Source organism: Chiloscyllium punctatum, chromosome 17 (assembly GCF_047496795.1).
Source record: "Chiloscyllium punctatum isolate Juve2018m chromosome 17, sChiPun1.3, whole genome shotgun sequence".
Classification (NCBI taxonomy): Eukaryota; Metazoa; Chordata; class Chondrichthyes; order Orectolobiformes; family Hemiscylliidae; genus Chiloscyllium; species Chiloscyllium punctatum.
In genome coordinates this window covers 62,499,333-62,643,511 of record NC_092755.1, presented here as the reverse complement: position 1 = coordinate 62,643,511, position 144,179 = coordinate 62,499,333, and the positions used below count along the sequence as shown (strand labels likewise).

General features: G+C 41.5%; 1 protein-coding gene across 1 annotated transcript; it reads left to right on the top strand.

Moving 5' to 3' along the window:
- Nucleotides 1-34,788: 34,788 nt before the first annotated feature.
- nos1 (nitric oxide synthase 1 (neuronal)) lies at nucleotides 34,789-137,603 on the top strand. Its single transcript, XM_072587302.1, has 30 exons — nucleotides 34,789-35,071; nucleotides 44,940-44,984; nucleotides 46,096-47,010; nucleotides 57,867-57,987; nucleotides 61,061-61,189; nucleotides 61,293-61,438; nucleotides 63,283-63,445; nucleotides 64,814-64,905; nucleotides 69,710-69,851; nucleotides 69,968-70,107; nucleotides 71,353-71,527; nucleotides 85,921-86,022; nucleotides 86,108-86,302; nucleotides 88,765-88,850; nucleotides 90,192-90,336; nucleotides 97,170-97,274; nucleotides 97,778-97,836; nucleotides 97,967-98,083; nucleotides 99,562-99,736; nucleotides 100,915-101,053; nucleotides 101,141-101,219; nucleotides 110,784-110,977; nucleotides 111,959-112,128; nucleotides 113,717-113,927; nucleotides 115,387-115,474; nucleotides 116,651-116,772; nucleotides 120,768-120,916; nucleotides 121,516-121,710; nucleotides 122,928-123,046; nucleotides 131,108-137,603. Exons 3-30 carry the CDS (start codon nucleotides 46,286-46,288, stop codon nucleotides 131,121-131,123), a joined length of 4,299 nt encoding a protein of 1,432 aa, XP_072443403.1. The 5' UTR covers nucleotides 34,789-35,071; nucleotides 44,940-44,984; nucleotides 46,096-46,285; the 3' UTR covers nucleotides 131,124-137,603.
- The last annotated feature ends 6,576 nt before the right edge of the window (nucleotides 137,604-144,179 follow it).

Here is a 144,179-nt window from a genome sequence, read left to right as displayed (position 1 = left end):
AGTGCATGACACCACAACAGATAAACCTTAAGAAGATATTACAGCAGTTGAACTTTAAAAAAGATAATAGAAAAGGCCTCCCTTCAAACCCCTCCATGACCTCACTTCTCCCTATCTTTGTGATTGCCTACACCCCTATAATTTAGTTTTCCTCCAACTTTGATTTCTTGTGCTTCCACTGTTTAAAACATAAAGCTCTGGTTAGACCACACCTGGAATATCAAATTCAATCCTGGGGACCACACTCTCAGAAAGAGTGTAGCATTGATATACCAGAATGAAACCTTTACGATTTAATTAATGAGGAGAAAATAGACAAGCCCCTTGACTCCCTATGGACTCAACTCAATCCACCTCCCCACTGAGGCCTAGAACACAAACTGGCCTTCTCAGCAAGCGACTGGCCTTTCCCTGACATATCCAACTCCAGCCAACCCCAATCTTCCACTTAACTGTCACCCTACCCTCTCATTCAGCCACCGCCCTAGTCCCTATCTATCCAATACCCTTGTATTATGATGCAGCTCCATGCATACCAGATCTTGAGGTGAGATTTGAACCTGTCCCTTCTCATCTAGAGATAGGGTCACTACCACTATTAACTCCATTACCTCTGTATAAAGGATTTTTTTAATCCGCCTGTTATAACACCCATCTGGTGCAGGTGGAACTTGAACCTGGGTTTCTGACTCAATGGTAGGGACATTACCACTACACTGTAAGACCCTCACCGTATTTGTTTTTAATCAACTTGTTTAGACATGTTATTGCACACCTCTGTAGTAGGTGGGACTTGAATCCAGGCCTTCTGGCTCAGAGGTAGGGTAACTACCACTTGAGTTGAGAGTGTGGTGCTGGAAAAGCACAGCAGGTCATGCAACATCCTCTCGACTCTAATCTCCAGTGTCTGCAGTCCTCATTTTTGCCTAGCTACCACTTGAGTTTCCTTAACATCATCAAGACTGCCTACTTCCATCTCCCATTCTCTACCTACTGTAAACCTCAGTTCATCCATAACTCTCCTCCCCTTTAATTCTACCAAGTCTCAGCCACCCATCATCCTGACTTTGTTAGTCTATTTTGGCTTCCTCGTCCCATTGTCTTCATGAATATGAGTTTGAGATTTTTTCATATAGTAACGTGTCATTTATTTTTGTTCTTTCCTTCATTTTAGAAGGATACTCTTACTACAGTCATCATTTGTCATACATTTAACATCAATTCATGTGACTGTCATAGTTTGGTTAATATTTGGAATTAAAATTGTCGTGGCATGTTTTATTCTGTATAACTTGAAAATCTTATGATTATTATTTTGACTTCATAATCACCTCATGATGACTCAGTGCTGTAATTTGTTACACTTTTTTGTGAAACCAACCAACCAGCAAATGTATTTCTTTCTTACAAAGAATAAACGGAAAGGCTAGAATATGTAAGTGGTGAATTGTTGTACTCTCACTGTTCCTACAGTCTGCTTTTCATAGCTAACCACCACATTTCTGTTTTTACCTTCACACTGTGTTGTGTAGATTAGAGTTATGTAAATGATGATGGTAGGTACAGGGGAGGTTTTCTGTTCAGAACCAAAGGGAATGGGGTTGCTAGCATTTAAATATAATGTGTTGTAATATGATTTGCTTTAGTATTAGTGCTGTGTGTAACCATGCCAGAGATTTTTTTTCATCAACGTATTTCAGTGCATATTTATATTTTACAGGAGATGACTAGATGGAATGTTGATGGCGGGTTCAATGTGGTGAAAACTCTTGGCACACCTTCTTACTTGGGCACTGATTAAATGTAAAACTTTACTTTGTATGCATGTGGAAGTATAGCACACAGGCCCATCTGAGCCAACACATTTGGTTACAGAGACTAGGGAAAGAATAGGGTGCTGTAGACCAAGGGTCAAATGTGTCAGCAGCACCCATTGGCCACTCGACATGTTCCTCTTGCATCCAGATGCTGTAGCAGGCTGTCACTACAGAGATCAATCCATGGTAAATCCTGTATGACCGTGAAATCATGCCTTATGCTTAAACAATGACATTCATGGGTGCACAAAAAGACAAACAAGCAGATTTGAGGTGAAAGCAATGACATTTATAATAAATTGCACAATAACCTGCATTGTCACCTGTGCCACCAATGTACCCTCAATACGTTTTCTTCATTCTCTCCCTCCTATTGGGTCTCAGTGTAGTCCCTATTTCTACAACTGGGGCAGAGGGAGCCAGCCCAGCAGTGGGGGGGCATTGGCCTGAGAGGCAGGGGCTACACTGAGACCTAATGGGAGGGAGAGAATGAAGAAAACGTGTTGAGGGCACATTGGTGACACAGGTGACAATGCAGGTTATTGTGCAATTTATTATAAATGTCACTGCTTTCACCTCAAATCTGCTTGTTTGTCTTTTTGTGTACTTGTGAAGCCATTGTTTCAGTGTAAGACATAACTTCATGGCCACACAGAGTTTACTATGGATAGATGTCTGTGTGAGAGCCTGCTGCTGCCTCTGGATGCAAGACAAGCATGTATAGTGGCCAATGGGTGCTGGTAACACCTTTGGCCCTTGGTCGACAGCATCCTGTGCTTTCTCAGTCTGTGCAACCAGGAGTGTTGGTATGAATGAGTCTGGATGTGATATCAGGGCAAGGAGTGCAACACCAACAGGGGACAATGTATTCGGATGGCCAAATTGGACCCTGCAGATTTGTCTTGAGCAGTGGATGGGTCCAAGTGTCATGTTCTATTACCTTTAAAAGCCTAAACACTAGTGGCCGCTGCATCCCCCCTTCTTCATCAGTCAAATCATTTACCTCGCCCATTATGATTATGGTCACAAACAACTTCTTTCCCATTGCACACTTGCCATTTCCTGCATGATGGAAAGTGACAGTGGGCACTCTTCAGCTAGTGCCCTCCATGTGTTGGTGAGGTCCCAGACTTCCAAACCCCTTTCCTGTAAGCTCTTCCCATAAACTCCAAAAACTTTGCAGCTCCTCAGGTTCTTGCTGGGCCCATCAACATGGGCCTGCATCTGCTCCCTATTTCTCACCCAGCCCTTGGTGTATGAGCAGACCATTCCAAATGTGGTCTTACACTGTTGTCGCACTGCCACCTTCCCCTATCTGTAGGCCCTGTGTCAGGATATTCCTGATCATGGACAAACACCTCTACTCTATGAGCCCTCCCCAGACATGCAATAGCACATCCCTCCTTGCTAATATTGTAGCCCCTAACCCACCCCTTTCACAATTGTCACACTCCCTTCTCTTAGCCTGCAGCTCCAAGTCCTGAGGAATAGCTTGTTGAATTTCCTTCCTGTGGCAATGCCCCCTTTATCCCCTACAACCCTCCTTCTTCTTAATTTCTGTGGCTGTATCTGGTGGACGGACTGTGGCCAAGTCCCTTGAGTGACCTGTCTGAACAGCCCAGATGAGAAGTGCCATGACTACTGTTGGTTGTGTATCTCCCTGATGTTGGTAGGCCTAGCTCACCCCCATCCCACATCACCATCACCACCACCAACTCCGCCACTAACCTGCCGCCCACTGTGGATCTACAAGACTACCTGTAGTCCACTCGCTTGACCACGGCCAATCCCTGCATTGGTATAATAGGCTAACCTTGAATTACTGTGCTGTGATCCCCTGACTGTCAAGTCCCTCCATGAACTTCACTGAGGATTCCTCCCTCAAGACTTTGAGACTTGGCTGCCTGCTTGCTGCATATGCAATACGTTTGCTGTGTAAATTGCTAGCACATAGTACAGGTATGAAATTGATGTAGCACACTACCGTACAGCAAGTTGTCTATCCCCTAGATTGAGTACTGCTGACCAGCAAGGCAAGTTGCCTGATTGTGTGACTGTGCTAATAGGCAAGGCATGGCAAGGCATTGAAGATAATCACTAAGTGAGTGGGCACTAACAGAGCAAATGAGCATCCCTGAGATGCAGGCTAATCCAATCATTCCTGGGTCCCTGTCTATGGGTGCCAAGTGTCCCTGTTGTGGCCTTTCAATGCTAGTTGCTGGTGTGCCCTGCAATGCAAGTGTGTGCTTCCTGAGCAGCCTGCAAGTGGATTAGAGAGGTACCATGATAATGTTAGGGATTGACAAATGCCAGATGCTGTGGTCTGTGTGAGACTGGTGCCTGTAGATCTTTTGCAGTTTGGTGGCCTGCAATGTGGAGGTCATTAGAACAAGCAGCGAACTGAACCACTAAATATACACTCTAATTTCCTTATCAAGTTTTCTCAATGTCTAGCTCGTTTGGCAAGTTTGTAAGATATCAAGTTGAATAGGAGTGAAGTGAGTTAAGCCTTTAACAAGACAATAATCCCCATAATTTGCGAACTTGCTGCTACCTAACTAGAAACGTGCTGAACCATTTGTCAAAAGCATAAAAGATGGAGCAAGATGTTCCTAACGTTGATATCAACTTCTTGTCTGATTCTATCACGAATCTTCTCATAGTCCACGTCACTCAGCCCTTGTAAGATTGTACCAATGAACTCCAAAGTTGATTATGAACTATCCACTGTGCCACAAACACCTGATACATGGCACATGATCAGACTGAAATAAGTATTGAAAGATGTGTTCATCAAAACTTTAGAAATCCACAGGACTACCGAATGATTACAGCACAGAAGAGGCCATGTGTCTCCACTAACAGACTGAAAGACAGAACATCTGGTCCATTCCCCTGCTTTTGCCCTATGTAGAGGTAGTGTGTAGGTCCCTTCCAGAGGTTTGAACAAACAATGATGCTCCCCTGCAGCACCAAGCCAATGCTGAGATTTTAAACTGAGCTCAAATTTAGCTCACCAGGCATTACAGTGAAACATGCAGCATTGCTTAAAGAAAGGTAAATGTTCTCCTGGTGTCATGGTCTTTATCGAGCTTTCAATCATTACAATCAAAATGGATTACCCATTGTTGTTTGTGGGACCTTGTGTGTATAAATTGGCTGCCATGTTTCTCACATTACATCAATGACTACATTTCAAAAGAGACAAGAAGTTGATATTATAGCCTGCAGAGAATGCTGTGACATATATCTTATGAACAACTGTGAATCTTACACTGAAATGCCAGCCCAGTGTCATAGAGTCATAGAGATATATAGTACTTGTCCATACCAACCAGATTTCCTTTATAAATCTAGTCCCATTTGCCAGCATTTGGCCATGTCCCTCTATTCATATTCATATTCAATTTCCTATTCATATACCCATCCAGATGCCTTTTAAATTGTAATTGTACTAGCCTCCACCACTTCCTCAGGCAGCTCATTCTATATATGCACAACCCTCTATTCCTTAGGACCTCTTTTGTACCTTTCTCCTCTCACCTTAAACCTGTGCTCCTTAGTTTTGGACTCCCTCACCCTGAGAAAAAAGACCTTGCCTGTTTATCCTATCCATGCCCCTCATGATTTTATAAACCTCTCCAAGGTTACCCCTCAGCTTCTGATGCTCCAGGTTAAATAGCTACCGCCTCTGCAGCCTCTCTCTATTGTTCAAACCCTGGCAATCCTTGTAAATTTTTTTCTGAACACTGTCGAGTTTCACAACACACTTCCTATAGGATGGAGACTAGAATTGCATGCAATTCTCCACAAGTGGCCAAAGCAATGTCCTGTAGAGCCGCAACATGACCTTACAACTCCTAAACCTAATGCACTGACCAATAAAGGCAAGCATACTAAATGGTTTCTTCACTATTGTATCTACCTGCAACTCCCCTTTCAAAGAACTATGAACCTACGCTCAATTGCTATCCTGAATTACTGAATTATTAAGAACTAAGGTTTATAATTAGCAACAAAAGTCATAGAGTCATCGAGGTGGACAGCATAGAAACAGACCCTTCAATCCAACTTGCCCATGCTGACCAGATACCCTAACCTAATCTAATCCCATTTGCCAGCGGGATTAGATGGGATCATATCCCATCTTGGCCCATATCCCTCTCAATCTTTCCTATTCATCCATTCACCCATCCAGATGCCTTTTAAATGTTATGATATTACCAGGCTCCACCACTTCCTCTGGCAGTACATTCCATACATGCACCACCCTCTGTGTGAAAACGTTACCCCTTAGGTTCCTTTTACATTTTTCCCTCTCATCCTAAACCTATGACCTCTAGTTCTCAACACCCCCACTTCAGGGAAACTTGTCTATTTACCCTATCCATGCCCTTAATGATTTTATAAGCCTCCTTAAGGTTACCCCTCAGCCTCTAACACTCCAAGGAAAACAGCCCTAGCCTGTTCACCCTCTTCCTTTGGCTCAAATCATCCAACCCTGGCAACAGCCTTGTAAATCTTTTCTGCACCCTTTCAAGTTTCACAACATCCTTCCTATAGGGGGGAGACCAGAATTGCACACAATATTCCAAAAGTGGCCTAACCAATGTCCTGGACAGCTACAACATGACCTCCTAACTCCTGTACTCAACACTCTGACCAATAAAGGAAAGCATACCAAATGCCTTCTTCACTATCCTACCTATCTGCAACTCCACTTTCAAGGAGCTATGAGCCTGCACTCCAAGGTCTCTTTGTTCAGCAACACTCCCTAGGACCTTACCATTAAGTGTATAAATCCTGCTCTGATTTGCCTTTCCAAAATGCAGCACCTCGCATTTATCTAAATTAAACTCCACCTGCCACTTCTCATTGGCCCATCTAGTCAAGATCCCATTGTCGTCTGAGATAAACTTCTTTGTTGTCCACTATACCTCCAATTTTGATATCATCTGCAAACTTACTAGTTATACCTCTTATGCTCACATCCAAATCATTTATGTAAATGACAAAAAGCAGTGAATCCAGCACCGATCCTTGTGGCATTCCACTGGTCACAGGCCTCCAGTCTGAAAGGCGACCTCCACCACCACCCTCAGTCTTCTACCTTTGAGCCAGTTCTGTATCCAAATGGCTAGTTCTCCCTGTACTCCATGAGATCTAACCTTGCTAACCAGTCTACCATGAGGAACCTTTTGAAACACCTTACTGAAATCCATAGAGACCACACCTACCACTCTGTCCTCATCAATCCTCTTTGTTACTACTTCAAAAACTCAATCAAGTTTGTGAGACATGATTTCCCACGCACAAAGCCATGTTGACTATCCCTAATCAGTCACTGCCTTTCCAAATACATGTACATCCTGTCCCTCAGGATTCCCTTCAACAACCTGGCCACCACTGATGTCAGGCTCACTGGTCTATAGTTCCCTGGCTTTTCCTTATCACCTTTCTCAAAAATGGTACCATGTTAGCCAACCTTCAGTCTTCCTGCACCTCATCTATGAGTATCGATGATACAAATGTCTCAGCAAGAAGCCCAGCAAACACTTTCCTAGTTTCCCACAGAGTTCTGGAGTACACCTGATCAGGTCTTGGGGATTTGTTCACTTTCATGCATTTTAAGACATTGAGCACCTCCTCGTCTGTAATATGGACATTTTTAAAGATGTCACCATCTCTTTCCCCACATTCTTTTTCTTCTAAGTCCTTCTCCACAGTAAGCACTGATGCAAAATACTCATTTAGTATCTTCACCATCTCCTGTGATTCCACACATAGGCCGCCTTGTTGATCTTTGGGGGACCCTATTCTCTCCCTAGTTACCCTTTGTCTTTAACGTATTTATAGAATCACTTTGGATTCTCCTTAACCCTATTTGCCAAAAGTAACTCATGTCCCCTTTTTGCCTTCCTGATTTCCCTCTTAAGTATACTTCTACTGCCTTTATACTCTTCTAAGGATTCACTCGATCTCTGCTGTCTATACCTGACATATGCTTCCTTCTTTTTCTTAACCAAAACCTCAATTTCTCTAGTTATTCAGCATTTCCTGCTCCCACCAGTCTTTCCCTTCAGTCAACAGGATATACTATCCCTGGACTCTTGTTATCTCATTTCTGAAGGTTTCTCACTTTCCAGCCATCCCTTTACCTGCATAACATCTGCCCCCAATCATCTTTTGAAACTTCTTGCCTAATACCATCAAAATTAGCCTTCTTCCAATTTAGAACGTCAACTTTTAGATCCGGTCTTTAAAGAACCTCTTTTTTTCTCTATTCTCTTTCTTCACATTTTTGAACTACTTTCTGTAAAAAAAAACTAATCAATCTTCTCAATATTATCCATGTCACCTACCCTACAAAATAAGCTGGTGTTAGCGTTTGTCTCAAATCACTGAGCTAGAAGCTGCGGATTCATGTCCCATTCCTGGGCATGTTAGTCAAGAAAGGGGCATTCGTCACGGTCAAACAGGTTCAACCTGAGTATCAGTCTGTAAATCCTTCTGATACATGCCAGTGACTTAGGGTGAGCCGTATGCTGCACTAAAGCAACAGCTGGCCACTACAACATGAAACATGGGCCAGCACACAAGCTACATGATAACTCAGATTGTCGTGTGGTTTAAGAAGGGTCATAACTGCACTAGGAGGGCAAACTCTTCTGCTGAGTTTGTTACTAAGCAACAGTATGAATCAAGAATATGAAAGAATCACGTTGGTGCAAGTTGCGGCTTCTCCTGGGAGCTTTCATCCTTTCCAGTTTCTTTCGCTGCGCATGCCCGCTTCTACAAACAAAGCCCCTGCAGTCAGCGGGCAATGATCATCAAGTCCGAAGTACAAACCCTCTTCCAAATAACTGTGCTTGGCTAGAGGAGGCGGCACAGGGTGGGTAACCTGGTCTAATGCCTGCATTACAACCAGGCTTAAAACTCCTTTTTGTCCCAAACTCCTGTGGGACAATTTCCACATTGATAAGGTCAGCTTTGTCTCTGTTATATCTCAGGTACCCTCATTGAGGGGAGGGGATCTTGGCAGAGTCGCTATTCAGAAGATGTATTAGTTCGGGAAGTGTTCAGACAGGGTGCAGCATATGCCGGCGTCTCCTGTAAGCAAGTTAAGATCACCCGAGCTCTGAATAGTTAACGTGATGAAAATCATTGAACAGCCGCGAGCATGGAAAGGAAAGCTGTTTTCGACTCATATTCCTCTAATATCTATGTGATCTGCTCATGTGTCTCCCCTCTGGGCTGTTGTGTCCCTCCCTGTGTGCCTTGCTCCCTTGGTCTGTTGCATTTCACTTGACATTGTTCTGAGCTAATAATGTGGAGCAGTCTGATAGCAAAGACACCGATCCCACCCTGACAGTGGGACTTCGAGCCTGCGCCCACTGAAGCTCACCGTCTCTGGGATTTCCCGCTTCCCAACTTTCCATTTGGAATGAAACTGACGTTCTCCGGCTCTCTGACCCTCTCGCCACATTCAGTCTGTTATATAAACGGTTAATCTCCCATCTTGCCTGCTCGTTTAACCTTCCTTTTTGCTAATGTCGAGGGATGGGAAGGAGCTGGCTGGGTGGGGTGATGGATCTGGAACTATAGGTTATATAATGAAGAGTGATGCGTCCTTGAAATCCAAATGGCCTATGGCTTCCCCTTCAGCTCTTCTAGAAACAGTCACCTCAAGGTGTTCAGATACATTGTTTTATGATGGCTGCAGGATTCCTCTATTTCACACTATTTTAGCAAAGAGAACACTCTGGGTCATTCTCCACTTACTACCCAGGGGTTCAACACATGGCAAACTATCAATGAGTTACCGTATGAAACCTAACTCCACAGCAATGGAGTTACTGGCTGCATCCTCCATGCAGTGAACAGGTAGGCAGTTACCAGTCACTATCCTGTGGGCAGTTACCAGTCACTATTCTGCAGGCAGGTACCAGTCACGATCCTGAAGGCAGCACCCAGTAACGATCCTGTAAGCAGTTCCCAGTCACGATTCTGGAAGCAGATCCCAGGTACTATCCTGTAGGCAGTTCCCAGTCACTATCCTGTAGGCGGGCCCACTGACTATCCTGTCGTCAGCTCCCAGTCACCATCCTGTAGTCAGTTCTCAGTCACTGTCCTGTAAGCAGTTCCCAATCAGTATCCTGTCGGCAGCTCCCAGTCACTATCCTGCAGCGACTACCGTGTAGTCCATTCCCAGTCACTATCCTATAGGCAGTTCCCAGTCACTATCCTGCAGTCAGCTCCCAGTCACTATCCCATAGGCATTTCCCATTCACTATCCTGCACGCAGTTCCCAATCGCTATCCTGTATGCAGTTCCCAGTCACTATCCTGTCGTCAGTTCCCAGTCACTGTCCTGTAGGCAACTCCCAGTCACTATCCTGTAAGCGGTTCCCAGTAACTGTCCTAAAGGCAGTTCCCAGTCACTCGCCTGTGGGCAGTTCCCAGTCACTATCCTGTCGTCAACCTCCAGTCACTATCCTGTAGGCAGTTCCAAGTCACTATCCTGGAAGCAATTCCCAGCCACTACCCTGTAGTCAGTTCCCAGTCACTATCCCTTAGGCATTTCCCAATCACTAACTTGTGGTCGGTTCCCAGTCACTGCCTTGTGGTCGGTTCCCAGTCACTGTCGTGCAGGCAGCACCCAAACACTATCCTGTGGGCAGTTCCCAAACTATCCTGTAAGCAGTTCCCAGTCACTATCCTGTAAGCAGATTTCGAAGCTACTTGGATGCTGCCTGAACTGCTGTGATCTTCCAGCACCGCTAATCCAGAATCCTGTAAGCAGTTCCCAGTCAGTATCCTGTAGGTATTTTCCAGTCACTGTCCTGTAAGCAGTTCCCAGTCACTATCTTGTCGTCAGTTCCAAGTCACTATCCTGTCGGCAGCTTCCAGTCACTATACTGTAGGCAGTTCCCAGTCACTATCCTATAGGCAGTTCTCAGTCACTATCCTGTAGGCAGCTCCCAGTCACTATCCTGTTGTCAACCTCCAGTCACTATCCTGTAGGCAGTTCCCAGTCACTATCCTGGAAGCAATTCCCAGCCACTACCCTGTAGTCCATTCCCAGTCTCTATCCTGTTGGCAGTTCCAGTCACTATCCTGTAAGCAGTTCCCAATCATTATCCTGCAGTCAGCTCCCAGTCACTATCCTGTACGCAGTTCCCAGTCGCTACCCTGCTGGCAGCTCCCAGTCATTACCCTATAGGCAGCTCCCACTCACTATCCTGTAAGCAGTACCTAGTCACTATCCTGTACGCAATTCCCAGTCACTATCCTGTAAGCAGTTCCCAGTCACTATCCTATAGGCAGTTCCCAGTCACTATCCTGTAGGCAGTTCCAAGTCACTATCCTGTAGGCAGCACCCAGTCACTATCCAGTCGTCAGCTCCCATTCACCATCCTGTAGGCAATTCCCAGTCACTACCCTGTAGGCAGCTCCCACTCACTATCCTGCAGACAGTTCCCAGTCACGATCCTGTCGTTAGTTCCCAGTCACTATCCTGTAAGCAGTTGCCAGTCAGTATCCTGTCGGAGGCTCCCAGTCACTATCCTGTAGGCAGTTCCCGGTCACTATCCTGTCGTCAGTTCCCAGTCACTATCCTGTAGTCAACTCCCAGTCACTATCCAGTAAGCAGTACCCAGTCACTATCCTATAGGGAGTTTCCAGTCACTATCCAGTAGGCAGCACCCAGTCACTATCCTGTAGCCAGTTCCCAGTCACTATCCTGTAGGCAGCTCCCAGTCACTATCCTATAGGGAGTTCACAGTCACTATCCAGTAGGCAGCACCCAGTCACTATCCTGTCGTAAGCTCCCATCCACTATCCTGAAGGCAGTTCCGGGTCACTATCCTAAAGGCAGTTCCCAGTCATTATCCTGTAGTCAGTTCCCAGTCACTATCCTGTAGGCAGTTCCCAGTCACTACCCTGTCGGCAGCACCCACTCAATATCCTGCAGACAGTTCCCAGTCACAATCCTGTCGTCAGTTCCCAGTCACTATCCTGTAAGCAGTTCCCAGTCAGTATCCTGTCAGCAGCTCCCAGTCACTATCCTGTAAGCCATTCCCAGTCACTATCCTGTAGGCAGCACGCAGTCACTATCCTGTAGGCAATTCCCAGTCACTATCCTGGAGACAGCTCCCACTCACTATCCTGCAGACAGTTCCCAGTCACGATCCTGTCGTCAGTTCCCAGTCACTATCCTGTAAGCAGTTCCCAGTCAGTATCCTGTCGGCAGCTCCCAGTCACTATCCTGTAAGCCGTTCCCAGTCACTATCCTGAATGCAATTCCCAGTCACTATCCTGTAGTCAGTTGCCAGTCACTATCCTGTTGGCAGCACCCAGTCACTATCCTGTCGTCAGCTCCCTTTCACTATCCTGTAGGCAGTTCCTGGTCACTATCCTGTAGTCAGTTCCCAGCCACTATCCTGTAAGCAGTACCCAGTCACTATCCAGTCGGCAGTTCCCAGTCACTATCCTTTAGGCAGCTCCCAGTCACTATCATGTCGTCAGCTCCCAGTCACTATCCTGTGGGCGGTTCCCACTCACTATCCTGTAAGCAGTTGCTAGTCACTATCCTGTAGGCAGTTACCAGTCACTATCCTGTATGCAGTTCCCAGTCACTATCCTGGAGTCAGTTCCCAGTCACTATCCTGTAAGCAGTTCCCAGTAACGCTCCTAAAGGCAGTTCCCAGTCACTCTCCTGTAGGCAGCTCCCAGTCACTATCCTATACGCAGTTCCCAGTCACTATCCTATAGGCAGTTCTCAGTCACTATCCTGTAGGCAGTTCCAATCACTATTTTATAGGCAGTTCATGTTACTATCCTGCAGGCAGCTCCCAGTCACTATCCTGTTGTCAACCTCCAATCACTATCCTGTAGGCAGTTCCCAGTCACTATCCTGGAAGCAATTCCCAGCCACTACCCTGTAGTCCATTCCCAGTCACTGTCCTGTTGGCGGCTCCAGTCACTATCCTGTGAGCAGTTCCCAGTCACCATAGTGTAAGCAGTTCCCAATCATTATCCTGCAGTCAGCTCCCAGTCACTACCATGCAGGCAGTTCCCAGTCATTACCCTGTAGACAGCTCCCACTCACTATCCAGTAAGCAGTACCCAGTCACTATCCTGTACGCAGTTCCCAGTCACTATCCTGTAAGCAGTTCCCAGTCACTATCCTATAGGCAGTTCCCATTCACCATCCTGTAGGCAATTCCCAGTCACTACCCTGTAGGCAGCTCCCACTCACTATCCTGCAGACAGTTCCCAGTCACGATCCTGTCGTTAGTTCCCAGTCACTATCCTGTAAGCAGTTCCCAGTCAGTATCCTGTCGGTAGCTCCCAGTCACTATCCTGTAAGCCGTTCCCAGTCACTATCCTATAGGCAGTTCCCGGTCACTATCCTGTCGTCAGTTCCCAGTCACTATCCTGTAGTCAACTCCCAGTCACTATCCTGTAAGCAGTACCCAGTCACTGTCCTGTAGCCAGTTCCCAGTCACTATCCAGTAGGCAGCACCCAGTCACTATTCTGTTGTCAGCTCCCATTCACTATCCTGAAGGCAGTTCCCGGACACTATCCTGTAGGCAGTTCCCAGTCACTCTTCTGTACGCAGCTCCCAGTCACTATCCTGGAAGCAATTCCCAGCATCTACCCTGTAGTCCATTCACAGTCACTATCCTATAGGCAGTTCCCAGTCACTATCCTGCAGTCAGCTCCCAGTCACTATCCTGTGGGCATTTCCCAGTCGCTATCCTTTAAGCAGTTCCCAGTCACTATCTTGTAGGCTGTTCCCTGTCACTATACTGTAGGCAGTTCTCAGTCACTATCATGTACGCAGATCCCAGTCAATATTCTGTAGGCAGTTCCCAGTCACTGTCCTGTGGGCAGCACCCAGTCACTATCCTGTCATCAGCGCCCAGTCACTATCCTGTAAGCAGTTCCCAGTCAATATCCTGTGGGCAGTTCCCAGTCACTATCCTGTAGGCAGTTCTCAGTCACTATGCTATAGGCAGCATCATGTCACTATTCTGTGGTCAGCTCCCAGTCACTATACTATCAGCAGTTCCCAGTCACTATCCTGTAGTTAGTTCCCAGCCACTGTCCGGTAGGCAGCTCCCAGTCACTATCCGGCAGGCAGTTCCCAGCCTCTATCCTGTAGCCAGTTGCCAGTCACTATCATGGAGGCAGCTCCCAGTCACTATCCTGTAAGCAATTCCCAGTCAGTATCCAGTAGTCAGTTCCCAGTCACTATCCTATGGGCGGTTCCCAGTCACTATACTGTAGGCAGTTCTCAGTCACTATGCTATAGGCAGCATCATTGCACTATCCTGTGGTCAGCTCCCAGTCACTATCGTATCAGCAGTTCCCAGTCACATTCCTGTAGGCAGTTTCCAGTCACTATTCTTTAGGCAGTTCCCAGTCACTATCCTATCAGCAGTTCCCAGCCACTGTCCGGTAGGCAGCTCCCAGTCACTATCCGGCAGGCAGTTCCCAGCCTCTATCCTGTAGCCAGTTGCCAGTCACTATCGTGTAGGCAGCTCCCAGTCACTATCCTGTAAGCAGTTCCCAGTCAGTATCCTGTAGTCAGTTCCCAGTCACGATCCTATAGGCAGATCCCAGTCACTATCCTGCAAGCACTTCCCAGTTACTGTCCTGTAGGCAGTTCCAATCACTATCCTGTATGTAGTTCCCAGTCACTATCCCGTAAGCTGTTCCCAGTCACTATCCTGTAGCCAGTTCCCATTCAATATCCTGTGGGCATTTCCCAGTCACTATCCTGGAGGCATTACCCAGTCACCATCCTGTAATCAGTTCCCAGTCACTATCCTGTAGCCAGTTCCCAGTCACTATCCTATAGGCAGTTCCCAGCCACTATCCTGTCGTCAGTTCCCAGTCACTCTCCTGTCGGCAGCTCCCAGTCACTGTCCTGTACGCAGCACGCAGTGTCTATCCTGTAGTCAGCTCGCAGTCAATATCCTGTAAGCAGTTCCCAGTCACTATCCTGTGGGCAGTTCCCAGTCACTATCCTGCAGTCAGTTCCCAGTCACTATCCTATGGGCAGTTCCCAGTCACTATCCTTTAAACAATTCCCAGTAACTATCCTGCAGGCAGTTCCCAGTCGCTATCTTGTAAGCAATTCCCAGTCACTATCCTGTGGGCAGTTCCCAGTCACTATCCTGCAGGCAGCTCGCAGTCACTATCCTGTAAGCAGTTCCCAGTCACTATCCTATAGGCAGTTCCCAGTCACTATCCTCTAGGCAGCTCCCAGTCACTATCCTGTGGGCATTTCCCAGTCACTATCCTGCAGGCAGCTCCCAGTCACGATACTTTTGGCAGTTCCCAGTCACTATCCTGTAGGTAGCTCCCAGTCATTATCCTGTGGGCAGTTCCCAGTCACTATCCTTTAAACAATTCCCAGTCACTATCCTGTGGCAGTTCCCTGTCACTATCCTGTAGGCAGTTCCCAGTCACTATCGTGTAGGTAGATCCCAGTCACTATCCTGTGAGCATTTCCCAGTCACTGCCCTGTAGGCAATTCCCAAACACTATCCTATCAGCAATTTCCAGTCACTATACTGTAGGCAGCACCCTGTCTCTATCCTGTGGACAGTTCCTAGTCGCTATCATATAGGCAGTTCACAGTCACTATCCTGTCGTTAGCTTGCAGTCACTATCCTGTGGGCACTTCCCAGTTACTGCCCTGTAAGGAGTTCCCAGTCACTATCCTGTAGCCAGTTGCCAGTCACTATCGTGTCGGCAGCTCCAAGTCACTGTCCGGTTAGCAGTTCCCAGTCAGTATCCTGTAGTCAGTTCCCAGTCACTATCCTATGGGCGGTTCCCAGTCACTATACTGTAGGCAGTTCCCAGTCACTATCCTGGAATCACATCCCAGTCACTATCCCATAGGCAGTTCCCAGTCACTATCCTGTAGGCTGCCCCCAATCACTATCCTGTAAGCAGTTCCCAGTCACTATCTTTTAAACAATTCCCAGTCAATATCCTGTCGGCAGTTCACAGTCACTCTCCTGTAGGCAGTTCCCAGTCACTATCCTGTAAGTAGTTCCCAGTCACTATCCTGTAGGCAGTTCCCACTCACTATCCTGTAGGCAGCTCCCAGTCACTATCCTGTAAGCAGTTCCTATCGTATCATATAGGCAGTTCACAGTCTCTCTCCTGTAGGGAGTTCCCAGTCATTATCCTGTAAGTAGTTCCCAGTCACTATCCTTTAGGCAGCTCCCAGCCACTATCCTGTAGGCAGCACCCTGTCACTATCCTGTGGGCACTTCCCAGTTACTGCCCTGTAAGGAGTTCCCAGTCACTATCCTATAGGCTGTTCCCAGTCACTATCCTATAGACAGTTCCCAGTCACTATTCCTTAGGCAGTTCCCAGTCAATATCCTGTCAGCAGCTCCCAGTCACTGTCCTGTAAGCAGTTCCCAGTCACTATTCCTTAGGCAGTTCCCAGTCAATATCCTGTCAGCAGCTCCCAGTCACTGTCTTGCAAGCGGTTCCCAGTCACTATCCTGTAAGTAGTTCCCAGTCACTATCCTGTAGGCAGTTCCCAGTCACTATCCTGTAAGTTGTTCCCAGTCACTATCCTGTTGGCAGTTCCCAGTCACTATCCTGTAAGTAGTTCCCAGTCACTATCCTGTAGGCAGTTCCCAGTCACTATCCTGTAGTCAGTTCCAGTCACTATCCTGTAGGCAGCTCCCAGTCACTATCCTGTAAGCAGTTCCTATTGTATCATATAGGCAGTTCACAGTCACTCTCCTGTAGGGAGTTCCCAGTCATTATCCTGTAAGTAGTTCCCAGTCACTATCCTTTAGGCAGCTCCCAGCCACTATCCTGTAGGCAGCACCCTGTCACTATCCTGTCGTCAGCTCGCAGTCTCTATCCTGTGGGCACTTGCCAGTTACTGCCCTGTAAGGAGTTCCCAGTCACTATCCTATAGACAGTTCCCAGTCACTATTCCTTAGGCAGTTCCCAGTCACTATCCTGTAAGTAGTTCCCAGTCACTATCCTGTAGGCAGTTCCCAGTCATTATCCTGTAAGTAATTCCCAGTCACTATCCTTTAGGCAGCTCCCAGCCACTATCCTGTAGGCAGCACCCTGTCACTATCCTGTCGTCAGCTCGCAGTCTCTATCCTGTGGGCACTTCCCAGTTACAGCCCTGTAGGCAGTTCCCAGTCACTATCCTATAGACAGTTCCCAGTCACTATTCCTTAGGTAGTTCCCAGTCAATATCCTGTCAGCAGCTCCCAGTCACTGTCCTGTAAGCAGTTCCCAGTCACTATTCCTTAGGCAGTTCCCAGTCAATATCCTGTAGGCAGCTCCCAGTCACTGTCTTGCAAGCGGTTCCCAGTCACTATTCGGTAGGCAGTTCCCAGTCAATATCCTGTAGGCAGCTCCCAGTCACTATCCGGCAGGCAGTTCCCAGCCACTATCCTCTAGCTAGTTCCCAGTCACTATCCTGTAGGCACTTCCCAGTTACTGCCCTGTAAGGAGTTCCCAGTCACTATCCTATAGGCTGTTCCCAGTCACTATTCTGTAGACAGTTCCCAGTCAATATCCTGTAGGCAGCTCCCAGTCACTATCCGGCAGGCAGTTCCCAGCCACTATCCTATGGGCCGTTCCCAGTCACTATACTGTAGGCAGTTCCCAGTCACTATCCTGGAAGCACATCCCAGTCACTATCCCTTAGGCAGTTCCCAGACGCTATCCTGTAGGCAGTTCCCAGTCACTATCGTGTACTCAGTTCACAGCCATTATCCTTTACTCAGTTCCAGTCACTATCCTGTAGGGAGATGCCAGGCACCATCCTGTAATCAGTTCCCAGTCACTATCCTGTAGGTAGTTCCCAGTCACTATCCCGTAAGCAGCTCGTAGTCACTAACCTGTAGCTAGTTCCCAGTCACTATCCTGTAGCCAGTTCCCAGTCACTATCCTGTAGTCTGTTCCAGTCACTATCCTGTAGGCAGTTCCCAGTCACTATCGTGTAGGTAGATCCCAGTCACTATCCTGTGAGCTGTTCCCAATCAATGCCCTGTAGTCAATTCCCAATCGCGATCCTATCGGCAATTTCCAGTCACTATCCTGTCAGCAGCTCCCTGTCACTATCCTGTGGACAGTTCCTAGTCACTATACTGTTGTCAGCTCCCAGTCACTATCCTTTGGGCAGTTCCCAGTCACTGCCCTGTAAGGAGTTCCCAGTCACTGTCCTGTAGGCAGTTCCAGTCACTATCCTATGGGCAGTTCCCAGTCACTATCCTGTAGGCAGCACCCAGTCACTATCCTATAGACAACTCCCAGTCACTGTCCTGTAAGCAGTTCCCAGTCACTATCCTATGTGCGGTTCCCAGTCACTATCCTGTAGGCAGTTCCCAGTCGCTATCCTGTCAGCACCTCCCAATCACTATCCTGTAAGCAGTTCCCAGTCACTATCCTGTAGGCATTTCCCAGGCACCATCCTGCAACCAGTTCCTAGTCACTATCCTGTAGGTAGTTCCCAGTCACTATCTCGAAAGCAGCTCGTAGTCACTAACCTGTAGCCAGTTCCCAGTCACTATCCTGTAGCCAGTTCCCAGTCATTATCCTGTATGCAGTTCCCAGTCACTATCCTGTACTCAGTTCCCAGTCACTATTGTGTAGGTAGATCCCAATCATTATCCTGTGAGCTGTTCCCAATCAATGCCCTGTAGTCAATTCCCAATCGCTATCCTATTGGCAATTTCCAGTCACTATCCTGTCGGCAGCTCCCTGTCACTATCCTGTGGACAATTCCTAGTCACTATACTGTAGGCAGTTCCCAGTCACTATCCTTTAAGAAGTTCCCAGTCACTATCTTGTTGTCAGCTCCCAGTCACTATCCTTTGGGCAGTTCCCAGTCACTGCCCTGTAAGGAGTTCCCAGTCACTATCCCATAAGCAGTTCCAGTCACTATTCTTTGGGCAGTTCCCAGTCACTATCCTGTAGGCAGTTCCCAGTCACTGTCCTGTAGGCAGCACCCAGTCACTATCCTGTCGTCAGCTCCCAGACACTATCCTGTAGCAGTTCCCAGTCACCTTCCTGTAAGCAGTTCCCAGTCACTATCCTGTAGCCAGTTCCCCGTCACTATCCTGTTGTCAATTCCCAGTCACTATCCTGTGGTTAGCTCCCAGTCACTATCCTGCAGCCTGTTCCCAGTCACTAACCTGTAGGAAGCTCCCAGTCACTATCCTGTAAGCAGTTCCCAGGAACTGTCCTCAAGGCAGTTGCCAGTCACTCTCCTGTAGGCAGCTCCCAGTCACTATCCTATAAGCAGTTCCCAGTCACTATCCTACAGGCTGTTCCCAGTCACTATCCTGTCGTCAGCTCCCAGTCACTATCCTGTCGGCGGTTCCCAGTCACTATACTGTAAGCAGTTCCCAGTCACTATCCTCTAGGCAGTTCCCAGTCACTATCCTGTCGGCAGTTCCCAGTCACTATCCCCCAGTCACTATCCCGTAGGCATTTCCCAGTCACTATCCTATAGGCAGTTCCCAGTCACTATCCTGTGAGCAGTTCCCAGTCACTATCCTGTGGGCACTTCCCATTCGCTATCCTTTAAGCAGTTCCCAGTCACTATCCTGTAGGCAGTTCCCTGTCACTATACTGTAGGCAGTTCCCAGTCACTATCGTGTACGCAGATCCCAGTCACTACTCTGTGAGCAGTTCCCAGTCAATATCCTGTGGGCAGTTCCCACTCACTATCCTGTAGGCAGTTCCCAGTCACTATCATGTAGGCAGTTCCCAGTCACTATCCTGTAGGCAGTTCTCTGTCACTATACTGTAGGCAGTTCCCAGTCACTATCATATAGCTAGTTCCCAGTCACTATCCTGTAAGCAGTTTCCAGTCACTATCGTGTACTCAGTTCCCAGCCATTATCCTTTAGTCAGTTCCAGTCACTATCCAATCGGCAGTTTCCAGTCACTATCGTGTACTCAGTTCCCAGCCATTATCCTTTAGTCAGTTCCAGTCACTATCCTATGGGCGGATCCCAGTCACTATACTGTCGGCAATTCACTGTCGCTATTCTATCGGCAGTTCTCAGTCACTATGCTATAGGCAGCATCATTGCACTATCCTGTGGTCAGCTCCCAGTCACTATCCTATAAGCAGTTCCCAGTCATTATCCTGTAGTTAGTTCCCAGATATTATCCTGTAGTTAGTTCCCAGTCACTATCCTATCGGCAGTTCCCAGCCACTGTCCGGTGGGCAACTCCCAATGACTATCCGGCAGGCAGTTCCCAGCCTCTATCCTGTAGCCAGTTGCCAGTCACTATCGTCAAGGCAGCTCCCAGTCACTATCCTGTGAGCAGTTCCCAGTCAATATCCTGTGAGCAGTTCCCAGTCACTATCGTGTACGCAGATCCCAGTCACTATCCTGTGGGCACTTCCCACTCACTATCCTGTAGGCAGTTCCCAGTCACTATCATGTAGGCAGTTCCCAGCCACTGTCCCGTAGGCAGTTTCCAGTCACTGTCCAGCAGGCAGCTGCCAGTCACTATTTTGTAGGCAGCTCCCAGTCACTATCCTGTAAGCAGTTCCCAGTCAGTATCATATAGTCAGCTCCCAGTCAGTATCCTGCAGGCAGTGCCTAGTCACTATCCTGTAGGCAGTCCCCAGTCACTATCCTTTAAGCAGTTCCCAGTCACTATGCTGTAGGCAGTTCCCAGTCACCATCTTGTAATCAGTTCCCCATCACTATCCTGTAGGTAGTTCCCAGTCACTATCCTGTAGCCAGTTCCCAGTCATTATCCAGTAGCCAGTTCCCAGTCACTATCCTGTAGGCATTTCCCAGTCACTCTTCTGTAAGCAGTTCCCAGTCACTATCCTGTACTCAGTTCCCAGTCACTATCCTGTAGCCAATTGCCAGGCACTATCCTGTTGGCAGCTCCCAGTCACTATCCTGGAAGCAGTTACCAGTCAGTATCCTGTAGTCAGTTCCCAGTCACTATCCTATGGGCAGTTCCCAGTCACTGTCCTGGAAGCAATTGCCAGTCACTATCCTGTATGCAGCTCTCTGCCACTATCGTATAGTCAATTCCCAGTCATTATCCTGTAAGCATTTCCCATTTACTATCCTATCGGCTGTTTCCAGTCATTATCCTGTAGGCAGCTCCCTGTCACTATCCTGTGGGCAGTTCCCAGTCACTATCCTGTAGGCAGTTCCCAGTCACTATCCTAGAAGCATTATCCAGTCACTATCCTGTCGGCAGCTCCCAGTCACTATCCTGTGGGTAGTTCCCAGTCACTACCCTGTCGGCAGCACCCACTCAGTATCCTGCAGACGGTTCCCAGTCACGATCCTGTTGTCAGTTCCCAGTCACTATCCTGTGGGCGCTTCCCAGTCACTATCCTGTGCGCAGTTCCCAGTCACTATCCTGTAGTCAGTTTCCAGTCACTATCCTGTAGGCAGCTCCTCGTCACTATCCTGTAAGCAGTTCCGAGGAACTGTCCTAAAGGCAGTTGCCAGTCACTCTCCTGTAGGCAGCTCCCAGTCACTATCCTATAAGCAGTTCCCAGTCACTATCCTACAGGCTGTTCCCAGTCACTATCCTGTCGTCAGCTCCCAGTCACTAAACTGTAAGCAGTTCCCAGTCACTATCATCTAGGCAGTTCCCAGTCACTATCCTGTCGGCAGTTCCCAGTCACTATCCCGTAGGCATTTCCCAATCACTATCCTTCTGTAGGCAGTTCCCAGTTGCTATCGTGCAGTTAGTTCCCAGACACGATCCTGTAGGCAGCTCCCAGTCACTATCCTGTAAGTACTTCCCAGTCACTATCCTGTCGGCAGTTCCCAGTCACTATCCTGTCGGCAGTTCCCAGTCACTATCCTGTGAGCACTTCCCAGCCATTAACCTGAAAGCAGTTTCCAGTCACCATCATGCAGGCAGCTCCCAGTCACTATCATGTAAGCAGTTCCCAGTCACTATCCTGTAGGCAGCTCCCAGTCTCTATCCTGTGAGCAGTTACCAGTCACTATGCTGTAGTCAGCACTCAGTTACTGTCCTGTAGTCAGCTCCCAGTCACTATCCCGTAGGCATTTCCCAGTCACTGTCCTGTAGCCAGTTCCCAGTCACTATCGTATAGGCAGCTCCCAGTTACTATCCTGTAAGTAATTCCCAGTCACGATCCTGTCGGCAGTTCCCAGTCATGATCCTGTACCATTTCCCAGTCACTATCCTGTAGGCAGTTCCCAGTCATTATCTTGAAAGCAGTTCGCAGTCGCTATCCCGCAGGCAGTTCCCAGTCACTATCCTGCAGGAAGCTCCCAGTCAGTATCCTGTAAGCAGTTCCCAGTTATTATCCTATCGGCAGTTCCCAGCCACTGTCCAGTAGGCAGCTTCCAGTCACTATCCTGTAAGCAGTCCCCAGTCAGTATCCTGTAGTCAGTTCCCAGTCACTATGCTATGGGCGGTTCCCAATCACTATACTGTAGGCAGTTCACTGTCGCTATTCTATCGGCAGTTCCCAGTCACTATCCTGTAGGCAGTTCTCAGTCACTATGATATAGACAGCATCATTGCACTATCCTGTGGTCAGCTCCCAGTCACTATCCTATCAGCTGTTCCCAGTCATTATCCTGTAGTTAGTTCCCAGTTATTATCCTGTAGGCAGTTCCCAGTCACTATCCCATCGGCAGTTCCCAGCCACTGTCCGGTGGGCAGCTCCCAGTCACTATCCGGCAGGCAGTTCCCAGCCTCCATCCTGTAGCCAGTTGCCAGTCACTATCGTGAAGGCAGCTCCCAGTCACTATCCTGTAAGCAATTCCCAGTCACTATCCTATAGGCAGCTCTCAGTCACTATCCTGTAGGTAGCTCCCAGTCACTATCCTGTGGGCGTTTCCGAGTCACTATCCTACAGGCAGTTCCGAGTCACTATCCTGTAGGCAGTTCCCAGTCACTATCCTGTATGCAGTTCCCAGTCACTATCGTGAAAGCAGTTCGCAGTCACTATCCTGCTGGCAGCTCCCAGTCAGTATCCTGTAAGCAGTTCCCAGTCACTATCCTATAGGCAGTTCCCAGTCACTATACTGTAGGCAGCTCCCAGTCACTATCCTGTGGGCATTTCCCAGTCGCTATCCTTTAAGCAGTTCCCTGTCACTATACTGTGGGCAGTTCTCAGTCACTATCGTGTACGCAGATCCCAGTCAATATTCTGTGAGCAGTTCCCAGTCAATATCCTGTGGGCAGTTCCCAGTCACTAGCCTGTAGGCAGTTCCCAGTCACTATCCTGTAAGCAGTTCCTAGTCAGTATCCTGTAGTCAGTTCCCAGTCACTATGCTATGGGCGGTTCCCAGTCACTATACTGTAGGCAGTTCACTGTCGCTATTCTATCGGCAGTTCCCAGTCACTATCCTGTAGGCAGTTCTCAGTCACTATGCTATAGGCAGCATCATTGCACTATCATGTGGTCAGCTCCCAGTCACTATCCTATCAGCAGTTCCCAGTCATTATCCTGTAGTTAGTTCCCAGATATTATCCTGTAGGCAGTTCCCAGTCACTATCCTATCGGCAGTTCCCAGCCACTGTCCGGTAGGCAACTCCCAATGACTATCCGGCAGGCCGTTCCCAGCCTCTATCCTGTAGCCAGTTGCCAGTCACTATCGTGTAGGCAGCTCCCAGTCACTATCCTGTAAGCAGTTCCCAGTCAGTATCCTGTAGTCAGTTCCCACTCACTATCCTGTAGGCAGTTCCCAGTCACTATCCTTTAAGCAGTTCCCAGTCACTATCCTGTAGGCAGATCCAAGTCACTATCCTGCAAGCAGTTCCCAGTTATTATCCTATAGGCAGTTCCAATCACCAACCTGTATGCAGTTCCTAGTCACTATCCCGTAAGCTGTTCCCAGTCACTATCCTGTAGCCAGTTCCCATTCAATATCCTGTGGGAAGTTCCCAGTCACTATCCTGTCGGCAGTTCCCAGTCACTATCCTGTAGGCATTTCCCAGTCACTATGCTGGAGGCATTACCCAGTCACCATCCTGTAATCAGTTCCCAGTCACTATCCTGTAGGCAGTTCCCTGTCACTATACTGTAGGCAATTCCCAGTCACTATCGTGTACGCAGATCCCAGTCACTATCCTGTGAGCAGTTCCCAGTCAATATCCTGTGGGCAGTTCCCAGTCACTATCCTGTAAGCAGTTACCAGTTACTATCCTATTGGCAGCATCCTGTCACTATCCTGTCGTCAGCTCCGAGTCACTATCCTGTCGTCAGTTTCCAGTCACTATCGAGTAGTTAGTTCCCAGTCACTATCCTGTAGGCAGTTCCCAGCCACTGTCTTGGAGGCAGTTTCCAGTAACTGTCTTGCAGGCAGCTGTCAGTCACTATTGTGTAGGCAGCTCCCAGTCACTATCCTGTCAGCAGTTCCCAGTCACTATCCTACAGGCAGTTCCCAGTCACTGTCCTGTAGGCAGCTCCCAGTCACTATCCTGTATACAGTTCCCAGTCACTATCCTATACGCAGTTCGCAGTCGCTATCCTGCAGGCAGCTCGCAGTCACTATCCTGTAAGCAGTTCCCAGTCACTATACTGTAGGCAGTTTCCAGTCACTATCGTGTACGCAGATCCCAGTCACTATCCTGTGAGCAGTTCCCAGTCAATATCCTGTGAGCAGTTCCCACTCACTATCCTGTAGGCAGTTTCCAGTCACAATCCTGTAGGCAGTTCCCTGTCACTATACTGTCGGCAGTTCCCAGTCACTATCCTGTCGGCAGTTCCCAGTCACTATCCTGTAGGCAGTTCCCTGTCACTATCCTGTAGGCATTTCCCAGTCACTACCCTGGAGGCATTACCCAGTCACCATCCTGTAATAAGTTCCCAGTCACTATCCTGTAGGTAGTTCCCAGTCACTATCCTGTAAGCAGCTCCCAGTCACTATCCTGTAGGCATTTCCCAGTCACTGTCCTGTAAGCAGTTCCCAGTCACTATCCGGTGGGCAGTTCCCACTCACTATCCTGTAGGCAGTTCCCAGTCACTATCATGTAGGCAGTTCCCTGTCACTATACTGTAGGCAGTTCCCAATCACTATCCTGTATGTAGTTCCCAGTCACTATCCCGTAAGCTGTTCCCAGTCACTATCCTGTAGCCAGTTCCCATTCAATATCCTGTGGGCAGTTCCCAGTCACTATCCTGTAGGCAGTTCCCAGTCATTATCCTGTAGGCAGTTCCCCGTCACTATCCTGGAAGCAATTGCCAGTCACTATCCTGTATGCAGCTCTCTGCCACTATCGTGTAGTCAATTCCCAGTCATTACCCTGTGGGCAACTCCCAGTCATTATCCTGGAAGCAATTCCCAGTCACTATCCTGCAGGCAGTTCCCAGTCACTATCCTGCAGGCAGCTCCCAGTCACTACCCTGTAAGCAGTGCCCAGTCACTATCCTATAGGCAGTTCTCAGTCACTATCCTGCAGGCAGCTCCCAGTCACTATCCTGCAGGCAGCTCCCAGTCACTACCCTGTAAGCAGTGCCCAGTCACTATCCTATAGGCAGTTCTCAGTCACTATCTTGCAGGCAGTTCCCAGTCACTATCCTGTAGGTAGCTCCCAGTCACTAACCTGTCGGCAGTTCCCAGTCACTGTCCTTTAAACAATTCCCAGTCACTATCCTGTAGGCAGTTCCCTGTCACTATCCTGTAGGCATTTCCCAGTCACTATCCTGGAGGCATTACCCAGTCACCATCCTGTAATCAGTTCCCAGTCATTATCCTGTAGGTAGTTCCCAGTTACTATCCTGTAGGCATTTCCCAGTCACTGTCCTGTAAGCAGTTCCCAGTCACTATCCTGTGGGCAGTTCCCACTCACAATCCTGTAGGCAGTTCCCAGTCACTATCATGTAGGCAGTTCCCAGTCACTATCCTGTAGGCAGTTCCCTGTCACTATACTGTAGGCAGTTCCCAATCACTATCCTGTATGTAGTTCCCAGTCACTATCCCGTAAGCTGTTCCCAGTCACTATCCTGTAGGCAGTTCCCAGTCACTATCCTGTCGGCAGTTCCCAGTCACTATCCTGTAGGCAGTTCCCAGTCATTATCCTGTAGGCAGTTCCCCGTCACTATCCTGGAAGCAATTGCCAGTCACTATCCTGTATGCAGCTCTCTGCCACTATCGTGTAGTCAATTCCCAGTCATTATCCTGTAAGCATTTCCCAGTCACTATCCTGCAGTCAGTTCACTGTCACTATCCTGGAAGCAATTCTGAGTCACTATCCTGGAAGCAGTTCCCAGTCACTATCCTGCAGGCAGCTCCCAGTCACTGCCCTGTAAGCAGTGCCCAGTCACTATCCTATAGGCAGTTCTCAGTCACTATCCTTTAGGCTGCTCCCAGTCACTATCCTGTGGGCAGTTCCAAGTCACTATCTTGCAGGCAGCTCCCAGTCACTACCCTGTAAGCAGTGCCCAGTCACTATCCTATAGGCAGTTCTCAGTCACTATCCTTTAGGCAGCTCCCAGTCACTATCCTGTGGGCAGTTCCCAGTCACTATCCTGTAGGTAGCTCCCAGTCATTATCCTGTGGGCAGTTCCCAGTCACTATCCTTTAAACAATTCCCAGTCACTATCCTGTAGGCAGTTCCCTGTCACTATCCTGTAGGCAGCTCCCAGTCACTATCCGGCAGGCATTTCCCAGCCACTATCCTCTAGCCAGTTGCCAGTCACTATCGTATAGGCAGCTCCCAGCCACTATTCTCTAGCCAGTTCCCCGTCACTCTCCTGTAAGATGCTCCCTGTCACTATCCTGTAGGCACTTCCCAGTTACTGCCCTGTAAGGAGTTCCCAGTCACTATCCTATAGGCTGTTCCCAGTCACTATTCTGTAGGCAGTTCCCAGTCAATATCCTGTTGGCAGCTCCCAGTCAGTAATCTGTAGTCAGTTCCCAGTCACTATCCTGTGAGCATTTCCCAGTCACTGCCCTGTAGGCAATTCCCAATTACTATCCTATCGGCAATTTCCAGTCACTATACTGTAGGCAGCTCCCTGTCTCTATCCTGTGGACAGTTGCTAGTCACTATACTGTAGGCAGTTCCCAGTCACTATCCTTTAAGCAGTTCCCAGTCACTATACTGTAGGCACTTCCCAGTCACCATCCTGTAATCAGTTCCCTGTCACGATCCTGTAGGTAGTTCCCAGTCACTATCCTGTACTCAGTTCCCAGCAACTATCCTGTAGTCAGTTCCAGTCACTATCCTGTGAGCAGTTCCCAGTCACTATCCTATAGGCAGCTCCCTGACACTATCCTGTAGGCAGCTCCCAGTCATTATCCAGCAGGCAATTCCCAGCCACTATCCTCTAGCCAGTTGCCAGTCACTATCCTGTAGGCAGTTCCCAGTCACTATCCTATAGGCAGTTCCCAGTCACTATCCTGTCGGCAGCTCCCAGTCACTGTCCTGTAAGCAGTTCCCAGTCACTATCCTATAGGCAGTTCCCAGTTACTATCCTGTAGGCAGCTCCCACTCACTATCCGGCAGGCAATTCCCAGCCACTATTCTCTAGCCAGTTCCCAGTCACTATCCTATAGGCAGCTACCTGTCTCTATCCTGTGGGCACTTCCCAGTCACTGCCCTGTAAGGAGTTCCCAGTCACTATTCTATAGGCTGTTCCCAGTCACTATTCTATAGGCTGTTCCCAGTCACTATTCTGTAGGCTGTTCCCAGTCAATATCCTGTCGGCAGCTCCCAGTCACTGTCCTGTGGGCAGCACCCAGTCACTATCCTGTCATCAGCGCCCAGTCACTATCCTGTAAGCAGTTCCCAGTCAGTATCCTGTAGTCAGTTCACAGTCACTATCCCATGGGCGGTTCCCAGTCACTACACTGTAGGCAGTTCCCAATCACTATCCTGGAAGCTGATCCCCATCACTATCCTGTAGGCAGCTCCCAATCACTATCTTGTAAGCAGTTCCCAGTCACTATCCTGTAGCCAGTTCCCACTCACTATTCCGTCATCAGTTCCCAGTCACTATGCTATGGGCGGTTCCCAGTCAGTATACTGGAGGCAGTTCCCAGTCACTATCCTGTAAGCAGTTCCCAGTCACTGTCCTGTAGGCAGCTCCCAGTCACTATCCTGTGGGCAGTTCCCAGTCACTATTCTGGAGGCAGTTCCCTGTCACTATCCTTTAGGCAGTTCCCAGTCACCATCCTGCAAGCAGTTCCCAGTCACTATCCTATCGGCAGTTTCCATTCACTATCCTGTAGGCAGTTCCCAATCACTATCCTGCGAGCAGTTCCCAGTCACTGTCCTGTTTGCAGTTCCCACTCACTATCATATAGGCAGTTCACAGTCACTATCCTGTTGGCAGTTCCCAGTCACTATCCTGTAAGTAGTTCCCAATCACTATCCTGTAGGCAGTTCCCAGTCACTATCCTTTAGGCAGCTCCCAGCCACTATCCTGTAGGCAGCGCCCAGTCACTATCCTATGGGCACTTCCCAGTCACTGCCCTATAAGGAGTTCCCAGTCACTATCCTATAGGCAGTTCCCAGTCACTATTCTGTAGGCAGCTCCCAGTCACTGTCCTGTAAGCCAGTTCCCAGTCACTATCATATTGGCAGTTCCCAGTCACTATCCTTTAGGCAGTTCTCAGTCACTATCCTGTAAGTAGTTCCCAGTCACTATCCTGTCATCAGCAACCAGTCACTATCCTGTGGGCACTTCCCAGTCACTGCCCTGTCAGGAGTTCCCAATCACTATCCTATAGGCAGTTCCCAGTCACTATCGTGTAGGCAGCTGCAGTCACTGTCCTGTAAGCAGTTCCCAGACACTATCCTGTGGGCCGTTACCAGTCAGTATCCTTTAAACAATTCCCAGTCACTATCCTGTAGGCAGTTCCCTGTCACTATCCTGTAGTCAGTTCCAGTCACTATCCTGTAGTCAGTTCCAGTGACTATCCTGTAGTCAGCTCCCAGTCACTATCGTGCAAGCAGTTCCCACTCACTATCATATAGGCAGTTCACAGTCACACTCTCCTCTAGGCAGTTCCCAGTCACTATCCTGTCGTCAGTTCCCAGTCACTATGCTATGCTATGGGCGGTTCTCAGTCAGTATACTGGATAGCTCCCAGTCACTATCCTGTGGGCAGTTCCCAGTCACTATCCTGTAGGCAGCTCCCAGTCACTATCCTGTGGGCAGTTCCCAGTCACTATTCTGAAGGCAGTTTCCAGTCACCATCCTGCAAGCAGTTCCCAGTCAGTATCCTGTAGGCAGTTCTCAGTCACTATCCTATCGTCAATTCCCAGTCACTATCCTGTCGTTAGCTCCTAGTCACTATCGTGGAGGCAGCTCCCAGTCACTATCCTGGAAGCAGTTCCCAGTCAGTATCCTGTAGTCAGTTCCCAGTCATTATCCTGTGGGCGTTTCCCAGTCACTATACTGGAGGCAGTTCCCAGTCACTATCCTGTAGGCAGCTCCCAATCACTATCCTGTAACCAGTTCCCACTCTCTATCCTGTTAGCAGTTCCCAGTCACTATCCAGTAGGCAGGTCCCAGTCACTATCCTGTGGGCAGTTCCCAGTCACTATCCTGTAGTCAGTTCCCAATCACTATCCTATTAGCAGTTCCCAGTCACTATCCTGTAGGCATTTCCCATTCACCATTCTGTCAGCAGTTCCCAGTCACTATACTGTAGCTGGTTCCCAGTCACTATCCTGTCGTCAATTCCCAGTCACTATCCTGTCGTCAGCTCCTAGTCACTATCCTGTAGGCAGATCCAGTCACTAACCTGTAGGAAGCTCACAGTCACTATCCTGTAAGCAGTTCCCAGTCACTATCCTGTGGGCAGTTCTCAGTCCCTATCCTATAGGCGGCTCCCAATCACTATCCTGTAAGCAGTTCCCAGTCACTATCCTGTAAGCAATTCGCAGTAACTATCCTGTAGGCAGGTCCCATTCACTATCCTTTGGGTAGTTCCCAGTCACTGTCCTGTAGGCAGTTCCCAGTCACTATGCTATAGGCAGCATCCTGTCACTATCATGTCGTCAGCTCCCAGTCACTATCCTGTCGGCAGTTCCCAGTCACTATCCTGTAGGCAGCTCCCAGTCACTATCCTGTGGGCAGTTCCCAGTCACTATTCTGGAGGCAGTTCCCAGTCACCATCCTGCAAGCAGTTCTCAGTCACTATCCTATCGTCAATTCCCAGTCACTATCCTGTCTTAGCTCCTAGTCACTATCATGGAGGCAGCTCCCAGTCACTATCCTGGAAACAGTTCCCAGTCAGTATCCTGTAGTCAGTTCCCAGTCATTATCCTGTGGGCGTTTCCCAGTCACTACACTGGAGGCAGTTCCCAGTCACTATCCTGTAGGCAGCTCCCAATCACTATCCTGTAACCAGTTCCCAGTCACTATCCTGTTAGCAGTTCTCAGTCACTATCCAGTAGGCAGCTCCCAGTCACGATCCTGTGGGCAGTTCCCAGTCACTATCCTGTAGTCAGTTCCCAATCACTATCCTATTAGCAGTTCCCAGTCACTATCCTGTAGCCATTTCCCAGTCACCATCATATAAGCAGTTCCCAGTCACTATCCTGTAGGCATTTCCCATTCACCATTCTGTCAGCAGTTCCCAGTCACTATACTGTAGCTAGTTCCCAGTCACTATCCTGTCGTCAATTCCCAGTCACTATCCTGTCGTCAATTCCCAGTCACTATCCTGTCGTCAGCTCCTAGTCACTATCCTGTAGGAAGCTCACAGTCACTATCCTGTAATCAGTTCCCAGTCACTATTCTGTAGGCAGGTCCCAGTCACTATCCTGTGGGCAGTTCCCAGTCCCTATCCTATTGGCGGCTCCCTATCACTATCCTGTAAGCAGTTCCCAGTCACTATCCTGTAAGCAATTCCCAGTAACTATCCTGTAGGCAGCTCCCATTCACTATCCTTGGGTAGTTCCCAGTCACTATCCTGAAGGCAGTTCCCAGTCACTATGCTATAGGCAGCATCCTGTCACTATCATGTCATCAGCTCCCAGTCACTATCCTGTCGGCAGTTCCCAGCCACTAACCTGTCGCCAGTTCCCAGTCACTATGGTGGAGGCAGCTCCCAGTCACTATCCTGTAAGCAGCTCCCAGTCACTATCCTGTAGTCAGCTCCCAGTCACTATCCTGTGGGCGGTTCCCAGTCACTACACTGTAGGCAGTTCCCAGTCACTATCCTATAGTTATCCCTGTTTTGGACTTCGACCCGACTGGATTGGTTGGGTTTCAAACCCATTCATGGTTTTGTAAGACTCCTCTCAGGTTCTGAAGCTGATGTTTAAATACTGTCAGTGTCCATTCTGTACATTAACGATGCAACGTCAAAGCCAAGCGCCCCCCTCTCTGCGTTCAATTCCAACCGCTGCGCTCTTTGTTGAAGCAAACCAGACGCTACATGCAAACGGGACATGATTCATCGCTGGTTCGCCAACATTCAACCGCTGTAGCGATGATATTCTCATAACAACAGCAGATCCACTTCACAAGTGATTTGGTAATCGACATCTAAGCAATGGAAGTGGACTCTCTTCACGATAATGTGGCACATCAGCCAATCCGTCACCTCTTCAGACCCCTGGGGACAGCCATGAGATCGTGGAGCGTGATTTGTTCGTGTCATACTCAATGTTGTTCGGCTTGGAGGTTGATCAATGGAGCATTTCAAGCAGGAGGGACGTATACCTGACCAAGCCGCAGTTTCTTGCCGAAATCTAGCAAGATGGTCACTCTCTGTGTGGCGCCACATTAAACCTGCCCACTGCCGAGCTACCCCTATTTACTGTCCAGCTTGGTTTTGAGTCTGTGCGGAGTTACAGTGACTTCAGTCATAGTTCCGTCTTTGTGATAAGAACTAAAGTACCTGGAAATGCCCAGTGGCTGATCTCTCTGAGTCTGACGTCCTCGTCAATTTTACCAGTCCCCAATTGCCTGGCAGCTCGCCCTGCTAATATCCTGATCCTTTCCAAATTGGTAGAGTCACATTGACTCTGGTGGGGTGCTGAAATGTAACGTTGAGAAAGTGAGGACTGCAAATGCTGGAGATCAGAGTCGAGAGTGTGTTGCTGGAAAAGCACAGCAGGTCCGGCAGCATCCGAGGAGCAGGGGAATTGACGTTTCGGTCCTAAGGCCTTCATTAAGAACCCTGATGAATCTTTCATCCTGACGAAGGGCTTATGCCCGAAGTCGATTCTCCTGCTCATCAGATGCTGCCTGGCCTTCTGTGCTTTTCCAGCACCACACTCCCGACTCTGAAATGTCGCGTTGCAAAGTTCCTAGTTTCCCACAACTGATTGTATGAGCGCTACGATTTTTGATTGTTAAAATTGTTTCATAAGAACATAAGGAATGTGAACTGGAGTAGTGCCAACTTCCCTCAAGCCTGGTCTTCCAATTCCTGCTCCATTTTCCCGCCAATTGACAACCTTTCAATAATCTACTGATCTCCCACTTGATTAAAAGCATTAAGACCTGAGGGCTCTTTTGGCAGCGGTAATGTCCCTTCCTCTGAGCCAGGCAAGTTGGCATCACGTCTCACCAGCTCCGGCAGTGTCTAATACAATTTCTGAACGATTAGAACATAGAAAAGTCAGCAAAGAACGGGCCCTTTGGCCCACGATGTTGTACCCAGGGTTTATCCTAATGTAAAATAAAATAACAACCTACACACCCCTCAACTCACTGCTCTCCATGTGCATGTCCAGCAGTCGCTTAAATGTCCCCAATGACTCTGCTTCCACCACCACCGCTGGCAATTCATTCCATGATTCACAACTCTCTGCTTCCTCCATCCTCCCCTCTATACCTTTCCCCTAATATCTTAAAACTATGACCCCGATACCAATCAATCCTGCCCTGGAGAAAAGTCTTTGGATATTGACTCTATCCATTCCCCTCATTATCTTGTATATCTCCATCAGGTCACCTCTCTTCTTCCTTCTCTCCAGACAGAAAAGTCCGAGCTTGTTCAACCTTTCTTCATAAGGCAAGCCCTCCAGTCCAGGCAGCATCCTGGTAAACCTTCTTTGCACCCTCTCCAAAGCCCCTGTATCTTTCCTATAGTAGGGTGACCAGAACTGAACACAATATTCCAAGTGTGGTCTCACCAGGGACTTGTAGAGCTGCAGCAAATCCTCACAGCTCTTAAACTTGATCCCCCCGTTAATGAAAGCCAAAACACCATATGCTTTCTTAACAGCCCTATCCACTTGGGTGGCAACTTTGAGAGATCTATGTACTTGCACACCAAGATCTCTCTGTTCCTCCACACTGCCAAGAATCCTGTCTTTAATCCTATATTCAGCAATGGTTGATTAGAGAATATCTATAACTCAACCTCTGTACATCTGGGATCCCCCTGTGGGAAAGAATTCCACTTTGAAGGGAGGACGTTCTCCTCATCTTTCATATTTACATACAGGATGGAGATATCGCTGGGCCAGCCTTTATGCCTATAATTGCCCAAAGGGCAGGTAAGAGTCAACCACATCACTGAGGCGTGGAGCCACATGTGGGCCAGACCAGGTTAGGACAGCAATTATGTTCCCTAAAGGACATTAGTGAACTAGATGGGTTTCCCCTTGCAAACATGGTCATCATTAATTTCAGTCTTTTTTTAAATAAAAAAACTGAATTCAAATTCCACAAGGGAGGATTCAAACACTTGGTCTTCAGAATATTACCTGAGTTTCTAGATTAGTAGTTTGGTGATGATACCAATGGGCCATCACATACTCACAGTTCTAACGACTGCCCTTTTGTCCTGGGGAAAGCAGTCATTCAGAATCAGTTCCGTCAAACCCTTTCACTGTGTTCATGTTTCAATAAGCTTAAGCTAGTGAATTGCAGAACTTTACGAACCGATTCCCGTAGGATACCCCCTGGACCCAGGAGTCAACCTGGCGGACCTTCATTGTACCATTTCCTGAGCTAAGTATGTCATCCCTTAAAGAGAAAGATCAAAAACTCTAATACTTATTCCTGAGGCTGGGCTTTTGCCCGAAACGTCGAATCTCCTGCTCATCGGACGCTGCCTGACCTGCTGTGCATTTCCAGCACCACATTCCTGACTCGAATCTCCAGCATCTGCAGTCCTCACTTTCGCCTTATTGCAGGTGCAGTCTTGCCCATGCCCTTTACAAATTGCTGGAAGATTTCTTTACGCTTGCAGTCAGATTGCAATAAAGACCACTACACAGTGCCATTTAGAAAAAAAATACAATGGATGCTGGCAATCTGAAGCAAACATGGAGGATGCTGGAGGAAGACAGCAGATCTGGCAGCATCTATAGAGAGAGAACAAAATACAAAGTTAGCGTTTTGGGTCCGGGGATGACTTCCCCAGGATCCCTCTGAACACAATTTGTCTTTTTAAAAACATGTATTCCTATTCTTCCTACCTAAGTGAGTAACTTCAGAATTCCTCCTCCAGTGCTCACTCTATTTATATATCCATTTGCACATCCCCTGTGTCCCCCTTCCAACTAGAGTTGTACAGCTTGTTGGTGGAGCGAAAGCTACTGTTTGCACATTTGAAATCGACTGCAGCTGGTAGAAAAAAAATCGAGAATTCCACCGGAGAATATTGATTATTTTTTAAAAATGCAGTCTCGACTCGTGAGACATGACTTGTTTTAGTGCAATCTATTGTTGCAATAAGGAACAGTCACTTGATGCCGTAATAAATACACATTGCATCCTAAAACAATGTGGCCCTGTTCTGTAGGACTGTGTAACAGCCCCGAATGCTATAAAATTGGGAAATTTAAAGGTATCATTAGGCTATGCCAGTGCATTAGGACTTGATTTGTTTCCAACACAAAGCACCCAGTTCCATAACAGCAGATTCTCTCATCTTCAGCCAATTGCTCTTCTTGTAGCGAAATGAAACAGCGCGTTGATGTAATCTGATATTATTTATCACGTCGTTGGCTGTCAACGGTCTGTGACTTTCTGACCGCGCTGCTTTCTTAATGAGGGTTATATTGTTCTACATAAGCCATAAAAGAAACTGGTTGGACGTCAAAGTTAATTCGTTTGGTGATGACAGGGGAGAGAGGCACACTAACTAATGCTGCCTCACGACCCTCGGCAGAGGATGGAATCGCTGCATATTTATGCTGCTTCCAAGATCTCAGAGTAGATAGAGAAAGGCAAGGGGAAGGGAGGGAGTCGACAGAGTGCAAAAGGAGAGGCAAGTGCATCTGCTCCAGACATTGGACGCTGGCGGGACAAGGCAGCGAAATTTCAGATCCCACAATCGCGGAAGCAGGTAGGTATCTGCATCTTGCTGCTCTTCTTGCAAAGCAGAGACTATATATACAATAACGAGCTTTCTTCCCAGGTTTTTAGCTTCCGTCACTAGTGAGCGAGGAGGGCGATACCGAAGTGGGCACTGACTGTGGGTCAATGTGTCCTTCTGGATTGGTAATCGCGTTCAGACTCTCACCTTTGGAGTGCATTCGGGACGGAAGCGCTAGTTCTGTTTGAGGAACGGGCTAAAGTTGATGCATTGGATCCCCCCGTTCACCAGGGCGGAAGAAATAAGGTGTAATACATCAGGCAGCCAGGTTCGTTTACATCCACCTGAGTGCCCCCAATGTTAAAAGTTTGATGTGTTCCTTTGCTACCGGGCAGCGGAAAGTGTGAGAAGGGTCACTGGACCCGAAAGGTTAACTCAGATTTCTCTCCACAGTTTTGTCCCCCAGCAATTTCTGTTTTTGTTTGAGAGTGTGACTTTTGTTGGGGTTGGCGTTGTGAATGGTTATATTTTGAAAGGGCTGTGTAAACATGCGGAGTCTATCACAGTATTGTAGACCAGGAGACTTGCATGATTACAGCTCTTCAAACAGTGGGTCCCGATTGTCTTTGTTCGATAGCTTCTCAGTCCTGTTCCACACAAGCGCCTAATCTCGAGAAGGTGCTCCCCACAGAAAGCATAGTCAGTGAAATGTCGCCTCTTGAGCTGATCTCAGAAACGCAGGAGTTCTCTTCAACCAGGGAAAGTCAAAAATAATGGGACATGATGTGGAGATGCCGGTGTTGGACTGGGGTGGACAAAGCTAAAAATCACACGACACCAGGTTATAGCCCAACAGGTTTACTTGGAAGCACTAGCTTTCAGGGCGCTGCTCCTTCACCAGGTGGTTGTGGTACAGGACCATAAGACGCAAGGGTGCCTTCCACTGCCCGCAGCGATCCATCGTCGTAAACCCATTCGAAGCCCATTTGATGTCACTCTGAGAGGTTCCCTAAACCAAGGGCAGTCTATTCGTGAAAACCAATGTCAGTTTGCAAAAGAGCTGGGTCCTGAACGCACCAATTTCTTATGGTGCAGCCCAAACTTTCTGACATTGCCCGAATATTGTGAAGAACCAGAACATTTATTTTCCTTCTAGATAGTGCAGATGGGAAACTAGTTTGGCCGCCACGCGCAAAAAAGAGATCACTCTCATTGTCTCTGAACATAAAACGTTAACGCAAGTTTCTTTTTGTCGCGCGTTTGGCTCCAAAGGAACGTTGCTGAAAATGTGTTGCTGGAAAAACGCAGCAGGTCAGGCATTCCTGAAGAAGGGCTGATGCCCGAAACGTCAATTCTCCTGCTCCTTGGATACTGCCTGACCTGCTGCGCTTTTCCAGCAACACATTTTTCAGCTCTGATCTCCAGCATCTGCAGTCCTCACTTTCTCTCCAAAGAAACGTTACCAGCCAAATGGCGCTTCAGCCGCCAGCACAAAGGGAGCAATGGATTGGCTCGGGAGGTCGTTTTTGAAGGAGTGAGTTTGTGAGGGAAAGGGGAGAGAAGCTGGCAGAGCGGACTCCAGAGTATAAGGCGGCGGCTGCTGAAGATGTTGTTAGTACTGGGGAGAAGGCTGAGGAATCAATGACAGAGCAGAGTGAGAGAAAGTCTGTGGTGCTGGAGATTACAAACAGGAGGAGAGGTGGCGGGGCTCCACCGATAGATCTAAATAGGAGGATGGCAATTGTAAATTCGAGGCTTGAAGTGAATCTAGGAAAGACTTATTGAACAATGTGAGGTGTTTTCAAATTATTTATTCCTAGTACCGTTGATTATCCTATTCCAAAAGAAAATTGTTAGGCTGGATTATTTTTTTTTAACGCAAAGCTTTAACGACTCCAAGCAACTGCTGGGTCATGCAGCGAATAGTGGTGTCATTGGCAACTAGTTAAAAATCACACAACACCAGGTTATAGTCCAACAGGTTTAATTGGAAGCACTAGCTTTCTGAGCGCCGCTCCTCTACAATCACCTGAAGAAGCAGCGCTCCGAAAGTTAGTGCTTCAAAATGAACCTATTGTACTATAACCTGGTGTTGTGTGATTTTTAACTTTGTACACCCCAGTCCAACACCAGTATCTCCAAATCAATTGGGCGACTAGTTCATATAGAAGCTGGTGCGTATATGAAATGAGCTGCGATAGGAAGTGGAAAGGGCAGACACAGTTACAATTTAAAAGGACATTTGGACAGGTACATGAATAGAAAAGGTTTTGCGGGATATGGACCAAAAGCAAGCAGCGGAACTAGTTTGGTTTGGGAAATCTGACCGGCACGGGACGATTTGGATCTGGGGGTCTGTTTCCGTGTTATATGACTCAATGACTCAAGTGGAAGGTTGCCGATACCAAGCGCCGGTTCACAATCCCCAGGCCTAATGAAGACTGGAGGGCGAGGGAAGGCTGGAAGGTTGGTTTAACATCTCTAACAAGAGATGAGGCTGACTTCTGAAGAGAAGTTATTGTTCGGGTTAGACGACCTTCGCTTATTCTGAAAAGATGACCCACCATCTCTCATCCAAAATCCTCCTGTCCTTGTCTAAGTCCAACGTCCGCTCGCGTTCAGATGTACATTTTTGTCACATTTAATGTGACGCCGGCTGAACAGAGGCTACCAATCCTGCCCCACTCTCAAGTGTCAATTCAAGTTTTTGACTCGTAATATTTGCTTGTGTCTCTAAATAAACAAAATCAAACATTCTCATGCACATGCATTCCATTGGATACTTTTTCTTACACTTTGCTTAGCGCTAAGTTGGCCACTTTGGTTTTCTTTCCTGTCTGGTTGAAGATCGGCAGATAAAATCACGAACCTCTTTCTGAATGCTCCAATATTGGATGCACTGGTAAATAAATGTAGTGATTAGATAAATGGCTTTTATTGGAGACGGAATAGTTCTTCCCGGACAGAACCTAGAACAGAAATTGATGGAGAAGCTTGGCAGGCCTGACAGCATCTGTGGAGAGAGAAACAGAGTTCACGTTTCCAGTCCAGTGACACTGCGGGGAGCGGTCAGTAAAATGTTCGAGTACTGGATTAGTGGTGCTGGAAGAGCACAGCAGTTCCGGCAGCTCGCTGCTCGTTGGATGCTGCCTGAACTGCTGTGCTCTTCCAGCACCACTAATCCAGTATTTGGTTTTCAGCATCTGCAGTCATTGTTTTTACGTTGTAAAATGTTCGACCCGGGTCAAAATTGGCGGAAGGAGTACTGGGATTTCGCGGTGAGGACCCGCATTGTAATAGTTACAGAGTTCCAATTGCTTTCCCCAAAATACAAGCGGGGCCGGTATCTAGCTTTACTTTCGAACAGTAAAACAACAAAAAAGATTCTGCATTCTTCACCTTTATTTCACGCCATTACAGAAAGGGCGGTTAAAAAGCAAATTAGTCATTTTTGCTGCAAAAGTCGTTAACATGTGTTGGAAAGATGCACATTTCACCCCAACCGTAAGAGCGCGCCCTGGTGGCGGGTAGAAGCTCAGACAACCCTCAGGGTCGCCTTCACAGGCTACTTTCAGACTGAGGGGGACAGAGCTCATGTCAGGATGTAAGATACTAATAGGGAAACCTTGTTGTCGAACGTCTTATATTTTTGTGTGAGTGATACAGATTGCAACTGATGTTGTTCGATAGTTTCTCAGTGTAGCAGCATTTTTTTTTCTAATCATAGGTTACGTGGAAAGTGTACATTCTTAACATTTTAAAAATGTTACAGGTGAGAGGAGAGAGATTTTAAAAAGACACGAGAGGCATTTTTTGTTTTACACAGAGGGTGGTTCCCTTGTGGAATGAAATTTATGAGAAAGTGGTAGAAACGGATACAGTTACAACGCTTAAAAGACATTTCGATAAATAGGAAAAGTTTAGAGGGATGTGGGCCAGAAGCAGGGACTTTAGTTTGGGATTATGTTCAACATAGACTGGTTAGACCAAAGAGTCTGCTTCAGTGCTGTATGGCTCCATGTCTCTCTGCCCGTCCCCTTTCGAACAAATTGGTATTCTCCATTTCAGGGATATGTTGCACTGCGGCTTTATGCACCACTGTGAAGTTTGCAATAAGTGAATGTGCAGTAAAGCTTCCTGGGAAGTCAGTGATAGCCCTGAGGAAACCATTACTGAACACAGCAATGAAAAACTGTTCAGTTCATATGGCATGATGCCACTCCCACTGTGATTTAATTAAAATCACTTTAAAAACAGGATTAAGAAGACAGACTAGGCTTTTATTTCTCTAGAAAACACTGAGGAACGACCCTGTAAATGTCTTTAAAATTCTAAAGGAATTGATAAGGTGAAAGGGAATATCCTTTGATTAATGGGGGAGGCTGAAACTTGGCGGGCACGATAGCATCAGTTAAGATGTATCTAGGCAGATAGATGAATGGGCAGGGAGCGGAGAGATATAGATCCTTAGAAAATAGGTGCTAGGTTTAGATAAAGGATCTGGGTCAGCGCAGGCTTGGAGCTCTGAAGGATCTGTTCCAGTGCTGTAATTTTCTTTGTTCTTTGTTCTTAGGAGCCATATGTAAATTCGTGTTGGTAAACTGTTTCCATTGGTAGAGGGTAAATAAACCAGAGTACACTGATTTAAAGTATTTGTCTAAAGCAAAGCTGACAAAAAGCAGAATTTTAGTCAGCACATTGTTATTGATCCAGAACCTACTGTCTGAAATGGCAGAGAGGCAAATTCACCAGGAACCTTCAGCAGGAATTGTGCAAAGGGACATAATTATAGGGCCACTTGGATAGCTCTTTCAGAGAGTATGATCGGCTGAACTGCCTCTTTCTGTATTTTGGGTCTTTATGATTCTCCAGTGTGGAATTTACTGCCGTATGGAGCTGTTGAGATGAATGACACTTACGAAGAAGTTTAAATAAACTCAGTATTTTGTTAAAAATCACACAACACCCAGGTTATAAACCAACAGGTTTATTTGGAAGCACTAGCTTTCGGAGTGCTGTTCCTTCATCAGGTGGTTGTGGAGGTTAAGTTCATGCTCACAGAATTTATAGCCAAAGGAGTCCAGTGCCATGGAGATGTGATGGTAGTAAACAACCTGAGAATTACATTTTCACCTTTTATAATGGGATATGTTGGTTTCTGTTCTTTGATATGTAAATCCCAGAAGTTCTTTTAAATTACATTCTCAAGGTAGCTCAGGCTTTTAAACAATAGGTGTGAAGTCCGTCTGTGTCCCAATGCTGTGTCAGACTGACATACCCTCTGTATAGTTTTACAAAGTTTTACATGGATTCATGCAGCAAAATAAAATGTAATTTTGCAAAAACAAATTCACCCCATAAGCTTATATGTGTTCGCATGTGGGAGCAACAAGTTGAGTGTGCATGTGAGTGTGTGTATTTGGATATGAGTGCACGTGATATAGTGTCTGTGTACATATGTGTGTGTGTGTAAACTTGGTTAAGTGTGGGTGTGATGGGATATGTGCGAGAAGTTGCATGTGTCAGTGTGATTGCAGGGGGTGTATATGTGTGCATATGAGAGACAGCGCGCGCGTGTGTGTGTGTGTGTGTGTATTGTGCAGTGGGATCACCCCTAGTGTGACTTGAACCCAAGGTCCCGATTGAGGCCATTCCCAAGAGTATCAAACTTTGCTATCAGCATCTGCTCAGCTACTCTGCATTATTGCTTGTCCTGAAGTCCCCCTTGGAGCATGGCCACCCGAAGGTCTGAGGCTGAATGACTCTGAACTCTGAAGGGTTCCTTGACTGGGGGAGGGAAAACTCCTGCCTGGTGATTGTTGTGCAGTGTCCTTTCATCTATTGTCATAGCATCTGCTTAGTCTCGCCGATGTACCATGCCTCAAGGCATCCTTGCCTGCAGCGTATGAGATAGACAATGTTGGCCAAGTCACATGAGTACTTGCCACGTAAATGGTTGTATTTTGTTGGTAAAGTTGGATTAAAGAAGAAAGAATGAAATGTTTGTGCAGCTTAGTTGGATCAACTGGGCTGCTATCACGATATAAAATGTACATAACTATGTTTTAATCTTTAAAAGGCAAACTAATAATTAAACATCCCCTTGAACGGTCAATTGATATATAACCAGAAGGGGACTTCAAAAGGAAAACAAGCAGTTGGGCCTAACTCTAGATTTTGGGGGTGAAATTAGATGGGAGTAGCAAGGTCAAAAGGAAGGAATCACATTTGCTGACCACTATATGTCATGTGTGATGTTCAGTTCTATCCATATCAATGGAAATGAATATTTCTCAGGGCTATAGCAAGTGAGCAGATCGATGAACCTTAATCAGGTGGGCTAATGGGTTGAGCAGTGGCAGATGGAATTGAATTTAGATAAATGTGTTGTTAGGGCAAATCAGGGCAGAACTATTCAATCAATGGTAGACTCTTGGGAGGTGTTCCCGAACAAATGGACCTGGGGTGCAAATAATTCATTGAAAGTGGAATTGCAGCTGGACAGAGTGCTAAAGAAAACCTTATTGTTCAGTGCATTGAGTATAAGAGTTGAAATATCATGTAGTGGTTGTACAGGATATTGCTTAGGCCACTTTTGGAAAACTGCATTCAATTCTGGTCTCCCTGCTAACGAAAGATATTGTGAAACTTGGGAGTTTCAGAAAAAATATGCAAGGTTTTGCCAGGGTTAGAGCGTTTGAGTTATAGGGAGAGGCTGAATAGGCTGGGGATATTCAGTCTGGAGCATCATAGACTGAGGGATGACCTTATAGAGGTTTATAAAGTCATGAGGGGCATGGATAGGGTGAATAGCCAAGGTCTTTTTTCCCAAGGGTAGAGGAGTCCAAAACTAGAGGGCATAGGTTTAGGGTGAGAGAGGTAAGATATAAAAGGGAGCTAAGGTGCAACTTTTACACACAAAGAATGGTGCATGTATGAAATGAGCTGCTGGGGAGGTGACAGAAGCTGGTACAATTGCAACATTTCAAAGTCATCTAGAAAGGCACATGAATAGGAAAAACTTAGAATCTGCAAATCATGATGGGCACGGATAAGGTGAATAGCCAAGGATGGGGCAGTCCAAACCTAGATAACATTAGTTTAAATGAAAGGGGAAAGGTTTAAAAAGGACTCGAGGGGCAGCTTTTTCATGCAGAGGGTGGTGCATGTAAGAAATGAGCTGCCAGAGGAAATGGTGGAGCAGGGTACAATTACAACGTTTAAAAGGCATCTGAATTGCTATATGAATAGAAAGGCTTTAGAGCTGGATGTAGGTTTGCTCGCTGAGCTGGAAGGTTCCAGAACCTACATCCAGAACCTCAACCTAAGCTACAAATCTTCTCAAAACTCGTTAAGGATTTAGAGCAATTTGGGCCAAATGCTGGCAAACAGGACTAGGTCAGCTTGGAATATCTGGTTGGCATGGACACGTTGGACCCAAGGATCTGTTACCCTGCTGTATGACTCAATTACTCTACATCTTGATAAAATTACCTCTTGTTTTTCTAAAGCAGAATTCCTGCCTCTGGTATGGACAGAAATAATATCATTTTATTAAGCAATACCGTAGTAAGGAATAGATATTTGAGATAGATCCAAACTTTTGATGGATGTGTATTAATCAAGGTTCTGGCATAACATCAGATCATGTCTGTTATATTCTGGATATAAGAAAAAAGGAAAAGCTTGCATTTTTATAGCAATGGTCACATCCTCAAATTGCCCTCAAAGCACTTGACAGCTAATGAAATATTTTTCAGAAGTGATGTAATGTACGAAACACTGCAGTCAATTTGCACACAGCAAGCTCCAATAAACAGTGATGAACGAATGAACAGATAATGTATTAACTTTAAGGACTGTTGGTTGAGGGATAAATATTAGTCAGAAAATCAGAATGAAACCAAAAAGGATTTTCAACACTCTGGCACTGCCGCATTCCTTCAGCATCAAAAAGAAGTCAAGTTGTTGCTTTGTTTCCATCCCACCACTCAACCCAACAGGAGCAATGTTGAAGTGTTTTGTGACAGCCACAAAAATCAGTGTATTAAGCGTTCACTCACGTCTACTCTCTTACTTCCCATCTCAGCTTTTTTTGAAGATTTGGCTTTACTGTTCTGCTCTGTCTGATTGGTAACTTGAACAATATATCTTATGTTTTCCTACTGTTGCATTCTCCCATGTTCAGACTTTGATGAGGGACAGATGACTGGGTGTTAATTGGTTAAGATATGGTCCATAAGTATTGTTTACATAAAACATAGAACAGTACAGCACAGTATGGGCCCTTCAGCCTGCAATGCTGTGCCACCCTTTTATCCTACTCTAAGATCAGACCAACCTACATACCCTCCATTGTACTATTTTCCATGTGGCTATCCAAGAGTCACTTAAGTGTCCCTAACGTATCTGACTCTACTACCACTGCTGGCAGTGCATTTCATGCACCAATCACTCTCTGTGTAAAGAACCTACCTCTGATCTCTCCCCCAAACCTTACTCCAATTCCCTTAAAATTATGGCCCCTCGTAATAGACATTTCCACCATGGGAAAAAAATCCCTGGCTATCCACTCTATGAATGCCCCTCAACATCTTGTACACCTCTATCAAGTCACCTCTCATCCTTCTTTGCTCCAATGGGAAAAGCCCTAGCTCCCTCAACCTTTCTTCATAAGGCATGCCCTCCAGTCCAGGCAGCATCCTGGTAAATCTCCTCTGCCCCCTCTCTAAAGCTTCCACATCTTTCCTATAATGAGATGACCAGAACTGAACACAATATTCCCTATAGAGCTGCAGCATAACCTTGTGGCTCTTAAACTCAATCCCCCTGCTGATGAAACCCATATGCCTTCTTAACAACCCTATCAACTTGGGTTTGGTACCACAACCAATGTGACTTCTTAGGCAATGCATCTTATTCTTATTTTAGACAATTCATATTGATTCTTTGCAACTGTTATGGTTCTGGTCAATTGATTTGTGTAACTAGGTCATACAGTTTTCTGTACACAATGTATGTGAAACTAACATAAAATCGTTAAACAGTATTATAAATAAAAGTTGCCCTCTTAAATACAATACAATAGAAGTTGCCCTCTTAAACACTTCAAAGTTGGTCAGGTCATAAAAAGGATTAATACCATGTTTGTAGCTGACAGCTTTTTATCAATCATGATCTGATAATTAAAAATTCACACAATTCTCAATTATCACGAATAGGAGCAAAAGAGGCAAATGGAAACCAGAAGTCAGATACCCTGACCATTTGAAACATTAACTATGATTCTTGCACCACAAATGCTACCTGATCTGCTCAGCATTTCTGGCATTTTGGGTGGCTCAGTAGTTAGCACTGCTCACAGCACCAGGGTCCCAGGTTTGGTTCCAGCCTCGGACGACTGTCCGTGTGGAGTTTGCACATTCTCCCCATGTTTGCGTGGGTTTCCACCCACAGTCACAAAGATGTGCAGGTTAGGTGAATTGGCCATGCTCAATTGCCCATAGTATTAGGTGCATTAGTCAGTGGGAAATGGGTCTGGGTGGGTTACTCTTCGGAGGGTCGGTGTGGACTGGTTGAGCTGAAGGGCCTGTTTCCATATTGTAGGGAATCTAATCTAATCTTTCTCTTATAATTTCAAATTCCCAGCATCCATGATCATTTGCTTTTGATTCATTGTTAGACTGTCAGGCATATGTACAACTTGCTGTGAAGCAAGATCATTTTCTGAAGAGTGTATATCTTTCCAATAGAATATCTAAGTTAACTTTTACAAAAGAATACTTGTGCATTTCCATGTCCTTTAATTATACCACAAAGATTTAGTAAGTCCTTTCAGTACTTGACGATGAATAACAAGAATATGTTTTACTGAGAAACCTACTTTCCTTCTTTACAGCGAGAAGATTTTTCAATGATTTTGAAAAGATACGAAACCACTGAGGTAAACGAGATTGATCCAAGTTATCAAAAACAATAAGCTATGTGGGTGAGGAGAAGAGTGGGAGGATAAACTACATAGTAAATTATTTAGTATACTGATGTGTAATTTGTGAAGCTCTTGATGTGCTTTAAAAATACATAGATTTTGTCATTCTTATGACTTTATATTTAAAATCCTGATACTAAAATGATGTTATTTTGCAGTTTCAGAAATGCTCACAAGATACTTTATATTATCCGTAATTTATTCACTGTATTGATTCTAAAAGACTATCAGTACAGTTTGTTTCTTTAATAGATGACATGGAATATTCCTTTAGGTTCATTAACTGTATGAACAAATGTTGGAAACTGTGATTACTTTTTGATATCCCAATACCTTATTTTGTAGGAGCTATCAAAAACATTTCAGTAGGAGTGACCACATGCAGCTGTACAGCAGAATTAGCCTTTCTGTGACATGCTTTTATTTCAGGAGAAGTTTTAGGAAAATAAACTTGGAGAGGACAACCACAATAAATTCCTAAACTTCAAAATGGGTAGAAAGAAGATACAAGCTTAAAGATTTGACTGCACAAATTTGGACACAGGGACTGCAACTTGAGCTTTGGCACTGATGGGTACCACATTTTGGGTGATGTTCAGCACTTTAATGCGAATCAAGGTTTTTTTCATCATTGTTAATTTATTTCATGATAGCAACACCTTTCCCAGTGAGAGTATAAATCTGGTAATTGGTGTCCATTTTCAAAGTCATGTTAGACCTTTTGTATTTTTTATGTAAGTTTCAAAAACAACTAACCAGTCTATGTTGTCAATGCTAAGAATTTGTTTGGGGACCATTTTGATGAGAATTTTATTGTTTTCACTTTCCACTGCGTTGCTTCAGTGGCAATACCATCAGCAGAATGGAGATAACTGTAAAGGGTCCTCTCCAACTCCTAGGACACAAACAAATATTTGATTCATAGGTGTTTACCTGTCTCGAGATAACCATTTAGTTTTATAATTGGAATTGAAAAATGTTATTGTTAAAGTTATTCCAGTAATGTATTCAGTGAAGTTCCTTAAAAATAAATGTTACGAACAAAAACATTCTTATTTTATTACAGCAAGAACAGTTATTCATTGGCTTCCTCGACTATTACTATACTAGAGTGCATCTTTAAATGAACAAAAAGGGGCTTTATGAAGACTGGAAGAACCCCAATGTGATCACAGATTAATTATGTTGGATAAAAGGCTGAGTACCTGAAGATTCAGTAAAGTCAAGTAGCTTATCTCCTGAGAAACGCCTGAATCATGGAGGAGAATGAGTTCCAAGTCCAGCAGTTGCAACCAAACATCATATCTGTCCGACTATTTAAGCGTAAGGTGGGTGGTCTGGGATTCTTAGTGAAGCAACGGGTGTGTAATCCCCCTGTGATCATCTCTGACATTATCCATGGTGGGACAGCAGAAGAGAGTGGTTTGGTGCAGGTTGGCGATATCATTGTTGCTGCTAATGGCAAGCCTCTGGTCGATGTAACTTATGAATATGCTCTGGAGATGCTGAAGAACATACCTCCAGAGACTTTCGTTGTGTTGATTTTGAGAGGTCCAGAAGGGTTCTCCACTCACCTGGAAACCACCTTCACTGGTGATGGGACACAAAGAACAATGCGTGTTACAAAGCCTTTAGTTCCAGTCACTAAAATGAGTGATTCTCCCGTTCAAGGCCCCTATGGCAAAGACAACCTCAAAGCTGAAGATAAAAAGTTGAGGAACATCTGTAATCCAGCATTAGAGACATGGGACAGTGAGATCCCACAAGAATCCAATTCCGTAATTCAGGTCAAGGGAATGATGTCTTTGATTAATGAAAACTCTTTAGAGGGATCAGATGCCTGTTTTACCAACATACACAACTTGATGAATGATGGAACAACTGATAATGATGAACTCCTTAAAGAAATTGAACCTGTACTAAATCTATTAAAGAACAATAGAAAACAAGGGAAGTGTGATGCTGAAGTCCAAGTGGACAGGTAGGCAAGCCTTACAACTTGATCCAATTATTTTATCACATTCTTTGTTAATTTTTTGATTGGGTGTGAAAATGGGCAGGGATGGTTAAAAAGAATTTTCCGTATGCTAATGGAAGAGAAAGGGAAAAGCCATAATGTCACACCATCTTTATAAAGCAAAACATATTCAAGATTTTCCACAATTAGTGAACTGATTGAAATTTCTATAAGTGAGTCCCAACAAGTTCATTTTAAAAAAATCTGCAGAATACAGGAACTGGAGAAGGCACTTCAGCACCTCAATTAAACCTTGAAACCTTAACTGTTTAATGAAATCAATGTAAATCTGTATTCTAACCTAATTCACCCAGTTTAAGCACTTGCTACAAAATAAGCATCAACCTCTGGTTTGAAATTATAAATTGGGATACCTTTTATCATTTTTTGTGGAAGAGAGTCCCTCCAAGTTTTCTTAACTTCTTTCCTGAAAGACCTGGCTTTGATTTTAACTTTCATGTGAAAGTTGCAGAGGAAGTGGTTTAATCTCCAAATCTTCTTGATGTGCATAAATGGTGTCCAGAGGATAGGGAAAATTGCAAATGATACACTGCTGTTCAAGAAATGGAATTGCATAATAATCTGAAGATAAAGGTTTGCAGGGTTATAGGGCATGGGGAAGGGGGAGTGATACTTCTCAAACTGCAGTTGCTGACACAATAAACCATCGGTTTCCCACTATGCTGTAATCGTTTTATCATTATGCAATTTCATGATGCCATGCCTTAGATTCCTTCACCAGGACAAAAGTTACTTTTTAACCAATGAATAATTTTCAAAATCTGCTAAGTTATAATTCATTCCTTAACTTTCTATACAGCAGAGAATAAAAGTCTAATTTATCCCTCCTTGAAATCTCACCTTAAGTACCTTGGTAACATTATAATGTATCTGAACAGCTTGTCTGCCTTCTAAAGACAATATTTCCTTTTTAAGGCATAGTGCACAGAACTTACTTGACATGTAACCCGACAAAGACTTTATAAAGCTGTCGAAAACCTTGCACCCCATTATATTCTAGCCCTCTAGGTACAAAGCTAACATTTCATATGCCTTTTTGAGTATTTTTGCACCTTACTACTACATTTTGATCTGTGTAGATAAACATACAAGACTTTTTGAACCTCTACTGCCACAAGCATTTTGTCACTTAAAAAAGATGCTGACTATGACACCAACCACTGTGTCATCATCAGACTTGAGTGTGTGGCTCTTCAGTGAGTTGCTTAGGCTATTAATAAATAAAACAAATAGATAAGAATTCAACATAGCTTCTTGTGAGACCCCACTTGTAAATTCCTTTCAATAAAGTGCAAACGCAGGATCTCTACTTTGTCTTCTACCATCTAACCAGCCTGGTAAGCAGGTCCTCCAATTCCATAAGCTTTCATTTTAGTGAATGGTCTATAATGTGGAATAAATGAAGAAAAAGCACTATGCTATTTTAACACTTAATATTTGTCTCAAATTCCTTTCTCACTATGTTATCAAAGGTGTTATCAATTCTATCAAATAAGGGGTAGAAGAATAGCTTCCAGAGTATTATGTTTTGTAGAATAGTAAGCTCAATATTGTTGGTGAGCTGTTATTAAAAACTGAGAAAGACAGTGGTTAACTAAAGACAGCTTATCAGTGCATTATACACAGAAGAAAATGACAACATCTCATGATACATACCGTTGATATAAGGAATTCCAACTGATAATGGAAAGTGAAATAGCAAAAATGTAGATAAAGTATGTTGTAGCAAAATATTTTGCTTCATGGTTGAATTGATGCATATTAAGAAATACATGACAGAATCTTGGAACATAAAGACTAAAACTAAAACATTTTAATTAACAAATTATTTGAATTTTTTAAAATTGTACTGTACAATTGTACTGTACAACTTTTACAATATGTGTCTTAATCAGCAAATAACTAATTGTGACATGTTAATGTAGCATTTTATTTAATTGTTTTCAAATGCATTTCAGCACATTGTCCACATTTACCCAATGTCTGGTGCTTAAACAATAGAATATTTGATTCATTGAAAGAGACGATTGGCCTTTCATCTCAGCGATGTAGATTCTTGTAGAGTGGACTGATATTAGAAAGCTTATATCTGTATGCATTTCTAATTGTGTCATCTGACTTTCTACTGTAATAGTTTGATCAAATTTCTTTGTCAACAATACCCTTCATGAATCCCTAGGAGCACGTTCATAATCAAAATGAATGTGTAAACGTACTGATCATTTTGCATAATCTGGCCATCAGTTTCAACAATCTGACCAATGAATCATACAATCATAGAATCTGTACAGTATGGAAGCAGGTTTTTACCCCATCCAGTCCACACTGACCCTTCGAAAAGCATCCCACCTCACCCTATCCCTGTAACCCTGCATTTCTCGTGGCTGATCCACCGAGCCTGCACATCCCTGTACTCCATGGGCAATTTAGCATGGCCAATCCACGTAACTTGCACAACTTTGGACTCTGAGAGGAAACTGGAGCACCTGGAGAAAACCCACAAAAACATTGGGAGAATATGCAGACTCCACATAGATAGTTGCCAAGGATGGATAATTGAATTCTGATAAATCTCTGAAAATGTTTTTGAAAGTTCTCAAAGATCAATTCTATATTTTCTTCAGTGATTTGAATACTTAATGTCTAAATTAAGGGCTAAAAAATTGAAAGTCTCATGCTTTACAATAATGTGATTAAATCTATCTTGAATTGTTGGAATTGTTTGTGTCTTTTAATGCTAACATTAAAGAATTTACTTGAACACCTCAGAAGCTCTCAAAAGCTAGTGCTTAAGAATATTTCAGGAGACAGCTGTAACAGTTAGTTGAATTCTGACTATATGTGAACGTGTGCAGTGTACCTAACCTTCTAGAACTCATCAGTGTTGTTCAATCCATAATAATGCTAAATACTTTTCTATTATGTGCCATAATGTTTCTGCCAACAAAGCTGAAGATAAAGTAAAAAGGTTTAGTTTTAAATCAGACAAGCTGTTATTGTGTAGATTGTGTCTACGAGAGAGAAAATATTAAAACATTCTGAGTGCACATTTATTGTAGTCTTTGTTTTGTGGTTTAGAAACATTAGAAAGCAAAAGAGAGAGATAAAGATTGAACTTATAAATAGAAGGCCAATTCAAAGAGATACATATTTTTGAATTACTTTGTTTGTGTGTTCCTGGGATATGGCCTTTAAATTCAGTGTTCAGATTTGTGCTACCATAGTTACTCATTGTTTCAGTTAAAGTTCTAAGGCAGCCTGACTGAGAAAGGAAATGTGGATAATAGAAAACACTGGGTAGTTTATCAGTGTGAGGTCACTGCAGGGTGTACAGTGGAGATGTCGGAAGTTATTCACATTGCTAGAGCTGAATATTTAAGACAAGCAGCAAATCCTCTTGTTGGGACCCAAAGTGGAAACCAAACCCACGCCAGCAGATAGTGATGTCGGCCTTTGTCAGTGGTAGATAATTAATAGAAAGTCACAGGTACTATCATCCAATTGGTGAACATGTCACACTCACTTAGAGCTGTAAACATTACCACTCAGTAAGTCACCATGAGGAATCTGGTGCTAGACATGCCCTGGACATGTGATGTTGACCACAGAGATGTTGGCTACTGTCTTGGGCCCCATGATAGACTGCCACCTCCTCCCCGCCCCCTCCCCCACTCTTCTGGAACCTCCTGGGAGGTTACCACGTGTTTATCCAGCAGGTCCCTCATACATTAGCGATCTTTTCCAATGCTAGAAATATTTCAGTTGTGAAGGAATTGGCCACAAATGGGGCAAATAATTATATACCCTGTTGACAGGCATTGTCTTATTGCCTTTTATAGAGAACACAGGAGAATACTCAAGAGGTGAGAAGTGAAGTCCTTAAAATATTGTAAAGATTTGTTCTCTGAAATAATTAATGATCCTCAGGAGTCTATGTTTGCATCATCCTGTTGGATAATGCCTATATTTTAATGTTACAGATACCATTTCATCTCCAAATCACTTCTGTTGTGGGCTGCACCACGTTCCACTTTGGAGTTGATATTAATATGAGCAGTGAAATTGGGTACTGTGTCATTTTTGGCCTCAATGGTATTCCATCCTTTAATCTTGGAAAGAACTCCATGCTACTTTAAGGAACATGAAACACTGACAGCTTAGTTAGTTGTTGATTTATTTCAACTAACCTTTGCTGTCTTAGTAGAAACTTTTGGAGGATTGTACTGCTGCTTAAAGTTGGTCATATCTTCAGTGAGTTGTGTAATATCTGTTGAAGGATTTTGTCCTGATTTCCATGGTTCATGGTTCCACTTGGAACTGCTTGCTCCCAGTTTTGAATGCCCCACTTCTATGACCCTTGGTCTGCAACATGATAGAAAAGGAACACAAGAGGAGAAAAAAGAAGAGGGTCTCAGCAAGAGACTGTATCCATTAGGGACAGGGAACAATTCTCTTATCTCAGCCCAAGCAAGGAACAGCATGTACAGCATCTTTGTTTCACATTCTGCAGCATTCTTTAGTGTTTGATAGATTTGCCATGCTTCATTTTTGTGCATATTTTGGGCAGAATTTTACAGAGCTCTGAGCAACGTGGGCTAAGCTGAGATTTGTGGCAAACTGGGACAAGAAACTCAGCAGGACCCATCTCAACACTGGGAGCATCTTACGCCACCTTTTTTGCTTTTGACCAGCAGCATGGGCAAATTTCTGGTGAGGCAGCAGCAAATTGCCGATTAAGGGGAATTATTTCTTGTTAAATGCCTTGTTAATGACCCAACTCACATCATTAATATTCAGCTTCCTATCTTACCAAACATGGCAAACAAGAAAACTCCACATGACGTCAAAACAGTTACCTGACAGATTTAGCTGGCGGCTTGCTCCAAGTCACCTCCATGTTGTGCATTACTGAACAGAATCGAGTAGCACAACCCAAGGGCACCAGCCACGTGCACCCCTTGTCCACGGACATTGGCATCCGAAATTGCAAACCCCTTACAACCACTATGGCACATCTCTAATAAATTTAAAGGGCACATAGGAAGCACAGACTTGCAAGACACACCAGCAACTAGTATTGAGAGGCTGCAGCACACGTGGCTGAGTATCCAGATCAGGGATTGGACCAGGCTGCCTCTCAGGGCTGCTTGCTCTTTAGCACTCAAACAGTTAGTTCCTAACAGCTTGCTTGCAGCATCCATGCCTTGCCCTGTCAATTAGTGAAGTCACATGACCAAGCAGCTTGCCATGATGACCAGCAGTCCTCAGCGTAGGGGGTGTGTACATCTTGCTGTTTGACGATGTGCTACATCAATCTCATACCTGCACCACGTGCTAGCAGTTTGCATAGCAAACACACCGCATGTGCAGCAAGCAAGCAGCTCTGTCTCAAATTCTCAGGAGGATAGTCCTCACTAAAGTCTATGGAGGCACCATCAGTCAGGAGGTCCTACAGTGTAGGGCAAGGACAGCCTCCCATACTAGTGCAGGGGGTTGGCCACAGTCAGGTTTCTGGTCAGGGTGATCTTGGTGATAGGGGCAGAGATTCTACTGAGTGAGTCAAGGTCAGGCCTGTGGCTCCATAACAGCCAACCCTGCGCATAAAGCTAATGTATTTGGAGTGATGTACAGCTACCAATCAGAGGCATGCGCACTTTTTGTTAGAGGCTGTTCAGTTAAGTAAATCAAAGGTTTGGGCCACTGTAGTTCTGAGGTATCATTCCAAGTGTTATTACTGATGATTCAGTGTCGGAGGTTCATTCTGACATCTGGTATCCTGAACTACTTTAAAGAATCATAAAATCTTACAGCATAGAAGGAAGTTGTTTAGATTACTGTGTCTGTGAACGCAGTCTGGATCAGCGACCCAAACTAATCCCATACCCAGATTCTTACTCTCAGCCTTGTAATTTAGTTCTGTTCAAGCACGTCAAATTGCTTTTTTGAAAGTTCATTTTCAAATCTGATTCCACTGCTCTTTCACATAGTTCTCTCCACACCTTAAAAATCCCCTGTGGTGAAAACAAATCTCCTTTTGATCACTTACTAATGATTTTACATCTATGATGCATGGTTACCAGCTCACTCGCCAGAAGAAGCACTATTTTTCCTAATTGCTCTAACTTAAACCTTCCTGCGGTAAGTGGAATAATCCCAATTTCTCCAATCTCACATTGCACATCCCCGGTATCATCCTAATAAACCTCTTAATCCACTCCAGGGTCTTAATTAAATGTGCTGTCCAGCATTGTACCTTCACTGCATCCTAACCAGCATCTTGAAGTGGAACTCTGGATTACCATCACCTTTGCTATTTTTTTGTATAAGAATAAGAATTCAGACTTCAGAATTCAGAATAAGAATTCAAGTCTGTTATTTCCTTTCATTCTTTGTCATGATCTTGCTTCCTACCTCAACTGATATAACACCATTTTTATAGCCTTTTGGCTATCCATGGAAAGTACTTGATAATCTCTGTCCTCATTGAGGGGGTATAAATTAAGAAAAATGTGATGGAACCTTAGAACCAGAAAGATCCAATAAAAAAATGTCGTCTTTGAAGTAAACAGTCTAATTGTATTTATGTGCTTTAATATACAGGGACATGTGTTTTTTTAAACAGCCAATGTAAATTATTTTTTTAGTTGGTTTCAAATATATCTCATCACATGTTCAATGACTGTTGCTTCAACTAATAGAATCCCAAATCATTGAAGGAACTGTTACTGGCATCAACACACTAATAATTGCTGACTATGTAGAACACAATATTAAGCCAATATTTAAACATTAAAATCTTCTTCCTTGTTTAATGGTTTAAGTCTGTGACCTTATGCATTCATTTCTTAAAATTGTAGCATTAATTGTTTTTGGTAAATATTTATTCCTACATTTATAACAGACATCACTGCTAATGTGCAAGTGACTTGATGTCAGAAAGCACAGCCATTATCAAAATGGACTATTAGCCTTTGACCTCTGCACAAAGGTTTTAACGTAGACTGGACTGATATTCAAAATATTATACAGCTGCACATACTATCTATTGTATAATTTGATTTGTTACTATTGCATTTTTGTATCCCTTCATGAATCTTTAGGAGGACATTTATTCTAAAAAAAATTAATATATAAACTTACTCATCACGCCATACAAAATGGCCACCAAGTTTAAGAACCTGGCAGTGGTTTTTGGCAAATTTCTCAGTGCTTTTTGAAATCTCCAAAAAATAAGTCTAGCATTTTTTCAGAAATTGAAATATCTAATGTCTAAAATAAGGATTCAAAACTAAAAATAACTACATGTGCACATTTCACAAAAAAAATTGTGAATTGCCTTTATTTTGAATTGTCTTTTATGCTTTTTGGTGACTCCAATGAAATTTTTACTTGAACACCTCAGCATCTCTCAAAAGTCTGAGTTGAGACTTAATGTTTATTGTTAGAACAGATTGGATTGTGAATATAATCTCTGAACATGTGCAGTGCATCTAATTTTCCAGAATCTTTCAATACTGTTCAATCAATGAAAATATTCTTCTCTTCAGTTTTTTGCACTTCCTCCAAAAATAAACTTGAAGACACATTTAATAGGTATATTTTTAAAATCAGGAATGCTTTTCTGTGTAGATGAGTATTCAAAAGAAAAAATGTGAGACTCTTCTGAGTACACACTTTTTGTCATCTTTGTTGTGGGTATTTCAATATATTGAGAAAGCGAAAAAGTGAGTGAGAAACATTGGAGTTATAAATTAAAGACCAATGCTTACTTTAGTTGGAGGAAATACATGATTGTAAATCATAAACCTTAATTTGCATTCTTGAATCGTTTATGACCAGTGCATTGCCAAAATTTCCCAAGTTATCACAATTGGATATCACAAATCATCAACCTCCAAGGTGAGAAGGGATGAACTGGATCAATGTCTTCGCTCATCCATCCCCTCATTTGGTCAGAACAAGGTTAATATTAAAAGTACTCCTTTACTGGTGGAAAAACTTCCTTCCAGACCAAATGAACTTATGTTTTTAAAGGAGCCAATTTAACCAGCCTTTTTTGAATTAATGAAAGAGTAAGTTTATTAGTTAGGAAGCATAAGAATTAATACACACACAAATTTGAAATAAGAGGTTAGTCCAATAAAGAGAAAAGTTAGAAAAGGAAGAAGGATCAGTCTTTGGATTCTATGAAGAGTTAACATGGATATCTTACCATTATGTTAAGTTTTTAATCATGTTTTCTTTTGACTAAGGTTTTCATTCCTTGCTGGCTTCAAAAACTAAAGGAGTGAGATTCTTTCTTTCTTTTTACCTGCAGCACAGAGATGACTATGCATTTCCTCAGTTGTGACCCTCACAGCACACACCTTCGCCCACAACACACACAGTCCAGGATTGAAACTACCTTTTACCATCTGATCTTGAATAATCCTCAAAAGGGAACGCATACATATCTCTCACCCAGTCTGCTCTTTCATCCCATCATGTTCACAGTCTGAGAATTTCACAGTGGATTACAATTCAGTTTGGAGCACATTTCTCCATTTGAAGTCCATCCCTTTGAATCTTGCTTGATCCATCAGGCGTGACATCCCATGGTCTCACTGTAAATTGAGAATAATTCATTCAGGATTTGCAGACAATCATTGAATTGTATTGCTCAGAATTTACATTCAATCTTTTTTCGCTACATTTTTTTTCTTTCAATTAAAGAAGTTCAATATGTGCATAGGTGATTCCAGGTTATGACTGTTACCATGACAATTTGAACATAATGTTCCCAGGATTTAGCATTCAAAGTCAGCAATCAAATTTGTGCTTCCATGGTTATACATGCCCCCCATTTTATTGAGGTAGATAAGCAATTAAAGACTGTCTGACTGATAAAGGAGATTTTGTTACTGGAAAACTGTGGACAGTTTAACAGCGTGAGGTCCCAGCAGTGAGCACAGTTGGCGAATGAAGTTATTCACACTGGAGTATAATTGAATTTTTCATAAGAATATCAGGAGGATTCCAAGGTTTACCTCATCTCTACTTGTCATTATTTTGTGTATGTTGTCTAAGATCCATTTCTTTTCCTTTGGCTAACTATTTGTGGAAAATTCTTGATCTACGTCTGTCATTAACTAACTCTTCATTGCATATTCTTCATTATCCACATTTTTAAATGAACATTCCCATCTTTTATTAGTGATTATCATCAATATTTCTGACACAGCCTATGTAGCTGACAAAATAAAACCGATCACAAGACACATTGAACATGAAGATGATTTAAGAATAATAGTATAAGGAAATGGACAAGTCAATGGATGGGGTTGCTAGCATGTCAGCAATACAAGTATAATGCTGTATTTTAATTGGAAAATGAATTATTTTTGTCATAGTTTTTGTTATTATCCATGACCAATGACAATACACCGTCAATACACTGTTAAACATTCTATAATTAAACCTTTCTTAACTTAATCCAAAACATCAGGCAGGAGCTCAAACAGTGAAGCATAATTTATGATTTTCAAGTCTAATTAAGATCTACACTCGTTGACAAACGCACTGGCAAGTAGACTTTTTTCCTGTTATAATGAAGCAATTTCGTGATATGGAGGGTTATGGCTCCAGCTGGGTGAGGTGGCAAATATATGCTTCCAACATTGACCTATTTAAAATGTTGCTTTTAATGTACTTAGCAAATATGTACATTGTTGAACGGCATTAATATATCACAAAAAATATTCTGATGATGGAAATATAAGATATTGACAGTAATCACTACCTAAGAACCATTTCTGTTGTTTAAATTGAAGTCATGTGGTAAGTATAATTGTGCAATTAGTGTTCACCTCCTTTCAACTTGTTGCCATCATAATTGTGCATTTATTTGGCTTTTTTATGTTGTATTGTGTTTTTTTTTCTTTGTCTATCTGTCTTCTTATGTCTCCATGTCTACTTCAGGAAAAGGTGCTGGAGTAATCAAGCTTACTTCATCTACACTGGGTAGTAGGGAGAGGTGGTTGCCTTTGGCCAGTTCTGGGCTGTGCGGGGGGTAGAGTCTGAGGCAGGAGGACAAAGGGTGCTGCAAGAGTGAGGGGAGAAAGGGAGTTGAAAGGGGTGGAAGGGGGCAGAAGAAAGGGGATACATATAGGCTGGTAAAAGCAGCGTGAGGGAGAGAAGAGCTGAATTGTAAGGTGAGTTGGGAGAGAAAGGGGTTGTAGGAGGAGAGGGAAAAAGTTCTCTCTGGTATTAGAAGAAATGGACTTTGGAGGGGAACAGAAGGGACTGCAAAACTGTAGAGAAAAAGGGGCCCACTAAATGGGAATGAAGTGGGCTGTGGAGGGAGAAGGAGGCTGCATTGCTGGAGTAGCAGAAGGAGGCTGCAAAGAAGAGACAACATTTTTAAATCTATCAGAAGTCAATCGGAATACTTAGATAAGAACTAGGAAAATATAAATCACTGAGGTAATAAATTCCTTAAAAATGAATGTGGAAATTTTCGGTTAAGGCTGCATGCATAATAGGGCTACTGCATGGGAATGATATGTAATAGGTGCTACTGTAATGAACACAGTGTGGACTGTTAGAATTTAAGACTGTGATTGACATCAGGAATGCAGTAAAAAGGGTAGTTAATGCCAGATTAAATTTTTCCCGGTTTGTGCATAGGTAGTGTGGAACACATGCTCAAAATTATATGGTTGTTCAAAATTGCATTGAAATTCTACTCTAAAGCATAAGAAACAGAAAATGAGTAAAAGACTTATTGTCCACTAAATAATAAAAATATTGTTCACGTTTAGGGGAGAGGCAGAAAAAGGCCAGCAGTATTTGCATCTTCAATCCAAGAACGACAGAGTGTTTCATGATTTGTGGAGAAACAAAAATATGCTGACAGTGCTTCCTAATTCTTATTCCGAACAGGTAAGATAATTTATCATTAACATCACAGAAAAATGAAATGTCAAAGAATGAATGTGTGACTGCTAACAAAAATGGTATGAAGTAACTGTTTCTATCATACCTGATTAATTATCAATTTCATTGATACATTTTATAAACATGAAATGTTAAAAATTGGAAGCATGAATTTGAGAGCATTTGATTGAGGTTTTAGCAGCATTGAAATAATATTAATAGAGGAAAGGTATTTAATCATTTTAACATTCCCCATTCAGTTAATAGTCGAAAAGTGTGGTGCTGGAAAAGCACAGCAGGTCAGACAGCATCCAAGGAGCAGGAGAGTTGGCGTTTTGTGCATAAGCCCTTCTTCATTCCTGATGAAAGGCTTATCCCCGAAACGTCGACTCTCCTGCTCCTCAGTCCTGACCTGCTGTGCTTTTTCAGCACCACACTTTTCGACTCCGATACTCCAGCATCTGCAGGCTTCACTTTCTCCCATTCATTTGATAGTTATGTGCAACAAACACCTCAAGCAGAATAAACTGATCTCAGCTAAAAGGTATTAAAATTCTTTTCGGTCTTCATGAGCTGAAGAGGGAGATATAAAATCAGCCAGCTAGATCCCTTGATTCAGATCATGACTGAATAACCAAGGTTGAAAATACATATATGAACAGTGTATGCTTCTTGATGCTAGGATTGGATTCAATTTCTACATCCCTCATGGTGGAGTGGTTTAGTGCCATTCTGTCTTAACTCACACACTTATAATGGGCAAAAAGTGAGATAACTGAGCATAGCCAGCATTCATTCAAATACAGCTCAGTGATGTCTTCAGTAGATGGGAGGAATGATATACATTGAGACAAAAGACAGGCATTTTGAATAATTGTTAACTCAGTGCAAAATAGGATTTTGAAATATTTCCAGACATTTTATTCTGGGTAAGGACTTGCCAGGACTCCTGAAGTGCTGCTGCCAGTCCTGAAAGTGCCAAGTGATCCTGCTTCAGCTGCTGACAGGATTTAGAGTTACCTAGTCCCAGTGGTGCCTAATTACCTGGCATGACTACCCACTCACAAGAGTAGTCAGGTTTAATCAAAGGATTGGTAGCCCAGCAGCACCCCGTGCTAATGATGGCTGCTGTTGAGGCTGAAGCTGAGGAAAGAGCATCTCAAAGACTGTCAGCTTTGAAGGCAGGTATTTTGGAGTAGAGGACATGGCAGCAGGATGGACAGACCTTAGCAATATGGGGGTTGGTGACTGCATAGTGCTTGTAGTGCGATTGGTGGGGTGGGCTGGGATTTCACAACCATGCCCACAGCAAGAGCTGCCCTTCCATGGGCCACTGAGGTGGGAACAACCAATAATTTAGTTCTCTAACCATGTGAAAAATGGTCTCGTGGCAGGGAAATATCCAGCATGGCCCCGTCTAGCACCACCCTTCCTCTCAGTGGCTGCTGAAGTTCCAGCAGCAACGCAAAGTTGGAAGCTTATTTTATTTGACAATATATTGGTTTGCTTTTAGTGAAATTCTGGAGTTTCCCATCTGTAAGGATTGGTGCTTCTGTATTGTACATCTGGTAATGTCCAGTAATGCCATCATTGTCTGTCCTTTCTCCACTGGACTGTCTTCTTTACAAACATTCCTGATGTAGAGTTGGATTTGTCAAATGAAAAATATCTCAAGCCACTTCCAGGGACTATTATGAGAAAAAAAATGACACTAAACTACATGAAAAGCGACTAGGATTAGTGATCAACTTGGTCCAAGAGCATAAGTTAAATTGGAGGAGAGCGCGATAGAGAAGCAGAGAGATGTCAGAAGTGAATTTCAGAGTTTAGGGCTGAGTCAGTGAAGGTCCAACCCACCACAGATGGAACAATGAAAATCAGGGATGTGCAAGAGGAGTTATGGACTAGAAGTTCCCTTTCTTGAGTGCCTTGACAAAACATGCGAGGAAACATTTGAAAACCTCAAACAATAACATTTGGCTGAAATATTGTTATAACAGCTGGTTCTTCAATACACATCCAAGAAAAGTACCTTTCAGCTGAATAGTACACTTGTCAATGTAATCAGTCTTCTCAAAAGGACATTTTTCTTAGTTTCAATTTAGTCTCAGGTTATTACTATTTCTTTGCAGAAATTATACAAACATAACATTTCAAATCAATGCCAATGTAAACTGTTACTCATTGTCCCTGCTTCAAGAGAGTTAAATTCCGTTAGTTACTCATGTAATTATCCCACTTCTGAACACCTGTGTAACAATATAAACTAAACACAGTTGCAGCTTCTATTATTTTCATGTAAATTATCCGCCAGAATGTTTTCAGGGATTGGAGCATGAGTTATCAAAAGTAAATCAAATATCTTTTCATTCTTACACTGTACTTGCTTGTTGTTTTCTTTACCATTATCCACCAGCCATCTGAATAATGGTGGATGATAAGGCCACTGCAAATACTAGCTTCTGAAAACATTTTCCCATTAGCACCACTGCCTCACAATGGCAGGGACTTGCATATTCTCCCTCTATCTCTGTGAGTTTTCCCTGGGTACTCTGGTTCCCTCCCAAAGTCCAAAGATGTGCAGGGACGCGCAGGCTAGGTAGATTAGCCATGGGGCATGCAGGGGTACAGGTATAGGGTAGGGGGTTGGGTCTGAGTGGGATTCTCTTTGGAGGTCAGTCTGGGCCAAATGGCCTGCTCCCACACCGTTGGGACGCAATCATTCTGCAACTATCCTAAATAATCTTAATGAATCAGAGATCATTTTTTTCCTAATTTGCCAATTACTATTCTGATATCTCTTGCATGCTTGACACATTGGTTCTCTGGATCTTAACCACTTACAAATATTAGAACTGAAACTTCTGTTTCACTAGTGTAATCCAGAAGTAAACTGCCTACAACAGAAAGTACTGAGTTATTTTTGCTAAGTATGCAGCCTGACAAGTACTTAGATGTTAATCCATCCCTTTTAAGGATCAATATTTTTCCTATGCTTTCCACTTAAATATACTGGTTTCAGTTATTTTTTTGTGAACGAAGGTGAATAATTCATTTTTTTCAAATCATCTCATTCCAGGAAGAGTCGCCTGTAAAAGATTTGTCAAATGGCAGTCCAACGAAATGTCCCTGTTTTATTAAGATAAAGAACTGGGAAACAGGTGCTGTTTTAAATGATACACTACATCTGAGTTCTGGAAAGATAAAGGTCAGATTCAAATATTTGAAATTCTCTGACAATCTTTCAACTTTTTAACATAAAGAAATGCATTACAGGTCCAGAAAATATCCAATGCATTTTGTGTTTACAGGGAGCTGGGTGTACAGAGCAGATTTGCTTGGGATCAGTTATGATGCCAAACCAGCAAGTGAGGAAACCAAATGAAGCCCGAACAAAGGAGAAGCTACTTCCACTGGCAGAAGACTTTATTAACCAGTACTATACATCTATCAAAAGGCAATTATTTGATTTATGCTTATTTGAAGTGGGGAACTTCTGTATCTATAAAAACAAAGAGTGCAAGTGAAACTCAACAGATTTATCAGCGTCTGTGATGATGAAAAGTATGTTTCACATCCAAATGACTCTTTGGGACTGAGGGGAGATGGAAAAGTGATGAGTTTTATGCTGTATAAAAGCAAAGGTGCATGAATGGAGCAAAATGGAAGGTTAGAAAAGCATAGAAAGAAAGAGAAATTAGAGAAAAGAGCAAAGGATGTGGTAATATTTATGCAGGGGGACAGAGCATTGATCTAGAGTAGGTGTTAATAGCAGAATAAAAGCAGCTCTGAATGAAAGCAAAAACATAAAAAGAAGAGAGGGCCCTCTTGTAGTGCAGAAGTGTTGTCCCTCCTCCCGGACGAGGAGAATGGAGTTCAAGTCCAACCTGTTTCAGAGGTATATAAAAGCATGTCTGAACAGATTGATTAGAAAAATGGATTAAATTTTTAAAAATACAGACACTGGAAAACATAACATGACCCTGATCTTCCAGCCTTTTTCCATTTGAATGGTATTTTTTGCTTTAATGCACACATTTGTATCCTCGGCATGTTATAGTGGTTCATTGAAGCTGATTACAAGCTGGAAGACTAGCATTTCATTTTCTGCTTACACTCTTCAGGATTCAACGCTGAGTTCAATAACTTCAGACTATGAACTCTGTCCTCTGTTTTGTAGACATTCTCCCTCATCCCTTAAGCATTCTTGCCTTTTGTTTCACTTGTCCCTCATGCTGCCCCACTTTTTCAAAACATGGAGACGATCACCTTTCTACCTGACCTTCTAAAGAAAGGTCATAATGGAACTATTATGTCCGACCTGATCCAAATTTCAGTAATTTGATTAAGGAAAATCCTCATGAGAAGTATTAAGCCATAAGCTTGTTTACTGTAAGTTACACAAGAGTTTCATGAAATGAAATTGAGATTTATCAACCCAGTTCCTTGAGGTTCACAGCACTAAACTGCGGATTGTTTATGCTTTTGCTCAAAGTTAATCGGGCTATGTTATATGGGAGTTATGACTACTGGTTCGGAACTGGTGGCACCTGCTCAGATCATTTGGAAACCTTTATAGAAAGACTGCAATCTCTATATTTTTAGCTTTATTTCTTACTTTCCTAACTTATACTATGTGTTGAAGTAATGCAGTATAACTTTTCTCTTTATTTTCTCCATTTCTTTGTACCTAAGATTTATACCTAGGTACTTGTACCTAAGATGGTGCCATGTACTGACAACATTATACACTTTTCACTGTACTCCTGTCATTTTGTAACCTGAATACATGTGACAATGAACCTAATTATAATTCTAATTCTAACTATGATGCTGGTATATAGAGAAGTAGAGCTTACTAATCAGTACACTGCCTGAGACAGATGGTAGTTATTTAAATTACACAACTTTAAAATGTGGAGCTGTTATGTCTTATCTGATTCAAATTTCATCAATTTACTTCAGTAAAATCCTCTTATGAAATCCAAGAATATACTGATATATGATGGGTAACTCGTTGGTTTACTGACCTCAGTAAATTGGATAAATGTGTAACTGGGTAAAATATCAGTGGATGTTTTAAAAATAATTTAATGATGCAGAATATATTTATACCCCTTGCAAAAAATAAAGCTTTGGCAAATAAGGTAAAGGACAATATAAAACTAAAATAAAAAGCATACTAAAAATGCAAAGACTGGCACAGATCTTGGTGAATTAAACTTTTGTCACCCAATTAAACATTCAGTTTCATTGGGCCCTGTTTATTATAAACATTAATTTCTTTGTTTTCACCGATAGGCATGGGTCCAAGGCCCATCTTCAGAGGATTGAGCAGGTGACAAAGGAGATTGAAATGACTGGCACTTACCAACTTAAAGACACTGAACTAATTTATGGGGCCAAACATGCCTGGAGAAATGCTACCCGCTGCATTGGGAGGATCCAGTGGTCTAAGTTACAGGTTGGGGTTTACCACAGATTGTTTGAGAATGTACTAATATGGGGCAATTACAATGGGAAGTGAATGGCACATTAGGTAGATGAAGCAGGAAAAAAGGCACATACAATAGAAAAAGAACCCAATTTTGTTTTCAATTTTTAGCAAGCCTGTAATTGTCATATTTTAAATTTTCATAAGATAAGTGTCCTTTAATCGCTTATATAGAGTGATATATAGTTACCGATATGACTTTAGTCTATAAAATGTACATCATGAAAATAATGGTTCTGCAATGAACTTTTCATAAAAAGAATTGCATAAGTAACAACCTTGTCAGATGTTAGCTGACAAATGTAAGCTGCCAAGAGTAAATGCTGAGGCTGTTAGTAGAGAACTGTGCTCATATGGAATGTAAGGTAGAAACATACCTCTCATCCTGTGGCACTGATTCTCAAACCTGGCAGTTTCCCCTGAGATATGGTACATCTACCCCTAAATATTTTTCACTATATTTGTAGTAGTTTCTAATTAATCAAAATCCCAACCAATATATATTAAACAATTTTACCCTGAAAAATGGTTATAAAAATTCAATTGTCCACTCCAAAGATGTGGCATGATTGTGAATGGATTGCTATGAATAAATATTAATAATAAGAGACAATGAATAAACAAGGTTGCTATTCAATAGTGTGTAATAGCTGATAGTGAATTAACAGCATCTTTGCCTCTCTGTTGATTTTTAGATATATTGAGCATGTTGCCTACTTGTGACCTGCTATTTTACGATGTCATTAAATTGAGATCTGTCCTGACATGCTTCCACCAATTAATCAATAAATCACAATTACTGAGCAAAGAACTGAGACCATGTAGAAGTCCAAAGAACATTTGTGAATGTTGGAAATATTATCTTTTTAAAAAAACCACGATATTGCAAATGTACAGCATTGGAAAGAGAAAGTTCTTTAAGTAGAATTTTTTAATACGTCTAGATGAGATTGCCATCCAAGATATTAGTTATCTTACTCTGATAAATGTTCATAATCCATAGACTTTGTGTCAGAAATCTATTCAATAGGAAATAGGTACTCTTGGATATTCTGCATAATCTTTTCAATTCAAGCACTCCAGATTTTAACTGGCATAACTATAAGGTTCTGAAATTGTATCAAAGTTAATTTAGTGGGATTTCTCTATCATTCAGAAGCATTGGTTTTATAATATTCTGTAGCATGTACCAAATATTGTGTTGGTGCAGTAGTGGTGAGTAATATTATAGAAGAAAAAAGGAAAATTGTGAAACAAGCGGACATAACATTTACAAGAAACAATAGGATCTGATAGATTGTCTCTATGAGAGTTTCTTAATTGCTGCAATGTTTGCAGGTCTTTGATGCACGTGACTGCTCCAGTGCTCATGGAATGTTCAACTATGTTTGTAATCACATCAAATATGCAACCAACAAGGGGAATCTCAGGTTAGTGCCATGGGAGCTCATTTTATTGATCAAGTTGATCTGCTGGTTTGGGCTTAGAGAGAAAATTAGTCAGAGCCAATAACCATTGGAATATAAATTACATTGTTCAATATTACTGTGCAAAGTTGCTTAGTCACTATGAATTTGCCAATAGTTTAACAGAGGCCTTCAACAATTCAAAATAAATTGTACTAGGTCTGGCTGAGTATTTTCCTAATCCTGTAATTTACTGTTCTGATCAGCTAAAGATATCATGACATACAGCAGTGGAATATTTCATTCTTCAGAATTGTATATCATTTTTCAATGTTGTATATCATTCTTAAATACTCTCATATGTGAGTCTAGATGATTGACCAGGGAATTGCACCATGCATAACTACTGTAGAAGTAGGAATTCTTTTTGGCATTACCATGTAGACAGTTTGCACCATTCTATTTAGATATCCTTATTATCTTAACCATGTTTATGGCATTTGGAGGTGCTGAGAACCACTCCTACTGTATGTGGCAAGGGTAATGAAAGCACCAGGCATTGTGCACAGTTCTTGCAATCTGCTGATCTCCTCTACATCGTAAGATAGATGAAAAACTGATTTATAGTCAGTGTCCTGTGTCTTCTAGTTCCGGGGTCAACCAACTGAGCAGTTAGCTTTATAGAAGTTTTGCCAAATTCTTTAACTCAACCAATTTTTACCTTTTAGCACAAAGCTCTGTCTTTTGCTAAGGTTCCCAGCAAGATCCAAATGAATATAAAATCCAAGGCTCGGACTGTTAAGAAGTCCTTGACCAATGATCAGTCCCATGTTGGTAAATGGGAGAGCATATCATCTTCCATCAAAGATATTAACTTGAAGGTGAAGTATGAACTGAATTGAAAAGTATGCCATGAAGATGACGCAAATTCATAATACTGTTATAATGTTTTCATTATTTTGGGCTGACCTGTAGAGTTTAAGATGTGAATTTTGGCATTCAGTAATTTATTCAAAGCAACCATATTTTACCTTATTAAATATGAACATGCTCTTTAAACTTGTTTAGTATAGTTAGTTAAACAATAATTATACTTCTGTCTTCATTCCCACATTCAGTGATATTATTAATAGTTGTCCAACCTCCCTTTCATTCTCCCTTTCCTTCAAATCTATCATAAATACCCTTCTCCCTTAAAAGACATCTCTACACTGCTCTAAACTTGAAAAATATCAATAGATCTCCAAATTCCTTTCCTCTCCAAAGTGCTTAAACATGACAAAAACTGAAAGAACTGTGGCTGATGTAAATCAGAAACAAAAACAGAAGTTGCTGGAAAAGCTCAGTAGGTCTGGCAGTATCTGGGAAGAGAAATCAAAATTAACATTTCGGCTCTGGTCACCCTTCCTCAGAATCCATTCTTATATAAATTCAACACCACCTCCTTGCTCTACTATTCCATGTCTGGTTAATAAAGGATAGGATACTGCAAGCTTTCTTAACTTATCCTGCCACCATTAATGAATCATGCGTTTATACCCTCTGCTCCTGAAGCCCTTTATATTTTCACCCTTTATTTTATATTGCCTCTTCTTATCAAAATGTATCTCCTCACATTGCTCTGCACTGTACATCATCTACAAACTTTGGCTCTTGGACAATAATCTGTCCACCTATAACTTCCATTCTCACTTCCTCTTATATTATTGAATGCATCTCTGCTGGTCCCAAATGCCTTGTCAACTTTAAATACCGAGGATCTAATACCTCCTCATCAATTATAAACATTTCTAGTAACAGAATCCCCTAATCCTTCATCATGACATGATGTTAATGGGAGAAAAAGTCATCTAACAGTCTCTAGTCAACAGTTAAATATTTGACAAACTAATGGGACTGAAGACATCAAGTCAAGAGGACCTGATTGGGTGTGTAATCAAGGGTTTTAAAATAAGTCTTCTAGTAGAGGCATTGGTCAAAATATTAAGGAAGCCACTGGCTTCCTGGAAGATTGCAGTGGATTGGAAAACTGCTAAACTGACACCGTTGTTCCAGAAGAGAAGGGATCAGAAACCAGGGAACTCTAAGCCAATTGGCTTAACATTTGTCACTGGGAAAATGTTAGAGTTCATTATTAAAGTTCAACAGGAACAGAAATAATATAACATTTAGAAAATTTTAGTGCGATCAAGTAGAATCAACATGGTTTTGTGAAAGGGAAATCATGTTTAATGAATTTGATGGAGTTCTTTCAGTGTTGAATGAACAGTGTTAATAAAAGGGAACTGGTGGATGTGGTGTATTTGGGGTTCCAGAAGATATTCATCAGGATGCATAAAAGGTTATTGCACCAAATAGGAGCTCACAGAAGATAAAGAGTTATGATGAATGGATCTTTTTCAGATTGGAAAGATGTAATTGATGGAGATTTAGGCCTAGGATTGCAATTATTTATCATCTATACTAATGAGTATGAAAATGAGTTAGATTGTATCCAAATTTGTTGATGATACAAAAATAGGTGGTAGAATATTTTGTGATAAGGACATAAGGAATCTGTTGGGGATATGGATAGGTTGAGTGAGTGAGAAAAAGCTTGATAGATAGAGTTTGATATAAGAATGTGTGAGGTTTAGCTAGGAGGAATGAAAAGGCAGACTGCTATTTAAATGGAGAGAGTCAAAAAAGTGCTGCACAAAGCCATCTGGGTGTCCTTGGGCATGAAACACAAAAAGGTAGCATGCAGGTGCACCAAGTAATTTAGAAAGCAAGTAGAATTTTCAAAGGAGTTGTTCTTTTAAAAACAAGAAAGTCTTGTTACAATGGTACCTGGCATTAATGAGGCTTGGAGCACTGTATACAATTTTAAGGAAGGATATACTGGCATTGAGGAAGTTCAAAAGTGACTCGCTTAGCTGATTCTTGGGATGAAAGGGTTGACTTATCAAGAATGGCTAAGTTGGTCTTTTATTCATTAGAGTCTGAAAGATTGCAGTGTGACCATATTGAAACATCAAAGATTCTAACGGGGCTTAATTGGCTAAATGTTGAGAAGAAATCTCAGACTGGTGGACATAGTTACAGAATAAGAGAACACTCAATTAAAATGAGCTGCAAAGGAATTTCTTCTCAGAAGGTAGTCAATGTCTTGAACAATTGAGGTTAGACCATTATAAGTACTTAAAGAGGAATGAGATAGATTTTGAAAATCAAGTAATTGAGGACAATAAGAAGCTGGCACAAAGGAGGGGTTAAGGCATAGGGCAGGTCAGCTATAATCAAATGGAAATGGCGAGGCAGTTCTGAGAGGCTGAAGGGCTTTCTCCTGTCTCTATTTCTTATGATCTTATAGCCTGGTGTTAAAGACCATAGCTGTGATGGACCAGACCAAACACCTTCAAAATATGTCAAGGAGATAGCCTAGACCCTAATGTTTCCTTATTTAAAGGCAAGTGTAAGGTGCAATGCTCTAGATGTAATTTGATTGGTTATACAACTCTGCTTTCATCAAAGCACACTAAAAATACATACAAAAAAAGAATTGCTCTAACTTTAACTCTATTGGAAAATTTAACAGAATAATAAGTTATTTAATTACTAAACAGGAACTGTTCCAGTACAGTAACATCACATAAACACACCCTTGGCAAAGGCAAATTCTGTAAAATAGATCATCTCACATATAATATATTTCCAATCTCAAAGGAAAGAATATCAAGAGGAAATTCTGACACAGAGAGAGAACTCAAGTATTTTGCGGTAGCAAGGAGAGATTTATGGTGGCTTCAAAACCCCAACAATTACTGAAAGCTAAACTGAAACCCTGATTCTGTGGGAGCCTGCCTCCACTCATTCAGGCTGCTTCTATTGTTCCAACTTTAAAAAAAACTCAAGGCCTCACAAGCTGTTTATTTGATTGGATTGGGACAGACCACTTGTCACCTCTCTCATGAAAAAAATCCAGGACAAAATATACCCCTTAAAGCCATAGTATCATCACAGGCCACCCTTGGTAAAGATAGATGCAAGTATTCATTCAATACTTCAGCCATGTCTTTTGCCTCCTTTGGTTAACCCTCTTTTTGGTCAATAATTGACTCCACTCCATTGCCCAACTTTGCCTTGTCTCATTTTATCTACTGTTGAAATTCTTGTCTATGTCATTTTTACTTATAGATTTGATTTTTCTAACACATTCTCACGAGCCTCCCATGTTTCTGTGCTCAGAAAGCTTGAGGCCATCCAAATCTCTTCCGTTTATATTCTAACTTGCACCCAATTCCTTTCACCCATTGCCCCTATCAGTTGACCTACACTGGCTCTGGATGGTATCTCAATTGTAGAACTCTCATCCTTGCTTTGAAATCCACTCAAGGCTTTTCCACTCCTCCCTACTCCATTCCCATCTCTGTAAACTCCTCCAGCTCCACAACTCTCCAAGGTATCTGTATCTTCTAATTCTAGTCTCTTGAGGATGTTCAGTTTTAACATCTTCATCTTTAATGGCCACGCTTTCAGCTGCTTGAGCTCTAAGCTCAGGAATTTTCTCCATAAAATACCCTACTACTTTATCTCACATTGCTTATTTAAAAGGTACTGTTGAAACCTATGTCTTTGACCAAACTTTTAATCATTACCCTTATATCTCCTTCTGAAGCTCAGAGCCATGTTTATTTTGAGTGGCTTGTAACTATTTTGTATAGAAACAAATTTCACAGATTTAACTGAGAGTTCAGAATATTTTATTTTAGAAACAAACATTTTTAATAAATGGCAATAGATGTCAGTGTAACATAATTCAACAATGATAAGACTGATGATTTTACAGGTCTGCCATCACAATATTTCCACAACGAATAGATGGCAAGCATGATTTCAGAATCTGGAACAGTCAGTTGATACGATATGCTGGGTATAAACAACCTGATGGCTCTGTTATTGGAGACCCAGCTTCCGTGGAGCTAACTGAGGTTCAGTATATCAAATAACAGTTTGTTTCACCCTACAGTATTTGGTCTTATTTATAGATGTTTCCATATTGCTTAACTGAATGTTATATTTTCCTTGTGGATTATCATTGACACAGGTTTGTATGCAACAAGGTTGGAAAGGACCTAAGGGTCGATTTGATGTCCTCCCCCTTTTGCTTCAAGCCAATGGAAATGATCCTGAACTGTTTGAGATTCCCCCAGAACTAATCCTGGAAGTACCCCTCAGGCACCCCAAGTATGTACAGTTTTGTTGCAAATAGTTGTATGGAAACATTTTATGGTAGAATTCCAACATTAGCTTCCATTATGAGACAGTAAATTATTCTTATCTCAAGAGGTGCTTTCAATGCTCAGAATTAACATTTTTGATTAATGCTACAGTACATTCCACTTATGTACAGTCTGTTTGCCAGGTGCATTGATTTTGCTAGGCTTTATATTTAAAAGTAGCAAGGTTTGTACATTTGGCTGTAATGATTTATTTTTTCCGCACTTGCTGTTTCTAGATGGAAGCCCAAATAAGGGCAAATGTTAGATGGAAAAGAGCACAAATTTGATATTGATTGCTGTACCTCTCAGCAAGTGGAAGGAAGAAGTGAGGGATAGAGTCAGTAGTCTCTGCTGGCTCTGAGCATTTAGTTACATAGAATTATTTTGGGCTTTATTTCAAAGGGATTGGAGTATAAGAGTAAGGAAATTTTTCTGCAACAAGACAATGTGCTGGCAAGACCACATCTGGAGTAATGTGAGCGTTTTTGGTCCCCTTATTTTAAAATAATATTATTTCATTGGAGGCAGTTCAGAGAATGTTCACTCAGATGATGCCAGGTGTAGAGAGATTGTCTTAAGAGAAAAGATTAAACAGGTTGGCACTCATTAGAATTTAGAAGCATGATAGGTGATCTCATTGAAACATATCAAGTACTTAATGGGCTTGACATTAAATACTGAGAAGATGTTTCCCTTATTCAGAGAGTCTAGGGCCAGAGGGCATAGTCTCAGAACTAAAGGGTGCCAATTTAATATTGAGCTAAGGAGGAATTTCTTCTCTCAGAGGGTTGTGAGTCTTTGGAACTCGTTGCCACAGAGAGCTGTGGGGACAGAGTCATTGTGTATATTTAAGGCTGAGATAGATAAATTCTTGATCAGTTGAACAATCAAAGGTCATGAGGAAAGGGCAGGAAAGGTACGGATCATCTATTGAATGGCAGAGCAGTCTCAAGGGGCCAAATGGCCTATTTCTGTTCCTATTTCTTTCAGTTTTACAAGATCCATTTGCAGCCTGTCAAGAACCAGCTACGTCTCTGGTTCAGGCATTCAAAGTACTGGTCAAGAATGGGTTTGATGAGTATAAAGATTGAGGTATTTCACTCAAAGATTGTGGTAATCACAAGCTGGAATCATAAAACAACAGCTTAAAAACAAAATGGAATCTTGCATCTTAAGTTCGCATTTCTGTAACCTCCAAAATGTCCTTTAGGTTCACATGGTTTAAAGATCTGAACTTGAAGTGGTATGGCCTGCCAGCTGTCTCAAACATGCTTCTAGATATTGGAGGTCTCAAGTTTACAGCCTGTCCTTTTAGTGGTTGGTATATGGGAACAGAAATCGGAGTCCGAGACTTCTGTGACGCCTCCCGGTACAATGTGCTTGAGGTAACTATTATTTCCTTTTTAGAATAACATCAGTATGTTTCTGTTGATCTTTACCTTTACCACAAGGAAAAATGAATGACTTGTTTTGAAACAAAATTCACGACAGAAAAGAAGAAATTACTTGCATTTATGTGATGCCTTTCAAAACATCCTAAAGTACTCTGCAGCTAATGATGTGTTTTTGAAGATACAGTCCTGCTATTGTTTAGTAAGCACCCAGCCTATATGTGATTGATGTTGATATTCTGCTTTGTAGTATTATTTATAACAAGTAATATCTCTGAATATGGAAGGACGATTTGTTTTAATGCCCAGCTATTTAATTATATTATATTTGGGGATGTCTTTCATTTCAGAGCAAGTATACAGCAACAGAGATTATTTGATTTCTTCTGGATATAATCCTTACTTAGAACGTTTCAAATTGATTCACTTGTTGAAATCTAATTGTGCCCTCTAATTGAAGAATTGACCTTAACTTGGTTCCATATTGTCTCATATTATACCATTAAGTGCAAAGGTACCTTAGAGCCAGGTAGGCCTGGGTTCAAATTCTAGCTGCTCCAAAGATATGTTGAAACATGTCTGAACAAGTTGATTAAAAATGTCTATAATATTACCTCTGTGAGTGAAATGGTTCAATGTTTACCCCTGAGTGTGACATTGCTCAATGCCAGTCAATTTCTATTCTCCCCAGATGTTGGGCTGGATGAATTGTTTTAAATTCCATATCTCATTCAGGGAATGTGAGAACTATTGACACAGATTTGACATGCTTCTGAATGCAGGTTGATGCAGTGAATTTCAAATGATGCCAACACCATAATTTGAACTTCATTTATGCAACCTGGCAAAGTAGTAAAAGTCAACTACTAGCTGCAGTTAAAAAACAATCTGACAGCCCAAAAATATCAGTGAATATAAAAGTGATTTACACATTATTACAGATACTAATATTCCACAGATATTTTACAGATTCAGTGGTGTCATTTATTGCTGTAAGTAGTCAAAACAACCTTTCTGGGAGTATTTTCTTGCTGTTTAAGCCTTGGGCAGGTAATGGTTTTTTTGCACATGTACTATTGTTAGTTTCTCTTCATGCTTACCAAACATTTGGTGAGATAAGACTTATTACAAATCATTAAGCCTAACCCTTGATCCTATTTTCCAGTGAATGATCATTGAGAGTAACACCTAATGTCAAAACCTTTAGTTTAATTAGTACAACCTACTCTCACATGAAGATGCAAAGTAAAAAGCACTACTGGATCAATATTGTTGTAGACTTTCTAACAATGTTTCAGTGGCTACAATTCAAAACCATGTTATTGGCTGTGAAATGTTTTGGATAATTCTGAAGTCATGAAATGCAAATCTATCTTTTTAGGTAAAATGCTTGCTAACTATTAATCCAAATTGTTGATATTTTGAACTTGTCTAAATCTTTTACAGCCCTATTGTTAGAAGTTTCTCCTTGTAACTTTGGAACTATTAAAAAAACTGCTTTCTCTTTCTGTTTATCACTCATCTGGTGACATTTTGATAAGGCTTAAATAATTTATCAAAGCAAAGCTGTTCTTAAAAATGCTGTTCTTGGATATGAGCATTTATCTTCCATCCTTAATTGCCTTCAGAAGGCAGTGGAATGCAGTCTCCTTGAAGCGCTGTAGTCCTTGTGGCAATGATCTGCTCCCACAATGGTGTTATGTAGGGAATCCTAGGTCATTTTCATTATAACAATGAAGAAACAGTGATGCAGCTGTAGTAAAGTAAGGGGAAAGTAGTTTAGTCTAAATCAGGATCACAATGCATGTATGTGAACGCATGGAGTTCAAGAGGAACCTCGATTATCTGGCTTTTGATTGTCCAAATATCACATTATCTGGCAAGATTGCAATGTCCCGATGCTCAACTAAACTATATTATCTGGCATTCAGTTATCCGGAATTTGATTAACCGAATGAGATACTGCATGCCCATGTCCTTCGAATAATCAAGGTTCCTCTGTAAATAAGATTGGGGAGTTACAGATGCAGGTTGCCATGGGGAAAAGTGATATTGTGGCAATAACAGAAACAGAAAGTTAGAAAGGAAGGTAAGGGGTGGTGGTGGGTAGGTGTTGATATTGGCTAAGGAAAACTATGCTGTGCTGGAGAAAAAGTACAAAGAACAATACAGTACAGCAACAGGCCCTTTGGTCCACGCCAATACAGATTCTCTTTCTAAACCTCCCGCCTATTTTCTAAGGATCTGTATCCCTTTGCACCCTGACCATTCATGTATCTGTCTAGATTAGATTAGACTCCCTACAATGTGGAAACAGGTCCTTCAGCCCAACAAGTCCACACCGACCCTCTGAAGAGTAACCTAGCCAGACCCATTTCCCTCCGAATGATGTGTCTAACACTATGGGCAATTTAGCATGGCCAATTCACCTGACCTGCACATCTTTGGACTGTGGGAGGAAACCGGAGCACCCAGGGAAACCCACACAGACACAGGAAGAATGTGCAAACTCCACACAGACAGTCGCCAAAGGCTGGAATTGAACCTGGGACCCTTGTGCTGTGAGGCAGCAGTGCTAACCACTGAGCCACCGTGCCGCTCTCAATACATCTTAAATGACGCCATCGTTCCCGCCCGTATCACCTCCGCTGGAAATGCATTCCAGGCACCTACCACGCTCTGCGTAAAGAACTTTCCATGCATATCTCCTTTAAACTTTTCCCTTTCATTTTGAACTTTGATCCCTAGTAATTGAGTCCTCCATTCTGGAAAAAAGTTTCTTGCTATCCACCCTGTCTACACCTGTCATGATTTTGTAGGCCCCAATCAGGTCCCCCCTCAACCTCCTTCTTCCAATGAAAATAATCCTAATCTACTCAACCTCTCCTCATGGCTAGCACTCTCTACACCAGGCAACATTCTGGTGAACCTCCTCTGCACCCACTCCAAAGCATCCACATCCTTTTGGTAATGTGGTGACCAGAATCGTACACAGTATTCCAAATGTGGCCAAACCAAAGTTTCATACAATTGTGACATGACCTGCCAACTCTTGTACTCAATATCCCATCCAATGAAGGAAAGCATGCCGTATGCCTTCTTGACCACTCTACTGACCTGTGTTGTCACCTTCAAGGAACAATGGACCTGAACACCCAGATCTCTCTGTACATCAATTTTCTCCAGGAACTTTTCCACTTACTGTATAATTTGCTCTTGAATTGAATCTTACAAAATGCATCACCTTGCATTTGTCAAGATTGAACTCCACCTACTATTTCTCCGCCCAATTTTCCAATCCATCTATATTCTGCTGTATTCGCTGACAGTCCCCTTCACTATCTGCTACTCCACCAATCTTAGTGCCATCTGCATACTTGCTAATGAGTCAACCTACACCTTCCTCCAAGTCATTTATGTATAACACAAACATCAGTGGTCCCAGCACAGATCCCTGTGGAACACCACTGGTCGCAGGTCTCCGTTTTAAGAAGCTCCCTTCCACGATACTCTCTGTCTCCTGTTGCCCCACCAGTTCCCTATCCCACCTAGCCCGAACACCCTGCACCCCATGAGACTTCAACTTCTTTATGTCACGGAAGGTTCAAAGACAGGAAGGTTTGTTCTGGAGATTCCAGTGGCCGGTTTTGTTACTTAGCTTTTTCCAATGCTTATAAATTTTTTAAAAATTCATAGAATGTGGACATCACTGATTGGGTCAACATTTATTGCCCATTCCTAATCTTCCTTGAGAAGGTGGTGCAAGCTACCTTCTTGAACTGCTACAGTCCATTAATGATCCAGATCTTGGTGTGTTAACAACCATTTCCAAGTTTGTCAATGATGCAAAGCTTGAATATATTGTGACTGTGAGAAGGACTGTGAAGGGCCTCAAGAGAACATAAACAAGTGGATGGATAATGTTTGTATGGAGGAATCCATCTACACTTCAGAAAGTCAGCCAATATCACCAAAGATCCCTCCCACCCTGGTTATAATTTCTTCCAACCTTTTCCATCAGGCAAAAGTTGCACACAAAAAAAAATGGACAGACATACCAACAGATTCAAGAACAGCTTCTTCCCTGTTTTTAGACATCTGAATGGGCCTCTATAATCCTAAATCTAATGTTGATCTTGCTTTTTGTGCTCCTTCTTTGCAGCTGTAACTTTGTATTCCTCACTCTGTTCAATAACCCATGACCTTTGTATCTCATGATCTGCCTGTACTGCACACTAAACTAAACTTTTTACCATACCTAAGTACATGTGACAAGAATAAATTAAATCAAATCAATTATGTGATGCATTTGCAAGGAAAAATATGGAGAAACAATATAAACTAAGGGTTACAATTCTTAAAGGTGTGCATATATCATTGAAAGTAGCGGGACAGTTGGAGCAAGCAAGACCTAAGGGGCAACTTTTTCACTGAGGGTGGTACGTGTATGGAATGAGCTGCCAGAGGAAGTGGTGGAGGCTGGTACAATTGCAACATTTAAGAGGCATTTGGATGGGTATATGAATAGGAAGAGTTTGGAGGGATATGGGCCGGGTGCTGACAGGTGGAACTAGATTAGGTTGGGATATCTGGTCGGCATGGACGGGTTGGACCAAAAGGTCTGTTTCCATGGTATACATCTCTATGACTCTAATTAATAAAGTATAGTGTATCCCAGACTTTACTAATAGGGATGTAGAGTACAAAAGCAAGGAGAGTGTGTTAAACTTATGCAAGACACCTGTTAACCATAACTAAAATATTGTGTACAATTCTAAGTGCCCCATAATGGGAAGGATGAGGAGATATAAGAGAGAGTACAAAAGGAGTTTAGAAGAATGGTTCCAGGAATGAGCAATTTCGAGTTGAACATAGATTGGAGAGTTTGCATGGAAAGCAAAACCATGGGCGGCCTGGATAAAGTAGACAAGGTTTCATGCAGGAGGTGGTGCCTGTATGGAATGAGCTGCTAGAGGAAGTGGTGGAGGCTGGTACAATTACAACACTTAAAAGACATCTGGATGGGAATATGAAAAGGAATGATTTAAAGGGATATGGGCCAAGTTCTGACAAATGGGGCTAGATTAATTTAGGATATCTGGTCAGCATGGATGAGTTGGACCTAAGGGTCTGTTTCCATGCTGTACATCTCTATGACTTTAGGATTCTATGAACCTGTTCCTACTCAAAAGTAGATTGAGAACAAGACAACACAGATATATAGTAATTTGCAAAAATAATAAATGTGATCTGAGAAACAGATTTTAATATGAATGGTTTGGGTCAGAAGTGAACTGCTGGAAGAGCTGTGGAGTCGCATTCAATAGAAGCATTCAGGGAGAAATTAGATAATTAGTTGAATAGAAACAATGTCTAAGGGTATGGGGATAAAGCAGGAGAATGGCACTAAGTCATAAAACTCAATTGGACAGCCTAGGAAAACACAATGGCTGAATAGTCTCTTTCTGCTGTAGAACATTGTGGTCCTCTGATTCTATGATGTTCAGGTTAGGATGATGTTTGACATGATGTTCCCACACCACTGTTCCTGTCCTTTTAATTATAAAAGGTGTAAGGGAGAATTTTTGAAATTATCTTGGTCAGCTGCTGTAGCTGATTCTGTAGGTGATGGAAGGGATGAGTATTGATGTTCCTCGCAATGGCGAGTACAAGTATTGAGTGAACCTTTTTGTTTCCTGAATTGTCCCAAGTTACTTCAATATTGTTGCAGCCACCCGCTTGCAAATATTCAAACACACTTTACAATTTAGCTGTTTGGTCTTTCAATGTTTATGATGTAAGCTGCTCACTACTGAATATCCCATGCAGTGGTCAGTGAACATGCCCCTGCAGCATTGCTTCAATTTTGAATACAAATATATCAAAGATACAACAAATCTTCCTGTCTGGGCATTGCAACCAACTTATTAATTATTAATCGAACGACTTACATTTTTCATTCATAGCAATGGCGGAGGTTATCTCCACCGTACATGCTTGGTAACAAAGGATTGCCACCTACAATATATAAACAATGTAATAAATAACTCTTTCACTGTCAATGAACATGATTCTTCGCCCACAAGGGACCTATGGGGCACATCATACATCTCAGTATTACACTGTTGTAAGAACCTAAACAGGGGAATAACTGTCATTTTCAGAAAGTAAGCAAAGTCATCGTTTCTCCAGCTTTACTCTTTTTTTAATTGAATATGGATAATTCTGTAAATGCCATTTCCTAATGCTGATACAATGAAGTTTAATTCATTCTTGCTGGAATACACTCTCCTTATTTCTGAATGTTAAAGGTCTCGAAAGATTACCTTTAGCAGCTGATTTACTTAAGGCAAATTATTTTGGGTCAAACATCTGGTACGGCAACTGTCAACTAATTCTAGCTCCTGGTAAGATGTTCCTTCTTCATGCAACATGGGAAAACCGAATATCTAATTGATTCTGACAGCTCCAGTTCCACCATCCAATTGATCTGATTGGATCTAACAGCCTACAGTTCCATCTTTCACTTGATATAATAGACCAACACTGACAACCTTCAATCATGCTGAAGCTAGCAGATTGTTCATAAAGAGAACATCACTAACAAGCTGGCACAAGAGTTGCAATGTTAACTGTGTCAGGTAAACACAGACAGTCAGTGAATCTGAAAGTGACACCAATCAATAGGTTTATTATCTGTTGCCCCACAAACATAAATTGCTCAACTTCAGCATTCAGTACTAAAGATCTGCTTAAAATCAATGAAGCTAGTTTCACAATGGCTGTGGGATCCTGTAGCTTCTTTCTAAACACTGTTTTGTCACAAATAATATATATCATCCTGGTTTGAAACCAGCTTATTATGTATGCTCTGCTACATATATACATATTCATTTTCTAAAGTAATCTTGACACAGTAATCTCTGTGACGATTGCATTCATGCTTTTTGATCTTTGTTGTAGATTCCACAGAAATTGGCTGGAATTTGTAATGTCTGGCATCAAATGAGCAATAGCAGTTCAGTTACCACTTATACATCCTGCTCAATCTTCCTCTCCACTGAGGACATTTCCATATTAAGTCCTTGTCTTTTTGCACCTACATCATGCTATGTTATATTAATCCTGATTCACAGCCAAACGACCACTTCCAGCAGATCAAAATGAGGTTGCAGCTTGAGGCAATACTGAATTACTAGTTGCAGACTGAGTTTTACATGCTGCATTTCAAATGGAAGTGGTGTGAATTCAATGTGAAATTACAAACAGAAGCAGAGCATCTTCTGGCCTTTTCATTTTCCTTAAAAGTGACGGGAACAGATAAAAATGTAGGCGAAAGTGAGGACTGCAGATGCTGGAGATTAGAGTGTGGTGCTGGAAAAGAACAGCAGGTTAGGCCTCATCGAAGGAGCAGGAGAATTGACATTTCGGGCAAAAACCCTTCATCAGGAATGTTGTAAAAATGTAAGATAAAAATGTAAGCTGTATTGTAGACTCAATCCCAAAATGAATCAGTCACTTTGGTATGTAGCATTGGAGCTGCTGATAGATATACTTGGGGAATATAAAGTCAGGGGCAGGGGCAGGGGCATGAGAGATATCCCAGGAGAGGCAACGGGTGCCTGAAGGTCCAGGGTGCAGTGTGTCACTCAAACTCCAGCAGCTGTTCTAATATAAGTGCATCTCGAGAGAGAGAGAATGACTGGCTGGTGCATCCCACCCACAGCCCATGAACAAATATTTATTAAAAGCTAACAGAACTATCATTCAAAAGCACTTCGTACTGTAAAACCTCTCATTAGTGAAGTTATTCAAGAATAAATTAGACCCTTTCAATCTACTGCTAAAAAAAGAGCTTATTCACGTACCTCATCAAAGACAGAGAAACCTTTATTAAGCACTTAATACTGTCAACACAAATGTGAACACATTCCTATGCTGAGATAAGTGGTTCAACAGCTTTTGAAATTCACCCAGACATTCATAATGAACTCAGTTGTAAAACCAAACACTGGGATGTTTAAGCAATTGAGTTTATTGAAATTGAAAAACCAGATGGCCTTTATTTTGAGCTCCATCAGATGTGCTGTCAATCAAAGCAGTCCAAGAACATTCTTTCTCTTCCAGCTGCTGAATTTTTTTTTCATTTAAAAGGACTTTGGATATATAAATCAAATTATTAGGCCAGCAATCCCAAGCAGTATTTTCTTTCATTTTTAATGCATGTTAGCACATTTCCAGCTCAGAAAAGTACCCAGGCATTGGCGTATGGACCCTTTCCTTATGAAAGATAGTAAATTTGTAAAGTACTTCTCTCAAGAATTTAAAACTTATTTAGAAATTAATTCAGGTACAGATAGCAACCCATCAATGATGTGGGAGACCATCAAAGCTTACACGTGAGGTTTGATCATCTCCTACTCAGTGGCCCAGAAACAATTGAAGGGAGAACAACAGTGTCTGCTTGAAGCTCGCTTAAAAGCGGCTGAAACAGCATACACTGATAGACCTTCTATTATTAAATTGCAAAGGATTACGGCCCTTAGGACAGCTCTAAACACTACGCTTACTCAAACGGCCAAGAGGGAAATATTATTTGCAAAACAAAGGTTATATGAATATGGCGACAAACCAGGTAGATACTTAGCATTTCTTGCAAAGAAAAAAAAGGCCCCTCAGACTATTACATCTATCAAGTAAAGTACGGGTATTTTGACTCATGATCATAAAAAGATTAATGCGATCTTTAGAGAATTTCATTCTGAGTTATATAAATCGCAGGATTGTGAAGATAGGACTAGGAGGATGCAGTCATTTTTTAAAAATTTGACCTTTCCGGGCCTAACTCCGGAACAGCTATCGGTCCTAAATGCTCCTCTAACAGTCCAAGAAATACTTGATGCAATTAGGCAACTTCAGAGCGGTAAGGCACCTGGCCCAGATGGCTTTCAAGCTGAATTCTATAAAGAATTTACAGAAATATTGGCTGGTCCACTTATGGACATGTATAACTATGCATATAGACAGGGCTGTCTCCCGCCTTCGCTGAAAGAGGCAAATATCTCTTATCCTTAAAAAAGGAAAGGATCCAGAAGATTGTATGTCATACAGACCAGTATCCTTGCTAAATGTAGATTTTAAAACCCTTTCTAAAACGTTAGCATTGAGACTTGAAAAGGGTAATACCACATATTATAAAGGAGGATCAGACAAGGTTTATTAAGGGCCGTAGATCATCCAATAATATTAGAAGGGTTTTGAATATGATTCAAGCCTGTCATCAGGGAAAGATACTAGGAGTAGTAGTCTCATTAGACACGGAAAAGGCATTCGATAGGGTTGAATGGTCATATTTGTTTTACACATTGGAAAGGTTTGGCGTTGGACAGGTGTTTACCAAATGAGTCTCAACATTGTATAGTGATCCCAAAGCAGTTGTGGTTACCAATGGATTAGGTTCTGATAGCTTCAGTGTGGGTAGGGGCTGCGTCAGGGATGTCCTCTCTCGCCATTGTTATTTACGCTAATAATTGAACCACTAGCAGAAGCTATACAAGCTGATCCTAATATAACGGCCCCGAGGATTGGTACAGGTAAACATTAAATTACCCTGTATGCAGATGATGTTCTTCTATTCCTCAGTAATCCTCTGATGTCTGTACCTCGCTTAATCCAAGTTATTAATACATTTAGTGCCTTCTCAGGCTATAAAATTAATTTTTCAAAATCGCAGGCTATGCCAATGGGTGGCCTTGCTATGATACCCCACTTAGTGGACGGATCCCTTTTTCCTTTTCATTGGTCCCTGGAGGGTTTCTTATATTTAGACATTTTTATTACCCCAGTATTTGGTCAGTTATACAAGGCTAATTTTGTGCATTTACTGGAAAGGATAAGGCAGGACCTCCAGCAATGGGGAGACCTTCCAATTTCCTGGCTGGGTAGAATAGCACTAATTAAAATGAATGTCCTGCCCTGTCTCCTATATCCTATGAGAATGCTTCCAGTGATGCTGCTGAGGATGGCTCTACATAAATTATATGGCTGGCTGGGTTCCTTTATCTGGAATCATAGACGGCCCCTCATTAAGCTGAAGAAGCTACAGCTTCCACAGCCAAGGGGAGGATTGGACTTCCCAGATTTTAGGAAATATCAGTTAAGTTCCCTATTAAGTTACATAGCTGATTGGGTCTTGTCTGATCCACAATCAATCTGGCTGGACATCAAGGCGTCTCAAGTAAAATACCCACTTATTAACCTTTTATTTTCAGACAAGAGGAAAATCATTACAGATCACTGTAAAAACCCTATAATACTAAACGCAATTTAGGCTTGGAATATAATGCGGCAAAATGAGGGTAATTCACATAAAACATCCCCCTCTGCACCGATAGTGGGAGCATGGAGATTCCAACCGGGGTTTACTGATGCCACTTTTAAACTCTGGAGATCCAGGGGTATCTCATGTCTAGGGAACCTAGTTAAAGATGGGGTCCTGATGTCTTTTGAATAGCTGCGTCAGAAATTCGGATTACCTAACGGAGACCTCTTTCGATACTTCCAAATTTGAGACTATATACAGAAGAAGACTACGTTATTAGATAGGCTTTATAAATCAGATAGAGAATATAGTGTCCTACGACCAGTGGGGGTATCTTCCATCAGTACTATTTATCATTTACTACATGATGAAGTATCGGGAGATATGGATAATCTGCTTAAAACATGGGATCAGGATTTGGGACTAGAAATCTCTATAGAAACATGGAATGATATTTGGGAAAACGCTAGAAGAATTACTATCTGTAACAGAACCCAGGCTATCCAGCTGAAGATACTTCATAGGGCCCATATAGCACCGGTTTGATTGGCAAAATTTAAGGCAGGAGCATCTCCAATGTGTCCCAAATGTAAAATAGAGGTGGGCACGCTTGTACATTGCCAATGGACCTGTCATAAGATCCGTAGATATTGGACTAAAGTAGCAAGTACCCTGACACAAATTTTAGGAACGGAAATTAGAGTGGACCCTGTATCTCTCCTTTTGGGCTTTTCGAACTTTCCCTCCCTGGACATGTACGGGAAGAGACTATTTTCTATTCTCTCTTTCTGTGCAAGGAAAAATATTTTAGTGAACTGGGTGGCTGAGGCCCCCCCCTGGACTTTCAAATTGGCACAGATTAATTATGGAATGTATTCCCCTTGACTTCCTTACAAATATGGTGCACTGAAAGACCGAATTATTTTATAAAATATGGCAGCCCTTCTTGAATTACATAAATACAGAATTACATAAATACAGCTAACAAGGGCTTTTATTTATTGAGATTACAAACCTGGCTGGTCCGGGGCCCCTTAGGAGAGGAATCCCGCACAAATACGGGTTTTATTACATTTGATGTTAACACATTCCGAGTAAGAGACTTAAATATACACACTGGTTAGTTGTAGGTTAGATTAGTAGACAGTTGAGTTTTGTTTTTTTTTTCTTTTTTCTTTTTCGGTATTTTTTCTTTTGTTAAATTTTGGCTATTGTGTATTTGATTTAATTGTATATCAATGTTTGTATTTGAGAATTTTGTTTATTTTTGTAAACTTGTAAAAATGTTAAATTTCTAATAAAAATATCTTAAAAAAAAGAAAAGTACCCAAATACCTCCCAACACTTACACAATGTAATGGTAAACTTACCTTAGTAAGAAAAGCCCTAAAATCAATGATTGCAGTAAAAACACATCTAACTTAAATTACAGAATCTAACTACTATAACTGAAATAATTATTTTTCATATTTCAGAGTCTGTCAATGAAAGAATATCAGTAGCAGGTAGCTGTTATTTTTGGTTCTACCACTTTGTCCAGTTTCTGTGGTTCACAATATCTCTGAGGTTCCATGAACCACATTCTTACAGAATGGACCCCTCCTCCACTAAAATGTTGTGGGGGTTGAACTATTATCCCAGATGGACCTGACAAGGCCAGGAGTGCTGCCCATATGCCTACCTTGCAAGAATGAAACTTCCTGGAAACAGAACTGGGATGAGCATCCCAGTATTGGAACTTGCTCTCTATTTTTAAAGGGCTCCTAACCTGGCAAAAATCTGGACCATTAACCCTGTTTTTCTCTCCATGAATACTGCTTTACTTATTGAGTATTTCCAGCATTTTTGGGTTTTACTTTAGATTTCCAGTATCTGTAGCAGTTTGTGTTTGCATCCTGCAGTCTTGCCTGTCAGCTGAATTAGAATGTGTTTAGCAGGGTCTGGTTGAATACAAATATATAGGGAGTCTAAAGTGGGATGCCTGGCCAAAAGAGCATTAGAAAAACCCTTGCATCGCTAAAATATTTCTGCAGTGATAGGATGCTCACTGCTGGTATATGATTACATACTGCAGAATATGTAATTTGCTTTAAAAGCAGTGCCTGATATTTGTATGCTGCTAAGTTCTGTGGGTTTCAAGGTTTCTTGGAATTATGTCACCCCCACCCAGTCATTAATAGACTTTAGAAAAATATAATTTGCTGATCTTTTCAAATTTCTTCCCTTCCTTTCTCTTTTGAATGTTTTGCCTAATGCTGGAAATTAGCTTGACCACATTAACTATCCTCCTTATTCAACTAGGAAATCTTCATGACTACTTTGCTGTTCATTCAGTGTTGTTGCAACAAAATCATGGAATTCCCTCTTGAACAGCATTTTGGTTCTACCTACATGTCATGGACTGAGGCAGTTTAAGTCGGCAGCTCATCACTAACTTCTCAAGGGTAACTAAGGATGGGCAATGAATGTGGTTTGGTATGGCACATAGTCTGCCCAGGACTGTAAGAAGATAAAGAAAATTCTGAACACAGCCCAGACCACCAAGCAAGCTAACCTTCCATCCGTTGACTCTGTATACACTTCTCATTGCTGTGGAAAGGCAGCCAACAGCATCAAAGACCCCTCCACTGCCATTAAATCTCTTCCAATCTCTTCCAGCAGGCAGAAGATACAAAAGCTTAAGCACTCGTACCAACAGGTTCAAGAGCAGCTTCCTCCCCGCTGTTGTTAGACTTCTGAATTTTCTCAATTTTCAAATCTAATGTTGATCTTGCTTTTAGTATACCTTCTTTGCAGCCATAACTTTGTATTCCTCACTCTGTTTGTTCACCGCATGATCTTTGTGTCTCTGAATGTTATGATCTGCTGTACTGCATGAAAAACAAAACTTGTCACTATATGTAGGTACATGTGACAAAAGTAAATCAAATTGAATCAAATGCTGGTCTAACCAATGCTGCCCACACCCCATGAGTGACTTGTTATTTAAACACTTTTTATTTAAAAGAAACAAGTCAGAGGACAGTTGCAGTTGGTTTAACTGTGGATGCATCAAAACTAAATACAACCCCAACCTAAGCCAGTGCCACTTTAAGCATGCTTTCAGCAAGAGGATTCAGACAGTAACTGGGATCAGAAAGCTGACTGATTTTCAAATCCCTCCTCTGGTCCAGGACATAGACCACCTATGGCACTTTTGCAGATGTCCACCCTGAATACAATAGACTTAGCACAATCGAAACATGGGCCTCTTCTATTCTCAAGTGAATTTCATACCAGCTGGTATTCATAACTGTGCTTTCAGTTCTCCTCTGGATCCAACATTAATAAGCCAAACAAAAGATGGAAATATGGAATCTTGCTCTGTTTTTCTCATTCATATATACTGAAAAAATTTAAAATGATCAACTATTACAAATAAGTTACTATATTTAATTCCTGCTGTTAGGCCTTGTTTGTACTCGCAGTTTCCAAGGTTTTCTCCTTAATGCCTTCATCTTTTCAGCTCATCCAACTTTCCTTACTCTGTTGCTTATGTTTCCTTTGCTCAATTTTGTTTTCTTTCTGTTCCTCAATGGTTCACTGCTCAAGTCATATCCACAGTTAGATACCAAACTCCATTTTGTGCAATGCTTGACAAATGACCAAGGTTTTCAAGAACCATATCTTAGATATTTTCAGGCAAGTACAGATAAATCTTACTCACCATAATGAAAGTCTGACCATCATAAATCTATGGTGTCCACGCAAATCAATCCCACACATTAATCTGCATATATTCAATGAGAATATCATAGCCAAATTAGTCAAGGGTTTAATTTGGACTAATATTTGGCTATGATCTTAAAATAACGTCATTGAATGTTTACTTATAAACAGATAGAAAGATGAAAAAAGACTGTTGGACAATTTTTTACCTCAACTATTTGGCAATGAAATGTTATAGGCTCCCTATTCCAATTGCTGGCATTTAATAGGATGTACTAATGTTTAGCAAAAGGATTTTATTTCATAGATATTACCACTGTTATGTAACCTTTGTTATTTGTATGTAACCTTTTTGCAGAATGTAGCAAAACAAATGGGCCTTGATACTAGAAAGACATCTTCCCTTTGGAAAGATCAAGCGTTAGTTGAAATAAATATAGCAGTCCTTTACAGCTTTCAGGCAAGTATAAGCTTCAGGTAATGCCATTTTGTTCCAACAAATACATATTGTGAGTTCATTGTTCAATATTCTCTCCCCTCTTTAGTCAGATAAAGTGACAATAGTGGATCACCATTCTGCTACGGAATCATTCATGAAACACATGGAAAATGAGTATAGATGTCGAGGAGGGTGTCCTGCAGACTGGGTGTGGATTGTTCCACCAATGTCAGGAAGCATCACACCTGTGTTCCATCAAGAGATGCTAAACTATCAGCTAAGTCCATCATTTGAATATCAGGTAAACCTCAGGATGCGAACAATTGCTTGCCTTTTTCGGCTTTGCTACTAACCAGCTGATTAAGCCTTCTTTTTATCATCCTAGTTCTTTATCAATACTTCTTGATGCTTTGTGATTTATAGTAAATATTATGCATGACCAATGCATTACTAACACACATCCATAAGACATGGAAACATTTTACTGTTGTCAGGACAAGCACACCTCAGATATTCACTACTCGATGCATCCTGAGTTCTTGATGTAAGCATGAAATCTAATCCATGAAAATTGGGACATCTGGTACTAAATTGCAGAAATGTAATTCCAGGATAAAACTAGGGAACTGACAAAGAAGTGTTGGAATTGAAAATACTAACCACAGTGAATGGAACTTGTTCAAAGGTTTTCAGTTACTATTGTTCAATCCCAAAGAAAAGAAAAATATAGACAATTGAAATATTTGGAGAAGTGTCATGAACAGTTTTCATGTTGGAGCTGTTGTCTAGTTTATATTAGTTGTTGCTTAGAGGCAGTCTCCTCTGGATAATTTTTTTTATTTTATAAACTGTGCTGAAGACAGAGGCAGAACATACTACAACATAGTTCAATAATTTATATAATTGAATAAAAGTGCTTTGAGAAATTTACAATAGTATGACTCAGTTAACAGTAAGGACACATGAGGTCATCCAGGACAGAACCAACAAAAGCACGATTACACAAATTACAAAGTGATGTCCAAAGCTGAATAATTTTCTTCTAAAAATTGTAACCAATTTATTGGTTAGACTTTCTTTTTAAATGGTATGATATGAGTTATAAATAGAATTTTGTGTTTACAAATTGCCAATGAGGCATTTTTGTAATATAGTTACTCTTATTTTGTCAATGAATGTGTATGGTTAGGTCCCACAAATGGTGATTGTTAAATAAACAGCTAATCTTTGCTCATGTAGGCGGAAGACACTTAAGAAGCGCCAGAACACCAAGATATAATCTAAAATGAGAGCATATTGCATGAAATTACTCTGCAAGTAACAAAACAGGCAGAGCTTGGCAAAATATCACTTGGTATTCTATGTCCTATGTTCAATGCTGTAGATAATTAGCTCAGCGCACAAAAGGATAGAAAGAACTTGAGCAGATATGGAAAACAGTGGGATATTGCAATACATTCATCATAAGAATCCTTACATTCCAAAGTTTGGGTGGATATTTGATTGAAAGATTGTGAATACAAACCATCTCACTGAGCAGTCAGTCATGGATTTCACATGCAACATGTGACTCAAACAACTCCAGCAGCTGCAGTTGAAACCTCTACTCAGAAATATATGAAACAAGATTATATTTTACTAATAAAAGTTCATGATTTCTAAACTGAATTAGTATTGTGTTCTCTTCCATTTCGAGTCTATCAAGCAATCTTCGGTCACATTTCAATACTAAACTTCCTTTCCCACACCTTCAGAAGTTGTTTTTCATGTATCTTTTTAAAATGTATTCTTTCATGGATGTCGAAGTCATATCCAAAATCTATATTTGTTGTCCATCCCCAAAATGTTCTGGAACCAAGTGGCATGCCTGGCAATTTTTGAGGGCATTTAATATTATAACATGAGCGATAAAGCAGGGATTCTTAAATAAACTTAATTTTCCTGCAAATTTGAAGCAAACACAGAAAATGCTGGAGGAACTCAGCAGATCTGGCTGCATCCTTGAAGAGAGAAACAGAGTTAACGGTTCGAATCCGATATGACTCTTCTTCAGAACTATAAAATTGTTCCTTAAAATTTGTTGCCCTTAGTTACTCTCTCAGTTTGCAAACAACTGTATCCCCCTTAAGAAGCAATTCTGACTTTTTGTCCTTTTGACATTTTAATTAATTGGTAATAAGTTATTCAATGTTTGTTTAATTCATGCAAGGATTTCTAGAATCTGGCATCCTTCAATATTTTCTGTGCTTTATGCTTTCTGCCCAAAGGGCTCTTTACCTCCTGTAGTCAGTCAGATTATATGATTCCGACAAACTCACCCTCTCACCTGTGATTCAAATTTGTTTTGGTGGCATTATGAAAAAAATCTTTGGTAAGTAAGCATTATGTAAAGTAAGTAATACTGTACTTTTGATAAATCAGTAATAGTTGAGATTTTGCATGCATTTGATATCAACATGCATCATACAACAACCTAAGTACAGAGCAAGAAGGCATTACATTAAATATTGTTCAGACATATTGCCCCCTCAAAGGCATGTGACCTGATTTAAAACTCCTAGACCAGATTTTACCTGTCAACGATGTGTGTAGATTTGATATGCTGATAGAGTGAAAACTAATTGAAATGTCCCTCAAGAGCTTAAAACTTGTTGCTTGTCAATTCTAGCCCTGTGCAATAATCTCAGAATCAATGTATTCCTACCTATAACATAACATATGCATCATTTCATGTTCATAGATTAACTAGTTTTCCCAATGCAGGCAGACCCCTGGCTGAATCATGTGTGGAAAGGAGTTAATGGGACTCCCACCAAAAAGAGAGCCATTGGATTTAAAAAATTGGCAAAGTAAGTATTTATCAGAGCCATTCACTGTAAAAACCATCAAACTGTGTTGCTCAATAGATCAGTTATATGATCTATAGTTGTGACTGTCAAAAATAACTTTCTTTAGTTCTTGCTTGGTGGCTGTTCATTTAAATCCAGTCTGAGAAAGACAGTGAGAACCAGAGTCTTGGCCAGGGTTTGAATCATGACAATGTTTGCAAATTTCATTAACTACAGGTTTGATAGAGAAATAATTGAAATTTATCTAATGCATGAAGTGATGATTAAGACCTCCTTTTAAATTTAGTGATTATTCAAAATCCGGGAAGTTCTGTGCACTTTCTCCAGGAACAAACTCTTTGAATTGAAGAGTTAATTTGAACAAATCTGAGAAGAAAGCAGTCAGGTTGAAATTTTCGGGAAGAAATGGAATTGGTTTCCAACTTGCAAGTGAGACTTCTGTGGTAAAGCTCTTCAGGTAGTGAGAAATATAAGGAGAAATGTAACTTATTTCTAAAGGATCTTTGAGTATTTTTTTGGTTGCCAAGTCTTTTCATTATCTTTCCATTTAACTTGTTAGATGTGAATATGTAATTATTGTATGCCTGTTTGCCTTTTGTTAAATACATTTACTCAGTGATTTTAAATTTAGAAACAACCTTTGATGGTTTTATTCACTTATTGAAAGTTGAGAGCAATACTAAAAGTCCAGTAGTTTACAATAAGAGAAGACTTTTGTATCCTTGGTGCATTAACAAAGCCTCACCTAATTAGATGAGAATAGACTCAGTTGAATGAATGGGGAAATGGACTGATCTATTAATGCAATCCAAGTTATGTGCCAGTAAAGTAGTGTCCACTGAAAAATGGAAGGATGTGGTGTTACTCTAGTGGCATATTTGTATACTTTGCATGGGAATTTGAAAAAAAGGTTTGGTATGATTTTTCTTTTCACTCATCACACTTTCATGTCTCTAATGCAATGAGTATGCCTTCTCTGAACCACCTTAAATGTCTTTCACATATTTATAACCCCAGCACCTTTTGGAAAAACAAACCATTGAAGCCAGGAATTGTCTTCTCACCATCTGTGTGCATGAGTTAAACTCTGAATTGGCCTCTGAGGAGCAGAGTTACATAGTGCGACAGTTGGAAACAGTTAAGCAATGCCCACTAGCATCATGATACATAACAAAGTACAGAATTCACATCACACAAAACTAAGTTATAATCTGTAGCTGAAGGAAATTTGTGGCTGTGGGCTTCAAGCATGATCCTGCAAAAAAAATGTTGTAATATGCTGTCATTATTTAAAATTTGAAGACATCCAGTGCTAATAATTCAGTGTTTTCTTTTGAAAAGGGCAGTGAAATTCTCTACAAAGTTGATGGGACAAGCAATGGCCAAAAGAGTAAAAGCCACCATCTTATATGCCACAGAAACTGGCAAGTCTCAAGTCTATGCAAAAACATTATGTGAAATCTTCAAGCATGCTTTTGATGCAAAGGTGAGAAACAAATTCGTTTTAATTGATTGCATTTAAGTTATTTCACAATGACAGCCTGATGTTGGTGTTGGCAAGTTGTTGGAGGGAATGCTGAGGAACAGGATTTACATGTATTGGAAAGGCAAGGACTGATTAGGGATAGTCAACATGGCTTTGTGTGTGGGAAATCATGTCTCACTAACTTGATTGACATTTTTGAAGAAGTAACAAAGAGGAGTGATGAGGGCAGAGTAGTAGATGTGATCTATATTGACTTTGATAAGGTGTTTGACAAGGTTCCTCATGGGAGACTGGCTAGCAAGTTAGATCACATGGAATACAGGGAGAGCTAGCCATTTAGATACAGAACTGGCTCGAAGTAGAAGATGGAAGGTGGTGGTGGAGGGTTGCTTTTCAGAATGGACACAGTGACCACTGTGTGCCGCAGTGTGCCACAAGGGTCAGTGCTGCATCCATTTTTTTCATCATTTATATAAATGATTTGGATGTGAATATAGGAGCTAAAGGTAGTAAGTTTGAGGATGACACCAAAATTGGAGGTGTAGTGAACAGCGAAAATGATTACCTCAGAGCAAAGCAGGATCTTGACCAGATGGGCCAAGGCATGGCAAATGGAGTTTAATTCAGATAAATGTGAGGTACTGTATTTTGGAAAGGCAAATCAGGACACGATTTATACACTTAATGGTAAGGTCCTGGGGAGTGTTGCTGAACAAAGAGACCTTGGAGTACAAGTTGATAGTTCCTTGAATGTGGAGTCGCAGGTAGATAGGATAGTGAAGAAGGCATTTGGTATGCTTTCCTATGTTGGTCAGAGTATTGAGTACAGGAGTCGGGAGGTCATGTTATGGCTGTACACGACATTGGTTAGGCCACTGTTGGAATATTGCATGCAGTTCTGGTCTCCCTCCTATAGGAAGGATTTGTGAAACTTGAAAGGGTTCAGAAAAGATTGACAAGGATGTTGCCAGGGTTGGAGGGTTTGAGCTATATGGAGAGGCTGAATAGGCTGGGAGTGTTTTCTCAGAAGCGTCAGAAGCTGGGTGGTGGTGACCTTATAGAAGTTTATAAAATCACAAGGGACATGGATAAGGCAAATAGACAAGGTCTTTTCCCTGGGTTTGGGGAGTCTAGAACTAGAGGGTATGAGTTTAGGGTGAGAGGCAAAAGATTTAAAAGAGACCTAAGGGGTAAATTCTTCACACAAAGGGTGGTGCATGTATGGAATGAGCTGCCAGAGGAAGTGGTGGAGGCTGGTATAATTCCAACATTTAAAAGGCATCTGAATGGGTACATGAATAGGAAGGGTATAGAGAGATATGGGCCAGGTGCTGGCAAATGGGACTAGATTGATTTAGGATATCTGGTTGGACGGGTTGGACTGAAGGGTCTGTTTTCGTGCTGTACATCTCTATGACTCTCTGACTCTCTGCTACAATACTTATGTCTCTCATTCTATGGGCAAGCTTTTCTGGGTTTGTGTTCACATTTGTTGGTACAGTGAATAACAAGGTGGACTGGACAAATTGCAATAGAATCTCCCAAACATTTTCCTCTGTTTAAAAGAAGAGAGGACAAATCAGGAGGACTGTATCAGTGGTCTGTGCTCTGCACTGCCCAGTTTTCTATTATTCTCAACACTGCGTCCAGCGAACTTAGTGTCGTCCCCACTTTAGCAATGATAATTATATACACTGGCTCTTTCCAAATCTTATCCCATGGTCACGCCACTTAGATGCTTGAAAATTGTTGCAACCCCTAAGTGAGAACTATAAAGTATAGGGCTTTAAATTAAATAGTTGGGGTAGGGGAGGTGCATTCAATCACATGGAGAAATAGAATTGCAGGTCAGTGATGAGGCTGATTGTTACCACAAAATGAAAGGACAGAATGCATGACTGTCATGTTACACCAAGAAAACATAAAATTAGAGGGAAATTTGGTATTAGAACAAAATTAAATGATTTGCATTTGGGATAAGGTAGACAAACTGATGGTGCAAATCAAGGTAAATGAATATGATCTCATAGCCATTACAGAAACATGGTTAGAAGGAGATCAAAACTAGAAACTTAACACTCTGGGATATTAGACCTTTTAGGAAAGACATGAGGGATGCAATAGGTTGTGGGGCAGCATTGTTAATAGGAGATGAAATGAAAACAGTTGTGAGAGATGATCTAGGCTCAGATAATATAAAGTCCATTGGGTGGAGGTAAATAAACAGAAAGGGAAATAAGACCTTGGTAGGAATAGTGGACAGATCCCCAAATAGTAGCCACTATTTTGGAAAGGCTATAAATCAACAAATAATAGGAGCATGTGAAAAGAATAGAGCAATAATTCTGGGTGACTTTAATCTTCATGTCAATTGATTGGGTTAATCAGAATGGAAAGGACAAATTCATAAATTTGGAATAATTTCTAAGATCAAAACATTATGGAGCTAATGAGGGAGCAGGCTGTCTTGGATATGGTAATAGGTAATGAGGCAAAAGGTAATAAATGACTTCAGAGTAAAGGATCCACTAAGAATTAGTGATCATAGGGATATCCGAAATAAGGTTTCAGGGCCGCAAGAGGGAACCGGCAGGCAAAATGTTGGTTTGACGTCTGTCTATTTCAATGCCAAGAACATCCAGAATAAGGTGAGTGAACTTGCAGCGTGGGTAGGTACCTGAGATTTCGATCTTGTGGCCATTTCAGAGACATGGGTAGAACAGGGACAGAATGATTGTTGCAGGTTCTGGGATTTAGATGTTTCAGTAAGAACAGAGAAGATGGTAAAAGAGCTGGAGGTGTGGCATTGTTAGTCAAGGACAGTATTATGGCTGCAGAAAGGACGTTTGAGGACTTGTTGACTGAAGTAGTATGGGCTGAGTTTAGAAACAGGAAAGGAGAGGTCACCCTGTTGGAAGCTTTCTATCGGCCTCCAAATAGTTCCAGAGATGTAGAGGAAGAGATTGCAAAGATGATTCTCAATCGGAGCAAGATTGACAGGGTAGTTTTTATGGGGGACTTCAACTTCCCAAATATTGACTAGAAATACTATCGTTCAAGTACTTTAGCTGGGTCAGTTTTTGTCCGTTGTGTGCAGGAGGCTTTTCTGATACAGTATGTAGACAGGCCAACAAGGGGCGAGTCCACTTTAGATTTGGTACTGAGTAATGAACCCGGCCAGTGTAGGATTTGGAGGTAGGTTCGCACATTAGTGATAGTGACTACAATTCAATTATATTTACTTTAGCAATGGAAAAGGGATAGGTATACACTAGAGTGCAAGATCTACAGCTGGGGGAAAGGCAATTATGATGCGATTAGACAAGATTTAGGATGCAGTGGAAGGGCGCAATAGAAAAATTGAGCTTATTCAAGGAATGCTACCATGTGTCTTTGATAAATATGTACCTGTCAGAAAGGGAGGAGGTTGTTGAGCGCAGGAGCCGTAGTTTACTAAGGAGGATGAACCTCTTGTCAAGAGGAAACAGGAGGCTTATAGAGTCATAGAGTCATAGAGATGTAGAGCATTGAAACAGACCCTTCGGTCCAACTGTCCATGCCGACCAGATATCCCAACCCAATCTAGTCCCACCTGCCAGCACCTGGCCCATATCCCTCCAAACCCTTCCTATTCATATACCCATCCAAATGCCTTTTAAATGTTGCAATTGTACCAGCCTCTACCACATCCTCTGGCAACTCATTCCATACATGTACCAGCCTCTGTGTGAAAAAGTTTGCCTTAGGTCTCTTTTATATCTTTCCCTTCTCACCCTAAACCTATGCCCTCTAGTTCTGGACTCCCAACCCCAGGGAAAAGGCTTTGCCTATTTACCCTATCCATGCCCCTCATGATTTTATAGACCTCTACAAGGTCACCCCTCAGCGTCCGACACTGCAGGGATAACATCCCCAGCCTGTACAGCCTCTCCCTATAGCTCAAATCCTCCAACCCTGGCAACATCCTTGTCAATCTTTTATGAACCCTCTCAAATTTCACAACATCTTTCCGATAGGAAGGAGACCAGGATTGCACGCAATATTCCAACAGTGGCCTAACCAATGTCCTATATAGCCACAACATGACCTCCCAACTCCTGCACTCAATACTCTGATCAATAAAAGAAAGCATACCAAACGCCTTCTTCACTGTCCTATCTACCTGCGACTCCACTTTCAAGGAGCTATGAACTTGCACTCCAAGGTCTTTTTGTTCAGCAACATCCCCTAGGACCTTACCATTAAGTGTACATGTCCTGCTAAGATTTGCTTTCCCAAAATGCAGCACCTTACACTTATCTGAATTAAACACCATCTGCCACTTCTCAGCCCATTGGCCCATCTGGTCAAGATCCTATTGTAATCTAAGGTAACCCTCTTCGCTGTCCAATTTTGGTGTCATCTGCAAATTTACTAACTGTACCTCTTATACTCGCATCCAAATCATTTATGTAAATGACAAAAAGTAGAGGACCCAGCACCGATCCTTGTGGCACTCTACTGGTCACAGGTCTCCAGTCTGAAAAACTACCCTCCACCACCACCCTCTGTCTTCTACCTTTGAGCCAGTTCTGTATCCAAATGGCTAGCTCTTCCTGTATTCCATGAGATCTAACCTTGCTAATCAGTCTCCCAAGGGGAACCTTGTTGAACACCTTACTGATGTTCATATAGAGCACATCTACTGCTCTGCCCTCATCAATCCTCTTTGTTAGTTCTTCAAAAAACTCAATCAAGTTTGTGAGACATGATTTCCCATACACAAAGCCATGTTGACTATCCCTAATCAGTCCTTGCCTTTCTAAATACATGTACATCCTGTCCCTCAGGATTCCCTCCAACAACTTGCCCACCACCAATGTCAGGCTCACTGGTCTATAGTTCCCTGGCCTGTCCTTACCACCCTCCTTAAACAGTGGCACCACGTTTGCCAACCTCCAGTCTTCCAGCATCTCACCTGTGACTTTCGATGATACAAATATCTCAGCAAGAGGCCCAGCAATCACTTCTCTAGCTTTCCACAGAGTTCTCGGGTGCACCGATCAGGTCCTGGGGATTTATCCACCTTTACCCGCTTCAAGTCATTCAGCACTTCCTCCTCTGTAATCTGGACACTTTGAAAGATGTCACCATCTATTTCCCTTCTTAAGGGAATTGACAGGGTAAATACTGAGAGGGTGTTTCTCTTCTTGGGAGAGTCTAGAACCAGATATCATTCTCTCAGAATAAATGGGCACCAATTTAAGGCTGAGCTGAGGAGGAATGTCTTCTCTCAGAAGGTTGAGAATCTTTAGAACTCCTTGTCACAGAGATCTGTGGGGCCAAAGTCCTTGTGTATACTTAAGGCCAAGATAGATTCTTGATCAGTTGGGGAATCAAGAGATAAGGAAAAAGGGCAGGAATGTGGGCATGAAAAGTAGAGCAGGCTTGAAAGACCGAATACCTACTACTGTTCCTGTTTGTTCTGATCTTACAGAAAAAAGACGAAACGGAATAAGGTGGGGCAGGGTGCTGTTAAAGTGGGGACCTATTCGACCAGGAGTACAACTGTGACAATTCAGTTGAAGCTTCTTGGTGGTCATTTGATGCTTGTGACAACAAAACCTCAACTTGTGACTTCATTTGTGGTCCAACCATCCACTTTGAGTTGTCTTGATATATACAGAACCCTGCTTATTTCACAGTGATACAAATATCATCTGATAAAAGTACCTGTGTTTGGGTAGTACAAGTTGGTCTGGGTTCAGTTAGGATAGCTGGTTGGCATGGATGAGTTTGAACGAAGAGTCTGTTTCCGTGCTGTACATCTCTATGACTATATGACTCTAAGTGGACAACACCAAATATTAGATGGTTCATTTCCACTCACTGCGCAGTAGAAAGCAGAGTCCCAGAATATATGGACATGGCTTTGTAATATCTCATTGCTGTAAACACTTGAGATGTCAGAGAAAGCTCCCTGGGTCATTTGACCCTTGGCCCACATTACAAATAAAAATCTGAAGCAGTGAATAACTAATATTCTTGAAAGTTTAAAGTAGCATCCATTAGATGCTTCATAGTTCGATCAATAAATTGATATGGAGGTGGTAAACTATGTGGTCTACAGTGAAGAGATGTGCTTGCAATTATTTCACTGAGACGCAGTAGAAGGACAAAGAGCTGGGGTGCATGGGATGGGCTGTTGTGTGATAGTGCCGAGGTCAGTTGGAGTTCCAGCTTTCATGGGTTTGGCTGAAAGTGGAAAACATATCTTAGTGGGTCAGCATCTGGTTCTACACCTCTTATGGACATATGTCCAGTAAAGTCAACAGAATGAAACACTGGCAGTAAAATAGGTTGTTAACTCACTGTCATCCAATGCTATTAAAATAGACCAGACTGCTCTCAAAACACATAATGTCATTGAGAATTCCTTAACCTAAGAACATTATATTTAACTATTGGTGAAAATGGAAGTGAAACGGGTTACAGCTAACTATTAATAAGAGATGCCTCTTACACAGCATTGTCAAGAAATGACCATTTCATTGGAAGTTATACAGATTCCGTAAGTTGAATAATACATTTCATACCAATTTTTCTTCATGAAGATTCATAACATGTCCTCAAATATTCAACCTGTGTGCTTAACTTACTAATTGTTAATTTTGAACACTTTATGAAAAGATGGCAGCAAGAATTTTCAGTGTTATAACTTAGTTCTGATTTTGACATATGTGTTCTATAAATAAGGTACAGATTTATATGTGGGATTTAGAGATAAAATTTCTATCTGGAAAAGAATGGAGATAAAGTTTGGTGTGACTGCCTGAATTTTATTCGGTTTACAGGCGATGTCCATGGATGAATATGATATTGTGCATCTCGAGCACGAAGCATTGGTGCTGGTGGTTACAAGCACTTTTGGCAATGGTGACCCACCTGAGAATGGAGAAGTATGAAAATAAATAAATATTATTTCAGTCCATTTCTAAATGACTATCAGTAGAATTTCAAAATCAAAATGTAGACATCAATTCTAGTTTAAATGTTCTGAATACCAACATGAGTTGTGACAATTGTGTTAATTTCGTATGGAAAAATTGTCACAACCACCTTTTGAAAGGTAATTAAATGCCCCTTCTTACTTCTGAGATTAGTATCACACAGTTTTGGATTTTTGAAAATGTACATCATTGCCCAATTCCATATGCAATGGAATATGCATTAAAGCTATGAAGAACACACCAGACAAATCTCATTGATTGAATCATAATTAACTGAGCTGGAGTCTTGAAAGTTTATAGAAACTTTATGGAAAGTGCAATCATGCTCTTTGTAATGCAACTGTGTATAATCAGGCCATCTGATGTAAGTGTTGTGTTGAGTCATTGTAAGTAAATGCAGGTTAGACAAATAGGTTTTCATCATGAAACTTTTCCTCATCTCACTCTTCTAGAAATTTGGGTCTGCCCTGATGGAAATGAGACACCCTAATTCAAATTCAGCAGAAAGGAAGTGAGTGAGTTTGAAATGTCATTGCTGATAATTAATATTGATAGAATGCTACACTCTGAAGTATTCTCTTACCTGTCAGCCATTACTGGGCTTGTTTTCATTATATGTAATATGCCAAATCTCTGTCCAGGAGTTATAAGGTTCGTTTCAATAGCGTATCGTCAAACTCAGATGCTCGTAAATCTTCAAGTGATGAACCAGAACACAGAGATAAATTTGAGAGTACTGGCCCTTTAGCTAATGTTAGGTAAGTGCGTTTCAACTAATAATTCAACAACAAAATAACACTTATTCAACTTGCATTGGTTTTACAACCCTGCAAAACTAGTGATTGGAACCAGGTTAACCTCATTGATTATGAAGCCATTGATTGCACTTGTTAACCTAGGTCAATCAAGAAAACCTTGACTGACTAATATAACCAGGAGATTTAGAGGCTGGGTGTCTCTGGAAAAGGAACATGTGGTGTCCACTGACACCCTGGAGTTGTTCAGGGAGAGGTGGGCGCCGCAGGGAGTGGAGTGCATTATTTCCCTCTCCAACTCTATTTTGATTTAGTCCCTACCCTCCCCTTCACTGTTTTGATCACACAGCATTGCCCTTTGATGTGAAGGGCAATGCTTGTCACTGGCCACTCGGGTATTTTCGTATCTTCCTGGTGGTGGAAATTGAATAAAGATTCGTGCACTTTGTGTCTCTTACTGTGTCTCACACCTGCACACACACACCATGGGTGCTGGGGAAAAATAAGCACTACTGCAGTTAGGTGGTAGTGTGGGGTTAATTTTTTTAAAAAAAAGAAAAAAAAAAAAATAAACAAAAAAAAAGAGAAAAAAAATATATAACCAGGAGATTTAGAGGCTGGGTGTCTCTGGAAAAGGAACATGTGGTGTCCACTGACACCCTGGAGTTGTTCAGGGGGAGGTGGGCGCCGCAGGGAGTGGAGTGCATTATTTCCCTCTCCAACTCTATTTTGATTTAGTCCCTACCCTCCCCTTCACTGTTTTGATCTCACAGCATTGCCCTTTGATGTGAAGGACACTGCTTGTCACTGGCCACTCGGGTGTTTCTTTGCTTCCTGGTGGTAGAAATTTGAATAAAGATTTGTGCACCTTGTGTCTCTCACTGTATCTCACACCTGCACACACACATGGGTGCTGGGGAAAAATAAGCACTACCGCAGTTAGGTGGTAGTGTGGGGGGGTTAAAAAAAATACAGCCAAGAGATGCAAATCTCCTCAGTTCAGGTAACTGTATTTGAGCTGGCTGGCCACAGCCAGTGTACTGTTCACAAGTAAATAAAGAGTGACAAGGTGACAGGATACCGGTCTCTGTGCAGTTATTTCAAATGGATTCTAGCATGACGAAGGCCCAACTTAAATGGTGGCTCACCCCCTGACACTGGAGAGAAAGTGCCAGCATTGGTAAACACAATGGCCACCAGTAATTGTCCTGGACTTTGAGACCCTGGTATTTCATTTAAAATGAAATGGTTGACAATTATTTAATTGGTTTTCCGGAATTAGAGCATGGAAAATTAAATAAGCCAATTTTTTTTAATGGTCTATATCATCGTGGGTTGTAAAATCTACTGGAAATGTCCTTTTTAAAAACAAATGTTCCTAAAGAAAACCCATTTTATTTTGTCTGAAGTATTGGTAAATTATAAAGAAAGTGATCTATGCTGCACTGTGAATATTAAGTTTGAATACATTGTTTTTGCAGATTTTCTGCTTTTGGCCTTGGCTCTCGAGCCTATCCACATTTCTGTGCTTTTGCTAGAGCTGTTGACACATTACTCGAGGAATTGGGAGGAGAACGGATTATGAGGATGGGAGAGGGGGATGAACTCTGCGGACAAGAGGAATCATTCAGGACTTGGGCTAAGAAAGTTTTTAAGGTTATTGATGTTTAGGAAAATACTTCTGACTTTATAACATTTGCCAGATGCTGTGCGGTGACCACAGATTCCTTAGGGATATTTTTTTCTATGTGATTAATTGTGTAAATCAGACAATATCAGATTCCAGTGAAATGAAAATCAGGAGAGCTATATAAGGGGCAGTTAAATCAATATAACCCATTTCAACTAATCAGTCAAAATCAAAATTAACATTATTTTTCATGAAGCTTTAGTATTATAGCAAAGTATTGCTTGCATGAGTACTGAAGTATGTTATAGCGTTAGCAGAGCATGCAATAGTACAGCAAAATGAATATTCTTATGAGAATATAAAAATGTAGCAGCAGGAAATATAAAAGTATACAGCAGAGTATTGAAAAGCATTAAGAGTGTATAAGAGCATGTGAGGTTTAGTAGACCACTGCTACCTCAAGAGCAATTGGGGATGGGCAATACTTTTGCCCCAGCCAGCAATGCTCACATCCTGCAACTAACAGAAAGCCAAATATTAAAACAAAAATTTAATACATATTGGAGTTGCCAAAGAAGGCAGTGTTAAAGAATGGGAAGCGTAGCATTCAAGTTCATGTGATAGGAGTGTTCAGCAGGATAGTGGGAACCTTTCCAGAGAATTCTTCAACTCCCTGCTCCCACCGGAGTGTCCCGGTTTTAGCTAGAAATCTACATTGGCAGCAGAAATAAATTGTCAAATGCTATTCACAGTCAAAGAAAGGAAAACAGGAAGGTCAGTTGCCCAGAGGCGCTCATGTACTTCAAAACTCTGTTTATGGAATAATCCTAATGAGACACGATATCAAAACATGTAACAAATAAACGGGATTACAAACATGATTTCACAAAACCAAATGTGGTCCCAAAGCAGGGAAGTTATATCTTTCCCTGTCTGAATAAACACATATAACTTGCATTTATCTTGTGCCAAATAAAAAAATTGACATCAAGCCACACAACAATGTTATGGATGTTAAACGTTTGGTGGATTTTATAGACTGCTTAAAATAGAGAAGAGGGAGGTGGGGGGGTGGATAAGTTTAGTAAAGAGGAATGAGCAACCTTTACCCTCGAAGACCGGTTAATCATCAGTTTCTTGGGTTACCATGAGCCCAATCAGTTGCGCGTGTTAGTGCGTTAACATATAACTACACTGTTTTTAGGCAGCTTGTGACGTGTTCTGTGTGGGGGATGACGTTAATATTGAAAAAGCGAACAACTCCTTAATAAGTAATGATCGCAGCTGGAAGAGAGCAAAATTTCGCCTGACCTGCCAGACTACAGCACCTGACCTTACAGGAGGTATGTGATGCGACAAATACTTTGATGCATTTTTAAGATTTTCTTGATTGTTGTCAGTAATTTTTTGCTTTTTTTCTTTCGCTGAAGCTCTCTACAGCATTCACAAAAAGAAAGTCTATGCTGCAAGATTGATATCTCGACACAACTTGCAAAACCCAAAATCCAGGTAGAAAACCTCTTTGGTTCATTAATATGACTTTAGGAGTAAGGAAAGCTTGCACTTTATGGCAAAATGTTAAGTAATTCTTGCTTTCCTGTTACGCTGAGCTTGTGGGAATTTATCTTAGCTACAAAGTCTCCATTGTGAAATGGAAGAGTTGGGCATTTATGTAGTATCTTTCCAGACCTCAGGATTTCTCAAGAGCTTTGCAGCCAATTAAGTACTTTTGGAATGCAGTCCTTGTTATAAAGTGGGAAATTGGCAGCCAATCTTCTCATAGCAATGTTCCACAACCAACAATGAAGAAGATTGAAGGGCAGGGCTGGCACAGTCCATACCATACCTTAAAACACGAGGTCAATTCAGTGAATCTGAATTGTTTACTTGCATTTCAAAGAGAAGAGGCAGCAAATGAAAAGATCCAAGTGAGCCCACAACCAACTGAACAGATATATGATCAACAAACCTGTCACATCCAGCTGTGAAAGGTGATGGATGTTGTATGTGAGTCTGAATGTGTTAACAAGCATCAGATACTAATAATCCTTGTCACTGCTGTTAAGGAAAGATATCTCACAGACAGTGCCCAGCTATTAAAAATGAATGCTTCATCTATAATGCAATAGGCCATTTTCAGAAAATGTGCATTTGCATGGAAAACCCAAGAAACCAAATATCATGCCCACTTAAAGAGGTTAATGAAGATGAACAGTCTACAATAGAAGTAAACCTTGAAGTATTCCAAGGGGAAATAGGTGATCCAGACTTTACATTTTGGCAAGCTACTACTTTTGCCAATGGTCAGCTCATGAATTTGTAGAAGGACACCGGGTCAAGTTTCACTATATGATCAGATAATGAACCATAGTCAAGAAAACAATGTCTACAGCTGATGACAATGCACATAGTCCAGAAGTGTGATGATACTATCACTTTAAAAGCTTATTTTGTCCTTTATTTTTAAAGCAATGTTATAACACAGAGGTGCAGAACTGGCTACTTGAAAACAACCTAAGTTTTTTTTTAAGTTGGAACATTGGAAACAGCCTGAATAGATGTGGCCAGGTCTCACAGATCCAGATCTCTGGGTTTTGGTTTTTATCAGTAACTCAGCAGCTGTTGAGGGTCTCAAAATAATTGGAAGCTTCCATGAATGTCTCTTGGCTGCTACTCTTTATGAATTTTCTCTTAATGTTTTTTTTTTCCCTCCTGGATTGGAGAACTACATCTGAGAATTTGTATCTGAATTTGCCTTTTTGCCAAGGGGTGTGTTATGGATGTTACTATATTAGAACATTTAATTAGTAATAGTTACTGTATCTATTATTCAGTTTATGTTTTCCAATAGCAAAGTTATTCTAAACTCCTCTTTCTTTTGTTTGTGTTTTAACAATTATGGTTAAATAAGTTGTGTTTTGCTTAACGTCCAGTGGTTTTACAAGTCGCATCACATCTGGAACATGCACTTCACATCTCCTTTTAAAACAAGAAAAAGTTAAGGTCTGGGTTATATTCTTAAAGTATTTTGATGGAGCATCCATAACAAAAGGCATAGCACTTAAGAGTACATTCCCATACAGGAATGCCAAATATTAGAAAAAAACATATGAACCAGATTCAAGCTTGAGTATGCATCTCTTGGCCTCATCTTTTTCAAATGGCAGAAAGTTAAACTAGTTAACATAAAAAAACTGGGGCAGCCAGTCCAGACCAATTGGTCAATCATGAAATCACAGACTTGTTGCATCACAGCAGGAAGCCAGTCAGCCCATCTTGTTGGAACTGGTTAACCAAATGTGTATTATGCCATTTTCCCATGCCCTTTTGCTTTGATTTTGTTCAAATAATCATCTAAAGCCCTCTTGGATGCTTCAATTGAACATGTAGTGGGAGAAAGTGAGGATTGCAGATGCTGGAGATCAGAGTAAACAGTGTGGCGCTGTAAAAGCACAACCGGTCAGGCAGCATCCGAGGAGTAGGAGAATAAACGTTTCGAGCATAAGCCCTTCAGGAATGAGGCTTGTGGCCCAAGGAGGCAGAGAGATAAATGGGAGGGGAGGTGGGGCTGGGGGGAAGGTAGCTGGGAATGCGGTAGGTAGATCTTCCTTCTCATGTAACTGCTCCACCCTCCTCTCCGACCTATCACCTTCACCCCACCTTCATCTACCTATCGCATTCCCAGCTACCTTTCTCCCCAGCCCCACCACTCCTCCCATTTATCTCTCAGCCCCTTGGGCCACTAGCCTCATTCCTGATAAAGAGCTTATGCCCGAAACGTCAATTCTCCTGCTCCTCGGATGTTGCCTGACCATCTTTGCTTTTACAGCACCACATTCTTTGACTCAATTGAACATGTCTCAACCATATTTCAGACAGTGCATTCCAGACTAGAGCAATTTGTTGTGAGAAAGGTTTTGATTACACATTGTATTTACTTTTTTTACAAAGTACTTTAACCTGTGCCCTCTTGTTCTTGATCCTTTTACAAGCAGTTTCTCCTAACTTACTCTGTCCATCCCCCTTATGATTTTGAAAATGTCTATAAAATCTCTTACCCTTTCCTCTCCAAGGGGAAAAATACCAACCTCTTCGATCTATCTTCACATTGAAGTTTTTCATCTGTGGAACCATTCTTGTAAACCTCTTCTGCACACACTCCAATGTATTCAAAACCTTTCCAAAATGTGGTACCCAGAAATGTATATCATAATCCAGCTGAAGTATAATAAATGACTCCTGCAAGTTCAACATAAACTCCTTTTTGTACTCAATGCCACTATTAACAAAATCCAGGATACTGCATGCTTTATTAACTTCTCTCTCCACCTACCCTGCCACTTTTAATCGTTTATGTATACCCAAGTCCTTCTGCTTCTGCACCCCCTTTAGAATTGCACCCCTATTTTATATTGTCTTCCAAATTCTTCATACCAAAACGAATTGCTTCATGTTTCTCCCCATTAAACTTAATCTGCTACATATCTGCTCATTTTACCAACTTGTCTATGGAGTTCTACACTGTCCTCCTCATAGTTTAAAATGCCTTTAAATTTTGTATCATCTGTAAACTTTGAAATTGTCCCCTACACGTAGAGTCATAGAGTCATAGAGATATACAGCATGGAAACAGACCCTTTGGTCCAACCCGTCCATGTCGACCAGATATCCCAACCCAATCTAGTCCCACCTGCCAGCACCCGGCCCATATCCCTCCAAACCCTTCCTATTCATATACCCACCCAAATGCCTCTTAAATGTAGCAATTGGACCAGCCTTCACCACTTCCTCTGGCAGCTCATTCCATACACGTACCACCTTCTGTGTGAAAATGTTGCCCCTTAGGTCTCTTTTATATCTTTCCCCTCTCACCCTAAACCTATGCCCTCTAGTTCTAGACTCCCCCAACCACAGGGAAAAGACTTTGTCCATTTATCCTATCCATGCCCCTCATAATTTTGTAAACCTCTATAAGGTCACCCTTCAGTCTCTGACGCTCCAGGGAAAACAGCCCCAGCCTGTTCAGCCTCTCCCTGTAGCTCAAATGCTCCAACCCTGGCAACATCCTTGTAAATCTTTTCTGAACCCTTTCAAGTTTCACAACATCTTTCCGAAAGGAAGGAGACCAGAATTGCACGCAATATTCCAACAGTGGCCTAACCAATGTCCTATATAGCCACAACATGACCTCCCAACTCCTGCACTCAATACTCTGACCAATAAAGGAAAGCATACCAAACGCCTTCATCACTATCCTATCTACCTGTGACTCACTTTCAAAGAGCTATGAACCTGCACTCCAAGGTCTCTTTGTTCAGCAACACTCCCTAGGACCTTACCATTAAGTGCATAAGTCCTGCTAAGATTTGCTTTCCCAAAATGCAGTACCTCGCATTTATCTGAATTAAACTCCATCTGCCACTTCTCAGCCCATTGGCCATCTGGTCCAGATCCTGTTGTAATCTGAGGTAACCGTCTTCGCTGTCCACTACACCTCCAATTTTGGTGTCATCTGCAAACTTACGAACTGTATCTCTTATGCTCTAGATCATGTACGTGTACCAGCAAATCCTAATACCAATACTTGGGGAACTTCACTAAAAGCTATTCTCCAGCACAAAAAATATATATTGACAATTATTCGCTGTGTCCTATTACTCATCCACTTTTGTATCCCAGTAACAACTGAAGGCACTGGACAGTAAAGGCTAATAACTATGATAACGTTCTGCCAGTAGCTTCAATAATGTGCTCCAGAACTGGTGGCACCCCTAACCAAGTGGCTCCCATACAGTTAAAGCACTAGCATCGACCTGGAAACATTGTCCAGGTATGTCTTGTTTCCAAAATCAAGGAAAATCCAATCTGGCCAATAGACCTTATCACTCTATTCTTGTTCAACAACAAAATGATGGAAGGTATAATCAATAGTTCTGTAAAGAAGCACTTCCAGAGCAATACCCTACTCAGGCTCAGCTTGGCTTCCACCAGTTCTACTCAGGTCCTCACCTCATTACAGATTTGGTCCAAACCCAGACAAAAGAACTGGACTGAGGGTGAAGTGTTTCCACCCTGAACAGTGTATAATTGAGTTTTGCATCAAGGAACCCAAACAAAACTTTTGCCAATGGGAATTACGAGGAGAACTCTCCACTGGTTCCATTGCAATGGAAGTTGGTTGAGGCTGTGGGTGGTCATTCATTTGAGTCTGGGACATCTCTTTAGGGGTTCCTCAGGACAGTGTTCTAGGCCTAACCATCTTTAGCTGCTTCTTTCATGAACTTCCTTCCATTGTCAAGTCAGAAGAATAAACATTTGTGATTGGCAATGTTCAGGACTATTTGTGACTTTTCAGAGACTGAAGCAGTCTGTGCCTACATGCAGCAGATCTGGACAACCTTCAGGTTTGATGTGATGAGTAGTAAGCAATATTCACATCACAAAAGTGTCAGGCAATGATCATTTCTAAAAACAAAGGGTCTATATAGGAAAGATGTTGTGAAACTTAAAAGGATTTACAAGGATATTGCCAGAGTTAGAGGGTTTGAGCTAGAAGGAGAGGCTGAATCGGTTGGGGCTGTTTTCCCTAGAATGTTGGAGGCTGAGGACGTTATAGAAGTTTATGAAATCATGAGGCGCATGGATAGGGGGAATAAACAAGATATTTTCCCCAGAGCGGGGGAGTTCAAAACTAGACAGCATAGGTTTAAGGTGAGAAGAGAAAGATTTAAAAGGGATCTAAGGGGCAACTTTTTCAAGCACAAGGTGGTGCATGTATGGAATGAGCTGCCAGAGGAGGTGCTGGAGACATGTACAATTACAACATTTAAAAGGTATCTGGATGGGTACATGAATAGAAAGGGTTTAGAGGGATATGGGCCATGTGCTCGCAAATGGGAATAAATTGATTTAGGACATCTGGTCGGCATGGATGAGTTGGACCAAAGGGTCTGTTTCCATACTGTTTAAGTCTATGACTCTATAGATTATAACTTAGGGAAGGGAATATTTTCTGTATTTGAGTATGGTAAAGTGATAGCCTTGGCATAGATGGGACTGTATTATGCCATGTGTTTTAAATCTTCCAAATTGTATTATATGTAACTAGTTTGGTTTATTCTCCATTATCTTCTGTTTTATTGCTAAAAGCACATCTGCAGCATTGTGTGCTTCTGTTTCAGTGAAAGACAACCTCAGAAAATCAAAATAAAATGAAATATAATCAATCCAGCCAGGTTTTGGTCTGACTTATCTGACTTGTTCAGCAATGAGCTAGGGTCATGACTAGTGGGTTGTTCAGGTTTGCATAATACACTGGATTCAAGAGTGATCTGTAGCTTTCTTTTATAAAATAATTGGTACCTCGTGGTTCTGGACATAAAATGGCTATGTTGCACTGAACTTCAGTGCTTTTAGTTTGAAGATGGCTTTGGATATTGCTAAGAGTTTTCTGGAAGTGGAATAAATAACATGGGATTATTTGAAATCTTTAACTTAAACTAAACTGAGAAAATTAGCAGATTAAAGTTAGAAGTAAATCAGGATTTTGTAGGGACGAAAGGTTTCACGTGATTACCTAACATTTAGATTGGAAGAAAGGAAGCTGAAATTGAGATGTCGGCTGGAATTAGTTGACATTCAATTAGAGATGGAATGATTTAAGTGGGAGGAGAGAGGGAAAAAAGAACAATGGAAATGGATAGAGAATTTATAAGACATTGAAATGGAAAGGGAGCATAGATAAAAAGAAATGAATAACTGAAATTGAGAATTAAGTAAAACAACAGAAGGTGGAAAATGAGGAGAGAGAAAAACTGAAACAAAAGTAAAGTAAGGAATAGTAAAACAGAAAGAGATGGAATTTTACAAAAAATACTTAAACTTCAAAAAGATAAGGATCTTGGACAACATGAGTGGCCAAAGGAAAGCTTTGAATAAAAAAGGAAGAAGATAATAACTTCGAAGTAACTATGATTCCAAAAGGGGATTTAAATTAATTAAAAATTACGAATTCAACGTTTAGTGCCTACGTTTACAGAGAATGGAATGAAAAGGCCTTTAGCCTCATTTAAAAATGAAGCAGGACAGATGAAGTGGTCAAAACAGGTTTGAATTTTCATAATACAGAGTATATCAATAGGTACAGTTGTGTCTGTGTACATTAATGTGTCAGAAGAACGATCTGAAGAGTATGGTATTGTCACAATGGCAATCCTCAATGCTTTGGAGTCAAGCCTGAAGCTAATCAGTAAAAAATTGGATTACATGAAAGAAACCTAAGCAGACATTTGTAGAATGTGCAAGGGAGCAAGAAATGCAGTGGGATCAGTTGTTAAATCGCTAAAAGTAGAGGGAAAAAAATTAGAATGTAAAGAAGGTAATGAAAATTGAAAAATTCAGAAATAGAATTCCTACAAACTTAAAAACATATTTAGATGAGCGTCGATGAGCATGTTGGAAAAGCACAGCAGGTCAGGCAGCATCCGAAGAGGAGGAGATGAGCCTCAAATATTAAAGATCAGAGCAGCAGTAGTTCTGGCAGATACCTATGATATCTAGCACATACAATTACAGATACAAACATGGTCATATGGAAATCCACTAGGAAATTGGAGGAATAGAAAATCTGGAGTTGGAGATTGTAATAGATTTAGAGAACAAACAGAAGGATACCAGTGTAATACAGGAGAAAGGTTAGACATAAAATAGTATTAAGAAATTAACATTGTTCTCCATTGATCAGAGACCAGTTGCAATATCATAGAATCCTCACATGTGGAGGCAGAACATTTGCTCCATTGAGTCGACACCGACTCTCCAAACAGCATTCTGCCACAGGCCCACCCCCTTACCCTATCCCTGCATTTCCCATTCTAATTCACCTAGCCTGCACAATTTCGATGGCCAATCTACCTAACCTGCACATCTTTGGACTGTGGGAGGAAGCCACAGCACCCAGAGGAAATTCGCACAGACATGGTGAGAATATGCAACCTCCGTGCAGACAGTCACCCGAGGATGGAATTGAACCTGGATACCTGGTGCTGTGAAATAGCAGTGCTAACCACTGAGCCACCATGCCGATCCAGTAGTCAGAAGGACTAAGATACCATCAGAAGAGGAGGCATCAGGAAAGGATCTCGCTATTAAAATTGTAGCACTAGTATAATGAGAACATGCCTCCCTAAAATATACTAAGAAGGGAGAGATGGCTCAGTACAGACATGATCAGAAATGTTTTGGAAATCATGGCATTTTGACCATTTTAGCATTCCACTGCAAAGGTACTGTCCTGTGTGGAATTCAAACCTAAATTATACCAATTTAATTCCTGATGAATGATCTTATGTCAGCTGAAGTAATGATAGAGAACTTTTGTGTTCATCACTCTTCCTAAACTGGGTGAAAGTGACCAGCAACTGTTCCTGCTTTCTTTTGTAGTTCAATACCTTTGTTGGATATTAGGGTTCCATCAACAATGGCTAAGGTCAGGACTGGCTGAGTGTTGATGTCCTTCATGTCTGAGAAGCTTGCTGATAGACTAGGTTGGAGAACTTGGTGACTGGTGCCCACAGAGTCTTCTCCCAGTGAAGTGTCATCAGTGGAGGGAAAAGGATAATAAAAATAAAAATAAGTATTTAAAGGGAAAAAGGCATGAGGATGGCCTGGTACCCTTAAGCTTGAGAAAGGAATGTATTTTTACATCTGTCTGTAGAAACTAAATAACCAGCTTAAGATGCAAAATAAAACACTTGTGAGAGTACCAGTTACTCAACAGTTCATAAAGTTCCTGAAATTGAATCAGTTGTGCATTAGTGTGATTGCAGATAACTACAATGTACTTACGCAGTATATAATGGATGTTTCTTAATTCCAACTAACAAGCTGTTCCTGTAATTAAGCTGTTGTGATCTCCTAATCAACCACCATAAATTTACAGTTACCAGAAAAGCCCCTGCAGAAATTCTACTCTACCTTATTTAAAATGCTGTGTGCCTTTGATTATATTCTCTGATCTATATTACAAATGAGTACAAATAAATGAGAAAACGACCAGTTGAAATTGAGCATTTTACCATTACCTAGGGTTGAATAGTTGCTTTCATCCAACAGGAATTTTCATCTGAAAAGGCAAGAAGTTCTAACCTTCATAACAATGTGTTAAATTCAATACTTGAAGGAAGGGCTCCACCAGTTGATGTCTAAAATCAAATAGTACACTCAGAAATAATTTATTTTACTTAATTATGGTGGTAAAATAATACACATTTATCACTATCATTTTCCAGTTGAACTGTTACTCTTCAAAAGAATTGAGGAGAGAAAGTTTAATTTATTTTTCACTTAACTCATAACCTGTGCTAAATTTTTCAATTGCAGCTCTGTTACATTCTTCCTACTTTGTACTATAATGACAGACCTTGCTTTGAATTAGAGGCAAATTACTGCAGGTACTGCAGGTACGGCAAAACAAAAAATGCTGGAGATCACAGCTGGTCAGGCAGCATCCATGGAGAGAAAGCAAGCTAATGTTTCGAGTGTAGGTGACTCTTCATCAGAACTGAAGTGAACTGTGAGTTGTTTTGGTTATTTGGCTGAGCAGCTAACATTTTGCACAGTCCAAGGTGATACAGAGACAAATGGACCAGTGGATCTCAGTCTTGATTTAAATACTGTGCTGAAAGAGATTATCTCAGCTGAGGCTCCTGTTCAGTGACTTTATGGTGATGGAACCAGGAGCAAACTATCATAATTCTAGTTCCTGGTCAATATGTACAGAGAGACACTGGTTGGAAAGTACGTATAGACAGTTATCAGTCAGAGCAGAACTGAACTTTATTCTGTTGGTCTTCATAGTCAAGTAGCCCAGAGACAATCACCACCTCTGGATGACACATGAAGAGTCATTGCTTGCTGGGTCTGTAAGATCATTTCTCAGTAAGAGTCACAATTATCATAAGATATTGGAAGATTTTTGAGGCCAGATGAAAAAAAAGGAACATAGATTTTTCTGACTTTAACCTTAAATCTTTAATCTGAGTATTTGAAGCATGGTCTTCTCTTTCCACTTAGCCGTTCCACAATTTTGCTCCGGATACACACAAACAAGCAGGAAGAGTTACAGTACCAGCCTGGTGATCATCTTGGCGTCTTTCCCGGTAACCATGAAGATTTGGTCAATGCCTTGATTGACCGGTTGGAAGATGCACCTCCTGTAAATCAGATCATAAAAGTTGAGCTTTTGGAAGAGAGAAACACAGCTTTAGGTAATTAAAGAACAAATCTTTTAAATTTTCAAAGAAAAATACCTACACACCTGGACAAAGCTTTATGAAGATTGTCAGGCAAAATGATACTCAGCTACCTAATGTATTTGAAGTTTATTGAAAGCAAAGTTAGACAGTGCAGATTTTCATACCATCCAATTACCTTAAGTGCCACTATAGAGATTCATATTTCACTAATGTGATAGCCTAATGGATACCCATGCTGAATGAGAGGAGGTGACTGCCCCTGAGAGAGTTAAAAGCATTGGTTTGGGTTTACGGGGCATGGTGCTCCCCATCCTCCTGAATAAAAGGTTAGTTAGGACCCTGTCCATGGAAAAGCCACCATGTTGTGCTCAGTGGGATGTTAATTGCCTCAGGAAACGATGTCCGTCTTCAACTGGGAAGCAGCCCTGCAGTAGAGAGCTGCTGACCAATCTGACTGAGCTCTGGAGTCCCGGCAACATCAGATTTGACAGACCATTGCTGGAGCTACAGCCAGTTCCCTAAGAAGAGGAAATTATAAAATTCTCTTTTAGCTTTGAAGCAACTCATTGAATAGTACAGCACAAGAAATGGCCCTCTGGCCCACCATAAAACTAAGCAGCTTTGGGACATGTTGAGTCTCCTGTAGAGCCAATCTCCTCCTTTGGAACCTCAGCATACTGCCTCTTCTGTACATGTTCAGGTGAGGTACAAACAATGCAGCACTCTACTGAGGAGTGCTGTCTCTAGAGACTAATCATCTTTAACTCAGCAAGTGAGGAAGCGATTGCTTTACTTCAGAAATTTGCATTTACTAAATAAATAATAATAAAGGTGACATGCTTACTTCCCAAAACTCATCCCTCCCGCATCCCTATTCTAATTTCAGTTCTAAGGGAATCTGGACAGATTCCGCTTACATACGTGGCCTGTAAGGGAATTCAGCACTTAAGAGTTGCTTTATTCTTGGTTACAGCTTGTCTTTTGTCCCCTCAGGCATTATTAACAGCTGGAGTGATGAGAATCGCATTCCACCTTGCACCATCTTTCAAATTTTTAAGTACTATCTGGATATCACAACTCCTCCAAGCCCACTCTTACTGCAGCAGTTTGCTCTCTTGGCAAGAAATGAAGAGCATAAGAAAAGACTTGAAGTTCTCAGCAAGGTAAATCTCTCATCACTCTTTTGTTTTAAGTCCTTTAAAAGTTTTAACTTTGCTTATATTTTGACAAATAGGAGCGTACACCTCTCGCCTGTTGTCTATCACACCCATGTCCTATAAAGATCTCTTTCCCATAAAACTTACCTCACAATCAAAATGCACCCAACATTGGATGTCAGCTATGAATGGCAATACACCACATTTCTAAATTCTCACAGGCAAGATAGTTTGCACAGCTAAATAACCTTTTAGAATTATAAAGTGCTTGGTTATTGAGCACGTTAAAACATGTATTAAATCCTCTAATCCTGCACATAAACACATGTTCTTGAGTCCAAATGTTGTTGAAAACTTGTCAGAGGATTTCTGCATAGCTATATTTGTTTAATCCATTTTAGCTGTAGATGCTGTGGCTGTAAATTTTCAGATCATTCCTTATCACAAATCTACGAGATCTATATCTTTGTTTAGTCAGCGGCTTGTAAAAAACATATTTTGTCAAAGTCAGAAGTCATACGACACCAGATTATAATCCAACAGGTTGTTTTAAAAACCCAAGCTTTCTGAGCACTGCTCCTTCAGGATTTTAAATAAACTTGTTGGACTACAACCTGGTGTTGTGTGACTTCTGACTTTGTCCACCCAAATTCAACACCGGCATCTCCACATCATGGCTACCATGATTTGAAGATGCCGGTGTTGGACTGAGGTGTACAAAGTTAAAAATCACACAACACCAGGTAAGATTCTGTAAATGCATTTTTTAGATTAGAATCAGTCTGACCATTGTGGCACAGACAGTCTCACACAGGGCACCTCACACATTCAATGCATTATCTGGGCCGACATGACACCAATTGTTGAAGTTCACTTGATAATCTAACTTTTAAATGCTCTGCGATTTACATATAAAAGTACTAAAACCGATATGTTCATTCTAAAAGATGATAGACTAACAAACAATCCAGGTCTTTTTCAATATATAATTTCAGTTACATCACACTGTAAACTTTTTCTATAAATTCTGTGTCTTACGATCTTATACTCCACAACCACCCGATGAAGGAACAGCGCTCTGAAAGCTAATGCTTCCAAGTAAACCTGTTGGACTATAAACTGGTGTTGTGTGATTTTTAACTTTAATCATGACTACCATCTTTTTGTCAAGGAAGAGCCATATATCTGGACAATGTATCCAACCAGCGATCACCCCACCTCAAAGCAGTAATTTTACACTGTGTGCTATTACTGTCACTAATAATATGAGGAAAAAAAGAACTGCTGAAGCTGGAAAACAGAAACAAAAACAGAAATTGCTGGAAGATCTCAGCAGGGCTGGCAGCATCCGATGGGGGAAGGGGAATTAACATTTCAGGTCCAGTGACACTTTTTCAGGACTGATGTCAGCTAATAGTATGAATTCTTGCTTGGTCCAGGAATAACCCCTTCTCTTCCAGCATCAACAACTTCTGTTTGAAACAGTCCTCTGTGATGTAAGGAAAATGTTCACATTTGGAACATTAAAAAACTCTAACTTTAAATGCCATCCCTGCAGTGATGATTTAGTAAAGATCATGCATTTAATTGGCAGGGATTACAGGAGTACGAGGAATGGAAGTGGTACAATAACCCAACAGTAGTGGAAGTACTGGAGGAGTTTCCTTCGGTTCGGGTGCCAACAACTCTGCTACTTACCCAGCTTCCTCTGCTGCAGCCTCGATATTACTCAATCAGTTCATCCCTGGACATGTACCCAGACGAGATTCACCTTACAGTGGCTGTTGTTTCGTATCGCACACGAGGTACGTGCATTCAAAAATATGAGATATTCTCATAGCTACTATATTGTTTTTAATTATTTATATTTTGAATATTAGAAAATGTTTAGGAGTTCTTATGTAAATGTAGATATCAGCACCCAAGTGCCAGGATAAAAAAAATGAAGCTATATTCAATGACGCCATTAAGTTGTAATTGGCATGTGTTCCAAGACCATAACTTGACAGCTGTTGGGTGCTACAGGCTTCACCTCATGCATTTATCCAGTATGAAACAGGGACTAACATATGGGCAATGACAGCTGGGGAGAGACTCTCTGGTTCATCCAGTCTGTCAACAATATTCCAGTTCTCGCCAACTAAAGACTCTGCACTATAACCAAGACTATGTGGTCTCCTGGGAAAGGTGGAGAAAGGTAAAATCCAGGGCTAACTGAAAGAAAAAAATGAGAAAAATTTCTCTATTCCTCTGGGAAATTGGAATAAATCCAAAATAATGCCCTAATAATGCAATGCAATATCCACCTCTTGCACAAGGTATTCTCTGCTCTATCAGGAAATAACTCCACCTCTTCCTCAAAGGTTCAAAATTCATTGTATGGTTCATAATGGACATTGAATAGAACAGGGGAGATGACAAGATAAATCAAGTTGTCGTGATTGGGTAGTACCAATTTTGGATTTTTAACTTCAGATAAAGCAGAAGATGAGAGAAGTTACTACCAGGTTCGGCGGTTTTTTTGGTTTCGGGAAGAATAAGTTAAATGGACTTGGCATAATGATTCAGAATTTCAACACAGCAAAGTAACAAGAGGAAAGGTGATCAGGAGCTCAGGAAGAACCTTGGAGGAACATTTACTTTTGAATTAGCATGCACAACCATGACTGAATTAACAGTAAATGTAGAGTCACAGAGTTACACAGCACAGATACAGTTCCTTCAATCCAACCCATCTGCGTGGACCAAACATCCCAATCTGACCTAGTCCCATTTGCCAGCATTTGGCCTGTGTCCCTCTAAATCCTTCCTATTCCTTTACCTATCCACATCCCTTTCGAATGTAATTGTACCCACCTCCACCACTTCCTCTGGCAGCTCATTCCATACATGCACCAAAGTTACCCCTTAGGTCCTTCATAAATCTTTCCCCTCACCTTAAATCTATGCCCTATAATCTTGGACTCCCCCATTTGTATCTTAAAGTACATTGTCTAGCACCTGTTTGGTGTTTGTTTTACATTCAGAATCACATGATTTGATTTTGTAGCAATATATTCATTATTTCAAAGGATAACTCAGTGAGGACCACTTCTTGCCCCATCCTAGGGGCTAGTTTCAGAGTCTAGAGAGCTTGGCTTGACTGATGAAATGCTGTGTATCAAGTAAGGATGAAAACTAAAAGAGAATGGAGAATAACCAGCTGTTTAAATTAAATATATTGTGGTCATCATTGATAATGAGCCAACGTCTTTATATTTACAGATGGTGAAGGGTCACTACATCATGGAGTCTGCTCTTCCTGGTTTAACCGGATAGACACAGATGAAATGGTGCCATGCTTTGTCAGAGGGTAATCAGGTTTTCATGGAAGTTTGAAATTTAATGCTGTCCAGACTGTGTAACTGCATACAGTACTGCAAATTCTGACACAAACATAGGTCCTTGAAGTTTGAAAAGTACTTTGAGAAAGAAGATATCTGATATTTACCTGTGCCTGTGTTTAATGGGCCATCTTAGCCACACAATTATTCCTTGGTGAATTTCACCCATTAAATATGAGAATTCTTGATTAATTAGAGAAAATGTAATGATTTCTTCTTCTCCAGAACACTGTGCAAGTAAAGTGTTTGTTGTAAAATGCACATGTGCTTATTTCTATTGTGGATTCAATGCACGTCAGAAATATTAGTAGGAGTCAGCGCCTAAACTAATCATTGGTTGGAGCAGCAAAAGAGGGAGGAAGCCATTGGCACTTAAACATCAATAAATATTTCACATCTCATTTACAACAATCGGAACAGAAATTCATGTAACAACTTCAGGTTTTTTTTTCCTGTAAAAAGAGGGAAGACATATTGATCAAGAAGATAGGCACACAGATCCAAATTGCAAAGGAGTAGCAATCTAATAATGGAGCTTATGTGATTTTTTTTTAATAATGGCAAAGGGTGGCCGTTTAATGACTTCTTGAGGGTGCAAGTGAAAACTTCCACTTCACGTTGAAATCAGTACATCTTTATTCACCCATACTCTACCATTACTCTATTTACGTGAAACTGCACTAAGGAAATTGTTGTTTTATACATCTTGGAGGATATCCTACAATTCTGGGTGTTCCCCGACAATTCACCAAGTCTGGTCTCTCAGACCCAATGTGGCCTGGGATTCATTGCCTGTACTCTACTCATGCTGATTCCCAGAATACTCATTTATAGCACTGCTTTTATCTCATTGTCACAGTACGAGATATAACAGGAAAGTAATTACTACACTCTGCACTACATTTCTACACTCAATAAAAGGATTTGCTGAGAAGGGAGCAGTAACTATAGTTGCTGGGGAATAATTGCAGCTCTCGTTTACACTGTTGGCTTTACAGAGAATCAGACTTAAGTCAACGGAACATGTAGAAATACTAAATTTCAAGTCATTTATCAAAGTTTCATTCAACAATCAAAAATTAATAATCAGAAATAGGATACAATGATAGAGACCTATTTACGTTATGTTATGTATTTGTATGCAGAGCTCCTTCTTTCAGATTGCCAAAAGATCCAATGGTTCCGTGTATTTTAATTGGACCGGGAACTGGAATTGCTCCTTTCCGAAGTTTCTGGCAGCAGCGGCTGCATGATATTGAGCATAAAGGTAGGTTGTCAGTATAAAGCATGGCAAAGAAGAATTTAAAGCATGCCAGTAGTTACAAAGTAATTCCTCCTGTAGGGCTAAGCATCAATGTTCAATTTCACAACAAACGTTAAGACATATACTGATTAGCACTGCTGTACTGGATGAGATCATTGGTGTGAAAGAGAAAAAGGCTGTACTTTACCAAAAAGTGTTATGATGGTCAAGTTTCATTGAGGGTTTCTCTCCATGAGGCCAGCTGAGGACTTTTACGCTTTTGTCCCCAACTCATCCCATTAACCATGTACCAAGCCGCTATGGCACCCATCTCATCTGATTCTCCTGGCAACTGCTGGGTTAACCCAGGCTCCTTGGTGCCAGCAATGTTGGTGAACCTCTGCCAAGCACCTGGTCAAGTGTTGGCAGTCTGGAGTTGCCCTTCTCTGTGAATGCAATAGGATGACATTCACAACCAACTCTTCTCAGGGCACATAAATGGAATGGTTGACTTTCTTGCACATACTCGTGTACATTCCTATATCTAAAGCACCAAGCTACACAGATTGCTTGATCTTCACCACATCCCATCTTATAACTTGTCTAAATCAGCACTAGTCTTTATCCATTGCCCAATGTAACCAGCATTTCCTCCTTATTCAATGTGGGACCATCACAGAGTGGAAAGCTTTCAAAATCCAAACCAATCATAAAATGAAACAATGTGATTTGGCACAAATGGCCTGGTATCAATCTTGATACATTTGTGGCGGGGAGGATTGAGAAGAACTCACAAAGTGGCTCCCAGAAGGTAACAAGTACCAAAAAGGTTCAATGCAACTGTTACCTCAATGGCCACAGGGAAAGGATGGCCACCCATTCCATCAGATGGCATGATCCACTCCTGCAGTTGGCATGACTCAGTGTCAATGGATATCCTCACTGTGCCGACATTATCTGGAGAAAATAATTTCGAGAGCAAAAGGCTATGGTCTTCCGGAGCATGTGGAGGTGACCTTCAGCTGTGGATTCATCATGTGCATGGTGTACAAAGGCCCTTGGAGGTTGCTGCTGCTCCTGAGCTTGCTGACACTTCCTTACCTTTTCCATTTGTCTGTGCCTTTGTTGCATTGCAGTAACAGTGATGATAACATCTGCTTGAGCTAGACCCAACAGTCAGACTTGGAAATTAACCCATATGGGGGAGCATCAGAAGCTGAACATGTCGTTAGTATTGTGAGCAGTCAGCATTCGAATTACTCACAATGATGATTTACCACTACTCCTCTACACAGTGGGACAGGGGGCATTCTTTACATGATATTTTGACATTCAACCTTTTTCCATTGAATGCAACATTAGTCATGTCACAGAGAAACTGTAGGAGGTTGTCTATGCTGCATTAGCACTTGACCTTGTGCTCCAAGCCTCAGGTCACCAATACAAAAAAACTGCCATTACACATAAAAACATGTTGCAGAATACTTACTGTTCAGGGTGATAAAAGATCAATATATACCCCTGTGCAACTTATGAGATCTTTCATTAACTTTGCTCTTTGAGGGCCACTTTTTTAGGTGGCCTGTGATTATTTTTGCATCACAGAGATAACTATCTTCAATCAGCAATAACTGATGGCACAGTCAAGTTTCCTTGTGACCAGGATTTGTACCCCTTATAGTTAAACACTGCCTGCATTTCACATACATGACGTTATGTTTACAGACAATGTCAAAGTGCCTGGTTAAAGCAATTGTCTCTAGATCAACCTTCCGTCACTCAGGAGTGGAGCCTGACTTTGGGACAGTTAAAAATAACACACTGACTCCACCGACTATGACAGTGGTTGCAACTATTCTGCAGTCATTGCATTTCAGAGTTGACTGAATCTGGAAGGTGCTGCAGGTTATGAGTCTCAGGCTCAGCCTGGTCATAAAGGCTCCCCCCTTTCCCCCCCCAACACCTCCCAAATTTACACACTCCTTTCTTCCTGGCACTATTCATTGGGCCCTCACCTGGAATTACATCTTCATCTTGTATCATTACTATCCCCACCCCACTGCCCCCGCACACCACCCTCTCTGGGACGAATCGCTACAGCTTAGACCTGCCCATCATTGAGCTGATAAAGGGCTTTTGCCTGAAACGTCAATTTTCCTGCTCCTTGGATGCTGCCTGACCTTTTGTGGTTTTCCAGCACCACTCTGATCTAAACTCTGGTTTCCAGCATCTGCAGTCCTCACTTTTGCCCCATCATTGAGCTCCACAGACCCACACTGTGTTCACGGTTCTGGTGATTAATACCCCTCCTGCAGTCCTCCCATGTATTAGCGTCTCACCACCCCTCACAACTAGGTCAAATCTTCCCTCTTCTTGACCTTTTCCCTAGACTCTCTGCATCGCAGGTTGCTGCCTCAGTATTGAATTCCGCCCAATTCCCTACCACTGCAGTGGGCCCTGATAACGCCTCTTGACTTGTATCCCAAGGACTGACCAAGACCACCCCAACTGATTAGCTAGACCCCTGACTGATCTCTATGCACCTTGCCACCAGGCACTCCTCAAATCTCCCAACTGCTTGTGCAGGACCTGCAGTCCTAAATGCGGTCCAATCCTCACACTGTACTGAAATCCAGACCCTGATTCCGACTGCTCAAGAGGATGACTGACTGTGTTCGAGCCCCTGGACTATGATTGGACTATGTATTTGACTGACTATCAAAAACTCCTGACTGACAACAGTTGCCCTTGGCATGACTGATGAATACTCACCATTAATTTCTATACATGGCCATTTGATTGAGGGACATGCAGTGTGTTTGTCACATAGGTTGCTGTCACATGCTGCAGGTATGAGATTGACACAGACCATGCTATACAGCAACATGTCCACCCCTCTTGATGACCATGACAAGCTGCCTGCCTGAAGCCGCTCTTGGCAGCAAGGCAAGACAGAAATAATAAGAGCCCTTAGAGTGTGACAATGGATGCAGTGTGCCAGAAGGTAAGGTAAGGCAAAGCATGGATGTTGTGAGCATCAAAGTAGATACAAAGTCAGCAATGTTCAGAGACTGAGTGCAGACCCCAGGATACCCCTCACTGCATGCAAAGTGTTCCTGCAGTAGCATTGCAAAGAGAAATCCCAGTGTGTTCCAAAGTGTAACACTTAAGTGCAAGTGGATCAGAGCTGTGTCATGAGACTGATTTGTGTCTGTTGCCAATATCCGTAGACTTGGGGTTTGTGCAGAATGTGCCCTGAGATGATGTTTCTGAGAGTCCAAGGTAGAGGTCTGTAGGAGCAAGCAATGAGCCGAAGTCACCAGGTAACCACTCTAATTTTCCTGTCAGGAATCCTTGGCTCCTAGTTTCTATCTGGTGGGTTGGAGAATGGAAAACTACATAGCAATGAAACAAGATTAAGTAACAGTGAGACGTTTCACTAGCAAGAATCTTATCTTGCTGTTCAATGCTTGGTTGGAAAATGGGACTTTTTTGCTCATGATGTTTGGAAGCTCCTTGCTGGATATTTCATCCCATTTTTCCAACATTCTTACCGTGGCCCATTTTGTTCAGGAGCTGGGAAGATTCAGTTGAAAGAAGCAGAGTCCATGGAAACACTTCTTTCCTCTTCATATCGATTCAATGAATCCCTCCAAACATAATCAATTTTGTCCTGCTCTTCATTCCATATTTAACTTTAGATTAATCAACTTCTTTCAGAAGATATGGGCTTACAGTGTTCACAGCCTTCGCCTCAATTTTTTGTAGTACATAAATCACCTTCATGACCTTCAGTGGCAATGGAGTATATTTATTTCAATTGCTTAGCAGTGCAGAGGATGAAATTTGCTGGTTGCAAAATGAGTCAGAGTAAATTGCAGTCTGTTTGACATGATATCAAAAAGAATATTTTCCATTGAAGTCAAATGTGGCAGGAAATATGCTCCCCTGTATGTCTTATATATACATTAATGACAGCACCTTGTGAATATTTGTGATATCACGCTTCTATATTTCAGGTGTAAAAGTATGTCCCATGACACTTGTGTTTGGCTGTCGTCAATCAAAAATTGACCACATCTACCGAGAGGAAACCATTCATGTAAAAAGTAAAGGTGTCTTTGAGGAACTCTATACAGCTTACTCCCGTGAACCAACAAAACCAAAGGTAATACGGTTTAATGTATTTTCTTTACATGAAAACATTTTATTTAATTACAGATTTGTTGTTTGCAATTTTTTAAAAATGTATGTCTACTTACATATGTAAAATTAATTTAAAATGCAAATGTAGAACTTTGGAAACATTGGGAATTTTCAATGCTATAAATGACAAACCCTTGTTGATCAAAATACTCAGTCTATTTATCACCCAAAATACAACTCTTTTTTTAAAAAAAAGACTATTGCCATCTCTATGGGATTTCTGGAAAGCATATTGAGTTTATGGAACAGCCAAGAATTCCAAATGCTCCACAATTCACCTGCGTTGGCCATTGATTAAGTTTGTAATTCAGTAAATGTAGTTTTCGTTCTTGTACAAGATTTGGGCAATGGGGTTACTTAAAGGCATTTTAATAAACTTTGGAAATACATTTTCACTGAGATGTAATGGTTAAGCAAATGATATGAGGGTGTTTTGTGTATGAAATCACCGTTGGTCATGTTTTCCAATACTTTGAGGTCCATTTAATTCTGTTCCAAATTTGAAGTTTCAAACTAGAATGTATTTGCAATAACTGTACTGAAGTATCTGTCTGGTTTCAGAAATACGTACAAGATATTTTAAATGAACAGCTTTCTAACCAAATATTCAAAGTTCTTCAAGAGCACACTGGACACATATACGTTTGTGGCGATGTTACCATGGCAGGCGATGTACTGAAAACTATTCAGCACATCTTGAAACAGCATGGAAAGATGTCATTGGAAGATGCTGGGGTCTTCATCAGCAAGCTGAGAGTAAGATTTACAAATTGCCATTCATATCCTCAGGAAAGCTCAAAATGTTTCCTATCCAATTGTGTTTTTGTGGAAAAGGTGTTATCATAATCACACAACAACAGATTATAGTCCAACAGGTTTATTTGGAAGCACTAGCTTTCGGGGTGCCACTCCTTCAGCAGGTGAACAACCACCTGATGAAGGAGCGCCGTTCTGATAGCTCGTGCTTCCAAATAAACCTGTTGAACTATAACCTGGTATTGTGTGATTTTTAACTTTGCCCACCTCAGTCAACACCGGCACCTTCAAGTCATATCATGATCATGTAATGAATCTCTTTGTGCTTCTAGCCAAGTTTCATGTGTGGAAGCAACTTATAAAAAGTTTGTTACAAATGGTGCAGAATTTGCACGATGGAAAACTCAGAACCTGAAAACATGAGAAGCAAAAATGAAAACAAAGCACTTTATATGAGAAACTGACATTGAATTTGACATTTCAAAAGGGCATATTTTGGCCAACATTTTGGAGAATATTCCGAATTCTCCCATTTAGCAGCTTTTGGGTGGTTTTGCTCCAAACATAATGCAAAATAATGTGTTCCATGTTTTTCAGTGCAATGGTGAGAAATTGCTGGGAAACTACCAGCAGGTTTATTGCATAATTGTATTAATGCATAAAGAAAACAGCAATTTGCAGCAAGTGAAAATATGCCATGTGTTGCGAATCACCACGAGTTGCTGAATAATTAGTGTAATTAAAATATAAGATTGCTGTCATCCTCCCCATGAGTTTGAAGGAGTAGTGGGATTTAAACTGTAAATAAATAGATCTCATCACAGTAATTTAGGGCTGATATTTTATGTGTTAAGGACTCTGACACTTCAGGTATGGTCCTGACATGTAACTCAAGATCTTCACGCCAGAAAAGGACCAATTAATTTCACAAATCTCATTTCAACAGCTGGTAAATTGTTCCTGAAGTGGTTTTAAACTTTACATTTTCAATAAATGTCTTGGGCCACTGTAAGTCACAACGTTCTCCCTTCTAATTCTCCCGTGCAGTTTTTCATACAAATTGACTATTGCTCAAAATGAGTCTTAAACAACAACAGTAGACAAAGACAAAATCGTAATCTAACTGAAGGATTGACAGCCGACATCCCTAATATCTAGCATTTGTCAAAATGTCTTGCTAGGTTTAAGTCTTACCAATGTCTTCTTTAACAATTCAGGATGAAAACCGTTACCATGAAGACATATTTGGTGTTACACTTCGTACATATGAAGTTACAAATCGCCTTCGATCGGAATCTATTGCTTTTATTGAAGAAAACAAGAAGGACTCAGATGAGTAAGTATGGAGTTAAAGAAGTGAGAATGTGGGCAGTATGGTGGCTCAGTGGTTAACACTGCTGCCTCAAAGCACCAGTGATCCAAGGTTTGGTTCTAGCCTCAGGTGACTGTTTGTGTGGAATTTTGCACATTCTCCCTGTGTCTGCGTGGGTTTCCTCCGGGGGCTTCTGTTTCCTCCCACAGTCCAAAGATGTGCAGGCTAGATGGATTAGCCACGGGAAATGAATTGTTACAGGGATAGGGTGGGTTTGATTGGGATGATCTTTGGAGAGTTGGCATGGACATGATGGGCTGAATTGCCTGCTTCCACACTGTAGGGATTCCACATGTAGCAGAAATGCTTGAACTGCTAACAGAATCTCTTGAATATTTAGCATGCTGTTTTGAAATATCCACAAACTGGGTTTCAGTCAAATATTTATGTAATCATCCTTTGGAATTAAGATTCCCATTATTCAAATACAGGAATGGAGAGGGCATATAGTGTGGAAATAGTCAGTCATTTGAAGTTGATCAATGAAACAAAACTCATGAGAATCAGTTTTAAATATTTGATAGTGTTATGATGCGGAGGTTGAGCCCAGAAAGGCTCACCTCACCTCGTAATCTATTAAAAGTGTGTGTGAGTGAAAGAGAACTCCTACTTTCAATATTTAAAAAAAAAATTCTATCTCTCATAGTGAACACTAAACAAAACTATTGGCAAATCTAAGCTCCCTTTTCTTAACTAATTCCTATCTGACCCCAACTCTATAGAAACGCTGCTTCAATAACACAGTTATTAAACATTACATTAACTTAATTTCTCAAAGTCCATACAGATGGTCTTCTCCTCTCCCTTCGGCCATCCTTCGTCTTCTTCCTGACTCTGCTGTTTTCTCCATGGGTTGACTTCCTTCTTTTTACTGCTTATACAGGCAAAGATATCTTTTGATAAATAGTGCCTTCTGAAATTTCCTTCAGGTGATACATGGGCAGTTAGCTCTCCAGATCAATGGCAGTTGCTCTGACAATTTTCAAAGTGCCCATTTTTTTATGCCCCCAGCATTGTTCCCTGTCATTGGTCTGATGTTATCAATACAATAAATTCAAACTCAATTAGGTTTTAGTAACCTGGGCATTATTTCAATTAATTGATTAAATTCGAATGGTTGTCAAAACAGCAAACAAAACTCAGGTATCCATTTAATATTTTAAGTTACATATTTTGGAACAGCCTGTCTCTTCTGTGTGCTAGCAGCTGGCTGTATTTTAAATTTACTTTAAAATTCAGAAAACACTTTCTATCTTAAAATGAATATACACTCTTTCAACTTTGTAACAATAGAGTCCTCAGGCAGGTAAGTATAACGTAACGTAGAAGATTAGACCAAAAACAAATGTTGGTAGATCTGTTGAACTTGGTGCATTGGTGACTTCAAAACTGGTGATGGATGAGCTAATGCTGTAGCGAACTTCTGCCCAATCAGGAGTCAAAAGTCAAATTGCTTTTCAAAAAGCTGAATACTGCAGATGATTTGAAATTTGAAATTTGAAAAAAAAGCAAGAAAAAGTAGGAGAAAGCTTAGCAGATTCGAAAGCATCTATGATTATGATTTAACTATAAGTCCCTTTATCAAACCGAAGAGAAGTTAGAGATTTAATAGGTCTTAAACTAGAGTGGCTTGAACGAGAAAGGCCTATCAGAGAGTAGAAGATGGGACAGATTTACAACTCTTGTTGCTGACCTGACCATTCCCAACCTTAAACTCTTCCTCCACTGCCCACCCCACCCTGGGGATCTGACACCCTTGGTTGCTATCCTGACCCTTGACATCAACTCCCCCCGGTCCCAATGACACCACACAGTTACATCTGGCAACCCTGCATTACTGAACCTAATTCCCCATCTTAACTGCACCCCCTCCCCCCCCCCCCGCCCCCACCCCACCAAACCCATTCAACAGATGCAACACTCCCCCCACAATCTTCCTCAAGCACTCCATTGTTTACCTGGCACCCTATTTACAGGGCACCCTACCCATCTGGCACCCTAACCTCTTACCCAATTGCCATCTTAATCATTATCACACAAACTTAGCTTTTCAAAGCAGCTGTGACTGCTGCAAAAAAGGGTACACTTTCCTTGCCAATTTCTTCATTGCTGAATTTGTGGATTTATGGAGAGCTTTGTAACAGAAGGACTCTGGCCAGGAGTTAATGAAAAAAACTCCATTCAAACCTCAGCTTTTCTGCTGAAACCCTAATCCACACTTTTGTAACCTCTGGATTTGACGTAAACTAATTAATTTCCAACTGTCCTCCTCTGTTCTACCTTCTGAAAACTCTACTAATTCCCTAGCCCATACTATATCCTGGCTACTGATCACCTGTGTTTGCTGATCTGCACTAGATCTAGTTAAGTAATGCTTTGATATTAAAATTCTCCTTGCTTTCAAATCGCTACATGGCATCACCCTCCCTCTCTCAATGATTTTCTCTGATTCTATAACAGTCCAGTTTTTCTGTACTCCTTCAAATCTAACCTCTTGAATATTCTCAATTTTAATCACTCCAACATTGGTATTTATGCTTTCCAACACCACATCTTAAGATATGCAACTCACTATATACCACTTGTCCTCTCCATATCACTTTCCTCCTTTAAGTCTGAACCTTCTCCCTAATGTATGATTACACAACACAGTATCAAATTTTGTTTTTACTTCATGAACTACCTTGGTGTCTTTTAGTACTTTTAGGATGCTATTTAGATTAATTACAACACCGAAGGAGACCATTCAGCCTAACTTGCCTTGGCTTTTGCTCCGAAAGAGCAATTTTCTTTGTCCTTCTCCCCCCCCCCACCCCCACCCATTGCCCTACAACATTTTTTTCCTTTTCAGATAATGATCCAATTTCCTTTTAAAAGCTATAATTTGCTTTGTCTTTAGCAGATTTTGACATGACACATTCCTGATCTGAAAGACCCAATACAGGAAAAAGTTTTCTCCTTCTGTTGACATTATTCTTTTTTCCAATTACCTTAAGTCAGTGTTCTCTGATTCTCAGTCTTTCCATCGATGGGAACAATATTCCCAGTCTACTGTCTAGACCCCTCAACATTTTGCATGGATAAAAAAGGTGGTGTATAACGTGGCAAAATGTAAACTTGTCCACTTTCTCATTTTGAATTGGGGGGAGGAGCAAGCTCTCTGCTGGTTGGAGTCATATCTAGCACAAAGGAAGATGATTGCGATTGTTGGAGATCTGTCATCTTCAGGACATCTCTGCAGGAGTTTCTCAGGGTAGTCTTCTAAGTCCAACCATCTTCAGCTGCTACGTCAATGACCTTTCCAACATCGAAGGTCAGAACTGGGGATGTTCACCGGTAATTGCACAATGTTTGGCATCACTGGCAACTCCTCTGATACTGAAGCAGTCTGTGTCCAAATGTGTCAAGACCTGGAAAAGTCCAGTCTTAGGCTGAAAAGTGGCAAGTAACAATCTGCACACAATAGCCATGCAATGACCATCTCCGATAAGAGTGAATCTAACCACTGTCCCTTGATATTTAATGGTGTTGACATCATTGAATCCACCACTATCATTATCCAGGGTGGGTTACCATTGACCAGAAAATGATTGGAATCACCATACAAATACTGTCGCTGCAAACAGCAAGTCAGAGGCTAGGAATACTGCAGTGAATAACTCACCGCTTGACTCCCGAAAGCCTGTCTACCAACTACAAGAGACAAAAAAAGAAGTGTTTTGGAATACTTCCCACTTGTCTGGATGAGTGAAACTCCAATAACACTGAAGAATCTTGACACCATGCAGGACAAACAATCCACATAATGTAAACTCCATCCACAAACACTTCACCACCAATGTTCAGTAGCAGCAACATATACTTACTACCTGCAAGATACACTGCAGGAATTTGCCATGGATCCTTAGACAGCACCATTCAAGTCCACCACCACTCCCACTATGAAGGACGAAAGTAGCAGATACATGGGAACACCACCCGCAAATTCCTAACCAAATCACTCGCCATTGTGATTTGGAAATTATACACTGTTCGTTCACCATTGCTGGGTCAAAATCCTGGAATTCCCTCCCTAACAATGTTGTGAGCGTAAAAACAGCACATGGACTGCAATGGTTCAAGAAGGCAGTTCACCATCACCTTCTCAAGGGCAACTAGAATGCTGGCCCACCCAGCAATTCCCATATCCTACAAATGAGTACAAAAATCTTCAGTGCAAGCACTGTCTAAAGTGTCCAATCAGGGATGGAAATAGGGCTTCTGACATTGATCAGAATATTTGGGCCATTATTGTAAAATTATTGCCTGATTGCAATGCACAGTGTGTGAACTGAGACTAAGGGGTAGGCTCTTAATTGGGTAGTTGCTGAAAAACAGTGTTGCCAGTTCTACAGTTCCCTAGCCAGCAAGTTAAAAACCAACTCCAATCAAATCAACCTACATGAACTAATCAACCTCATAGTTGTTCCTTGTGTACATTCTTTGTGTACAGACAGCAGTAATATTTAAAAGCCAAAATGAAAAACTACATCTTATTTCTCACATCTCATCATGTAGAACACTCTTGGCTATAATGTCTACCTTATAATGTTTGGCACTGGTCATCTATAGAAAGTAATTGTTAAGGAAGATAAAAGTTGGAAGGTACAGTGAGCACTGACATAGGTATGTAACATCACAATTTTATATGCTCCATGTTCTAATCTTGCTGGGGAGCATTAACATTTTTTTAAAAACTAGGCAAAGTATGGGTCGCAGGGAATTTACAGAATGAATAACGCCACATGATTCCACAGTTTTAAACAAACAACAATAAATTTTACTACACAATTGAAAACTTTTACTACACATTGGAACAATAATGCAATCGACATGACATGCACAATCTATTTCTAACATACAAATTTGATGTGCTTAATATGGGTAATTTGACAATGATCAAACATCCTCTATTGCAAATAAAATAAAAATGGAACTTGTGGATTTATCAGCAATTCTCCCTCGACATTAGTGACAGAGTGGGTCATAAAATCCCACAGGGTACAACAATGTTTCATGGTTGCCAAATTAGTTTTGAAATTCTCTCCTAAAACCTGGAATGTCATGGCCAGCTTCAATTCCTCGCGCCAATCACACTCCTTTCCTGGGTTTACATTTCCTCTGTATTCAAAAACCACATTCAAGTATCTATTCACAAGTATACTTCTTCACAGACTGCTGGAATCACCAAGCTCTGTTTTCTTTGTCCTCAGTTCTAATCTTGCTCAGTTGCATCTCGTAAATACTGTCATAGAGTCATACAGCACAGAAACAGACCATTTGGTTCAACTCATCCAGGCTGGCCAGATATCCCAAACTGACCTAATTCCATTTGACAGCATTTGGCCAATCTCCCCTAAACTCTTCCTATTCATATACCCATCCATGTTGTAATTGTACCCACTTCCACCACTTCCTCTGGCAGCTGCCTCCAAACACACACCACTCTCTGCGTGAAAAACTTGCCCCTCAGGTCCCTTTTAAATCTTTCCCCTCTCACCTTAAACCTATGCCCTCTAGTTTTTGACTCCTCCACCCTATGAAAAAACTCTTGGCTATTCACCCTATTAATGCCCCTCATGATTTTATAAACTTCTATAAGGTCATCCCTCAGCCTTGACAATGCAGGGAAAACAGCCCCAGCCTATTAAGCCTCTCCCTATAACTCAAACCCTCCTGTCCTGGCAACATCCTTGTCAATCTTTTCTGCACCCTCTCAAGTTTAACAACATCCTTCCTATTGAAGGGTGACCAGAATTGTGCACAGTATTCCAAAAGTGGTCTCACTAATGTCACGTGCAGCCACAACGTTGTGCCCCAATTCCTATACTCAGTGTTCTGACCAATGAAGGCACTTGTGGACCTGCAACCCTAGATTTCTTTAATCAGCAACACTGCCCAGGATAGTGTATAAGTACTGCCCTGGTTTGCCTTACCAAAATGCAACAGCTCACTGCTTGAGAAGTTTTCAAATCCCACCCTCTCAGCAGCTGTGTTAATACTCATAAACGTTTTACAAGCACCTCACAGTTTCCCTCTAAAAAGGCCTAGCAATTTTCCCAGTTTTGCAGCTTTAGAACTTTCCCTGAGACCTGACACTAATACCTAGCCACTTACCAATTCCTAGAAATTCCTGCTGAGTTGAAATAGCACAGGCTATCCAATTGCTCTTGGCTCCTTACTGAGGCTCATACACAGGAGTTGTGTACCTTCCCAGCTGCACAGTTAACTGCAACATTCATAACATGGCATCTATCTCTGACTCCTTCTCCAAATAACTGTAACCTTTGAACTCCTGTTCAGTGATCACCTTCCAGTTGTCCTGAATGACCTATCAAAGAATTTGTAGTCAGCCACTCCTCTATTGCTGAACAGAATTGAATTTACTAACATTTTGGTACAGTCAAACATAGAACCTTTGGAACTAAGTGTACTGTGACATTTATATTCTCACAGAATGCAGGAAATTAATTTCACTATAATCTTCAAAACTTTTTAAACAAGCCATTTGTTTTGCATTACTATGTTAGTAATCTTGGGCAGCACGATGGCTCAGTGGTTAGCACTGCTGCCTCATAGCGCCAGGGACCTGGGTTCAATTCCAGCCTCAGGTGCCTGTCTCTGTGGAGTTTGCAGTCAAGAGTGTAGTGCTGGAAAAGCACAGCAGGTCAGGCAGCATCTGAGTAGCAGGAAAATCGATGTTTCAGGCAAAATCTCTTCATCAGGAATGAGGCTGGGTGCCTTGGGGTGGAAAGATAAATGGGAGGGAGGTGGGGCTGGGGAGAAAGTAGCTGAGAGTGCAATAGGTGAATGGAGTTGGGGGTAAAGGTGATAGGGTGGAGTGGATAGGTGGGAAGAAAAATGAGGCGGTGCTGAGCTGGAAGGTTGGAAATGGGATAAAGTTGGGGGAGAGGAAATGATGAAACTGGTGAAATCCACATTGATGCTGTGGGACTGGAGGGTCCCAAGGCAGAAGATAAGGCATCTCCAGGCGTCGGGTGGTAAGGGAGTGGCGATAGAGGAGGTCTAGGGCCTGCAAGTCCTCGACAGAGGGGGAATTGAAGTATTCGGCCATGGGGGTTGGTTGGTGCGAGTGTCCAGGAGATGTCCTCTGAAGTGCTCTGCGAGTAGGTGTCCTGTCTCCCCAGTGTAGAGGACACCACATTGGGAGCAACGGATACAGTAAATGACATGTGTGGAAGTGCAGGTGAAACTTTGATGGATGTGAAAGGCTCCTTTGGGGCCTTGGACAGAGGTATGGGCACAGGTTTTGCAATTCCTGCGGTGGTAGGGGAAGGTGCTGGGAGGGGAGGGTGGGTTGTTGGGGAGCATGGACCTAATGAGGTAGTCGCGGAGGGAACAGTCTTTACGGAAAGCAGATGGGGTGGGGAGGGAAATATATCTCTGGTGGTGGGGTCCGTTTGTAGGTGGCGGAAATAACAAAGGATGATGTGATGTACCCGGAGGTTGGTGGGTTGGAGGTTTGCACGTTCTCCCCATGTCTGTGTGGGGAGATGTGCGGGTTAGATGAATTGGCCATGCTAAATTGCCCATAGTGTTCGGTTGGGGTAAATGTAGTGGGTCTGGGTGGGTTGCTCTTTGGAGGGTCGATGTGAATTTGTTGGGCCGAAGGGCCTGTTTCCACACTGTACGGATTCTATTCTATGATAAGAGCATAATATAACTGTAACTCATCTTTTCTTGTGTAACCTCTGTGCGTGTGTGTGTCTAGGTAGTTGTTGTTTGTTGTGTATATTTAGGGCATCATGAAACTAAATGACAATCTTTTTTGATTTAAACTTACAAGGAAGCCAATTTGTGTCAGTTCTTTTAAGATCACAGCAATCAAAACTGAGTTAAAATACTCCTCAAAAATACAGGGAAAGCTATCCTATCACCTCTACCTGTCTATTACATTCTAAAGATTATCCTTAAGTGTAGTTCCACTAATTTTGCAATTTCCTTTGTCCCTTTTGTTTTCTGCAGAGTATTCTGTGCTTGATTGAGAAGTTTACATCACAAAGAAACCGTTGTTCATGGCCTCTGCAAGAAATTTTGTTCAGTCCTGAAGATTGAACTTTGTTGAGCAGTAAAGTCCATATGATTGCTGATGCTGACAAAAAAAATGAGAAAGAAAGCCTATTTAAACTTTTATATTTTTACATAAGGAGATTGTTCAGTAATATGTTAAATGGTGTGAGCTGTTGTATTTTGTTTTCCCATCGTGTCGCTTCAAAGTAACTGCAACATCAGCTGCAAGCAAACAAAAGACCTTTTTTTTAGCTGTTCAATGACAAACAAAAAATGTTGCATGAAACAAAAGCAACTTCATCACTTCCTTAACTACAAATTCAGTATAAGTAGGTTTCATTTTTAAATACCAATACAGTTATCAGTAAAAATATATTTTAAAGATTTACGTGTTACCTTCTTGATTTTCAATCAACAAGTGACAGATGCGGGACACTAACTTGCTTTTTGTGTCTCCTACAAGTTTGCAGGTGTAACAAATAACTATGTGTTTCCTCTTTGTGAAAGTCTAGTCCTGTTGTCTGCATGCTTTGAAGATAGCAAATGTGGTAATGCTCAGATTATGTGGCAAATGGAAATTAGTTGAGATCTTTTTCGGAATGCAGTCACATGCAATCACTTACTCATGATGGCAAGGTACTAAGTGGACTGCTGGTGCAGCATAAATGTGTGTTTTGTTCTGTATATTGATGAGGCTTCCCCGGTATTTTGATTAATGAAGAAGCTTCGATCTCAGCCAGAGGCCCGATTTTCATGGTGTCTGGAAGGAAGCCTTTGAAAATGACAGGAAGAACTGATTCTGGGATTCCTGCACCATATTTGCTCTAGTTATTTTGTGCAACTTGGAATAAGGGTACAGGTAGCCAGCCCACATGCAGCACTCCTATCCTTGCTGGTTCCACTAAGGGGATGGGAATTTCAGCTCTCTTTCCCTGCATTGCTTATAGAGCTAGTTCTGCTCCATTAGTTGTGGGGCACATCAAAGTAGTCCTGAAACAAGCAAGAGAGTTGTCCCAAGTCAGAATCCAAAGACAAAACATCCATTCAACTTTCCTTTTGTATTACATTGTTCCCCATATCTTCTCATAAAGCTATCAATCAATCTCAGTAATTAATGACTAAAATAGTTCTGTGTACTTCACATCACTTCATCTTATAGAAGTAAATATACATATATTCATTGACAAACACTCCTCAAAGATCAGGTTATTTCAAGATAATAAAGATGTCAATCAAACAAGCTATTTCTGTTTGCAAATTGTGTCAACGTTGCCTACAGGCCTTAGTGCAATGAAGTTTAGCCAAGTATTCAAATGAGGCCTTCTGGCAAGTGTATAAATAAATTGGCTGAACAAATGGCCAATAACTTTATTTTCCATTAATAACATTTCCAACCCACGCTTCCCATCCCATTCATGAAAACCTGGCCTAGACATTCTTGGATATAACAAATAAAGACAAGACACTGCTAAAGAATGGGAATAATTCTAAAAAAAACGGGTTGAAGACTGAAATATATTTTATATTTAGTGAGCAACTAAAGAGAGAAATCCTAAGGAACTCTAGGGAGATAAAAAGTGGAAAGTAGTAAGATTTTTGGATGAGCACAAGACATGATATCTAATTGACATTTAGGGTAGACACAAAACTTATTGTAAAGGGGGTCAATTAGTTAGAAGACTGGTTTGTGAGTCAGAGTGACAACAACATTGTGACTTTGATTCCTTTACCAGCTGAAATCACCATAAAAGATTCTCCTTCTCAATCTCTCACCTTACCTGAGTTATAGTGACCCTCAGGTTAAGCTACCACTAGTTACCTCTCTGTAATGAGTGTGAAGCCCTTTTACCTTTAAAACTAATTAGTATTGGATATTCAGAGAAAACCAGGATTTAGGCAATTTCGAAATATAATATTAACCCTGTGACAATTATTGTTGATCACATTAGATAATTCACCGTGGAGCGGCACGGTGGCACAGTGGTTAGCCTCACAGCGCCAGAGACCCGGGTTCATTTCCCGCCTGAGGCGACTGACTGTGTGGAGTTTGCACGTTCTCCCCGTGTCTGCGTGGGTTTCCTCCCACAGTCCAAAGATGTGCAGGTCAGGTGAATTGACCATCCTAAATTGCCCATAGTGTAGGTAAGGGGTAGATGTAGGGGTATGGGTGGGTTGCGCTTTGGCGGGGCGGTGTGGACTTGTTGGGCCGAAAGGCCTGTTTCCACACTGTAAGTAATCTAATCTAATCTAACCCTTTGAATATTAAATATAGCGTACAACAGGTGTAAAGAAGATTGCTAAATGCTAAGTAAAAAAAAGTGAAATCCTTCTCCAAATCAAAAGTATTTATCTAGATAAATAGGCTCATAATTAAACATCTTACCAAAGAGTTGGTAAATAAAGGTGGTGTATTTTATTAGCACCATATTATCAAGAGAAAAGGTTGCTGTAGAAATACTTTAATGAACAGGTCATTGATATTTGTGGAAATTCAAACTCATGATCCTTTTTCATTATTTCACACTAACCTACAGACTGCTTTGGTTTATACAGTACTTGATTGCATTTATTAAGTTAAGTTATGAATAGTAGTTGAATTGAAGCAAAGTAGAAGACAGAAGGTGATGGGAGGAAGGTTGTTTTTCAGACTGGAGGCCTGTGACCAGTGGAGTGCCACAAGGATCGGTGCTGGATCCACTACTTTTTGCCATTTATATAAATGATTTGGATGTGAGCATAAGAGGTAGAGTTAGTAAGTTTGCAGATGACACCAAAATTGGACAGCGAAGAAGGTTACCTCACATTATAACGATATCTTGATCAGATGGGCCAATGGGCTGAGAAGTGGCAGATGGATTTTAATTTAGATAAACGTTAGATGCTGCATTTTGGGAAAGCAAATCTTAGCAGGATTTATACACTTAATGGTAAGGTCCTAGAGAGCGTTGCTGAACAAAGAGACCTTGGAGTGCAGGTTCATAGCTCCTTGAAAGTGGAGTCGCAGGTAGATAGGATAGTGAAGAAGGCGTTTGGTATGTTTTCCTTTATTGGTCAGAGTACTGAGCACTGAAGTTGGGAGGTCATGTTGCAGCTGTACAGGACATTGGTTTGGCCACTGTTGGAATATTGCGTGCAATTCTGGTCTTCTTCCTATCAGAAGGATGTTGTGAAACTTGAAAGGGTTCAGAAAAGATTTACAAGGATGTTGCCAGGGTTGGAGGATTTGAGCTATAGGGAGAGGTTGAATAGGTTAGGGCTGTTTTCCCTGGAGCGTCGGAGGCTGAGGGGTGACCTTGTAGAGGTCTATAAAATCATGAGGCGCATGGATAGGATAAATAGACAAAATCTCTTCCCTGGGGTAGGGGAGTCCAGAACTAGAGGGCATAGGTTTAGAGTGAGAGGGGAAAGATATAAAAGAGACCTAAGGGGCAACTTTTTCATGCAGAGGGTGGTACGTGTATGGAATGAGCTGCTAGAGGAAGTGGTGGAGGCTAGTACGATTGCAATATTTAAAAGTCATCTGGATGGTTATATGAATAGAAAGGTTTAGAGGGATATGGGTCGGGTGCTGGCAGATGGGACTAGATTGGGTTGGAATACCTGGTTGGTATGGACGAGTTGGACCAAAGAGTCTGTTTTCGTGCTGTACATCTCTATGACTCTATGACTAAGTAACCAATGACTTTGGTGAAATTAAAGTTGACTGGAAGCCTGAAAAACGATTGCATTAAATAATCTATCACTTCTAGAATAACACACAATTTATAGGATGTTACAGGATAATAACATATCAAAAGGCCCTAGGGATATCACCAATGACAGGATTAACTTTGGTCTATTATTGAATGGAGCAGTCCTGGGTGTTCTAGTATTTGAATCATAAAAGGTTAGTATACAGTTACAAAGTGATTGGGAAAACAAGTGGAGTGTTGTCATTTATCATGAGGGGAATGAAATATTAAATAGGGATATTTTACTACAATTGTACAGGGCACTGGTATTGGTCTTCTTACTTAAGAAATTACCTAACTGCATTAGAAGCAGAAGGCACTCCTGAGATATGGGAATTATCTTATGTAATAAGGCTGGGTATGTATTCATTCAAGTGAAGAAGAATGAGAGGTGATTTTATTAGATTATAGAAAATTACAAGGGAACAAGCCAATGCTGAAAGGGAGTTTCCACCTGTTGGGCACAGCAAAACTGAAGAACACACTTTAGAAATATGTGGTCTCCCATTTAAGACAGAGGTAAGAAGATATTTCTTTTCCCTCAAAGGGCCATCAATGGAATTCTCTTCTCTAGAGAGTAGTGGAGATAGGATACATTGAATAGTCTTGAGACAGAGTTAGTTAGCTTCTTGACTAAAAGGGAATATAAAGATATTGCAGATAGCCAGAAAAGTTGGTTGAGACCACAATCATGGACTTACCAAATGTAGAGCAGGCTCTCAAGGCCAAATGGTCTCTTCCTGTTCCCAACACCTATGTATGTCTGTAATTTCAATGTGCTTGCTGTTGTTAGACACATTGCAGACACATTGCCTGTGATCTACCTAATTTACAAAGATTTTTCTCAGAAAATTTGTTGCAAGAGCATAACTGAGGACAGATGAGCTGTGGAGATACATATAGAATAATTTATGGAATTTGTGCAGAGGTTAGAGCTGAGGACATAAGTCACAAGTAATCAATGAAACAACCACTGAATTCTGCTGTGCTACTCCCACATCCCTAAGTTCATAACTGCCTTCATTTCATCTAAGGTCCTGCTCATCAATTATGATGTGTTCACTAAGGACAATGATTGAAGAAAATTTTCTTTCCATATTCTTTTATGAGATTTTAATAATTTTATTATGTTTAGTGTAAAGATTTCCCCACAATGCCTTGTGATGAAAATAAAGGCATGTAACAATTTTAGCAAAATGTTAAAAAATAAGTGGGGCGAGAGAAGGATTACTCAGTCCATCTTCCAACCCAAATTTGAACAATTTCAATTGCTTTGTTTCTGATATCGTCTCTGGCAGATTGTTCCAAAACATTGCACTTATGAGGAAGGATGTTCTCCTGAGATTTTTAAAAAATTCAAGTCCAACCAAATATTTAACAGATTTTAAGTTCTTTCTTAATTGGTTTCTTTCTGAAATTGAACACTTAGATTTCCATAATCTTCCCTCATTGGTATTTTGAGGTGAGGAATGTGACAGATTCTGTAGTACAGTATTTTTAAAAAGGGCACAGTCTTCATGAAGAAACTACTCCATATCCCAAAGAGCACCAATTGTACGATAAATGGGTAGTTAAGGCCCTTAAAGCTGACTATTGAACTGTGACTAAAAATGGCATTGCATGTTAATGTGTGTACTGTGCAAGGTGTGATGAAGCTGCTTCTTTAACAAGATTATGAAATCCTTGGCTTTTTTTTCAGAGAGGCCGTAAATGATACAGACTCCGAAAAGTCTGGGGGTTGAAGGGTTTTAGGGCCAATTTGATAATAGAAAACAGATACTGCCCCAGGAAGACGTTTTCAAGTTAAAAAGAAACACTTGTGCAATGAATGGGGTGTTGCGAGTTCTCTCAGCTCAGCTTTTCTCTGGTTTGTTTTTTTTAGTAGTAGTGTGAAAAAAAGGCTGCTGGACTCACAGAAGTAGGTCCAAGTTGGTACTCTCTCTCTGCCTTCTATCCTGTAAGAACTTGTGTTTGATTTAACCTTTTGTACCAAGTAGTGTTTATGGGGATTGTTGCAAGTATTTGGAACAGCATCATTAAGTTGGGATGAGTTGTTAGGTTTTCAGAGAGATTAAGTTATTCTGTATTTTGTTCTCTGTTGTTTGTGTTTCATTCAGTAATCCTGTAAATAAATTCTGTTTGGTTTAAAACTAAGTGGTTTGACCAGCTGATCTCTCCTGGAATATCCACTCTACACCTGCTTAAAACAACTAGTAAAGTTAGGATCTGGGTTACCTTCTTGAAATGTTTTGAGGGGGTCTGGCTTGGTCCATAATAAAGGTGAAATATATCAAATGACATTGACATAACTATATAACCTGATGTTGTAATGGTCTTCATGACATTAGTGCTTTAGAAAAACCTTTTTAAAAATTTGCTTTACTGAACGTCCTGAAATGTATTTGTCTTGTCAGTGCGACCAAGGTGTTCACTCTTGTGTAAGTCCAATTATTTCAAAATGACTCTGAACCTTTTACTGTTTCTGATCACAAAAACTGCACTTTGTGAATGAACATTTTATCTGCATCATTAATTTTGCATTATTTATAATACACTTACGAATGTCAATACAACTGTCATTTACAATACAAGTGTCCCTGAGAAATGAAGTTTTCTGTTTCAATATGGTTTGATCAATAACTCACCAGTGCAAGAATTGTTGTGAATAACTTAATAAACATGTTCTATGATATGCTTTATATAATCAATAAACATCTCTCATGCAGAACTTAACTATTCCTTAGTTGTATTTTTGAACGAATGTATTTCATTTATGCCATAGAGTCATAAAGATGTACAGCACAAAAACAGACTCTTTGGTCCAACTCATCCATGCCAAGCAGATACCCTAAATTGCTCTAGTCCTATTTGCCAGCATTTGGCCCGTATCCCTCTAAATCCTTCTTATTCATATACTCATCCAGATGTCTTTTAAATATTGTAATTGTACCAGCCTCCACTACTTCCTCTGGCAGCTCATTTCATACACACACCACCCTCTGCATGAAAATGTTGTCCCTTAGGTCCCTTTTAAATCTTTCCGTCTCACCCTAAACCCATACCCTCTAGTTCTGGACACCCCTACCCTCAGGGAAAGATCTTGTCTATTTACTCTATCCATGCCTCTTATGATTTTATAAATGTCTACAAGGTTTATCAGTCTCCGACACACAAGGTAAAACAGTCCCAACCTATACTGTTCTCTCCCTATAGCTCAAACCCTCCAATCCTAGCAAAGTGGCCCAACCAATGTCCTGTACAGCCACAACATGACCTCCCAACTTCTATACTCAATGCTCTGACCAATAAAGGAAAGTATACCAAACACGTTCTTCACTATCCTATCTATCTGTGGTTCCACTTTCAAGAAACTGTGAACCTGCACTCCAAGGTCTCTTTGTTCAGCAACACTCTCCAGGATCTTACCATTAAGTGTATAAGTTCTACACTGATCTGCCTTTGTAATATTTGTAAATGATTTGGATGAATGTGTTGGTGATCTGATTAGTAAGTTTGCAGATGACACGAAAGTTGTGGAAAGTGAGGAAGGCTGTCAAAGGATATAGCACAATATAGATCAGTTGGAAAGTTGAGCGGAGAAATGGCAGTTGGAGTTCAATCTGGACATGTCTGAGATAATGCAACTTGGGAGGTCAAATACAAGGGGAAAGTATACAGTAAATGGCAGAACCCTTGGGAGATATACAGATGGATCTTGGACTGCAAGTCCATAGCTCCCTGAAACAGGCAACACAAATGAATGAAAATGCAATCTTTCCCATCTCACCCTCAACCTATGCCCTCTAGTTCTGGACACCCACACCCCCAGGGAAAGATCTTGTCTATTTACCCAATCCATGCCTCTTATGAATGAGGTGGTAAAGTAGAGTGCGTCATGTATTAGAGGGTAATGGGCCAAACGCAGGCAAATGGGACTAATTTAGTTTGGGAAACCTGATTGACATGCTGATGACTCCAGGACTTTATGTGATTTTGAGGCCATACCACTGAATCTGTGTTCAAGACAGACTGATCAAGGAGTAATCAAAAACAAGAACCATCTGAGATATACCAGGTACTGAGCTCATTGCTATCTTGTTAAGGGACTGTTAACTCCATTCTAATGGTCTGACCTGTCTGTCTGACTAACTCCACACACATTGTGCTATTTATGCTCTGTGGGAAACAACTTTGTGACATCGCCATAAGGTTGCTCTATGGTTTTTTTATGCCACTAACGTTCCCTTACATCATCAGGACCCTTTCTCCTAAGGCTTACAGAGATATAGGTACATACGTAACTATCTTCAGATCAATCATTCAGATGTTACAGATGATGACAAATGAACTCATCAGAGTGATTGTTCACAGCCTTACCAGTCGTTATGTAGATTTCTTCCAAGAAAGCCAAACATACACCTCACGCATGGTGGCATATTGGCCTGAAAATTGCATTCTGCTTAACCAGATTCAGAAGAATAAAAGAGAGACCAGGAATGTCTCAACACTCACTGAAATTGAATTGAGAGTTCAAATCAAAAGCTAATCAATGTGGCCATCAAAATATCAATTTTGGATGGGGATATCCTTCATGTTAAAGATCCCACTCCAGCAGTTGGCATAGTTTTAAGAGTGTCCTAAAACATCTGCAGTCTATGCCAACTTTACACCTAGCTCATCTTGAGGAAATGGTATTGAGGATGAAAGTCTCTGGTCCTTCTGCGTACCCTGAAGGGGCCTTTATCTGTGACCCCATTCATGTGCAGGCTTTTTGACACCCACTAAAGTTGCTGCAGTTCCTGGGCTTTCTCGCTTATCTGTTGCTCCAGCATTTCTTGGTGCCCTTCTTGCACCACAGCAACAGCGACAATAAACCTTGCTGTGGCTGGATCCACCAGTTACACTTGCAGGAATTGAGTATCGAAGCAAAGAGGTCCTTATGCAGCTGTACAGGGCCCTGGTCAGACCGCACCTGGAATATTGTGCGCAGTTTTGGTCTTCAAATTTGAGGAAAGACATTCTGGCTATTGAGGGAGTGCAGCGTAGGTTCACGAGGTCAATTCCCGGAATGGCGGGACTATCTTACTCTGAAGGATTGGAGCAACTGGGCTTGTATACGCTTGAGTTTAGAAGGCTGAGAGGGATCTGATTGAGACATATAAGATTATTAAAAGATTGGACACTCTGGAGGCAGGAAGCATGTTTTCGCTGATGGGTGAGTCCCGAACCAGAGCACACAGTTTAAAAATAAGGGGTAGGCCACTTAGAACAGAGTTGAGGCAAAACTTCTTCACCCAGAGAGTGGTGGGTGTATGGAATGCTCTGCCCAGAAGGCTGTGGGAGCCAAGTCTCTGAATACTTTCAAGAAAGAGTTGGACAGAGCTCTCAAGGATAGTGGAATCAAGGGTTATGGGGATAAGGCAGGAACAGGATACTGATTGAGGATGATCAGCCAGATCATAATGAATGGTGGTGCTGGCTTGAAAGGCAGAATGGCCTACTCCTGCACCTATTGTCTATTATTATCTATTGAACTGGTATTGGGAATATAAGGAACAGAACACGTTCTTAGTAATGTGAACAGTCAGCATTCACATTATTCACAAATGATAGTGTAACATAATGCTCCATTACAATGGGACATAGAACACTGACAAGGAAGGCCATGACTGCATCTACATGGTCATGACATTGTACCCTATTCTGATGGATGTATCAGCAGAAGCTTCATGACTACTGAGACCTTGTGCTTCCAGTTCCACATTAACCAAGTAAAGAATCATATAAAATTTAGAAACATTTTACTTTGAAAAGGAATGGGTTGAAATGAGCTATTCAATTAAGGTTTAATCAATGATGTACACTAAATTGAACTGAATAAAAGCATGAAATGGCTTGCTTGCTCATCATTCCCCTGTACATCATCCACTCCAAAGTCAATTGCAGAAAAAAAAGTTGGAGTCATTCACACTTCCAAAGTATGTTCTTCTTCTGTGTTTTCCTCAATTGATTATTACGTTTTATTTTCCTGGGATTCTTTTGCAGTTTTAATTTACAAAGAAGATCCATGTTGTTTATCATTTTTCATAATTCATAATTTAAATGAGATGATTTATTTCAAATAAATGGCCTTCTTCCACTTTATCATTCCATCATTCTATAACTAAAGGGCCTAAGCAATCATCATTCCACAATACCATCATGAATATCTGTCCAGATTGACTTACTCTCAATTCTTCTTTGAGTCCTTCAAATAAAATGCATCATTGTGCCTGAGGTAGCTGGACTTTTCCTCACCTATTTTGCCAGAAAGTTGATCTCTCTGTAATGTTGCTTTATCCTGTTCTCATCCCAAGCTGATTAATTTGGTCAATTTTGCTTCAAATTTCTTGCCCTGCCTCACTTTCACATCATTTACCTGATTTTTTGACTTCTCTAACTCCATTTCTGAAAACAAGCCCACTGCTAGGGTCATAGAGATATACAGCAAGGACCCTTCAATCTAACTTGTACATGCCGATCAGATATCCTAAATTAATCTAGTCCCATTTGCCAACATTTAGCCCATATCCCTCTAAAACCTTCCTATTTATATACCCATCCAGTTGCCTTTTAAATGTTATAATTGTAACAGTCTCCACCACTTCCTCTGGCAGCGCATTCCATATACACACAATGCTTTGCACGCAAACATTGCCCCTTAGATCCCTTTTAAATGGTTCCTCTCTCACCTTAAACCTATGGCCTGTATCTACCTGTGACTCCACTTTCAAAGGACTATGAACCTGCACTCCAAGGTCTCTTTGTTTAGCAATACTCCCCAGGACCTTACCATTAAGTGTATAAGTCTTGCCCTGATTTGTCTTTTCCAAAATGTAGAACGTCACATTTACCTAAATTAAACCCCATCTGCCACTTCTCAGCCCATTGGCTCATCTGATCAAAATCTGAGGTAACATTCTTGGCTGTCCACTACACCATCAATTTTGGTGTCATCTGCAAACTAATTAACCATACCTTCTGTTCGCATCCAACTCTTTATATAAATGACAAAATGTAGTGGACCCAGCAGCAATCCTTGTGGCACTCCACTGGTCACACTCCACTCCAGTCTGAAAAGCAACCCTCCATCACCACCCTCTGTCTCCTACTTTCAAGTCATTTCTGTATCCAAATAGCTACTTCTCCCTGTATTCCATGTGAGCTAACCTTGCTAACCAGTCCACCATGATGAACCTTATCGAATGCCTTAGTGAAGTCCATATAGATCACATCTACCCCTCTGCCTTCATCAATCCTCTTTGTTACTTCTTCAAAGCGCTTAATCAAATTAATGAGACATGAATTCCCACACACAAAGCCATTTTGGCTATCTCTTGCCTTTCCAAGTACATGTAAATCCTGTCCCTCAGGATCCCCTCCAATAACTTGCCCGCCACTGATATCAGGCCTTATCAGTCTATAGTTTCCTGGCTTTTTCTTATCATTTTTCTTAAATTGTGGTACTACATTAGCCAACCTCCCGTCTTCCAGCACCTCACTTATGGCTATCAATGATACAAATATCTCAGCAAGGAGTCCAGCAATCACCTCCCTAACTTCCCGCAAATTTCTAGGATGCACCTGATCAGGTCCCAGGGACTTATCCATCTTCATGCGTTTTAAGATGTCCAGCACCACCCCCTCTTCCATAATATGGACATTTTTCAAGATGCCACTACTTATTTCCCCAAGTTCTCCAGCTGACCTCCAGTTCCCTTAATCACATTTACTGCCATCCCTTCCTGTAAAGACTTTATTCAATTTGTGCAGCATCCCTACCTCATCTCCTCTGGCAATATTACCTGTCATGTTAATTTTATTATGCAAGTTACGGACCCACAGGTGAAGAATATTGATTGATTCAGTACTTGAGCACAGAGAAGGGCTCTTTTGGCACAGTGGTCGTGTCCCTATCACTGTATCAGGAAGCCTGGGTTCAAGTCCCACCTACTCCAGAGGTGTGTAATAAATGTCTCATCATGTTGATTACAAGTATCCTTGAGCATAGATAAGGAGAGATTTCTGGGCTACTGAATGTCAGTCAGGGATGAGGTTGTTGGAGGTAATCCTTTATTCTGTAATTAAATCTAATGTTAAGGAGAAGACAGGAATCTTGTTTTCTACTTCACCAATTGGCTTCACAATTAATGAACATTCCACACCTCGATATGGATTCCTTTTTTCTATAGCTGAGAATTCCTGTCCACTCTGGTTATTAAGGTACCTAACCATGGTTGATGGAGACCTTGACTGTATCTATTCCATTTTTCACAAATATGTCATCTGTGTCAACTCTCTTCTAGAAGCATGGCATGTTTCCTCTTCTCAATTTGCACTCACTAGCTTTCAAATTCAACAGATCATCTCTGGATTCAACAGAGCCTAGACATTGCTCTGAAAAGACCATCCTGTACCACACTCTGATCACTCCTCCATTGTCCCCAGCACTCCATCTTCCTCCCACAGCAGCTTCCCATGAATTTAGGAGATGCAAAATCTGCCTTTTCACTTTTCCCTTCCAACCATCTAGAGCCCAAACATACTCTTTAACTGGATAAAACATTGATTTATATGTAGTTATTTTAATTTATGCTCTGTATTTACTGTTCACAACACAGTATCCACTATGCTGGACAATCACTTTGCTCAACACAAAGTTTGCAAGCACAACACTGAGCTTCTGATTGCCAGTTATTTTAATTCTCCATCATGCTTTCACTCTGACAATTCTGCTTCAGCCTGTTACACTGCTCTGATGAAACTCAGCCAAATCTTCAAGATTAGAACATAGAACATTACAGCGCAGTACAGGCCCTTCAGCCCTCAATGTTGTGCCGACCCGTGGAACCAATCTGAAGCCCATCTAGCCTACACTATTCCATTCTTGTCCATATGCCTAACCAATGACCATTTAAATGCCCTTAAAATTGGTGAGTCTATTAACATTGGAAGCAGCGCGTTCCATGCCCCTACTACTCTGAGTAAAGAAACTACCTCTGACATCTGTCCTATATCTACTACCCTTCAATTTAAAGTTATGTCCCCTCGTCCGAGCCATCGCCACCCGAGGAAAACGGCTCTCACTGTCCACCATATCTAACCCTCTGATTATCTTATATGTCTCAATTAAGTCACCTTTCAACCCCCTTCTCTCTAATGAAAACAGCCTCAAGTCTCTCAGCCTTTCCTCGTAAGACCTCCCCTCCATACCAGGCAACGTCCTAAATAAGTCTCCTTTAAACCCTTTCCAAGAC

Coding starts and splice junctions, on each gene's coding strand:
- nos1 (XM_072587302.1), top strand. CDS start 46,286: ATGGAGGAGAATGAGTTCCAAGTCCAGCAGTTGCAACCAAACATCATA. Junction 63,446..64,813: donor TCCAGTGGTCTAAGTTACAG/GTTGGGGTTTAC, acceptor CAATGTTTGCAG/GTCTTTGATGCACGTGACTG. Junction 97,837..97,966: donor TCAAATTCAGCAGAAAGGAA/GTGAGTGAGTTT, acceptor ATCTCTGTCCAG/GAGTTATAAGGTTCGTTTCA.